General features: G+C 50.9%; 1 protein-coding gene across 2 annotated transcripts; it reads right to left on the bottom strand.

The window, feature by feature from the left end:
• Positions 1-41,931: 41,931 nt before the first annotated feature.
• On the bottom strand, positions 41,932-99,933 carry MGAT5B (alpha-1,6-mannosylglycoprotein 6-beta-N-acetylglucosaminyltransferase B; the record flags this gene model as incomplete). Of its 2 annotated transcripts, none has more annotated exons than XM_080356399.1 (17): positions 41,932-42,130; positions 43,291-43,565; positions 44,085-44,159; positions 49,849-49,965; positions 51,661-51,807; positions 52,490-52,645; positions 54,950-55,080; positions 55,761-55,894; positions 56,800-56,931; positions 66,885-67,054; positions 67,685-67,849; positions 68,694-68,864; positions 70,331-70,404; positions 71,442-71,554; positions 78,796-78,940; positions 93,955-94,067; positions 99,866-99,933. In XM_080356399.1, 17 exons carry the CDS (start codon positions 99,931-99,933, stop codon positions 41,932-41,934), a joined length of 2,385 nt encoding a protein of 794 aa, XP_080212525.1. The 2 variants fall into 2 exon arrangements, with proteins under 2 accessions (XP_080212525.1, XP_080212524.1); XM_080356398.1 differs by having other exon boundaries at positions 54,944-55,080.
• Positions 99,934-117,468: the final 17,535 nt, after the last annotated feature.

Genomic DNA, 117,468 nt, shown 5'->3' on the forward strand with positions numbered 1-117,468 from the left:
CCACGCTCCAGTGCAATAACAGGGGCAGAAAGTTTGATGGGCTGTGTCGGGCTCCGGTTGACACAAAGAAACTAATAATTTATAGCAATCTTGTGTACTACAAGGGCAAAACATGTCCCTCTCGGATGCAGCTCTGAGTGCTGCAGGAATAAATCAGCTCCAGCAGGGAGCAAATATGAGAAAAGCAGAAAAATGACCCCAAACTTTCCACTTGACTTCTCTGGCAGGAGGAGAGGGAAGGGACCCTGTAAATGCAACCCTGGCACAGGCACCTGGGCTGTGCCAGGCTCCAGCCCTGCCCGCAGGCACCACGGCGTGAACCGCTGCTGCCTCCAGCATCTCCTATCGCCTTTTGTCCATGCCAACAGGAGCCCCCATCCTTCTTGAGCCCCCAGGGCTGCAGAAGAACAAGGTTTTGCACCCCAGAGCTGTGCGGGAGGACTACCCGAGATGCTGCTAGCCAGGACTATCACTCAAAGGCAGATGCTTTCCCCCTCTCTAACCACCACTTCAAACCACATAGCCCTCTCCACACTGGAGCAGCGCAAAGCAATGTCCCAGCATCTGACAGAGGTGTTTCACCACACCAGCGACTGGGATGTCACCACACCAGGACCGGAGCTGCTCTTGCCACAATGCTGCGCGATGTTCTGCCACAAGAACCAGAGTCCATGGCCCAGCGATCCTGTGGCATTGGATGGGTTGTGACACCCCATCACCTTATTTTCACTGCACTCACTTGCCGTGGTTCCCCAGGCAGCCACTGGCTGGACTGCTGCTGAATTATAGAATAATTTTGTCTGAAAGAAACCATCAAGATCATTGAGTCCAACCATTTACCGAGGTCTGGCACTGCCCCATGTCCTTGAGAGCCTCATCTCTGTCTGTCCAACCCTCCAGGGACGGTGACTCCAGCACTGCCCTGGGCAGCCTGTTCCAATGCCCCACAGCCCTTTGGGGAAGAAATTGTTCCCAGATCCAACCTCAGCCTCCCCTGGTGCAACTTGAGGCCGTTTCCTCTGGTCCTGATGCTTGTTCCTGGGGAGCAGAGCCCGACCCCCCTGGCTCCAAGCTCCTGTCAGGCAGTTCAGAGATCAGAAGGTCTCCCCTCAGCTCCTGTTCTCCAGCTGAACCCCCCAGGTCCCTCAGCTGCTCCCATCACACTCGTGCTCCAGACTCTTCACCAGCTCCTATTATACAGGTGTCCTTCAATCTCTTAGCTAAATTAAGAGTGTTGTTTGTCTTGGAGTGAACTACATAAAAAGGAGGAAAAAATATCAATAAATTCAGCCTTGAACAAGTCATGCTTTCCCCTCTGTTGTCTTCTCAATGCGAAGAAATTTCCAAGGATAAACCGTTGCAGTATTACTTGTCTTTGTTTTGGGGAAGAAAAGCAAGCTGATTAAAAGCAAACATAAAGCCAGAGTTGTGAGGTCCCAGAGGCTCCTTCACAAGAGTTCAAAGGAAAAAAAAATGAATAAAAATATGGAAGCATTAGATCAAGGCACTTAAGCTTTGAAGATCGTATCAGTTATGGATGAATTAAACCGCACAATAATTAGCACAGAAAGCTACAATACCTGAAGAGATAGGGAAAAATGTTTTCTTCATGCTCATCAAGTCCTTCCAGGGATGCTTGGGCCAGGCTGGTTTTACGTTCCAAGCTGGGATAAGGGTTATCTTTGGGAAACATGCTGCTGTTTGCATTGCTGGGGACCACAGCCTCTCAGGCCCCCTGCCCAGGGCAGGGATGGGGACAACAGTGCCCTGTGCTCCCCCGGGCCCGTGCTAAGCCCCAAGATGATGTGACCTGGAGGTGGAGATAAGGCGGGAGAACAAAACTCCTCCACGAGCGCTGGGAGGCACCTGAAGCTTTATCTACTCTGTGCTGCCAGTTGAAGATTATAGGCTTTTATTTTCTTCTTCCCAGTGGCAAGGAAGGAGAAAAAAAAAAAAGGAGAGAAATCGTTAAAAAAAAAGCATGCAAAACATGAGCCTCAAATAAATACCACGGCTATATTATCCCATTAAAAAATAATTTAGCTTGAAGCTTTGAACACCTTGGGCCTTACGCTGCTGGGCTCTGACTGTGATGAGCAATGGGAATACATTTCTGCCAGCTGCTGTTGGCTCCTACCTCCTTGGCAAAACATCTCAGTAGCCCCATAGATCAGGGGTCATGGAGAACAGGTCTCAGGTCTTCAAGGGTTTCACCTTCCCCCTTGGGGTTGGATCAAGCTCCCCTTGCTCTGCTCCTCCAGCCTTGGAGGTGGGAACAGAGCTTTGGAATTGCTCATTTCTGTCCTTGTTCTGCAAAAAAAGGGGTGACTGGACCATTGTGCTCTAATAGTCCTCCCAGGACAGGGAATTGAGTGAACCTCCAGCAGATGAATGGGAAGGAACCTCTTTCCTTCGTGCACACACACAACCGGGGCAGTGATAAAGGTGTTCACTGGGAAGAAAAAATACAAGCAGATTGCTATCAAATAATGCGTTACTGTATAAGCAATTCTCAGCAAAACCCTGTTAGCACTGCAACAAAGAGAACCATGTTTGGGGTTTGTTGGTGGAGGAGGTAAAATCAGTCCATGCAGCCAGGGTCAGCTCCAAGAGCTGCTTCATCCCTTGGCAATGCTGAGGAATGGTCTGTGCTGGGTGGCTACACCTCCTTGGGTTTTGCAAATTGGATTTGAGCAACCTAGGGTAGGTTAGCATTAGGTTAATGGTTGGACTCAAGCGTCTTTTCCAACAAAAATTATGATTCTCTGAGCATCCATTGTCCGCAGTGGGTGAACAAGACCAGGTGGCATCTCACCTGCCTCCATGGAGGTGGGCACATGCCAGCCCCTCCAGCCTCAACATCCTCCACTCTTCACAGCTGCACATCCTACCGCTGCTTTTTCTTTGTCTTTTTGCCTTTTTACAGCCTTTAGCTCAATTTAAGCAGATCGAGGCTGACCCGGGCTAGCTCCTCCTGCCAAATCTTGTTCATTCCTTTAGATGGGAAAGATATGAGAAGCCCTTATGACTCCTCCAGTAACAAGTTTCAAACCTGTCCTCACTGGGGAGGGCAGCCGTGCTCCAACCGGGTAACCTGCAGCCCACAAAATAAACCCTTTCACCCTGGACCGTATATTTTAAAAGTCTTTTCAGTCTGGGCTATTTAACGACTCCTGCTGCGTGCCTCAGATTAGCAAATGCATTGCTCCTGTTTCCCTGAGCACAAGGGAGGAGGAGGAGGATGTTTCCCCCCAAAGGAAGGACCCAATCCGAGGGACACGGGGATCAAGGCCACGCACCCCCTTCCCCACCTCCATGTCCCCATCTGCAAACCCGAGGTGGTGGCAGGGACACTGTGTGCAAGGTGTGTGCAGGGTCGGGTGACATCCCCCCAAGGATGGGGACCTACAGAAGAGGCTGCACACCACCTTTTTGCCTTCCAGCAGCCACCCCCCTGCCAGCTCTAAGTGTCCCCATCGCCACTAGATGTCAGTGGAGACTGGAGCTGGGGCTTTGCCTGGGAAGGGCTGATCCTGGAACGGTGCTGGGGAGGAAAAGCGGGGTCCTTGGGTATGAGCATCCCACTGTGTCCCTCCCTGCAAGGCTTGGGGACAGCTGGTGTCACCTGCCACCTCTAGGCATAGGTCTGGAGGTTTCCACCACATCTCCCAAGGGGCTAAAGGGCACCTGTTATTGGTGATTAAAACCCAACCACTACCAAATCCAGGGAGGCCGGGAAGGCTGGGGGCTGCCCCGGTGTTAATTGCATACAAGAAAATAGTTCTTGGGATTTCTGAAGAGAATTCAAAGGGAATTAAGTTGCTCACTTCAAATTGGTACAAATAAAACTTCACCTGTTCAATTAGCAATGCCGGAGCAGGAGCCGTGGCTGCTGGAATTGATTTTATTTTTTAAAAAACTCTTGTCATTCAAGGCAGAGTGTCAGACCAGCCTGGATCTTCCCCAGGAAAGCCCTGCCTTTGTGGCTGGGATGCTGTTGCTTTCCTTCATCATACAAATAAAGGAAGAAGCAAAAAACAAACCCAAAGCGAAACTTTAATCCCAATTCACACTGATACCTTTTATCCCCACAGGATTCCAATGCAGACCTCATTTTTCATATAATACTGGACAAAGAAGCATACCTGGTAAATAAAAAGATTTTCTCCCCATCTGTGTGAGGTTTGCTCTGTGGAGTTGAACTCACGCTGCACCCAACAAGAGAGAAGAGCCCAAGCAGAGAATAAATAGCCAAATAACCGCTGCCTGCAAATGGATTTGGAAATAAAGATTGGCTTAATGAACAAATCCTCAGTCAGTAGTACCAAAGCTCGGCCTGAGAGAGAATCAACCCCCAGAGCACCATCACATGCCTGGGGTGGGTTTGTGACCCAAAATTGTTTGCAACCAGCCCAGCCCAACAAACAGGTTATGCAGAGGGAGCAGGCAAGGCTGCCATGAAGGGAATCTGTCCCTTCACTGGGGTGATGGAATACATGTAAGGGACGTTAATTTCTTCACCCAGTGCCTCTAGCGCAAGCCAGCTGGCTTGTGCCTCAGTTTCCCCAACTGCAGAGTTACACTTCTCTTTTCTACAGTGCATGATTCAATATCAACCTGCAAATCTGCCTATTTGTATATATATGCACACACACATTCTATTTGCAGTGGGAGAAAGAAGAATTTCTTACTAAGATGCAGGACATTTCCCCCCACATGCTTAAAGAGGGGGTCACAGCATCACAGCCTACAGCTGCATTTCTCCAAGACCCTCCTGTTCTTCCCTCTGCCCTCCCTCTATGTCTCTCACACTGCCAAGAGCTTCTCATGCCCCAAAAAGTTGGGGCTGTACCAGAGAAAAACTCCTGCAAAAGGTTAATGTGGCAGATAAAACTCTCCAGCACGGTCCTGGCTGCATGCTGGCACTGCCCAAATGCCCCACAGCATCTGGGGGAGCTTTGATGGCTTTCCCAGCTGCAAGGAAACATCAGACAGGGGAAGAGACAAGAACAACACTTAACTGAAGCAGAAAAGGAGGCAGAGGCTGAGCATTGCTCGCCAGAAAGGTCACACACGTGGCATCGTCATGGGCAGATAACGATCCGCACAGGTCAGCGCTCCACACCCCAGCCCCGCGTCCTGATGGCAAATAAAACCGTTTGCGTAATTAGCACCGTGTTACTGAAGCTGAGGGCAAAGCCATCAACCAATTTTCCTCTTACGGAGCCTGGAGATGAAGGGAGCGATGAGTAATTCCAACCCCAGCGCAGGGCAGAGAGGGCTGGCAGGGGGTGGCAGAGCAAAGCACGGAGAAAGGTTCTGCTCGGAGCATTTTTGCTGGCACCAAAAGCGCTGCGGTTGCTGCAGATAACACCCAGGGCAGGGAGCACAGGAACCCGGGGCCGGGATCACCCCGGGGCCGGGCCAGGGGGTTGGTGGCTCCAGCAGGAGCATCATCCCAGGGTGTTCACAGAGGATTCACCTCTTACCAAGCCTTTCCACGTTTCTTATTTTACAAACAGTTGCTTTCTCACATGCAAATGACACTCTCCACCTCCACGCTGTCACCAGAGAGGGTGGACGCATCACGTGCTTGGGGACAAATCCTAAAGCTGCCACCTTCTACAGCACAGGAACGCAGCTGCCCCAGCAGGGCGTGCTTCACCGGGGATAAAACTCTCCCGCACCGAACCCCAAAAATCAGTGGGAACCGACCTGCCAAAATCTGGGTTCAGACAAAAGCAGACGGAAAGGCTTTGCTGCCACCACGATGCCAAGCCCGGGTACCTCTCCTGCTGATGCTATTCAGCCTGACAACGTCTTTTTGATTAAATTCTCCAGCTTTCAGGGTGCTGAGCAGCCTGGCATGAAATACTGACACTGGTAACGGGGTGTTTCATCCCCACCTTCCCCTCCTCTGGGCAATACAAAGGACCCTGTGTGCTCCCTTCCCTCTCGGATCCCCGTGGGCAGGAGATGCTGTTCCTCTCCTCAGCTGCAGGACAGGGGTAGCGGAGCCCTCAAGGAGGTTCAGCTGGATCTTGGGTTTATTTGGGGGTGGCAACAGATCAAAATTGCCCTCTAGGGTGGGTGGTACAGGAACAAAAGGACAAACCAGGACTTGCGGGGCACCCTGCCTGCTCCTGGGGGGTCCAGCCAGCCTGGACAAGTCCCGCACGGGTTTTGTCTTTGCCTTGGCTTTGTGTGCAAAATAAGCAAAGCATGAGCTTGCTTTACCTTCAGACACGTGTTTCCATTGCTGCTAGGGCTGGGCAGAGCATGCAAAGCCTCTGCGCTCCCTGGCACGCACCTCGTCCCTGCAGAGCCCAGCAGCATCCCCAAGGGATGGACCGCATCCCCCTGGCAGGAGAAATGCATGCTCAATCACTGCTCTGAGAGCTCCTGCAGGCTCTGGCTGGGGGGTTTATTTGGGCAAGATGGGCTTCAACACAACAAGACAAAAGGACGGTGGCAGATAGGATGGGGAACATGGCAGGTGGCGTGGGACCAGCTGCGGGAACAGGCAGATCTGGGCCAGGAACATCCCCCACACCCTCCCCAGCAAACGCAGAGGTGGCTGTGGAGCCGCCTGACAAGTGCTGTATTTGGCCCTGGCCTAAAAACGTCAGTTGATGTTCTCCTTCCCCATGACAAACATGCTGGGGTTTGTTGCTGATAAAACTGGGGGCAGGAACTCAACAAAAGCTCTAAATGCAGACACAGCAACTGAACTGTCAAAAAAAAAGTTTAACCCTTGATCACTCTCTGTTTTCATATTTAATTCATATATTTTTTTAAACAGAGAAAATAGAAATTCCTTCATTTTAAGCAGCTGCTATGTGGCCCAGCCCAGTGGTGAGGGCAGACAGAGTTCAGAAGCCCTGGGGAGGGAAGACGCAGCATCCGACCCCTCAGGCAGCACCAACCTGCTGCTCCCAGCCCCAGGAGTCACCGTGGTGACCCTCATCTTGCTAATAAAATAATTGAACACGATCGCCTGCCCCACTCGGATCACGGCCAATATCCATCACATAAACCTCAACTGCCAAGAGGTTTATTTGTTAATGAGGGAGAAGAAAAACAAAAAAAGAAAGGCCGACGCAAGGCTCAGTTCTGCTCCAAGTGATGCTGGGCTGGTGTTGCCAAACACAGCCCTGGAGCTCATGGGGGTTTGCACCAGGTGAACTGGGATCAGAGGGCACCTGGATCGTCCCAGGGGGCAGACGGCTGCCACTCCTCACTGCGCCATCAAGGCTAAAAAAGGAACTGCTCCCATCATTGTTTTTGGGAGATTTAGAAAGATTTGTGTGTTTTCAAGTGGCATCCTCTGGGCTTGGCTCCAGATGCTTTATGTTTTGATATTGTGTATTATTTATTCCTGGATGCTATCAAGTCAACCACTGAGCCAGGAGCTAGAAGCACAATCCCGTATCCCTAGGCTGCAGTGAGAGTAGAAGATTTTGCCCTGCGGGGGGGAAACCCTGTGTTTGTACACAAACGACATGAAAAACACAAGTGTTGTTTATACACGAGGAAAATAATGTGTTTACGTCCCTTGCGGGGTGAGCACAACCTGGAATTTACTGGCGGTGGGGGCCAGTGTCCTGGGGATATCAGTTCTTTGGGTTCCTGGGGAAATTGCTGCCCATGATGGACCATGAACTCCCAGGCAGCAAACCCAACATCCTCAGCTGAGTTTCCTGTGCATTCATCAAGAAATACGGGGTATTTTCATGGAAATCAGTCAGTTTGTGAACAATTTGCAGCAAACTCCTCTCTCCAGCCCTGGTTTTCCCACAGGCCCTTTTCCACATGCACCCTGAGCTTTCCTCCATCTCTTCGTTGCATGGACACAGTCACGTCCCTCCTCCCACCCCAGGATTGTTTAGGCCACAGCAAACTATACACTGAATAGATCTGAAAACGAAAAAAAACCAAAACAGATCCATCTTTTCCTTTCTCAGAGCACAGGCAGCTCGGCAAACACAGACGATGCTGCAGCCGCGGGTCCCCGGCTCCTCGCATCCTCCACCTGGCTGTTGAAGCTCCGACCAAAGACGAAACCTGCCTGAGATCATTTTTCTTATTTTCTGTCTTTCATATTCTTTGCACAGCCCTTCTGTCTGACAATATGCTAAAACTGCCATGAAATTGAAGCTGGAAGATTAGAGCAATCAAATCCATTTCCACAGGATACATTTAACTGGACAGGTTTTGCTTTAAACCTAAGTACTCTACTGGGGATTCATTACCAAAATCCATCCACTTCCCATGTGTTTCTAATGGGAGGGAAGATGAGTTCTGAATAATTAAAAGCCAGCTCCTCTCTGTGTGCTGTGGATGGAGCAGAGGTGGTGCCGCTGCTCTGATGCTCAACCCTGCGCCCAGGTCTGAGCCCAGACTAGAGTAACCCTGCAAAACCCCAAACTGAGTAACCCTACAAAAACCCTAAACTGTCTACTAACTCTGCAAGCCTCTGAATTATCTAGTAATGCTACAACCCCCAAAACTATTTAGGAACAGTAAAAAAAGCCAAACTATTTGTGGAGTCACAGAATAGTTTACATTGGAAGGGACCTTCCCAGCTCCCCCAGTGCCCCCCTGCCATGAGCAGGGACATCTGCACCAGCTCAGGTTGCTCAGAGCCCCGTCCAGCCTGGCCTGGGATGTCTCCAGGGATGATTCATCCACCACCTCTCTGGGCAACCTGGGCCAGGCTCTCACCACCCTCAGGACCAACAATTTCTTCCACATGTCTGGCCTGGATCTCCCCTCCTTTAATTTAAAACCATCACCCCTTGTCCTATGACAACCTGCTAAATAGTCTGTCCCCAGCAGAGTGACCCTACAAAACCCCAGTAGCTCCTGTTTGCAAGACATGCACAAGATCCTGGCTGAGACACGAGCTCCTGAGATGGGTGTTGGGCTTTGCAACATACCAGCTGCAAGTCAAAGCAGGCACCAGGTGAAAATAGTGCTTTAAAACTATCTCTATAAAGAAGGAGCTGGGGAACCAGCTCTGATGCTTTCCAGCTTAAAGCTCTTCCAAGTTCTGGTATGTGGTTGCAGCCTCTCAAAGGGCTGGGCTGCCCAAGCACGCGGATGGCTATCGCTTTCCCTTGCAAGGGCAGTGGGGGAAAGTGATGACAAATTCCTCCAGTTAATTAAAAAGTCCCGCTCCAACAGCGTAGCAGAGCTTTTGAAGTAATTTATGATCATTTATTCATTTTGTCCCAGCACAATCTCTATGGAAATGTAAAATTCAGCTACTGTATGATTTTTCTCTTTGCATTGATTGGAAGGAGAAAGAACGAATAGATTCTGTTAAATTAATTATCGGCATTGATTTCTTGTCTTTTTTATATTTCTATCCTGAGACAGAGCCCTCGGTAACTTTGAAGAATCTCCAGCACTCACGCTTGGAAAATTGATCTAGTGGTTTCTGTGAAGCAGCATTTCCAAGCTCCCCTTCCTCAAAATACACTCTAAATGTTAATTTGCATGCCCGAAAGGAACCGGGTGATTTGTCATTATATTTGCCTCCTCTCCCCTCTCCCAGATGTAGCTACTCGTTTCTTTCTTAATTGATTTTCATATTCAGATTCAGTTCTAGGAAAAGTAATTTGGGGACTGAATCGGTGAGTGAATTAATAGCTGACAACAAATGAGAACTTCGATGGGACTTCATTAGGGTATCCGAGCGCCCAAACCGGTCCTCTCTTCCTCCAGCAGTTTAATTTCCTCGATCTATTATAAATCATTATATTGAAAAACAGCTACTAAATGGAGGCTCCTCACTGCTTTTGCAAAGCAGAGGCAAAAGCTGTCAGATATTCTTTGGAATAAAAGCCCTGAGTGACTCCCGGCTCCATCGGTCGCTGCTGGTGGCAGCTCTGGTGTGTGGGATCCCTGTGTCACCTCAGGCTGGGGACAGACCCAAAGCACAGGGGGAATCTCCTGTTCTGAGGGTACACAGGGAAGCACGGACAAAGAAACCAGCAGGAAAATGTCCCAGGATAATCACACTCCAGGATTTTTGCTGCTGGCACCCACCCTTCACTGGCAGAGGACACATGGCAGTGCTCACATCCCCTTCCTGCTCAGGGACCTGGAAGCACACGAGATGCTCATGATGGCCACATAGCCATGAGATTGGGTTGGAAGAATAGCCTCTATCATCCCAGAGGCCTCGTTAACATTACTTAATTAACAGTCACAAGGACAGCAGACAGTGTAGCAGTGCTGCAGCTGATGGGAATTACCCAACACCAAAGAGTTCCATGGGCTGACCTGCCCAGGGAGCTGCAATTCCACATCAGCTCTGGTTTTACTCATTTCACTTTCACCACCTGAACTTGTTAAAAAAAAAAAATCCCCATCTTTATAGAAGAAATATTTTTCTGCCAGTACATTTCATTTTAGGGCCACTCCAAAGCTGACTGGTGGAGAAAGTAGTTTCCTTCTCTCTCCTACTGTTCTAAACACAGTTAATTCTTTTATAAATTAACTTGCACAATGTCACAGTACATTACCTCAACTTGGAATATTTTTATTCTGAACTTTGCATGGCTGATAAATGGAACAATGCTTGGATTTTCTCTGGGGATGTTTTACCCATAATGTAACCTATTAAAATACAGCTGACTGCAGAAGAAATTGCACTTTTTCAACAGGGTCCAGGTTATCCAGCGAAACACAGATAATGAATAATGGTTTATGGCAAAACTGATAATTCAGCAGCTATTATATAGACTGGCCCTGTGGTTTCCTTTAATCATTGGAAGCTGCTAGGCAAGGTGCCATGGACCACCAGCCAGCTGAGAAGTGGGGGAATGGCACAAGGTCACCTCGAGGGGTGACAACCTGAGTGACACTTGTCAGCCCAGCTGCTGCAGACAGGGAGCTGTACCCACATCTGCAACTGTTGTGGATTATTCCAGCATTTTTTCCCTGGCTGTGAAATGCTGCTTTATTTATAACAGGGGCCATGAAGTATAGCAAGGTGGTTTTATTTCTGTGCGTATTTGCTTGCTGCTGCATCACTTTCTGCTCCACTGGATCTCAGGGTGCACATCCCCCAGGGCACTCCATCCCCTGCCAGCCCAGGGACACGTTCCCAACCCTGCTGGTTGTCCCCAGAGGGTTTACCTCTCCCAAAGCTTCAAGGATGCTGTGCACATTTCTCCAGTTATTGTCCACATTTGCAAAGTCTCCCCCTCCTTTCTCCATCACCTACAGCCAGTTCCAACCTCCTTAAGTGCTGCCATCAGCCAGCAAACCCCTTCTGCCCTTCATGTCCCCCTGCCCATGCCGTGGCAGAGGGGACAAGACTGCTTGTCCCAAGCCATCCCTGCTCCCATACCAGCTCCATTCACAGCCACCAACAGCCTGTCATGGGCCCAGCACACACTAAAGGACAATTTCAGCAGCCGAGAAGCAAGAAGGCGGCTCCCACCGGAGCCAAGAAGCAGAAATAATGCTTAATGCTCCCATCTTCCCACATTACTAGAGACATACACGTGCCACATACCTCAAAGCACCAGGGACTTTGGTGGCTCTGGACTGAAGGCACGGGGGTGCTGCCAGCGGCATCACAGCTCCTTGGATACATGGGGCTGGGGGAGAAGCTGTAGGGCAGGAGGAGAAGAAGTCATAGGACAAGCAGCCATGCTCACCTGAGGCTGCCCTTCACTGCCCATGAGCAGCACCTGCCTTTAGCCTCCTCCCTCCCCAAAACAGAAAGCAGATAGAAACCCTCTTTCTCCCTTCCCTCCCTTTTATGGCACCTGGAGCCAGGGAGGGACCATTAACCCTTCCCTGCGCACAGCCCCTGGGCTGTGATCAGCTGAAGAAGATGGAGTGTGGAGAGATAGTGTTGCTATGCTAGTCCCAACCCATTTCTTCCCTTTCCAGCCCCAAATCACTACCTGGATGTTGCTTGTCTGCTACTGGTGGTGATGAGAAAAAGCAGATGGTAAATGGACTCATTTTCCAAAACAAGGTTAACCTGGAGAATAAGCGGCAGAAGGGCAAATGGAGCGGTTGGGGGGATCCAGGAGCTGGGGGAACGTGATGGGCAGGGAAGGAAGGTGCAATGTGCCCTCAGGTGAAAGAGGAGAGCAGTCTGGGATCACTGCAGCTAGGATACCATCCAACAGGCAAACTGGGGGGCTTGAGCTGTCCCCAGCCTTGGTGACATCCAGGGACACTGCCAGGACTGCTGTGGGCTCTACTGGGTAACGCTAAACGACCACTTAAGTGCTGTGCCTCAGTTTCCCTACTTGTACCCCAAGGCGAACTTCAGTTATCAGCAGTGTCAGTAACGACATGTCACACTTCCAGAGCACAGTGAGAATCTCTGCAGAGAGATGTAAATCCAAGTCAAACACTTCTTCTTCATACCTCTCGGGGAGATCAAACGTTAATGAGCTCTGACAGCAGGACCCCGGCTGGCAGGAGGGCAGGAGCACAGGCTGGCTCTGCACGCTTAGAGCCGGCTCCCCGCTCCTGCCAGAGCATCCTGATTTCACCCACTTTGGGACTTGTAAAATCCAGTGGGTCGCACATGTGGACTCTGCTCCACGTTTAACCGGGTTTAAATTAGCTCCTCTGTATTGCCTGCAGCCCGGTCTAGCTGGGTTGTCCAGGATGGAGGGCAGCGAGCAGGATGGTTGGGGACAACGGGCTGCCAGGAAAGCGCAGCTCCTAGAGGGATTTCATTAAAACCTCCCTTGGTATCAGTCACCCTTGTGCCAGCCCCAGCACAGCCCATGATCTGCAGTGCAAGGCGCTGCAGCCTGCAAGGCTTCGCTTAAACTGCCCCAGACAGCACCAGGACACCACCCTGTTACTGATTAGTGAGCATCTGTGCTTACAGCTCCTTCAGACTCTTCCTCCTGCCTTTTATAAATGCCTCCTCTTCTTCCAGTGGTGGATCAGGAGCCCTCGAGCCCAATGACAGGAGCTGCCAGGGCAGAGAGGTGCCTGGGAAGCTGCTGCTTTCCCAAATCCCTTCTTAATTATACATGATGAACACTTGAAAATCTGACCCGAGGTGGCTGTTGTTGAGTCATCCTCTGTTTAATTGCTTGCAAATATTACACTGTCTCGCAGTGTGGGCTGTAAATTACCAGAAAATAAAGTGTGGAAGCTGCTTTACAGCTAATATATTGCTTCTTGGGAAAGTTTTAGATTAAATGAGTTTTTCTGCTGAGCCAACAGCTCTTTCCCTGGGGATCTGGCTCAGACTGGGGATGCAGAGCAGAGGGCTGGGGTGCTGCCCTCTTGCCCAACCATGCAGGTAGGAAGAGCATTGGGGGTAAAACGGGGACACATCCAGCGCAACTGCTGTGACAACATTTGTGCTACTCACTGAGAGCCTCAGAAGTGCCAAGCACTATTTATCAATATTTCCCAATACCTCCCAAGGTGAGTCTTTCTAAAGATTTCAACATGAGGGTTCATTAAGTGATTTCAAGTGAAAAAAGGAAAAAAAAAAATATGCTATTCAGCAGTACAGATTTCCCTGGAGGTTTCTGTTATTATCATCTTCCCAGTTATGAGTGATTTATCCTGGCTGTTCCTGGCTTGGCATACACTCTGCGAATTATTGCTCCTGTTGTGAAGCCAGCTCATCTCGACGCCTGGGCAGAGGGGACACAGCCACCGTGGGTGACAGCATCCCTCCGTGATCCCTGGCGGTCCTCAGGGGTCTGGGCTGTCTTGCTGTCCCACACAAGGCTGAGGCATCGCCCGCTGCTGATGACTCTTGAGCTCCAGCCGTGGCCAGCGCTAGGTGATTAAAAATTGTTGTGGAAATGTTGAGGCTAGGATGAAACTTGGAGGTCTCTGCTGCAGGTTGATGAAGACTTTGGGGCATTTTGGCTTTGTGGCCACGTTTGGTGGTGACGCAAGTCAGGCAGGACTTCTGCCAGCAGGCAGCCCTGCTAGGAAGGTCTCCAAGAACAAGACTGTTGAAACTACCCCCAGATTTAAACTACTTTATTAATTTCTATTGGTACTTAAAAGGGGCTAGTAAGAAAGATAGGGACAGACTTTTTAGCAAGGCCTGTTGTGAAAGGACAAGGGTTGATGGATTTGAATTAAAGGAGGGGAGATTCAGGCCAGACATGAGGAAGAGATTGTTGGCCCTGGCGGTGGTGAGAACCTGGCCCAGGTTGGCCAGAGAGGTGGTGGATGAACCATCCCTGGAGACATCCCAGGCCAGGCTGGACGGGGCTCTGAGCAACCTGAGCTGGGGAAGATGTCCCTGCTCATGGCAGGGGGGGCACTGGGGGAGCTGGGAAGGTCCCTTCAACCCATACCAGTCTGTGATTCTATGACTCCAAGAATATCTGTCCACCACCAAAATGCATCCCTCCCAAGGGAAGGAGGGGGTGGTTGTTTGGGAAGCTGAGCAAAGGTGATGAAAAGCAGGAAATACCAGCAAAGCTGCTGAGCCACCTCACTGCTGCAGGAGCAGAGCGCCTTCCACAAATGGTGGCCAAACAAAGGAAGAAAGAAGTGTCTCCCCTCCATGACTCGAGCTGTTGCGTTTTTTTCCAGGCACATGATGAGATGAATTAGAGGGTCACAGAGAGGCTATGGGGAAAAGTCCTGCCGGGGATTTGTCCCCAGCACTGGCTGGTGGCAGCTCAGGACTGCGGCAGGATCTCCAGCTACATTAGAATGACAGATTTCCAGCCTGTAGCAAGCACAAAGCGATGACTTGGATGTGGTTTGTCTATGATGAACAGGAAATAAGGTTTCACATAATTTCTAGATCACTTTCATAGTCATGCTGAAAGGAAACAGCACTCTTTGATGTAAAGCATCCTCCCTCCAGAAAAATCAAGGTTATATCAAGGTTTTATGATTTCCTGTTGACCATCAGAAAACAGGAGGTAAAATCAACAGCAGCCTTAGTCATACATATCCCAACCCACTGTGTCTCTCTGATTTCCTAGAAAAGGCAAATTGAGCGTTAAGAAGTGCTACTGCTTTTTACGAATCTTCCTCCGTAACTCCAAGATGAAGGATTATTAGTTGATGAAGTAGCCTCATTCTATGAAGGCACTTACTCTACTTTGCAAAGAAATGCAATCTGTAATTAACAGGTTATTTTCTTTCAGCGTGCACAACCTGCACAAGCTCAGCAATCCTCAGGAGCTGCTGCACTGGGGATGGATCATTTACAGGTGTTGGGCTGGGGTCAGTCCTTCAGGCATTTCAGCAGCAGCTGGTGGCACAAATAGGGATTTTTTGGAATCAGTCAATGAGTTTAGCTACACCCCGACTCAAAGCATCACCCTGAGGCAGGAGGAGATGTGTCCACGGACTGTCAGTCCCGCTGCTCCATCACTGATGGCTTTTAAAAGTCCTGCAGGTTCCTCCTCCTCCTCCCCATCTGCCTCCGACACCTCGCCATGACTCAGGACTGCAGGAGAAAACCACAGTTCCTGTGAAACACGTTGCAAATGAGATCTATATTTCTATTAAAGATGACAGATAGAAAGACCTTGGTCATTTTCTTATTGTGCCCAGCCAGGATGTTCCTTGCCAGCACTGAGCCCAGCATCCCCTGCAGATCAGTCCCATGCCCGGGCACCCAGCTCGCTCTTTATTTGGGAAACACTACCCATCGTTTAAAAAAAGCCTGAGACAGCCAGAAAGCTGTTTCCTCTACCAGAAATACCTGGAAGAGAGCAAAAGAAGCCAGGAGGAAGGAAGCCATAAAACAGAGGAAGCTGTAAGGCGTTCAAAACCTTCGTACGGCAACACTTGGGAGCTGGAAAGGAATAAAAGAGTTATTTGGCCTTTGTTCACTGCTGGAGCCACAGCCCTGGCAAAGATGAGCAAGAACAATAAAACTTCCACCAGTCTTAGGTTTTCCTTGATGAATGTTAAGAGTTTTCTCAACAAGAACTCTGAATAGTGTGAAAATAATAACGGAAAACATTTTTGTTGTCTCCAGGGAGGAAGATGCACATAAAGTGGCTTTTCCTGGCCAGTTCATGCTGGCAGCAGCCCTGGAAGCCATCCTTGGAGCAACACTGGAAGGAAATGTGCCCTTCCCTCCTTCTCTCCTTCTCTCTCTCCTTCAGCTAATTTTGTATTTCTCTTTCTGGCTGTGCTGCAGAGAGTAATGAACGTGGGTGATTTGCCATCAGATAAATGGCATGCCATTAGCTGCCTGTTTAGAGACCGTATTTCCTCTTTGTGATGAGAGCTCAATATCTTTCCTATGAGTTATTACTTGGAGATCTTCTAGACCTGGACTTTAAGTACCAAGCAATTACTACGCTGTAATTCCAGGGCTGCTCCCCTCCCTGCTAGGCACAGTCTCTTAAGCCTTGTCAGGTTGACTGGAGGAAGCTTTTTTATTTTTAAAGGAATGGCTTAATGGCAGCTGGTTCTAGCAGCTCTCTTCTTTTCTCTTCTCTTTTTCCATCCTGCCAGTTCAGACACCTGCTGCAATCTCCTGGCTCTGCCCAGCAGTGCTGGGTGGCAAAGGGGAGGATCGCTGCAGCTCCAGGGTTGCACCTTGCAACAGGACTATATGGGAAATAAAAGTGGCCAAAATCTTGTACCTACACATATATTAAACCACGGCACTGCTGCCTTGTTATTTCCATGATCTCTCAGGGTCTGACAGCCTCATGTCCCAGCCCAGCATCTCCCATGGGTGCAGCTCATTGCTAACCCTGCTCCCACCTCACCTGCTTGGTGCCTCCATCACCACCTGCTCCACTGGCCTCAGGCAAACTCCTTCCTGCTCTAGGGCCATCTTCTCTGTCTGCAAAGCAAGAAGAAAAGTCCTTCCTTCCCTTTGGAAAAAGCCCTTCGCCCTGGGACACAAGCCCAGAGTCACATTTACGTCTTTAATACAAGTGATTTTTGCTCTCCAAGCACCCAGTTGAGGCTGAAGCTCAGTGTGGCAGTGGCAGAAGTTCAAGTGGTGATTTTGACTTTAAGTTTCACTATTGGAGGAGTATTAGCTCATCCTGACTTTTCCTATATCTCAAGAGGGGAGCGGGTGATGTTGGGGACCCCATTTGGAGCTGTTTGAACAAAAGGTTCCCAAGATCTGTCCATTTTCCCTTCTTTAAAGGTGAATTACAAAAGTAATAGGTGGTTATTTAAGCTTTGCACGGAGCTGGAGTCGAGTCCGGCTCTTGTCTGACGTGATCATGGCGTGGGCTGGAGGGAAGTGCTGCAGTTGTGAGAAACAAGTGCTCTAAAACTGAAGGAAAAGCAACAAAATTTTGCAAACAGGCTGAGCCAGCCTTTGCGCTCCCACCAGACCCAAGCACAGGCATTAACTCTTCTTCCACGCAGGAGAGAGGTCGAGGGCAGATGATGTATCTGGAAGCATCATCCCTTTTAGCGAGCACCAGCAGGTCCTCTGCCGGCAAACCTGTGCAATCACGGCCAGAGATTTACCCCTAAAAAGTGCATTTATATTTTGTTAAGGAATACAGCAACAAGCGGAAAACTCAGGGCTAAAGGTGTTAATGCAGAGTTCATGATGCCTGGGGCATCTGCACTTTTAAACCTCTCAACCTGCAGAAGTGGAAAACAAGACAGTGGGTTGCCCCAGGGTTGTTCTGCCGCTCGGGTCCTGCTGTGACACCTCCACGTCCTTCCAATCCCGGGCAACTGGCTCTGTACTGAGTCCCCAGTGGCCTGGGAAGGGGACAGGGATGGGATGCAGAGGTTTGGGATCAGTGAGATGGAATTGGTGGGATGGGATGCAGCAGAATAGGGACAGCAGGATGGGGTGCAGTGAGATGGGACAACATCCAGCACGATGGGATCCAGTGGGATGAGACAAGATCCAGGAGGATGGGATCCAGTGGGATGGAATGAAGCAGGGTTGGATCAGCAGGATGGGACACAGTGCAATGGGATGAGATGCAGTGGGATGGGGTGCAGTGGTGTGGGATACAGCAGGATGAGAACAGTGGGAGATCCAGCAGGCTGGGATGCAGTGGGATGAGATCAGTGAGATGCGATGCAGTGGGATGGGATCAGGGAGATGGGACACAGTAGGATGGGATGCAGTGGGATGAGATCCAGCAGGCTGGAATGCAGGGGGTTGGGATCAGTGAGATGGGATGCAGTGGGATGGGAGCAACGGGATGCGATGCAGTGGGACGCAACACAGCACAACAGGAGGCAGTGGATGGGACACAGGGGACAGGGTGCAGGGGAGAAGCCGAGCACCCGTGGGTACCTCCCCAGCCCTGCTGGGAGCTGCTTCAGGAGCAGGGCCCAGCTCTCACAGCAGCCCCAGCACTAATGCTCAGCAAACAGGTTTATTCACCAGTGACAAACTCCTGTTCATTAAAGAAGAACATTCCTGATGAGTAATTAAACACTTAAGCAAGCCTCAGGTGAATGGGTGGATGGAAGGGTTGTGAGCACCACGAACCCCTGATTTACCAGGGCAAACACTCTCTTACCAGAAAAATGGTAAAATGGAGCTAGCCAGGAAACTTACTTTATTTTTTTTGCTGCTGCTTGGAATTGAAATATCTTCCTATTCTCCCTATTACTTTATTCCCACCATCAGATACAGGACAAACCGGTCGAGGTGTCCCACGCCAGGGTCACATTTGGCTCTCCCTTTCCCTTCACCAGAAAAGAACAGGATTATTCTCTGCAGCACTGTTGGTTTGTGTTTGGTTTTGTGTTTGGTTTTGGTTTTTCTTTCTTTCTGAATGACCAACTAACGGAACAAACCTACAGGAGATATTTCAGCCTCCCAAACTGCTGACGTTGAAGTGTATCCAGGAGACCAGGCTAATACTGGGAGTATTTTAAATAGATCAAATAATGATTGCTTTGCAAAGCCAGATTTTTATGTTTCAGGCCTCGGGCAGGTAGAGTTCAAGTGCGTTTCGATAGTGTATTAATGAAGCTCGCATACGCCGCTTGCGATCTTCAAAGGCACTCTTGTTTTTGAAATGTAATTGTCCACTGAGAAATGACAAAACAAACAGCAATTACACTGGAAAAGGGATTTTTTTTTAAAAATTATGCCAGTGGGACTGGAGCTCATAAAAGAGCGTTAGTGATATATACACATTAAACTGTTGCCAATTGCTGGAGAATTGAAAGCACAGAAGTGCCTTGTTTTCGTGTTTTCTTTCTTTTCCCTTTTTTCATGATTAAATTTGTGCAGTGTGAGCGATGCTGAGGGATGGAGGCAGATGGTGCGTCTGCATCCAGACCCATGAGATGCTCCCAAAACATCCCCAGGTTGAGATGGGGACCAGGGCTGGTCCTCTGGCATCCCTGGGCTCACAGGAGTCGTGGTCCCTGGAAATGCCAAATAATTCCTCTGTTCCCAGGGTGCCCAATAGGGACATGTTGCCAGGAGCATCCTTCCAGCATTGCTGCCCTTTAGAAGTGAAGTCACAGGACATGCCCTGAAAACTGGACCAGCCTCTCCAAAAAGATGAGAGCACACCTCCCCAGAAGACATTTTTATTAGCATGAGGCCAATAATTCGTTATTTTTATTAGGGCAGCACTGTTCCTCTTTATGTGCAAACTACAGGATTCTTTTACACGAGACAATATAACCCACATTGGACCCGGGGTGCAGAAAACTGTTGATAACAACACAGGGCCATTTATTTTGTGTGGTAAAATTGAAGTGGAAACAGCAGCCAGGCAGCAGCGGCCAATTACTGTCAGCTCCTACCTGCAAATAGGGAAAAATTCCTGTTCCTAGGGAGGAGAAAGAGAAGTTATGGACTGGACTTGGTGCTGCAGCAAGGCATAATAACAACAACAATAATAATAATAACAACTTCTGCGTCTGGAAAGATGAGGGGCTGATGTGCTCCCAGCGTGCTCTGCCGTGTTGGCTTTCCACCTTTATTTTTGAAGTGCTTCTAGTTTCAGCCTGCTTTCTCTTTACCTTAAACACACTTCTATATTACAAATAGAGAGGAGTATTGTTGAGACCTAACCTACTGTAATTTAAGTAGCTCGTATAAAAATGTGAAGCAGCACACGGTTGCTGTCAGTTCCATAAAGAAGCTCTAAAACCACTGAAGCATCAGAAGGGCCAGATCCTGCGCCCGCCAGCATCGCTGCCCTCCCAAAGTACAGGCAAAATAAACGCCTCTCTGCATCGACATTTCCCACTAATTTAGTCATTGCACAACCAGGGAACTCGGGATGAGAAAAAATGGAAAGTCTCATTTTCCTTTTCCTGCCTGTGAATAAGGCCTAAGTAATATATTAATTTTAAAACCATAATGAATATGAAAATTGGGAACAAAGCTCTCAGCTCCCTCATTGCAAATAGTACTTACCTTGTTTAGGAAATCGGTTTTAAATGCGTGCTCTGATAAGCTTAATTTTTTGTCTGTAGCTAGCGCATTTAAAATGCTTTCATTTAACTAATAAAAACCATTTTTGATGCTGGTTTTGGGGTGTCTTAAATAGAAAACCAATTTCCATCTGAATAGACCATGGCACACGTTGCAAGTTCAATATTAATAATCATCTCACAAAAAAAAAAAGAGAAATGCATTATTCCCTATATTACAACATAATAAAATGCAAACAGGAAGAATTGCCATAAATATACATTAAGCTACATAATTGCATAAGTAACCTCACATATGTCAAGTGTTTTCTTCTGTTTAGAGAAAAAAGGAGCTGTAAAATAAGCAAACCTGCAGATTAGTGGTTACCAACCAAGAAAAATCAAGTTAAGGAAATAAATAAAACATATAAATGAAGAAAAGAATTAAAGCTGATCATTTAAACCAAACTTTCTGCTTTTGCTAATTTAAATTGTGATTAAAAGGGGTGGCTGAAATCAATTGTCTCCAAAGTCTTCAGCTTCAAAGCTCCTTCCACCCTGGGCAGGGCTGGGGAGGCACAGGGGGAGCACTGGGATATTGGGGGACACTGGGCGACACTGGGGGACAGTGGCTGGGACGTGCAGGGTCTCACTCTCCCCCTGTGGCTGTTAGGCTGGTGCTGAGCTCTCATTAATTAAAAAACCTCCTATATTACAAGTACCAAAAGCTGCCCAGGGTCATTAAATCCGTCCCATGCCGTCTCGGTTCAATGCCATATGCTTAGAAAGAGGCTTGTTCCATGGTTGTTCTGACCATCCAGGTCTGGGAAAGAATATGGGGATCTGGGGAGAGCCAGGGGTGTTGGGAAATCAGTGGTGTGATGGGTGATGCTCTGTTTTGATGTACATCCCATGATGTTAAGGACGCGATCATAGAATCATTTTGGTTGGAAAGGACCCTCAGGATCATCGAGTCCAACCATAACCTAATTCTAGCACTAAACCATGTCCCTAAGAACCTGTTTTGTTTTTTCTTCTGTTTATTTATTTATTTTTAAATATTTTATGATGGGTGACCCAGAGCCAGGGAGCAGGTAGGTGAGGTCCCACCACCCAGCAGCCACTGAATCCATCCCCTCTCGAGTTTTATCTGGGTGGGGTTTGCAGGTTTTATAGAAAAGTGTTATCAAGGACCCTCCGAGGTGGGCATCCCACAATCCAGACAGGGTGAAAAGGGGCAGCAGGTGGGTACCAGCCCCAGTGTCCCATCTGTGCACCCATCCCACCCGGATGGGAGATAGGAACCACCTTTCTGCTGCCAACACTGTGAGGGTGCTGCACAAGGGAGGTGATTTTGGATTTTAGCAAGACCTGGGGCAGCCTGAGGATGTGCGGGGACATGGTGGTGCAGCTTCCCACTGGCAGTGGCAGCATCCTGGGAAGATGCTGTGAAAAAAAACCCCACAATTCCTTCCTGGCATCACTTGCTCTGGCTCGTTTCCAAAGCACACCCCCGCTCCCGAGCTAACCAGACCATCTTTCTTCCATATGAAAGAGAGAGACTCAGCAAGATGTAGCAATAATCTGTCGTTTTCTATTCCACTGCTCGGCGAGGAGCCTCTGGGGATGGCGGGGAAGGAAAGGGACCTCAAAATAGCGACAGAGTTTCTGTGCAGCTGGAGAAGCTTTCTGGAACAAAGGAAAACCTGGAATAGTGCAAACATTCCTCTTCCCCGTTCCTATCCAAGGAAAGGGCTTGGGTGTAAGCAGCATTAAACACCCTGTGTACTTGGTTGGGAATAGCCAGCAGCACCTGCCTGAAAGAGCAGAACAACCAGTTTGAGCCCCTATTTCAAGCCTGTTGCTCACACCGAGCTGTGCCTGGCCTGTCCCCACCATCAGTCCCCTGTCATACCTCTAAAATGAGACCTGAGCACCTGAGCTTCAGAGTCCTCACCAAACACAACAGGCCTTCATCCCCTCTCCACATCATCCTCCTGTCCCCAGAAGAGAGAGGAGATGCCTCAAGTCAGCATGGGGGAAGCTGCTCTTTGCTGGGGATGGGACAACACAAGGACCAGGACACTGTGATCCCTGCTGCTGGAGCACACAGGCAGGGTCTCTGGGAGGGGTGAGAGGCACCTTTGCACCACCCAACCTTGCATCATAGAACTGGTTGAGGGAGACCCTCAAGATCAAGTCCAACCATTAACCCAACCCTGGCACTAACCCATGTCCCTAAGAACACTATCTCCATGTCTTTTAAACCCCTCCAGGGATGGTGAATCCACCAGCCCCGAGAAGGGCTCAGCCCCAGAGGGGTGCAGACCCCACAGCCACTTTCCTGCCCAAGGAGCAGACAGAGGGACTGATCTGCCATGATTTTTGGTGCCCGCCTGACTTGAGCTCTGGTCACATCCCAGCTCAGTAATCTTAAAGTTTCTACCACCACCTTGTTAAATCAAACTAGGCATAAGCTGAAAGCAAACCGTGGCGAGGAAAGTGTTTGCAAAGCACCAGATGTCCCAGGTGAGCCTTGTCTATGCAAAAAGCACCAGCTCGAGGCTTTCTTTGTCTCGCCAAAAAACAAGCGCTAAGGCCTTGTGCTGCCAAGGGGTATAAATTGGCACCTATTAGCCATCCTCAAAATAACTCTAACTTGTTCGACATAATGAGGTGATTAAATCAGCATGAGAAACTCTGCTTCTTGAAGCCAACAGGACACAGTGAGATAAATTGTATTTCAAATCTCAGCACAATTAGGGAAAGGACAGAGCATAGTTTGGAGGGGAAGACATCTGCAGGGGCTTTGTTGAGCTTGTGCCATGCCAGCAGCACCGGGCTGGCACAAACAGGGGTTTGGCATGGACCTGCAGCCCTGCCTCCTCTGTTAGTGCTCTGAGGGCTGGGAAAACACAAAGATTGCTCAACGTGCCCGATTTCCTCCGTTTTTCAGCCCCTCAAACACACTAGGGCACGCAGGACACTGCTGCAATGGGTGCCAGCTCTGGTCTGTGACCTGCCACCATCTCCCACACCTACTGCCCACACCTACTGTGTTTTCTTGCTGTAGAAAGTCAATGCATTAAAGCTGGCATTAACACAGAAGGACTCTCCTGGGATGGTCTCAATTAACAAAGTGTTTCAAAGAGTTTGCTTTTGTTTCACTGGACAGGGAAAACAAGGAGGAAAGACACTGCACAGTGCATAGCTCAGGCAGTAAATGGAGTTGGCCATGGTGGTGAGGAGCACTTTGAGCAGCATTTCAGGTTGGTGTCCTCACCTGCTGGAGCAGGTGAACATCTCCACAACACAATGCAGGAGAGGATCAGCCAAACATGAGCATATGGGTGAAAGCTCCAGAAATGAGCCTTCTGCCAACACCATCCAACCTAAGACCTCCCCAAGATCCCATGGAACCTCTCAGACCCCCCCTGCCCTGTGCTGCTTTGTGAGACCTTCAGGATCTCCACATCAGTAAAGATCTGCAGAGCTTTACCGAGCCATCCACCTCCATCCCCCTGTACAGACGTTTCCAGCAGATTTTCAATGACCTTCAAAGGGTTGGCTCTGCTTGGCCAGCTCTCGTCTCTGGTGATTTGGTGCCTCTCTGGTTCCTGTCATGTAAATGGAAGGATGGTGAATTTTTGGTCAGCAGTAATTCATATCTAGACATCACACAGGCTGAAGATAATGAAGGTTTTTGAAATTCAGTAGTCCCTAAACACTTCCAAGCCCTGCCTCTGCTTTTCTGTCTTCATACTTCAGGGACAAATCATTCCTTTCAATCTGTGTTCCCAGACCCTTCCACCTGAACTCCAGAGAAGGATTTCAGTTAGGTCTAGCACTATGTATGGTCATTTGTCATAAAATTATTTTTGTTCATTTATCTCCATTCTGCCTTTTCAAGTCCCTTTCTTGTGTGTTACTTCGGCCAAATTCCCAATTCCCTGAATTTATTATCACTATAAAATGGTTGCCTGCTCCACAGCATGACCTAGACGCACACCCCACTGCGATGCTTTAGAGGCCTTTGTCTGTTCCTATGGCAACTGGAAAAAGAGGCAAGCGCTGCAGCCAGCGCGGGGACAGATCCAGCACGGATGCTGACACCCCTGCCCGCTGGGAGGCTGCGAGGAGGCCAGAAGAACACAAGGGGGATACACAACTCTGGGATGAACAGGACAGAAACATCTTATAGAATCATAGAATTATTTTCATTGGAAGAGACCCTCAAGATCATAGAGTCCAACCATAACCCACTCCTGGCACTGCCCCATGTCCCTGAGAACCTCATCTCTGTCTGTCCAACCCCTCCAGGGATGGAGACTCCAGCACTGCCCTGGGCAGCCTGTTCCAAAGCCCAACAACCCTTTCTGGGAATAAATTGTTCCCCAGAACCAACCTAAACCTTCCCTGGCACAACTTGAGTCAATTTCCTCTCATCCTGTCACTTGTTACTTGGAAGAAGAGCATTTTCCTGGTGTTTTCCATTCCCTGGTGACCCCATAGCAGCTCTGGGCTGGGTCTGTGTGTGACCAGGAGGACACAGCTCTGCTGAGTTGCTGGATGGTGCTGTGCTTGAAGCTGGGGTGGGATGGAGACAACAGGCACTCAGTGAGACATGGATTTAAGCATAGGGACATGAATGTCATCCCCAGGTCACCTGTGTACCCACAGTGCTGCCCATCCAGCAAAGCTCACTCGCTGATGACGGAACCCTGCACCCCATGGTGACACCCAGCCAGGTGACACAAAGTCCTGGGCCATGCTGTGCTATTTTCTCACTCTATCCTTCCAGTAAAACACCTTGCACAAACCCACTCTCTCCAAACCAGCCACCTTTGCAACAAAAACCTGCTTCTGCAAAACCTGCTGCTTTTAACTTGCTGATGGACATTAACACCTTTACTTTCATTTACTCATGTTATTCTCTTAATTCTTTATTAAGCAACTCCCACATCAGCCACTCCATCAGTTTGCCCAGGATCGAAGTGGAGCTGACAGCCCTGTAATTATTCAGGTCATCTCATTTATCCTTTTTAAACATTGGCAGAGATCTCACCTGGGAAATCAGCAGAGCGGATTCAGCTCTTGCTTTGACACAGACACGATTTTGTTTTTCCTCCTGTGATGGGTCCCTGCCCCAGCACCAGGGATGCTATGGGGTTTGCCTGACCAGCACGTTGTGTACAGCCACGAGCACTATCCTTGTCTCCTATCACATCTCAGCATTCATCAAAAACATGGAAAACAGCCTGAAAAGGCCCCTCATCCCCCCTGCAGAGCAGGAAACTGCTCCTCTGCTGCTTGCAGAGCAGGAGCTGAGCTCCAGGTGTGACAGCTCTCAGACGTCACTACAATATACAGTGTATTTCTAAGCATCCCCAGCTCTGGGTCTATTATTCCCTCCTGCACACAGCAGGATGTTTCTCCACCATTTCCCAGTTTGAAAACAAACATCCAGAAGAACAGCAAATACAACCAGAGAAGCCTCTGGCCTTACCTCAGAGGGGAAAACTAGATTATTTCCTTCTGGAAATAACCCTAGGGGGCTACAGATTCCCCCAGCCTGGGTGCTCATGGTGGTTCCTGACCTCATGTCCCTTGCAGGTCAGGGTGACAGCGCACACGAGCATCCCTGCAGAGCTGGCAATGGGCACAGGGCTCAGCCCTGGTCGGGAATGACCGGTAGAACTTTGGGTGTCTCCCCCACTACCGAGGACAGTGGTGCCAGGGCCAGGAGCTGCCCCCACAGCAACTCACAGCTGCTCTTTGGGGTTGTCATATGCAGGGACAGGAGTGGGACTCAGTGATGCTTGTGGGTCCCTTCTAGCTCAGGACATTCTATGATTCTTTACTCTAGTCTGAGATTTCCCCAGTCAATCAAAATACCCTGAAGCTACAACAGCCTCAGCAAAAAATGAGAAAAAAAGACCATTTGCAGGCAGCAAGCATTCATATTAGGGCTCCTTCAGCAGATAAGTTATAACCACCTATAAAAGCTACACGCAGTGTGACTTCCGAGGCCAGGTTGCTTTTAACACCTATCAAAAGACACCAGGAAAAAAGCAAAGGGAGATAAACAAGAGAAGCAACATTACAGAGATGCACCCTGGCTGCATCGTGGGGGGCACAACACATTTACACACACCTATAGCCTTTGATCCATCACTCGTTTCAGATTTTACACTTGCAAAGGATGCTGCTCATCCAGGCAGTGCCTCGAGCAACTGGCCCAGCCTCGCAGGTCCCCACCACAGACGGTGCAAAGAACTCGAGAGATGGATGGGAAAAAGCTTCTGCAGCCACACGGTCGTGACATGCTGGCAGGAGACATGGGCAGAAAAGCCTTTGCTCAGTGCCATCTGGCAGCCAGAGTCTGGGGAGCTGGGGCTGGAGGTGAAGGAGAAAATAGCTTTGCTGTTTACCCACTTGTAGGAAGGAGGAGGAGGAGGTTAAATTCGGACCAAGAGCTGGTTTGCAAGCCTGGCACATTTGTGATCTCTGCTCACTGCTGCAAGAGCTTCTCCCTGAAGGCAGATGATTGGTTTTCTTTTTGTGCTGGGATGCACTGGGAACCAGAGCAGACATCACCAGGCTTTGTCCAGTGTTGGTCAAAACCCCTTCAGGAAGCAGCTTTATACCAAAGGATTTGTGTGGGATTGCTGTTCAGCAGCAGAAGGCACTGCGGGGAGGATACCAGGGGATGAAAACCGCAGCATTTTAATGCCCAAAGCTGGCTGGGGCTCGGCAGCTTTTCCATGTAGCTGCTGCTTTGTAATCCTGGTTTGTGCTTCCCTGCGAGTCACAAGCTGGGCGCCGAAAGCACAAGGAAAAATGGCAGGACGATGGCAAGGGATGCTCTGCAGGGCTCAGCACTCCCGGGGACCCCTCTGTGCCGCTGCAGGCAGGAGACAGCAGCAAAGCCCACAGCAGCGTTTGCTAGCCCGGAGAGCTTGTAAAAAGGTAATGGGCTCCAAGCAAGTGTTTGGGTGTGAGATACAGAGCAAGCATTGCTTCAAGGCCCTCACAGAGGAAGCTCAGCGCTGCTCCAAAGAGGCTGAATTTTGGGTCAAGGGAAGGATTGAGTTAACTGTCATTCTTCCCTCCATCTGGAGGCACGTTTGCAGGGACCCCGGGAAGGGGACCTTGTTCCAGAGCAGCCTGGGGACATCATGGGGGCTGCTCCCATCCCACACATCACGATGAGCGGACCCATCAGACCACAGTGAGCTGGCAGATGAGTGGCACCCCTCCAGCCCTGTCCAAAACCAATGGCAAAGCAACACTGATGTTTCCCACCAAGGTTTCTGGATGCACATTTCTGCCCATGCCCAGGCTGCTTCATTTTTCATCTTTCCTGGCCGGGAGATGCTCTTGCTCCTTTTCATAGAATCATTTTGGCTGGACGATCATCAAGTCTAACCATTAACCCAGCCCTGGCACTAACTCATGTCCATGAGAATCTCATCTCCGCATCTGTTCAACCCTTCCAGGGATGGTGACACCACCACTGCCCTGGGCAGCCTGTTCCAATGCCTGACCGTGGTCTCATCTTCCTATTTCTGCCTGTCCTACCCTTTCATCACAGAGCTGGGACATGCCTCTTTCTCCAGAAACGCAAGGGGATGGCTGGAGGCAGTATGGACACCAGGATGAAGGACACCCACTGGGTCCCTCTGTCCCCCATGGCCATGGCAGAGCCATCAGCAGGGACAAGGGTGCAGGAGCGTGGGTTGGATGGTCCCAGCTCAGAGCAGCTTTGCTGGTGCCACAAGCCAACCTCACCCAGCAGTCTGGAGAGCCACCACCCACACGGAAAGGATGAACACCAAGCACTTTCAGAGCACAGCAGGCAGCATTTCTACATGTCCTTGTTTCTGGCACAATAAACCCCAGCACATTATAAGGAGAGAGCCCACTGCTATCTGAAAGGCTTTTAAAATGCTTTGTTCGATACACACGTGGTTGTTAAAAAGCCCAGCATCGATTCTCCTTGCACGTTCCCACCAGCGCATCCCTCCCTAACCTCCCAAACCTGCCGCTTCTCCAGCACTGAGATCCCTTTGTACAGCAGCATTTTATATAATGCACTCAATATGATGAAGCTACGCAGCAGGACTCAAATAAATGTCTTTTGAGCACACCTAAAGCTGCTTGTTAACCAGAAGGGAGATATAAAGACTAGGAACTACTTACTGGGATATTATGGCTTGCGTGTGCTGCTTGTGCGCAGGCCCATCGCTACCCGGCAAACTTCTCAGGAATTCAATAGCACCGAGGATTTAATAGCTGCAGGGATGAAGCTGTGAAAAATAAATGGGCTTTGTTTGGTAGCTTCCTGCCACTTGTGGAAAACAAAGTCGTTTCAAACACTGGGACTTTAAAGCTGAGTATTTTTAAAATTTAAAAAAAAAGAAAAAAGAAAAAAAGAAAAATATTTCCAGACAACATCTGAGCGGTGAGATGAACTTGTTTGGGAAGTGTTGGGGAAGGAGCTGGAGGCTTTAGAAATGCTCATCCTTTATTCCTTCCTGTGAAATCATTATGGCAAATGGAAGGAGCCTTCAGCCTCCCGGGGTCTGCCAGGGGGTTTGGGTGGCAAATCATGGCCAGGGGTGTGCGTGCCATGGGGAGAGCATCAGCCCCACGTTGAGGGACGGGGCAGGATGAGGAACCTGCCACCCACAGCACTGGGGCTGCAAAGAGAGAGCTGTTCATCTGTTGAAATACAGACCAGCAGGTGGAGGAAGAATTTCCCTTGTTTAAAGCAGCTTCCCAGGACCCCAGGTCTGAACTGAAAGCATTTGCTCACTTCTCAAGAAGATATTTAGCTCTCTACAGAGAAAAGCACAACATCACCATAAATTTCAGCAACGTCCAGAGGGCAGCAGGATCACGGAAAATGCCCTGACCATGAATCCATCAATCTCTTCAGGAAAGAATCAATTTTTATGTGCTTGTAGCTGTAGGGATTATTGTTGACCTTGTGAAATCATAAATAGAAGGTATTTTTGGCACAGCCCCTGCTTTTGTTTGGCTTATTTTTCTCTTCCTTTCTCCCCCATCTCTCCATTTTTGGAAGGTAACTGCCTACTTTGCAGGCAGCGTGATGCCTACAGCACTACAGCATCCTCCCTCAGAAACATCCATACATCCTTCTGTTTTTTTATTATTTATTGCTAAAGGCAGAAGAGCACAAGCTCTTGATGATCCCAGACTCCGTCTTCTGCCAGTGGGTTGCCAGCCCCTGAGTTAGCATCAGCAGGGCACGGCCAAGGCAGGTGAACACAAAGCAACTCCTTACTGTGATCGTTTAAATTCTTACAGCTCTGCTTTTTCCACCATGCACCCCAGAGCTTCATGTTCCCAGGTCAAGCTGGGCTGTTCAGTTAGAGAGGATTGAGCACAGTGTGGATGTCCATAACAAATGAGCTCAGAGTTTCAGCCATTGCATTCTTAAAGACATCTGCAATATCAAATTTGGCCAAGTGTGCCCTCAGCTCCCTTTCATGCTCTCTCAAAACACCTGCATGCATGGGTGAACTTTTCCAGAAAGAGCACAAACCCCCAAGAAACCATTTAGAAAGAGGGTCAGGGATCTTAAGGCTTTTGCAACAGTCTCCCTGCTGCTGTCCCACCTCCCAAACCTTCCCATATGGAGACCTACAGGTTTCTTCCTCCAGGGGTGCAGGTAGGTGTTATAGCATCTTACACCAAAAGTACCAGAGCAAAACTCCTTGAAGAAAACCTCTCCTCGCCTTTGGTTTTCATGATGCCACCCTAAAGCAGCAGCGTGGGATGTGCTAAGGGCTGGTCCAGCCCTGGATGGGAGCTGGTACCCCCTGGGCTGCATTAGACAGACAGAAAGACACTGAGACTGACCACCTTGTTCTTTGGGTCATTTTCTTTGCCTGGCCAGCTAAGGAAACTGCAGGGTTGCTTTTGTATTTGATAGATTGGAGCTGCTAAGCTTTGAGAAGGCCATGAAGGAAGAACTAATACAAATTGGAAATGTTCTTTTTATTCCCTGTACTTTTGGAGCAGCCCTACCAGCTCTCACTTGGACCAGACCCCTGGTTTTCAGCACCATGACACAGGGAGCAGCCAGGCAGCGGAGGGTCCTTCCCTCCGATGGATGGGCCCATTTTGCCTCATCATTAATCATCTGTCCTAGGAAGCAGGAAATATTTTTTCCACTGAAGCATCATGCAGAAAAGTAACACTATATTTTGAGAGAAGAAGCTGTAACACCTCCAAACCTCCTCTCCCACGGGGACCATGAACATCCCACAAAGAAGATTTAAACCCAGAATTGCCCTTTGCCAGGTGCAAGCCCTGACTGGGCAGGAAAGGCCCCAAGCTCCCCACAGGCACTGGATGGTGCTGATCCAAGAGCTCTCCTCCCCACTCATCTACCCTGGGCATCCAAGTACCACAGTTATCACAATTGCTCTGTAGCTCTCCCCAGCTCCAGCCCCCACAGCTGGACCCCTGGACAACCAACAAGTTTCATTCATGATCATCATTAACTCATGGTTGCTGTCAGAAAATGGGGAGAACCACGGCAAGCTGAGCCACCTGGTGGCACAGATCTGTCGGCTGATGGATGGGAGCACAGCGCCAGCCCTGCTCCTTCTCTGGATGCACAGCCCAAGGTTGCCTTTTCCTCCTTCTCCAGCACCCAACCAATTAACTCAATAAACAAGAAAACGACAATTAACCCAGTGTTGACCTCTCCACCCCCTGCTAGCAATCCTCCCTCCAAGGAAAGCAAACAGATTTCCCCGCCACTCCAGGAAGCTCGAGGACACAAAATCAGCCATAATTTTTCATCCTCTGCCCCTCACCAGCATCCCGTCTGTTCTGCATTCCCAGCCCCCCCAGCCTGCTCTCCTCACCAAACCGCACCCAGTGGGTGCCTTGTAAGTGAAATCAGGCTGGACCCAGCACCTCTCAGCTGCTTGGCCTGGGAAGATTTGCAGATGCAAGTGGCTACGAGTGCATCTCGAGAGCTGCCAAGCGCCTGTGCACAGGTCCCTACCACGGCTCCCATGGCACAGGTGGCACTCTGCACCCCCCAGGTCTGGTAGCTGCTTCCACAAAGCATCATGTCCTTCCAGATCCCAAAGGAACAAGGCAAGGCACAGGTTTTTTAAAACTACTAAGGGGAAAAACACATATTTTTCAGATGCACAGACAGGCAGCTCTTTGAAAGCCAAAATGCCTTGTAAAATCTGGGTCAGTTTTGTGAGATTATTTTGAAGGAGTGGAAAATCATTTTGACAACTTCAAGCTACTTGATTTTGGCTTTTTTTTTTTATTTTTTTCTTCCCTGAATAAAGCACCCTGGAATGACTTTTTGTCTTTATAATCTACTCAAGTTAAATCAAAGTTAAGACCCAAATAAATGCTGTGAATGATTGGTGACAGAGCCCTGAGCTCTCCCTGTGGAGCCGGCAGGATCAGCCAGGTCTCTCACCCCAACCAGCGCTGCCACTGCTGATTAACTGAGTCAGTTAAATCACTCCTTGTCTCACCGACGCTCCTCATTTAAGCCAAATTCCCTTATATTTTCAGTCTGGCAGATGACACCATGAGTGACAGAGACCAGGGAGTTTTGTTTCCATCCAGGAAACACTGATGCTGTGTTTGTGGGATGGAAATAAAATATCCCTGTTACAGAAGAGCATCCCCATCTTATTCCCCATCTTTAATGCAGGAGCTGCTCCATGCCCCATGGGGCAGACTCACTGCCCATCCACAGTTCCCATCAAAGCCCCCACGTTCCCATCACACATGGGTGGACCAAAACTGCTGTCTCACATCTGATGAGACCCATTTGGGGCCACAAATCTGGGTGACAGCAGCATCACAGCACGAGTGACAGGATTCACCTGCTTCTGTGGAAATCTCATCCTGATCAGCATTACCTGCCCTCCCTGCCCACCCTTCCTAGTTCAGGGGTGAACAACCAACATTTATTGCTGTGATCCTTCCTAAATCAACAGCGCATGATGAGGTTTTGATGAGCAGAGAGGTGACGAGGGAGATAACAAGCCCACCCCACAGCAGCAGATCACCCCTAGACCCCTCGGGGGGCTAAAACAGCCCCCCTCCCATTCCAGGGTGCTGGGTGCTCCCAGGGCCAGCACCCTCCCCACACAGTCGCCAGGCTCTGCAGCACCAGGACTGCAGACAGAGCAGGAGATAATTTCATTTCCCTTGCAAATGAGGCCCCGTTACTTCCCCAGCACCTCATCAGCAGAGCCGACATCTCCACCTCGCTCCCCGCAGCGCTCGCCGCCTCCTTCTCCCTCTTCAATTTGCTCACCCAGCCCCAACAAACAGCCCTTTCCATTCCACAAGGATCCCTGGCCATCTCCGTGTTCTCACCGCCTTGTCGCAAACGCTTCATCAGGCATGCTTGCTTATTAATGAAGTTATGACAATTAACTATTAATAACAACAACAAAAACTTGCTTTTCTAGCAAACATGGCTCCCTGAAGCCTTATCTGCTGCTAATTGCTGAGGGCCATTGCCAAATGAATGTGCTGCTTATGGTGAGATGCTGCAATGGGCTGGTGCCCATGTGGGAAAGGGGCTTTGTGAATGCCAAAGAAAGGCTGAGGTCTGAGATGGGGTTGTGATCAGCTGGAGAACCCCAACAAGTTCCATCTCAGTAAGGCTGCCCCCACATCCCTTGTCCTGCAGACCCTCCACTCATCCCTGGCAGGGACAGTTTTATCCCCCTGTTTCCCCATCCCTTGCCCCCCTCCAGCAAGGCTTTCCCAGCCCCACTGCTACCCCACAAGAGGTGGGGGTCCAACCTCAGCCAGCCCAAATTCATGAGCTTTGCCCAAACACCAGCTGCTTTGCTGTGTTTACACAGCCCTGGGAGTGCTCTTAACCTCAACAGACCCATTCTCCAGCAAAGGTGCTTTTGAACCACACTGCACCGTAGCAGAGTAATTAAAAGTGAGCCTGAAATCTTCCCAGGGAGCTCAGAGCACGATTAAGGCTGCAGAAAGCTCCAGAAAATAGACTTGGAGCTCCTGAGTCCCCTCCCAGGCAGAGTTTGGGTGCTGGGTGGGGGGCACAGGAGAGCAACCAAAGGGTGATGCCACCTCTGGTGTGGCACCTGCCTCAGTTTCCCCACTCTGGTTAATGCCCAGTCTCCCACAGTGCTCATTCACATCACAGCGGTCACTGACGTCCCAGAGAGAGCTGCACCCCATGGCCGGGATCCTGCATCATCTCGTCTGGAAGTCCTGGAGGGACCAGAGAAAGAGCCATTTGCTGGCGTCCCACTGGACCCCTGAGCATCTCCTCACCCCAACCCAGCCCAGCACATTGGTGCCCCCCAGCCAGGCTTCCCCACAGCCCCACTCTGGCTGCTAAGGCACCCAGTCGTTCCTGGGGAGACCCAAGGCACTGGGGATGGGCTCATTGCCCCCCTATCCTCCTCCCTGCAAAACAAATCAATTCCAGCCCCTCTAGGAAAAGCCGAGACAGCCAGCAGGATCCAGCCCCACATTCATTAATTTCTCTTGAATAATTAAACCCTGGGAAGTTAATACTTTCTGCTTAAAAACTCAAATTGCAGTGTTTGTAATTACTGTTTTATTGAAGCATTAAAAATTAAAGGGCATCCTGAGGTTGTGGTTAGCACAAGAGCTGCGTTCAGCCCTGCATAAGAGGCAGTCACGCTCTTGGGCAGCAGCCCGTCAGTGGGGGGCACAGCCTCTCCACCCCCCCACAACAAAGGGCAGGTTTTGGGGATCAGCAGTTACAAAAGAAACAAACCCCCCAAACCTGGAGGTCCTCACCACAAGCCCTGCCTAGCTCAGCCTGGCTGCTGGCACTCAGGCTGCCTATCTCAGTATGGGGGTGACCCTGACAGTCCCCAAACCATCATCTATGTCACTGCCAACACCACCCTAATGACTACAGGATGGGGACTCCAATTCACCAAGGCAGCTATGGGGGTCCCAACCATCCTGCAGCCAGGCTCCAAAACCAACACAGAGCTCCCACCCACCTCTAACAGACCTTTATAGGCTGCAGGTGCCCCCCACCCTTCCCACACAGGAGGGTGGGCTCACTGGGGCCAGGCTGCTGGGTCTAGGCCCTCGGGAATGGGCAATGAGGGCAGGAAGGTGCTTTTAGGACCATAGCTGTGAGACATCCTCAACTTCACCCCCAGGTCTGGTGAGCTCCTACCCCTGAAAGGAGGTTGTAGCATGGAGGGGGTTGGTCTCTTCTGCCGATTAACAAGTGATAGGATGAGAAGGAAACAGCCTCAGGTTGTGCCAGAGGAGGTTTAGATTGGATCTTAGGAAAAATTTCTTCCTGTAAAGGGTTGTGAGGCGTTGGAACGGGCTGGCCTCCACAGAATTTCTCCCTCAAGATGTGGCTTGCATCTCATTTCCACCACCAGCCACTTTACTGTTTGTGTTTCTGTGCAATTCGCAGCCCTGACTGTTGGCAGATTGTGTGACCGAGAGCCCAGACATTTCCAACAGCTCTGTCCCCACCAGCCCGCGATACTCCAGTTGGGGTTGCTCAGTTCCCCAGTTTGGGGCTGCGTTGCTCCAGTTTGGCACCCTGGTAACTCGTTTTGGGGGATACAGCAGGGGCTCAGCCCTACTCCGGAGCATCTGACCATGCCAGCCATCCCACACCACATGGACCAGCACCATCCCCATGACCTGGGGACCAATACATGTGGGATGGCCCACAGACTCCCAAACTGGTTTCCATGGCAGCCAATATTCAACTGTCTCATCGGTCTCCATGGCAATAAGATTTCTCCCTCCCCGTCCAGGCTGGTGTTGCGTTGCTCAGGGGTTCCCAGAGCAGCTCCCCCCACCTCAGAGCATCCCCCCAGGTTCCCCAGCATCTCTCCCAGCTCTGCAAGCAAACCAGTGCAACTAGTGCAGCTCACCACGTCTTCACATGCAGCATCTGCCCGGGTACCTGACCAGACGGCTGGGGCACGAGCTTGCAAATTCAGCAAGAGTCAACATCCATTTGCCTTCCTACTGCCCCTCCTCACCCACACCCATGATGGTTTCCCACTGCTGTCTGGGGCTGCCGAACAGGTCCTTGGCATTATCTCAAACCCAAACAAGCAGGTTGTAAACTATCCCTCTGGTAGGAGAAGGAGACAAGCTTTGTAAAAATGACGCATGGCAGATAGAGATTAATTTTATTTTACACTCATGTTGAGCATTTTGAGTTAGTCACCGATACGGGACTAAAAATACCACGGGGGTCCTTGAGTTTTTGTTTTCCCTGTTCAACAACACTTAAAACAAACACACGCAACCAAGATAGCACCTACAAAACTGGACTGAGCCCCTCGCAGGCGATGGCACGAGCAGGAGGTGGAGGGTATGAAGGTACCGGCCGTGTGTGGGGTGGCCAGAGGAGGATGTGAACAGCATTGCCCGTCCCTTGCAGCAAAGCACGATTTCATTGATGATCATTCCCAAGATATGGAAAGGTTCTCTGCGGCTTTGGGTAAAGCTAAATGTGAGCCAGATGTAAGCAGCAACATAAATCCTATGTTTTCTGTGCTGTTAAATAACTGATAGTAATGATTCTGGAGACTGCTGCAGCGCGTTTGTCCTCTCTGGGACATTTAATAGGATTTTGCCCAACTGCTTTGGTGTGTGCTGGACACTGGCACCCAGCATTTCCTTTGGGGACACACTGGGAACTGGCATTGGGGTTTGGGGAGCAGGGGGGCGGAAGCAAGGGGGACTTGGAGCCAGATCTGGGCTCAGTCCTGAGCTGCTGCCAGGACTGCGAGTGATTCAGAGCCCACCGGTACCTGTGGGACAGCAAACACGATCCAGAGCGATGCAGGAGGAAAGGACACTCCATGTTACTTCTGAGATGAACCCGTCACAGGAGGACACTGCTTAATTAATGTGCTCAGACAAAGAAGAACAAGCAGATGTTTTCATTCAGGCTCTTTTTAGCATAAAACAGCAGTGGAGAAGGACGAAATAAAGCCGATGAAATATCCCCGTGATTTAGTCTTCTGGTAGGAAACTGCTGGAACAGGAGCACGAGCAGCCAAATTTGTAGTTTTCAAGTAGTGATGATGCAACCCACTGCATCACACACTGGCAGTCATAGGGGGTCACTGGTCACACAGTGCCACCCCCTCAGCTGTCACCCACCCTGGGGAGCAGCACATGGAGGGGACCAGACCCGGTGCAAACCCTCTGCCCAACATGTGCTGGGCAGCCGTGGTGGCAGCTCTGGTGTCAGGGACACAGAACTCTACATCCTCTGCTTTTATAATAAAATTAAGGCAGATAGTGCAGTTGTTGCTTGGGGGGGAAAGATGATTAACCACTATAATCCCAATTACAGCTTCTAATTGGGATTAATTTGTTGAACTAATTAAGTGTGGAAATCTGTTGCCTCCCAGATTTCTTTTATGGACTTCTTGCTCCCAGGCCCAGTCCCTGCTTTGCCACAGCTGGCCACAGCTGGAGAGGCAGAGGGCTGGTCACAATTGTGTGACAACATAGAGATTGTGACGGCAGTGCCACTGCTGGTGACAGCCAGCAAGGCTCAGCTTTAGCAACCCAGTTGTGGTGTTTAGGCTGGAGAAGAGAAGCTCCAGAGAGACCTTATTGCGGCCTTTCCATGCTTAACAGGGGCTGATAAGAAAGATGGGGAGAGACTTTCAGGCAGGGCCTGTTGCAATAGGACAAGGGGTGATATTCAGGCTGGACATGTGGAAGAAATTGTTGCTCCTGAGGGTGGTGAGAGCCTGGCCCAGGTTGCCCAGAGAGGTGGTGGATGAACCATCCCTGGAGACATCCCAGGCCAGGCTGGACGGGGCTCTGAGCAACCTGAGCTGGTGAAGATGTCCCTGCTCATGGCAGGGGGGGCACTGGGTGAGTTTTGAATGTCCCTTCATCCCCAACTATTCAGTGATTCACAGCACCCCAGTGCTGCTCTGCGGGGTCCCCTCACTCCCCAGAGCCCCGTGTGCAGATCATGTTCCTGCTCCAGCTCAGCAAGACATCTGGCAGAGCTGCTGGCACCTCCTATTATTTTCCTCAACACTCTTCTGAAAATTAATTAATTCAATTAATTGAATAACTACACAATCCTCCATGCTCGATGGCACTGAGCCAGCTGTGCGTTGCACCAAGCTGCAAGAATGTCACCCGTTCCTGGGCTGACTTGCTAAGAAGGAGTTTGGGATCCGGGTCTCAGTCACATGAAATTGGGGTAATTTGGGGAGGAACTGGGGCTGGCAAGTGAGGGGTTGCGAAGCAACATTCAGCAAAAAGTTGCATACGTACCCTTGAAACAGCTGCATTTCCACACAGGTCACAAAGTCTTGCCTTATTTTTCAGAGATGCTGTCAGACACTTTGAATCCTGAGATGAAAGGAACTAAATTAGGGCAGATCATTACTTCCTGTTTTCTGGTTTATATTTATAGGAAAGCTGATACGTCTAGTAGCTCGCTTTAAAACCAAAAGCAATCTCTGTCCTGTTTCCAACTGGTCTTTACTGGCTCGGCTCTGATGCTGCCCAGCCTGGAGAAGATGCATACTCAGCAGTTTTGTTCTTCTCTGTGGTATTGGTATTTTCTCTGCCTGAGGAATAATATTGAATGGGTCCTATCTCCCCTGAGAACATACCCATCCAGGGTTTTAATGGCTTTCCGCTAACGACCCACAATGAGTGTCACTGGGCATCACTGCTGGAGCTGATAAGAAAGGGAACAGTTAGCCCTACAACTTTAAAAAGGAGTTTCAGCCCCTCTCCAAGTATCTTCTACAAGAAAAATAAAAAAGAAAAAAAATATATAAAGAAAGAAAAAAGGCAAAAGGTTTAAAAGGTTTCACTGTTCTTTCTACTCAATAAGTCTGAGGATGGATTTTCAATTTGTTCACTTTCTTTATGGCTCTGGCTTTGTGAAAGGGAGGGAGAGATGAGGGAAGGGGACAGGAGATTAAATGCATTAGTTTATTTTGGGAACTTTTTCTAAAGAGGAAAAATAATAATAGGAAAAAAAAAGAAAAAAAAAAGGAAAAAAAAGCGTGACACCAGGGAGACAGGACTCAATTAAAGCAAGACCTTGAAATACATAAGCCAGTAGTCCCGACCGTGAGGCCATTAGCCGTTCCTGTCAGGCAGCACGCTTTGGTTCCCGGCGGCTGTGTGGCAGGTAGATCCATCACCTGGGGAAATCAGCCTCGGTGCTTACATCTTCAGCAGCTCCTTCATCTAGCGATAAACCCGTTAGGGGAAATAAATGGGTTTCTCTTGCATGGCCTGTCCGCATCGGGGATGCTATTTGCCATTTTACTCGGCTGCTGATAAGCAGGGGATCGGAGGGAAAAAGCCGCTTAACGATTTCCTAATAAAGCCCCAGATAAGAGCAGAGCAGCCCGATTACCTCTCTCCATGTGTGATTTACAGCCCTGATTGCTGCTCCAGGAGCCAACCCCGGCTGAATCTCTGCAGGGGAAGATGCTGGTGCGGGAGAGGTACCCGGGATGCTGTGAGGGGACACGGGCAGGGACCACCTGCTTGCCCCCCAGACCCCCCCACAGCCCCAGCAAGGAAACGGTTTGATACCATCAACATTAAAACTAGAAGAAAAAACTAAACCAAACCAACACACTCCAGAAAGAAAGTTCTGAGTGGAATTACTAAGAAGAGCGAGGCTCAAGAACAAAAATCACCCCTGGCTCCATTTCTAGGCATGGAAAATGGATTTCCAGAACAATATCATTCTTTTGATATGCCTGTCCTGGTTTCACAGCTGCCAGAAGAGGAAAACAGGCTAAAAAAGATTCCAAACAAACCTTGCAGGAGGCTCTGCCTGCCGCAATGCCACTAGAGATGCCATCAGAAGGTGCACGTCCCCCGAGCAGACCCCAGGGGCAGCCCACATATGTGCTCTGGTTGTTAAATAAACTGTCCCATCCAGCAGCATCAGAGGGTGTAGCTGACATCTCCTCGTTTGATTTTTAATTGTTTGATTTTATTTGTAGTTGTGACACTGTTTCCCCCCCTCTCTTCCCCCTCCCAACTGGGGATTTATTCTTTGTAATTAGCTGTGGTAATTAGAATCTCTTTCATATGGCAGTGACTCAGCTTCCCTATAAATCTCTTCCACGCTCCTACTTAATAACATGTGAATTTAATGTCTGTATCATCCTCAGATCTCCCTTCCAGATGGAAACGTGCTGGCTGGGGAGAGTGGGCCAAGTAGTGCTGGGGAAAGGGCTCGGGATGCAGCGCGATGCTCCAGCGATCGCGCGGGTGCAGGCAGGGCCGCAAACAGCTGGAGAAAAAATGCATTTCCAGATGTCAAAGTCCCTTCTCTTTCAAGGCAGCTCCTCCAGGAACTGCTGCTGGCCCGGTGGCTCTGTCTCCTGCTGTCACCTCGGTGTCAAGGTGCAGGAGCTGATACATCCTGAGCCACACACAGCCCTGGCGCACCCATCCCCACATCGCAAACAATTCGGTGCCAATTCTGCACCCAAAGCTGCTGTTAATACCCAGTGCTGGCGACAACAAACCAGCCAAGACCCCAACTTGTCCCTGTGTGGGATTTTACAGACCAAACCATCCCCTGCTCCTCATGAGATGGGGCAGACACACACCAGGTAACACCAGAGCATCGCTCAGTCCCAAAATTTACAGCCTGGCTCAAAATTCAACAACGTTCCAGTCAGATCATTATTTCCCATGGCAGTGGCGAAGGTAAGCCAGACACTTTTTATTTCAGCTTGGAGAAAAATGCTCCTGCCAGGGGCTAATTGGGACTCGCTGAGGCAGGAGGTGGGCGCTGGGTGCTGAAAGATGAAGGTGATTTTAAAAGCAGCTGAGCAGAACAGGTGGAGAAAACTGCCCAGGGAAGCTGATGTGCATCGAGAGGCATCCCAAGCCTCTTGGTGTTTAAAGCTCGCTTAGATTTCCTATAAAACCAGGTTTTATTTGGTCCTTACAACCCTAGGAAGGGAATTGCTAGTGGTTCCTGCTTGCAAAGCCCGTGTCCCTCCCGGGGCTGGCAGCAGCCAGGCAAGCACTGCAAGAGCCTTTGCCAGGCGATGCTTTGAGACCAAGATGAAAGGTGCCATGGCAAGGCCCATGGTATTGCTGTTTGGCTCTGCAAATAGAGGCTTGTGTTGCTTTTATTTATATGCATGCTGGCTGCAAGACACAAAAAATTACTTAATCAATCCTTCTCCTTGCCTGGCGTCACAGGCAGGATGGAGGCTGCCTATGCGATTTTGCACTGAAGATGACAAATTGCTCCAGGATAACGGCAGTGGCTCCAGCTCCTGCCTCACCCAGTGCAGGATGCGGCTGGTCTCACCACAGTGGGCTCAGCCAAAGGGATGCTCAGAGGACACCAATACCAGGTGGTGTCCCCCTTCCCAGGGCTAGAGCAGGTCCCTCAGCCGCTCCCGTCACACTTGCGCTCCAGCCCCTTCACCAGCTCCATTGCCCTTCTCCGAACTCATTCCAGCACCTCAAGGGCTTTCTCATGATAAGGGGCCCAAAATCAACCTCGGGATCTGAGGTTTGGCCTCACCAGTACAGGAGACGGTCACTGCCCTGGGCCTGCTGGCCACATCAGTGCTGGTTCAAGATGGTCTCTTGGAGCTCATCTCTTCCCACGGCTGCAACACCTGAGGCAGGCAGAGACACGACGGAGCCGAGTTGTCCTCTCCTCTCTCCCCTAGCCTAAGTCCGTGCCTGCTGGCAATTCCTTTTGGCTGCTGCAGCACATCCTCCTCCTCATCCAAACCCTGAACAGCACCACTGCCCCCTCTCCTGCCCCCATGGCCACCTCCTGTGCCTCAGTCCCTGCAGGGACTCACTTCGACACCTCTGCCCTGCCAGCAGCACTGCCAAGGGACCGGCATCCTTCCCGGGAGCTCCCCAGCCCCATCCCACCCATCACTTCCCAGGCACAGCCTGTGGAACTGTCCAACCCGTCATCTCTTCCCATGGCCACCATGGGTACAGACCCCGCCGTGTCCATCCAACCCAGCCGCTTTCCTTGGGCTTTGTCCTCCCCCAGATCCACAGCCCAGGCAGGCACCGGCAGCCCCCCGGCACCCCTCAACACAGCTCTGCCCAGTAATTCCCACAGAAGGGCTGGGTGTTGCTTCCCCTTTAATTTACCACTTGTCAGGGGGAAGGGTTAGAAAAAATAAAATAAAATAAATAAATAAACCAACATAGGATGCTTGAAGAGGATGAAAACCCTGAAACTGCAGTCTGCTGGTGGCTTGTCCCCTTGCCAGAGGAGGGGAAGGGTGTTCCCAGCCCCCCTCTCCCCACCACCCTGTCCCAGCGTCACCAGGTCCAGGTGGGTTCAGATGCGGTCGGATGATGCTCCTCGGGAAGAAAATGAAACCAAAGGTGAGGACATGGTCATTCACAGTTGACTGGCGGATGAAACAACCCCCAGAGTCTGACACCCCCGGCTCACCCGCCAGGAGGGACCTGTCCCACCTCCCTTCTATTGCAGAAGCTTTGAGAAAAAGCCACTCGTTGCACGTTGCGTGTCATAAACACAGGAGAGGACACGCCGAGTCACAAGCAGTCCCTGCACAGAGCCACTTGTCCTTTGCGGTAGTCGCGGCAGGGACAGAGCCGCCGGTACTTGGGGTTGTAGCCGGCGCAGCTGAAGAGCAGCGGCTCCTTCTGGAGGTAGCACTCGTGGACGTTCTCGGCCACTGCTGGGTAAAGATGGTTCATCTCGTACTCGGTGCTGTCGCAGGTGATGCTGAGCCTGGGAACAAAGACAAAGGTGGGTCCCTGGCTGCCTGGGGTGTCAGTGAAGGGTTTTTAGTGCTGTTCTGTCCTTCCTGGGGAGGTTCCTTCACTAAGTGTTGGGCAAGATCTTTGCTGGCTGCACCAGGAACCATAAGTGCAATGTTTGGCAGCCCTTGGCTCAACATGAAAGCCCAATGCACCATGCAGGATGGGGTGACCCTTGCAACTCAAACCCAGAGCCCAGAGACCACCCCAACCCTTGCATGGGCCATGGATGGCTCAGGAAATCATGCACCAAAATGCACCCACATATTTTTTATTCTGATCAACAGGTCGGTGCCCTCTCCACGGTCACCCCTCACAGCAGCGAATGGCCACTGAGTCCAATAGATGCCCATGTTAGCTGGGATTAGCCAGGAAAAACAAGGTGACCATCAGCAAATGCCCTGAGGAGCAGAAATGCCCAGTGTGGATCTCAGTGTCCCTCTCCTCCCACCCTCCCCCTGTCTGCGCTGGCATCATCTCCTACCAACCTCCCTCAGCTAGTGGGTCCCTGAGCCAGCTTAGTTTAAGGTCTGGAGGGGAGAGGGTGAAATCCAAGCCCCAGCTCTAGTTTATCATATAAAAATGTCAGGGGGACTCCCAGCGCCTGCCTGACCAGCACGCCAGCCATGGTAACGCTTGCATTTTAATTGCAGCGCGGAGCCCCATGGCAGATTTATACTCTATTAAAACTTCACTGCTGTGTGTTCAAAATGCAGTTTTGTAGAGAAAGACATGAAAAAGGAAAGGGAGAGAGCATGGAAGAGGTGGAGAGGAACGAGGTGGGAGAGAGGCAGAAACATGCCTGGAAAGGCTGTCATTGCCTTCTGAAGTGTGAAGCTGGTCAAGGCCATAGAATCATGATAGAATCATAGAATGTCCTGAGTTTGAAGGGACCCACAAGGATCACTGAGTCCAACTCCTGTCCCTGCCTGGGACAACCCCAAAATTCACACCAACATGTACAAGCAATGGGTTGCACCACAGGCAGCACCCTGCCTGCACCACCTTGGGCACAAAGGCACCTCTGCGGGATTTCAGAAGGGAGGACATGAGGGAAATGGGTGCTGGGGATGGGGGGAGCAAAGGGAACATCGCCTGGCTGATGAGCTCCCTGAGAAGGTCACAACTCACTGGAGAAACACCTCCTTCTTGTTGAGGAACCTGAAGAAGGTGGGCTCGCAGACCAGCCCGTGCTGCTGGCACGTCTCGGTGCAGGAGTGCTGGGGCTCCGACACCCACACCTGCAGCGAGGCCACCGGGGGCCAGGCGTGCAGGTCCCGGCTGGCGCTGGGGGACCACACCAGGTGAGTGGCATTGGGGGACAGGGCCAGTGGACTTGGAGAGCTTTGCATAGCAGGACTCTTGGCCTTGGGAGGCAGAGGAGGAGACGGCGTGGTGCAGAAATCCTAGTGGAAGAGAAGACAACGGGTAAGTGCCTGGAGAGATGGGGTGAGACGTTAGGGATGGGAGGCTGCTGGTGGGACAGGGGGACACTTGGGCTACTGAGTTTGCTCTTTAGGTTGAGGTCACCTGCATGCATGGATGGCATCTCCTGCTGTGGGAGATGAAGGCACCGGCCACTTCTTCTCCCAGTGCTGACTTATTCAGAAATGCCCTGACCCAGCCCCAGCATCCCCAGCCATCCTCCACCAACCCCCCAGCACCTTTTGTTCATGACACACCTCCCCCAGCCACCATCCTCTGGTGCTCTCTGCAATTAGGAGTCCCTCACTGGAGCTCTGCATTGCATCAGTGGTTCCTTGCCCAGAGAAACAGGAACAAACCCAGGGAAGAACAGGGATGGTTCCCCCACGAGAACTGGGATGGTTGGCCATGATAACAAGGATGCTTCCCCAAGGAGAACAGGGATGGTTCCTCAGGGAGGACAGGGATGGTCCCCAAGGAGAACAGGGATGCTCCCCAACCTGGTGTTGAATGTAGGCGTGGATCCGCTCCAGCATCCCCTCGCAGGTGTACTCGTAAGGCAGGTAAGGGTCCACCTGTGAAGGGGTGAGAGCAGAACACAGGCAGCAAGTGGGGACAGCTGTGTCCTCTCCCTGGGCCCAGTGACCCGTGACAGCAGTGCCCTGAGCAATGGCTCTGCCTCCACTTCTGCTCATGCATCTCTGCAGAGAAGGATTATAAGCAAAAACATCCCAAAGGTAATTCATCCAGAAAACACTGTTTCTTCTATTTTCTGAGCTCTACGCCTCCAAAATATCTATTTCCTTTTGAAGTACCTGTCAAACCCAGGCACAAAGGTTCAGTCTGCCGAGAAGATCCCTCTAAGCATCTTCCTGCCATAAATATCCCACCTGAGATCTCGGCAGGGCTGGAAATCACAGCTGCTCCATCTAATTACAGCGGTGCATCCTAATCAGGGCTGACACGATGACAGGCACTGATCCTGCCTCTGAATTGCTGATGGGCACTCAGTTAACCAGGGCAGAGTCCTCTGCAAGCAAAACTGCCCGTCAGAATCACACAAAACCTGTCTGGGACAGACAAACCACCCGTCGCTCAGCATTGCTAACACCCAGTCTCATCTTACCATTGCTCTCATGGCCATGATGCTGGGGGGTTTCCCAGGACCCCAATACAACAGGCATGGTACAGACGTAACTCTGTAAAACAGGCTCTTTCTCCCCAAAACACCGCCGGGGTACCCGGTGGGATGCAGCACAATCCCAGTGGGGTGGAAGCAGAAAATCTCCATGTATGTGCACCCGGAGGTGATGCTCTGGGCACAATCCCACAGGCCCGCAGGCTCCCGGGAGCTCTGTGAGGTTCAAGGGCTTCAGGAGCCCACACAGCCCCTGATCCTCCAGCCGCATCACCTCATGTGTCCCCCTCTCTGCCGGGGGCTCCCCAAAAATCTCTCTCTCCCCTGCTCCCTGCTGCCGGTCTCGTTAGGATTCAGTTCATGCGCTCAGGACTGATAGAAAATGCCAATTTCAGGAAGATAATTGTTTAATTAAAATCTGACGGGCTCGGCCTCCTTTTGACAGGTACACGGCAAATGCCGCTCCCTGTGCCAGGAGCTCAGGATCTCCCTGCACACATGGGAGAGACAGGGGGTCCCAGGTGGGGACCACTGCATCCCACTGCCCAGCGCAGTGACGCACAGGGGGTCAGTGAAGATGGACCTTGCCATCCTTTCCCCCACGCACCGGTGTGGAACTCAGGGCCAGAGCAAAGGCACTGCAAACCGGGATGCGAACACCGCGCCCCAGTGCTCTCCACCAGCCAAACGGGGATTTACTGGTGCCACACAGGGACACTGCCACAAGAGCCCTGGTTTCACAGTTTCCAGCAGGAATCCCAGAGCTGAAGAGAGCAGTAAGTCTCCCCGGCTCAAAATGAAAAAGAAAAAAACCCAACCAAACAAAACGTCATCAGACAAATGAGTAGAAAAATAATGCATTTCTCTGCTGGCACGTAACAGCAGGCTGGGAACGCTTTAACCAGCTATTTTCGCTGTGATGTTTAATACGCCAGTCTTTCAAGCATAGTCTGAAATGTATAATTTTCCATTATATTCCTGTATGTTTGACTTCGATATAATGAAGCCTTCTCCCTTCACTACACCAGAATATTGGGTCCATTAAATTGCTTGTGCGAGGGCTATTTTTTGACAAAAAGCTGAAGGCCAAGAAAATAGTGGTGCCTGAAAACCTCTCTGCTTCTCCTGCCCCTAAGCCCTGACTAACGGCAAAATGCATCCCTGGGACAGCCCTCCCAGCATCACCTTCCCTGAGGGACGCAGTTTGTCCCTTGGCCCTGTGTGACTGTGCGAGGATTTCATCTCTGGGGCAGAGGGATTTGGTGCTTCCACAGTTTCAGTTTTTCCTTATAAACAGGCCAGGGATGCGAGCCATCAGGGAAAGCCCTAAACTGCTCCAAGGGGGGGACGAATGGCAGAGGCAGAGTTTGGCAAAAACCTTTCCCAGCAGCTGCAGGGTGACCTGGAGTGGGTACCACCTCCAAAAGGATGCGAGAGGAGAGCACAAGGGCTTTTCTTGGGGGAAAAAAAAACCCATATTGCAAACCCAAGCCACAATTCAGATTTCTCCTCAGAAGGAAGAAGTTTCTTTCAAGCAAATCTGGGCTGGCGAAGGACTCCGGCTGCATCTCAGCTCCTTTATTTGCACAAACACAGCAGCATCCCGGCCAGCAGACCCACCGGCTCCCAGCACACTGGAGGAAGCTCTGCCAGCCCAGCCGGAGCTGCAAGGACAGCGCATCCATCCTGAGCTGCAGCTCTGGGAATCTATGATGTAAATCAGGATGGTTGTACAGCCACAGCAGCAGCGAGCTGGCCAGAGAGCCAAAGTAACGCTAAAATATTGCTGCAGCATCAGCAAATCCCCCAGAGCCACGATGCTCTGAACCAGGGTGAGCTTGTTGGTCAGCTTGACCACACCAGAATTACTACCAGGTCCATGAAAACAGCTCCCAAACCCTCAAGGGATTCCCAGCACCTCAGTTCCCCATCCCCAGCACCCCAGTTTCCAGCACCCGGCACATTTGCCAGTGGGAAAAGCTGACAGCAAAGGCATCTCACAGCTTCCCATGACATCCCAGCCCAAAAAAACCCGTTTTACTGAGTTTTGCCTGGAAGGTGAAAAAGTAAAGCTATGGGATAAGTCATTTTTCACTTATCAGCAAATATACAACTTATCAACAACAAAAAAATCAAATCAAATTTTCACTTATCAACAAGTTTACAACAACAACAAAGAAAAATAAAATCTGTTTCAGGTCTGTTTTCAATTCCCAGTGTTTCCACCCATCAAGGAGGGGAAAAATGCTGTGTTTCAGATTTGGGTTGGTGAAGCAAAAGCAAATGCATCATTTCAGATATGAGCCTTCCTTTCAATAAACTGGCAGGGTGTTTTCAAACAAAGGCAGGCAGATGGGAAACAAAAGAAAATATTATTTCATAGCAGTAATGTTGAAATGAAATGTTTTGACTGAAAAAAATAAATCGATGGTGGTTATTCTGAAACACAGACAAATTTGTTAGATATTCTGATAACAAAACAGCTCATTTTGCCTTCGAGGAAAAAAGGGAGCCAGTAAAATTGTCTCTCCGAGCTCCATTACCTGTCTGGGAACAGCAACACTAAATTGCCCAGTTACCGGCTTTCTGCAGCTCCTCCTGCTAATGCCCTTGTTTTTAATTCCTGCTGCAACAAACAGTGTTTTAAAGACAAGATACCAAGGGATTCCTGCAGCCAAAGCCCATAATAAGGCTTTTAAACCTGTAAGGTAGGTCAATTTTGAGGCTTAATTGCCTTGACAACATCTCTAATAAAACAGAGTTTTCTATTTGAAAGACAAAAATGAAAAAAAAGGGGGGGAAAAGAAGGGAAGTTGCTGTAAGTTATTCACACTCACTCTCTGCTCTGCTTCAGAAGGATTTATACAATATCTTTAAAAAAACCCAGAGAGGTGATTTGTGGGATTAACCCAGCGTGCTTCTTGGTGAGAAAGAATAATTTCCCTGCAGAGCGACTGAACTTTTCCTGTGCCAGTGGGGTGTCAGCAGCTGGTTTTACACCTTTGAGTAAATTTAGGACTTCAGCCTCCCAGCAGATGAAGGTCATTCCAGTGGTTGGGACGATTAGTGGGAGGGAAGATCAGGGTGGGGGTCCCCCATGGGTGCAGCCAGACCCCTCCACAATAAGGCTCTGAGAGGTGGCTCTAGCTGCCCCATGGTCCTATAGAAGATGCGGTTTATCCAACTATACACAGAATTATTTTGGTTGGAAGAGATCTTCAAGATCATAGTATTCAATCATTAACCCACCCCTGGCACTGCCCCATGTCCCTGAGAACCTCATCTCTGTCTGTCCAACCCCTCCAGGGATGGTGACTCCAGCACTGCCCTGGGCAGCCTGTTCCAATGCCCGACAGACCTTTGGGGAAGAAATTGTTCCCCAGATCCAACCTCAGCCTCCCCTGGGGCAACTTGAGGCTGTTTCCTCTCTTCCTTTCCGGCCTCTGTCAGCTGTTCTGAAACCCAAGAAATGTTAATTAAGGGAGGGAGGAGGGAAGTGTTGTGACTGTACCGCAGCTGCATTTACATGAAGAGTGAGAATGGGCAGAAGAGCAGAGACAGGAGCTCATCTTTAGGCGAAACAGGAAAGGGCAGCACAGTGGGTCCCCACACTGGCTCCTCCTGCTCATCACACCGCCAAATTCTTTCCTAAATCCTTTTTTCTTCTGTTCTTTTCAACCAGGGGTTATCAGCAAGCATCTAAATGACCTGGTGCACATCCAGTCAACGTTGCAGCGCAACACAGCTGCTCAGGAGCCAGCAGAGCCCTTTCCCCCCACTTTAATTCTCCAATCTTTTTAAAAATTATTTTAATAGCACAGCAGCACCAGGCTTCACTATTTTCTTTGCCCTTTCTGGAAATACAGAAGATTTCCTTCTCTTTCCTGAAACAGAGACTAGCAGCTCTCACCACCCACCCGTGGCATCGTCTTCACTTTGGGATCGTCTCTCCAGCCCAGATGGTGGAGGGTCAAATGTTGACAGCTGGCCCGGCAGCACAGCAGCAGGGATGTAATTATTTTTAATTTAATTTTAATGGAGACACCAAAATGAATGTGCAAAACAACAACTGTTTTCCTAAGTCGGGTTTGTTCAGTCTTTGCAAACTCATAGAGAAAAATCAGCCTGAGGTGAAGAGCTGTGGCAACACCCACGATAAGGTGTGAGACCCGGGCAGACGGCATGGCCACATCAGCTGAATAAAGTCCCCAGGCTGTCACAGACACCCGTCTCTGCAGCCTCTAATGCAGGGAAAAGCAAAGATGACACCTCTCCCGCCAGCATCACCCCTGTGCCCCCAAAATCCCAGCCAGTCCTGTGAACCCCGGACCACTGCAGCCTGACACAGAGTCCTGGTTTCACAGTGCATCCCTGTCCTTGTGAGGCAACGGCTCATCCCAAGCGAAGCAAATTGCAAGTAAAACAGAGATCAGCACTTTCTTCCCCTCCGGGAAAATTTACTTTAATAATTTGGACGACTTGAAAGGCTCCTGCCACAGGCAGGAGGTAAATATTAACGTGGGAGCGTTTCCAGGGCAGGAGCAGTGGGAGCGCTGTCTTCCTGGGGGGCCCCCGCATGCCCCTCCTTCATTACAACCTTTCATCCTTAAGCGGGGCAACTCCTGGAGCTATTCCTAGTGATTTGCTCAATCCAGACAATAACGATGAACAATGAAATGGGGGAACAGCAGGCGCAGAGGTCGGTGGCTCTCAGGGTACCTGCAGGGAGATGCTGTCTGGGTTTATCTTTGCTTCATGTCACGTCCCACCACTGCCAAACGTCTCCAGCAACATCAGCCTCCTGCTCCCAAACCTCATCTCCCTTATCTCAGCTTCCCCTCACTCTGGTTCTGCCTGGAGGATTCCCAGGGGGTCCCTCAAAGGCACAGCGCTACCCTGGGCAAACACGATGCTCAGTACCAATGCAAGGTGAGAGCACGAGTCCCCCACAGCTGCAGGACAGGAGGATTCCTGCTCTGCACATGCAAATAATTTCCAAGGGAAAACGAGGAAGAAAAAGCAATTAACACTCAAAAGGTAAAGCCAGGCACCAGAAACACTGCCGATATCTGTCCCTGCAAACCCAGCAGTGGGGACATCACTCTGCCACCTCCACCAAGCCGTACCTGGGTGCTCATGATGGTTTTGATAGCAGCTTCAAACTCCTCGGAGTTATTGTAGTCGACAGTCCACACATGCGGCTTCCCGATGAAGTCTTCGGCATATGGGTGTTGGGAGGACACCTAAAACACAGCGGTATGAGCTGGCTTTTGCAATCCCCGCCAGAACAGCTGCTGCTCACACAGAGGAGCAGCAGGCTCAGACACAAATACACTAGGTTTTAAACCACTGCACATAGAGATGTGCTAGAAAAATGAGGTTTCCTCTGAATCCAGCTGCCCCCTGACCTCAGGCCGATGCTCTAAAATTCCCACTGGGTTGGCAAGCCCCATTCCCATCAACATTGAAATCACCCCTGAAGCCCTGAGTATCCCCATCACGGTAATGTGGGTAAAATCTAAACTTGACCCGAACCATCTGTGGGCCTGGAATGGCAAAAATAGACCAAAACAGCAAATCTCTGGGAAGGCACCCTGTCTTTTGTGTGTGCCAGACACAAAATCCATCACCACCAATGGCCAGGGAAGTGTGGCACTGGGAGACAGCAGTGCTGGAAGCTGCATCACCCCGATGCCACAGGCAGCCCTGTGCACGGGAACCCCGCAGCCACCCACCTTTCAACCAAGTAATTTTTGAGGATCTGCCTTTTTACTTTCAGCCCCACGCTGCTGCAAGGCAGCCAGAGCCCAGATCTCTCAGGGAAGGTAGAGAGAGGATGCTGAGCAGAGGAGGTGTTTCGGAGGCACTGTGAAGTGTTACAGAGAGACCTGAAGACCTGCCAGCTGGAGGAGGAGAGCAGTGCACACTCGCTATTTCATTCTCCAGCTTGCTGTCCTTTCCCATTTTTTGCTGACAGATTGATCACCTCCTTGTCCTCCGGCTATTAAACACTCCAGGCATTTCAGAGCCCTTGCCCCCAGCTGCCCTCCCAGCTTCGAGCTGAAGCACAACCACAGCATCCACCTGGGATGGCTGTTAACATTGGCAGCTAATTAGCTAATTATGGAGTGGCATGGGACAGACATGGGGGTGCAGGACAGCCCTTCTCCCCAAACCCATGACGGGCACCACTGAGCTGGGCTGCAGCAGGGCTGAGCAGGCGCAGCCCCCAGCAAAGCCCTTCTCAGTGAGACCGAGCATTGCACTGCATTATCCACTTTATTAATAATAAAAGAGGCAATTTTCTCAACCCTTTAAGTTTTAAAGAGTTCCTGCTTCACTTAGATTAAACTCCCAGTGGCAGGCAAGCCTAGGGGGGGATTTTGTACCCTTGCAACACCATGGCAGTGCTGGCATCCCTCTGGGGGTGCAAAAGGGGAGCATCACCCTAGTTTGGGAGTACGGTATGGGCTGTGCACAGATCCGTGCTGATGGGGAAGGAGCTGGGGTTTGTGGTTTGAAGAAATCTCCTGCACTACTTTCTTTGTAACCCCAAACCGAAGACAGGGTCCCTTTCATCCAGGTGCTCTGGATGGAGATGATGGGTGGTAAAACACTGGCCCACGCTGCCCAGAGAGGTGGTGGATGAACCATCCCTGGAGACATCCCAGGCCAGGCTGGACGGGGCTCTGAGCAACCTGAGCTGGTGCAGATGTCCCTGCTCATGGCAGGGGGGGCACTGGGGGAGCTGGGAAGGTCCCTTCAACCCAAACCATTCTGTGATTCCATGATGCAAGGATAGGAGAGGGGACCCCATCTGCAGGTATCTGCACTTCAGCATTTGGAGGAAATCTCACCAATAAAAATAATCTCCGTTTCAGCAACTGCTCTTCCCGCGGTTCCACCCAGCCTGTCCCCTCGCCTCCTGCCAGCCTCACCTCTCTTGACGTCGGCTTCCCGCGGAAGAACTCGTGGTTGAGGGAGCTGTGCGGGGGGTTGAAACGCGCCTGCAGGAAAACGCAGCCGTTGGCGATGGCCTCCAGCGGGGCAGGACCCTCGTAGGGGAACCCAAAGCCGATGAAGAGCTGCAAGAGAGAAACCCGTGTGCTGGCGAGCAGCCATTCCCATAGGAAAGTCTCCCAAATAACCCACCAGCATCCCTCTCTGCTGCTCTGGTCCTGCACACCAGGCCTCTAAGGCAGCTCCACGTGGCTCAATGTCCTGTAGCTTCAATGCGCTGAAACCTCCCCTTGCTCCGTGGCTCACAGACCACTCGTGCAAAGCAACAGGGTGTTCAGCAGCTGCAAGTGGCTACAACCATCATATTGGTCCCGTACGCAGAAATACTGTTTTGGCAAAACCATCCAGGAACCAACAGCATTTCCCCCAGACTCCAGCTGAAGGCAGCCAGGATGCACCCGCACCCACACACTCGCTCCCAGAATCCCATTTATTTTTAACGCAGCCATGCGAATGAAAAAAACACCAACACCCCACTTAGCAGCAAATGAATTAATCAGGAAACTTTGTGCTCGGTCTGCGGACAGTCTGAAAGGAGAAACTCATCAGACACATCTTGATTTGAAATGATGTGCTCTGCTCCGCTCCTGGCTAATTAGCCCCGCTGATAGCACCCGCAAGCCTAGGAGGAGCGCAGATAACGGCATCTCCTTTAATTAGGTTTTATTTCTCAAGGCAACTGAGTTCTCGCTGCTGGCTGGTTAAGGGGGGACGGGTCCCACGATGCCCTGGCTGGTTCTTGCCCACCTTCGCCTTCCTCAGCAGCTGCTGGAACTCGTGCTGTGGCAGCAGCCCGTGGTTCTTCACAAACGCCGGGACCTCGGGCGGCCGCTGTGTCTCATAATAAACCGTGCCGTGGATCTCCATGTACTTGTTGAGGATGGCCAAGAACTTCTCCTTGCCCTGGAGAGGAAGGTAGAGGTGTGAACTGCACCAGAAGATGGGGCTGACCCCCCCCCATGCCATGGTTATGGGGGGTGATTTAAGCCTTGAACCAGAGCACCCACAATAGATTCATAGAATCATTTTGGTTGGAAGAGACCCTTAAGATCATCAAGTCAATGCTCGAGCCCAACCTGCAGCAGCACAAAACCCATACGCTCCCCTCCGCACCCCTGGGACACGCGTCCTGGACTAGTCCAGCTCCCTGAACATCAACAACCTCGAGCTCCTGCATCCTGCAACCTCCACTCTGGAGCTGCTGAATTAAAGGTTTCAGAGGGAAGTTTGCAAAGACCACAGCTTGCTAATGGCCTCTGATTCCAAGTAACAAGTCCCCAGGATTTTCTCACTCAGGTTTAACCCTGTTTTACTACCTGGAGAAATCCAGGTGTCACCAGTTTTCTTCTTTCGGAGGCTTTCCTCCTTTTGCTTTCCAGAGCAGCCTTCCATTTTAACCATTTCTCTATTGCAGTTTTGGGGTTTTTTACTTGGAAAAACCACACAGGGACCATCCTTCAGATGCTGCATTTTCAGCTCGTTCCAGTGCTGCAACAGGCTCCGAAAGAGCAGAGACCAGGAGGGAATAAGGCTGTATAAATCAGGAATTTGAGAAAACTCCATATGTTGCCTTAAAGCCTCCCTGAACATCGTATTTCTGTCCTCAGCCACATATCCCTGGCCTTCTCTAATGCTAAAAAAACAAGTGGTTTTGGTGTGATGAGGCTGCAGGGTGAAATCCTGACCACAGCACCACTAACACCCAAATCAGCACCGTTTTGTTATCAGTTTTCTAATGCAAAAGGCTTGGGGTGATGGGAGTGGAACACAGCTTGGAGTCCCTGGGTAACACCTGGCACCACCGACCTCAAAAATCACTCAAATTAAGGAAAAGCTCCTCTTTCTCCTTATTTTCTTACAGGGGACATGGGGATGCAAAGCGATGCCTGGACAACCTGGCCTTGAGGAACAGTCACCAGTAAGAATTAGTCCCCACCTCTTCACTCCATAATTACCCCAAATATGCAGTTTTGGGGAAATATATGCTGTTTGTGAATTCTGGCTAAACGGAGCAAACGTTCACAGCACTAAGGCTGAAGGAAAATGTCTGTTCTGAGGTTTTAACTCTCTTTAGTGCCTTCCCAAATTAACCTAACCAAGCTCAAATGAAACTGCTGGATAAGGAAGGGCAAGGACATGATACAAAAAGATGACTAAATGTTACAGTTCCCCTAAAATGAGATTGAGTGGGTTTCATTGGGGTTTTGGGGAGCCCCTGAGCTACATGGATGGTGGGGAGGTTTGCTCTCAGATGTGGGGGGTGATGGAAAAGCCACAAACACCCATGACTAGGAGGAGATGTTGTGGCATGGCCAGATCCTGCCCTGCAAGAACAAATCCACTACATCAGGAACAGCGGGGACAGGGAGGGGACACTCTGGCTGTATCAACCCGCATTGGTCCTGGCAGCTCGGGAGGACCAAGCCCATGATGAGAAAAAGGCGACTCCGGCAAAATCTTTTCTCTGGTGAGAAGATGCGCAGAGGTAAAGCCCAGCAGCAGCTGGTGCGGTACAGTACCTGCAACTGGAACAGCCCCGGGTGGTGCACAAAGGGAAAAAAAATAGAAATAAATCAAGAGACAGTGAGAATTAGCTCCCTTTTTCTAAGCCCTGGAAGGAAAAGCAGCTGGCTCGCTCTGGATAAGACAGGGAGAAGAACACATGTCCCCTGACTGCTACAGGAGATGTGGAGGGGATGGTCTGGGGGGTTGGGGGTATTGTTGGTCTTTTTGCTCACTGACAGAGCAGTTTGGGGAAGAAAGCAAAGGGTTTAACCCCACATCTGCTGGCCTAGAGGTGGCCTTAGCCAGGAGGCACCAAATGTGGCCAAGTGCAGGGTCCCAGCAAGGACCAGCACCAAGCACCTCCTAGGATGGAGCAAGAGCCCCCATGCCGCTGCCCACCCCCTCCTCTGGGTATTACAGGTGTGAGGGCAGCAAACCCCCTTCCATATCCCCATCATAACCTAGGAAATCATCCAACAGCAATCATTGTAATTAATTAGATAAAAATCACTGATATGAACTCCTCAGTCTCAGCAGCCTCTTGGGAGGAAGAATTACCCAGAGCACAGAGCTGGGGACAGGGTCTCACCAGCTTCTGTTTGCTCAGAGGCTCTGGACATGTCACATTCTACAAACACCCCAAGATCTGCACCTCAAAAGCTCAGGGTAAGAGCCAGAGGCAGTGGCACCCAGGACACCCACCTTCCAGATGCTAGCCTCCTTCCCGTACACCACCGCCATGCTGCTCACTTTGTTGGACTTGATGAATTGCCTCTCCGTCTGGTTGAGCTCCTCTGACACGAAGCCCATGAAGGAGTTGTCAGGGGTGTGAGCTGTGGACACCAAGAGGAGAAAATATGTGGATGGACAAGATGTTTTCTGAGACCTCATCAGGGTTGTGGATGTGGCCCTGTTGCAGCATGGGGACCAAGAGGAGCCCAGTTCCAGAGCCTTGCTGGAGCTTTAAGGAAAAATGGCATGAATTCCAAGCAAGTGTTTCATAAAATACAGGCTTTGGAACTCGCTTGAGCAACTCTTTAAAAAGGCATTTTCAAAGCTGCCAAACGGGCTTTATCCATCCAGGAAAAAGCAACTTTTGAGTCACTCAGTGCCCAAGAGGTCATCAGGCTCCTTTCAAACAAGCACATCTCTTGCCACAGGTAAGTCTGAACCACTGAGCTGCCTCTCACCTTTAGAACCCCAGCTGAAATAAAACCAGGCTTTGCAACCAAAACCACACTACGTTTCCCCTTCCAGGAGCTGGCAGCTCCTGGCTGTGCTGGAGCCAGTGACCTGTTGCAGAGGAAGGAGCTGGGTCTCTCTCCCTGGAACATTTCTACAGCCCAAGAGGTGGCCCAAGCAGATTCAGGAGCTCCTTGCAGGCAGAGGAAGCAGAAGCAGAGCTGGGGAGAATGGCACTGCCCATGCATCACGTCCTAAAGGAGGCGAGACCCGCTCCTGCAGTGCCTGCAAACCTCCCAAGCTGCCCCGTCATGTCCCGTCCCCCACTTACGGAACATGGTCATGAACTGGGTGGGCTGCAGGTTCCAGTAGCCCCAGTTGGTGCGGTAGCCGCGCAGCGTGGCGTACTCCTCGTGGTTGTACGCCGGCTCAGTCCCGAAGGTATCAATGACCCGGACGCGGCACCTGGGAGAGGAGACAGGACCACGGTCACACCTCAAGGACCATTGTTCAAGAAAGTCCCACTGCCAGGAATATCTGGTGTTCCCAGGCAGATCATCCCTTGTCTGCTTCCCAAGTACAGGGTGCGGGAACATCCCCAGCAGCACTTCCCAAACCCATGCTCACTCCCAGAACGAGCAATTTCCCCATGCAGGGCATTCATCTTCCTGATGGTTTTGAGAATGATGTATCTCCTGAAGACTTGTTAATGCTTTTCCCAATATCCCAGGAATGCTGAGGCAGGCATTACCAGCACAAGACCAAGGAGAGAAGGGGAGCATCAAACAAGAGAAGAGCAAAACAAGCTGAATGTGAGCTCAAATGCATTTATAATAAAAGCAATAACACCACTTGTCATTTTTCTCTCTAATAAAATTGTGTAGGATAGTGGAAGAGATGAGAGAAAACATAATAAATAGCAGGACTATCAGCACTAAATTAAATCGCATATTTTCTGAGCTGGTGATGTACCAGGGGATAATGACATTTGTCTTGATGACGAAGGAGCCAGAGATGGGGCTCTGCTTCTTGCAAACAGAAAAGGCTCACATTTCCCTCTGTGCTGTGCCCACCCCAGCTGCACACACGGTACCGGGATCCACACACATACCACAGGTACATGCAATTCAGTCTCTTCTAATGAGGTTTTGTCTTAAATACGTGAGGTTCCGGAGCGAGTGGACCTCCTGGTGCTGCAGCATCAGGGGACACAGCACGGTGGCAACTGCCAGAGCCAGGCAAAAATTAAAGGTGCAATCGAAGGGTCTGACTCCTTGGAGGTGGGGGCTTATTCTTTGAGGTCATTAGTGTTAGTCTTTGCTTACTAATTAATGAAACAGAGAGTAAGAGAAGGGAGTGGCTTTGCTTACCTGTATTTCTTAAAGGATAGCCCCATGTGCTGCTTCATCTGCTGGAGCCCGTGGTAGTCGGTGTAAATCAGGTCGAAAGGCAAAGGATTGGTTAAGGGGCAGTTGCCCCGTCCTGGTGGCACCCCTAAGTGACTGGGGAGAAGCAGGAGAGACTGGTCAGCCCCCCAGCACCACAAAACCCTGAAACACACAGACACTCATTTCCATGCCCAGTCTGTAACAGGGGCCATCAACCAGCTCCCAGCTGACGGAGGGGGAAGAAGATCATTCTCCGCTCCCCAGTATTTATTCCTTGTGCAAAAATATCTGAGGTTTTGGGGAGTCCTGGTCCCTCCCAATCTGTGCACTTGCTCCAGCTGAGTTCCTGCTCATCCCATGTGGATGATGAGGCTTTTGCACAGCATCCCCAGCCAGGGCTCGCCAGCATCTCATCCAACACACATGCTCCCCTGCATCTCTTTTGTTGGAGACACCAGATTTCATTTGCTTTCGATGCAATCACACCAGTGACAGCCACATCTTTCCCTCCTTCCTGCAAGGCTCCCAGTTTAGCCCGAATCCCCCTGTTCCCAGATGTATATGCCCCGCCCCCCCCCCTGCCCCGTACAGACCACACTCCATTTCTCTTACTCCAGTCCTTACAGGTACCCATAACATCCCAGAGCACCCACAGCTTCTCCTTGACTCTGATGGCACCGCCTGTCCTTGGATGTTGTGCATATTTCATTAATATTTCTCACTTTTTGTCCTATTTATGAAATAGTTCAATAAAGCCAGGGCGGCTGAACCCCAGGTCTCGCTCAGTGGGTTTTCAGCCGGTTCCTTACAACAACCATACTCTTTCCTCCTCCAGCGGATAAAATGCATTATGAAAATCCAGATAAACGAGATCGACTGCAATCTCTTTATCAAGACTATCAGTTACCTCGCTGCCAAGGTGATTTGTGATTAATCTGGCATGATACACAGCTGGTAAACCTGCAGCATATCTCCTTCCATTTCCAATTACCTCTGTGAACTGATGAATCCCTCTCTCCAAAGCTGTTTCACTAAGAGTACCACTGATGTCAGCCTGACAGCCCATCTGCTTGTCTGGACCATGTTTCCTCCTTCTCAGAAACCTGTGAGACTTTCCAGCTTCAGCAGGTTTCTCAAAGATTTTGTTACGTGTACTTGTGATTTCTGAGCGCCAGTTTGCTCAGAAATACAAACGATCCACCCCTCAGTTTCAATGTTCTTGTATTTTTTTTGTCCTCTCAAAGACAGTAATTCCTCATCCTCACCCCCACAACCCGACTCTACACACAAAGAGCAACAGCAACATCCTCATGGAGAACCAAAGCATTGAGATGATTCGATCCGCTCAGGTTCTGCCCCACTCCCACCACACAGTCTCCTTGTTTCATTCTCAGTCCTTCTAACAGGTTAAGAATTTATGTTTTATTTTGCAAGTCTGAGCTCAGACAGTGTGAAATCTCACCCTTAGCTCCCGCCTGCCAAGATGTCTGTCTCTGTTTTCTTCTGGGCTCTTCACTTACTCCTGGCACCTGTTTGGAGATGGGAATTTAACTCAGCCATCCCTGTAAGCATTTTCTCTTTCCTTGAGAATAAAAGGTCCAGACAGGTTTTACATCTCCAGGATTTGAAGCCTTCACTCTATGTGACCTCTCTTACTGGTTCTCCTAAGTTCTCCAGATTTCCCCTTCTGAACCTGAGAATTCTCTTTCCAGCCCTACCTGAGTTTTCTCTTTCATAGGGTTGTTGGGCATTGGAACAGGCTGCCCAGGGCAGTGGTGGAGTCACCATCCATGGAAGGGTAGAATAGACATGGAGATGAGGTTCTCAGGGACATGGGGCAGTGCCAGGGGTGGGTTAACAGTTGGACTCGATGATCTCAAGTGTCTCTTCCAACCAAAATGATTCTGTGATTCTACCACAAAGGGCTCTTGATCTGCTCCTGGCCATATCTCTCTCTTCTTCTGATACAGCTTGCAAACCCTCATGCACTGGGCATCAAGATCCTTTTTCCAGCCCCATCCCCACCTGAGACAAAGTGATCCCAGAGAGCAAGTAAACATGGGACCACATCGCTCACCCAAGCCAGGGAAACACAGAATTTCAATTTAAGGCAAAGTGCTGTTTTGTAGCTGCTTCACTGCTCTTGTCACAAGGAATAGAAGTGTCAGCTCAGGGCAGCCGGCCGGGTCAGCCGCAGGGGAAACAGGCGGCGGTTTTATCACTTTTATGCACAATTTTACACGACATGGCTGATTGGGAAGATGGCAGGAACAGAAAGACTCTCACCTCCAACAGCCACCTCAGTACGATAAACAGGGCAACAAGGAGACCAACCCCTCCTGGGGAAGCTGAAGGGGAATTTTTAAAGCAGTAAAGAACTGCAGGATTTTATAGAAATGCAATACTAAACACATTTGCTCACGTACGTGCTGCTTTTTCCTCAGTCATGAGCCAAATAACAGCGCTGATTTACAGCAACCTGGCACTCCAGCGGAACAACTCAGCTGATCCATAAACCTCCTATTTAACTAAAAATCCCCAAACCGTACCGCTTCTCTTGCAGCATACCCTGTCCTCTAGCTGGCACACATAGCCCAAGCCACTGCATTGCAAACTAAGCCATAATTTTAAAAAGCTCTAACCCAAGCCTGACAAAGGGGTGCGGGAGACAGCAATCAGTGCATCTCATACCAAAGCCTCCAAAAAACTTTCCACCCGGCTCCCCCAGCCCCACTTTGTCACCATGATCTGCCACGTGTACCCTTGCCTGGTGTTCAGGACTTTGCCGCATCCATTTATACTCCCAGCGCCAAGGCTGTGAGGCAAGAATAGATCTAAAAGCAGGACTTCTGTTTTTGAACCAGAGCATGTCTCTCATTTACCCCTTTTATCCTTTCTAAACACTTTATAGCCACAGATTTTAATATTCCAATCATGTAATTCCAGGCTGCACCTCTGAGGTGGGAAGGATTTTTTTTTCATTCCTCCTTATTTAAACATTCTTTATTCAAGCTTTCATCATTTGCCAGTTAAGTCAACTAATTTTCCTACTAAACCCAATTTCACTCATGGTTGGAGTGAAATTTCCCTGATTTTTCCTCCTGCCATGTACTATTAATGGCGCTTGAAATTACGCAAATAAAATCAATGAGTGCAAATGCCTCCTTCTCAGCCAGCGCAGCCGAGAGATTTGCTTTTGAAATCCACTTGATCCCAGCTCCTGGAGAAACCTCCTGTCCCAGAGCAGACAAGAAAGGTGACCGGCTCATGCCCAGGCTCAGCACATCCTGGCAGGTGACCTGGTGGCTTGTCCCTTGTCCCATCCCAACATCCGGGATTAGAACATCGGCTCCTTTTTGGAAGGAACGGTTTTGACCCAAGCGGATGCAAGCGCCGAGCTCACATCTCCGCCAGCCGCCTCCACCAGCTGTGCCCACTCCAGAATAAATCTACAGCAGCTCCTTGTCCTGTGATTTTCCCCTTATAGGTACTTTAATCAACCAGGGGACGCGTTCCCTTCCTGAGCATGGTGCGGGCTGTCTGGAATCAGATGACTGTGGGGTTATCTTTACATCCCATTGACCTATTTTCAAGATTAACCCACCGTTTCCTTTCACATTATTGCTCCTGGGGCTGGAAAGTCCATCGTTAAATGGATCTTGTGGGCATCTGCTGGCAGGCTGGGCCAATATCCTATATTATATTTAATTGCATCTTTCCTGCCCGCATCTGCTGCCATCAGCACAGCGACTGCAGCTGGGGAGATGGAGAAGGGCTGCTGTCCTTTTTGCTCCCTCGGCTTCCCCTTGTCCACAGGAGACAGAGCTGTTATTTGAGGGATGGAAGGTGCGAGAGCAGAGCCCGAGCAGCTCCCGGGGGTCTGTGACAAGCCCATCACAAGCAATTTAAAGTGCAAACTGAAGCCCATGAGATGAACGCCCCATTGCCTGGCCTCTGCTCCCAGCTCTTCCTCCTGCTAGAAGGGACACAATGACCTCAAAAGCAAGGTTTTATGATCTCAAAAGCAGGGTTTTCAAGCAATTGCAGTCTGTCTTTTAAGCCACCTGCAGTGGTTTCACCTTTGCAAAGTGCATCTGGACTGTTTCTCTGGCCCATCATCGATCCCGTGTGACACAGCCCTACCCAGCCCAGGGGGCGACGTCCAGAAATCAATTTATTTATTTCCAAGGTTCAAGAAACCCCTGTTTTCCCAGCGTGGCAGGACACAGTACTTGCTGGAAACCTTTGTATTCCATTCTCGGAGACAGCTAACACCGAGCTTTTGCTGTTCGGCTGAGCAGCAGCAGCCCCAGCAAGTCTGGGCAGATTCTGACGGGAGATCCCCTCTGCCGGGACATCCCCTGGAAGGTATTTTTTCTGGGCTGCAAAGATAAGCTATAAGGAATGAAGACTGCTGGATGTTTTGCATCTTATAAGGGGATTGAAAGACTCCAGAAATGAGGATTCAACAGTTCTGCAGGGCTGGAGCCTGAGTTTGATCCAGGGGATCCTGGTTGAACCATCTCCAGGTGTTCAGAAACCTCCATCTTTCCCAACCTCGTCAGCCCAGAGGGGCTCTGGGGTCCCCCATGGATGATCAACCCTATATATATCACCCAGCGATTAATAAGGTTATAGAATCATCGAATCATTTTGGTTGGAAAAACCTTTACATGACAAAGCAGAAGTTTCTGCAACGGCAAAACAGCCAGTGAGCGAGTCGTCATTTGGCTACAAAACGAACACATTTCACGGAGGAGCACAATTTAACAGCTCGGTAATTCCTGCTAATTCATGCACTTTCCTCTCCTACAATATGAAGCCCTCAATGGTGGAAGAAATCCCTCCCCGCCGCTCCTTGCCCAGGCAGGACGGCTCATCCCCGCTCCCCACGTGTGCTGCCAGCAGCTCCGATCCACCTCCTCGGAGGCATCGGGGAGCTGCTGTAATTAAAGGGAGCAGCTTTTTCAGTCTCATTGCGATGTACCCAGCTTTTAATTGCAGAGCTACACAGTGTCAGCTCTGCAAGCAGCTGTGCCTGGCCGGAGGGGAGGAAGAGGAGGGAAGGTGATGGGATCCACTGACCTCCTGGCTGGACAGAGTCAGACCTGGGAGAAGAATAGGAGAGTGCCAGAGCAAACGGCTCTTTCTGGCTGGAAATTCAGTAAATCATGAAGAAATTTCCCAGGAGAAGGAAATAAATACTTGGGGTCCTCCAGGGAGCAGCAGGAGCTGAGCACTCGCATGCTCGTGACACGTGGGCAGACCCTCAGACAGACAGGCTGTCCCCCACTGTCCCAAGCGCTCAAAGTAAAGTGGCAGTTTTAGCCAAATCTTCACGGATATTCACTAGAGCAAAGCTGGTTTCCACCGACTAACACCCCGGACCTCTGCCTAACCCATCACCTATGATATGTCTGCTGGAGACGTGTCCCGATTAAACTATGGGCTGGAGAATCCAATAAAGCTCAAACACAGTTATGTGTCTAGCATAACACCTTGGTTAAGGCTACATCACCTCCACCTTTGCAAGAGTTTGCAGTGGTCGAGTACTCATGATCAGGAGCATCATTTTCAGCTCCCACCAAGACCAGTTGCCAAACATCCAGCCTTTCCCAAGCCCACAGCATCCCACACGTAACTGTGTCCCAGCACAAACATCAAACCTTGGGCAGAAAAAGAACAACCTGGTAACTCCAACAGCTTACAGAAACACTCGGTCTCAAGTAACAGGATCATCTGATGCTGCATTAAAGGTTGAGGTTTCCTCCCCACCAGTGCGGGGCTGATAAATCCCACAGCCACGTCATGTAGCTCCATCCTGACCATACACGACTGACCACTTCTGACCATTTCCAAAAGCAATTCCTGGCTCGCCCTCGCAGTTCAGGACTGTATTTGCCAGCTGGCGAGGGAAGGTGAAGCCTGGAGCCTGGGCATCGCATGGGTTTTCATGTGAACAGATGCAAGACAGAAAGACGGCTTTTATCTGCCAGAAAATAATTAGAAGTGCCTTCATCTGGACATCATGTTTCCATTTGAACGGCCCTTTTTGCAGCCTGAATACACCTCAGTGACTGTGGAAAGCACAGGAAAACAGCAGTTATAATTAAGTATGTGCCAGGCAATGAGAGGAAAGTGGCGCCAGCAGGAGTGGAGCCTCGTCCCACTGTGGTGCTGGCCCCACCACAGCCCATCCACAACATCCCGGCACCCAGAGAGCAGCTCAAACCACACGTCAAGCACCACTACTGCTCAGCAGGGAATGGGCCTGCCAGCACGGGATACAAGGACATGCTTAAAATTAAGTGCCTTGCCAGGACTGGTATTAAGAGTCCAGAACTTGACACCGGAGCAATTAAGCTCCGAGAACACTTTGTAAAGCCCTGACCCCACGAGGCATCAAATCCTGTTTTCTTCGACTTTCTGTCCTGCCTTATGAGCAGTTCATTTCAAGGGGGCCATTGCAAAAAGCACCTCTCAGCGTTGTGGAGATCAATAGCCCCTGTTGCTCCAGCATCACAGACTCATGTCCCTCAGCCCCACAAAAGCAGCTGGAGATGTTGATTGGACCATTCCTGTGACCTAAGGAGAGGGGTAGGAGCTAGGGGTCCCCACAGCCCCTACCCTGTGTCCCTTCTCTTGGGGGGGAAAGGCTGAGCCCAACCCTCCCCACCTGGCCCAGGGTTCTGGAGGAACAGGCTCAGCTTCCTGCAGCTTTTGCACCAGCACAACCATCACTCCAAATATGCTGCTTGTGATTTTCCAACATCTACTTCTCATTTTCTGACATCTGCCTCATTAAAAACCCAGCTCAGGTATTTCAGGCACTCCCCACTCCTCCACTACCAAGCAACACACACATACACACACCAGCCTTGATTCTCACTTCTCTGAAAGCACATTTTGGCTACCAGTGCAGCACAAAGGGTTTGCAGAAAAAAATCACAGAATCACAGAATCATTTTGGTGGGAAGAGACCATCAAGATCATAGAGTCCAACCATTAACCCAACCCTGGCACTACTTCATGTCCCTGAGAACCTCATCTCCACATCTGTTCAACCCCTCCAGGGATGGTGACTCCAGCACTGCTCTGGGCAGCCTGTTCCAATGCCCCACAGCCCTTTGGGGAAGAAATTGTTCCCAATATCTAATCTAAACTTCCCCTGGCATAACCTGAGGCCATTTCTTTTCATCCTATCATGTGTTACTTGGGAGAAGAGACTGACCTCCCCCTCGCTACAACCTTCTACAACCCCGATCCCCAGTATTTCAGACCCAATCGTGACCACCGCCTCCAGGCACTGCTGCATTGCAATCGATACAGATGCTAATAATGAACAGCTCTCAGATAACTACCTAACTACCGGCTGAAGTGTACGCAGGCAAACCTTCCAGTGATCCCTTGCCAATGATCAATACGTGTAGAAAAATCAGCTCAGAAATTTGAAGAGATGGAAAAGAACAAACCAAGAGAGAAATTATTCCATGCTGAATAATTTATGGGCACTGGCCTTTGCTCCGTGAAAGCTGTGTTGGGTGGGAGCAGCTACAGCTCTGAGCTGTGAAAGGAGCAGGGGGTGCCAAAGAAGAATAAACAAGAAGTGGACTCAACTTTTAAAAAAATAGCCTCAAACTCACCCTGATGCTGGTGCCTGCCCTGCTGCAAGCTCACCACAGATATCCAGGACAAATTTATCCCCAGTTCCCAGAGGAGCAAAGCTTTGCTGCTTCAGGAGGTTGCACATGGATAAGAAATCAGAGCATTTGGGCTGAGTCTTCCACAGTGACACAGCTTTAGCTTTGTCCCTTCCTGCAGCCGAGCCCCAGCCCCTCACGCATCCCCCTGCCCTCTGCGTGCCAGCCCCTGCCCACAGCTGCAGCTGCAGGTAAAGTCCCCACTAGAGTTTAATGAAGTACCAGAGATCAACTATAAGCACAACTCAGGATTAATTACACGTGTTCTGCTAAGCCTTCCGCTCGCTCGCGGTCACACAAAGGCTTATCTCAGCTCTCCTCAGAGACACCGCTGATGCTGAACCAGCCCTACACCATTATCGAGAGATGAGAAAGCACGAAGCAGGATCGCTGGCATGGCTGGGTGAATTCTGCTCCCTGACACCTGTGTTAACCCATCTCTGCATTAACCCACCTCTTGCTGGGCTGCAGGAGGGTCCCAGCCAGCACTGGGCTCAGTCTCCAAAGGGACAGGGGGTACCCAGCTACAGCCCCAGGTCCTGCCTCCACTCACCCCAACCCCATCATGGGGGTGGACCCACGACGTAGGTGTCCAGCATTTAAAATGTCACCAAAGCCAGGCATAGAACACACACTCGAGGAGGTGAGGATGGTTTCTATCGCTGGGACAGGGACAAGTGCCAGACATGTGGCCCCAGCCCAGCTCGCCTGCTCCCCATCCCAGCCACAAAGGGGAAGAGATGGAGCTGCCATTCCCAGACTTCCCAGGGGACATGTCCAAATCCACATCCAAGAGGTGGTCTCATCATTGCCAACCGATGTGGAAGCTCCTGCGCTTCTGAGAAAGGCAAATTCCTACAGGCAGGACTCAGAGCTCTCCAGAGCCACTCGCAGAGGGAAATGGATGCTGCAAAACCCCCTGCAAGACTCAGCCAGCTCCTTCCCCTCATTAAACGACCACCGTGAGGCTCTTCATTACAAAGCACAAACAAGAGCCACACAACAACACCACCACAGCCCTCCCAGCCATTAACTTCTTTCATCCTTGAGCACATGGATATTATTCAGCACGTCAGTTTAGCTCAGCGCGCCACGCAGAGATCACCGTGATGCATGCCCGCCTCTTGGAGAAGCCTCTGCCTTTTGCATTAGGACCAGGATTATTTTTTTGAGTTAATTAGTTGGGAGCTAATTCCGTTCATTAATTCTGAATGCCGCAGGGGCTGGGTTGGGGGTTTTTTGTTGTTTTTCTTTTTCTTTTTTTTTCTTCCAGGATTGTTATTTATTTTCACTCCCTTTTCAGCACGGCTCATTATGCAGCCGATGCTGGCTTAGCATCGCCCAAACCCCCCCAGTCCCTGCGGCAGCTTCAGGCTTTTCTTGATTTATAACCCACCCCAATTTGCATTTTCCCTGGCACTTGCCCTCCACTTGAGATGTCTCACAAGAGGTGAGGAAACTTTGCGAGGTTACATGAGGCAGCAGCATCTGCCCGGTGATAAAAGAACTGCATCAACAGAGAGGAGCGCGGCACATGGTTATCTCTTACTTTTTCCATCTAATATCGGTCCCCCTTGGAGACAGGGTGCTGTTTGCACACTTTCACCCTGCATCACCCCATACCCCATGTCAGAAAACACCCATCCCTCTGCGGGAAGAGCCCCAGAGGCAGTAAATTCCCTCGCAGGTCCCCAGGTCCCCACCAGCCCCTTCTGAGGATGGACTCCTTGGTGGCTGCCACCCCCCTGCAAGGGATGCAGGTTATTTTTGGCAGCTGCCCAGCTGAGCAGGAAGGGAAGGAGAGAAGGAAGGAAGGGAGCACAGTCACTGCTCAGATAGCACCAGCAAAGCCACGAGGGCTGAGCACAGCCTAACACAGTGGGAAGAGCCAGCGACCTGCAAGGACATGCATTCTGCAGCCACATGGCCAGCAGCCCTGCAGAGAGCATGCCTGGGGAAAGGAGGGGTAAACCAGAACCTTTCCTGCACCCAGCCCCCGGCAGGCATCAGGGGACATGAGGACACTATGTGCTGACAGTGAGGGACTAAATGCTGCTCAGAGCTGGTACCAGGACCGCAGGGTAGAGTCTTGTCCCTGGCATCTCCACATCAGCCCCATGCAAAGCCTTAGTTTGCACCAGTCCTTCCCACTTCCCCATGATGTGAAAGGGATGGGATCAATCCCAGTCGTGACACTGGTGGTCTGTACCCACCCAACACAGCCTGAGATGCTGGTGGGGGGAAAAGCCACCCCCGAGCCTCTGCAGAACTTGTGCTTTCACACAAAACCGCAATGTAACCCACACATGTGCTGGGGGGCAGATTCTCTTGGGAGGGACTGTGCACCCATAGCACCGCAGCACCCACCTCTGCAGCTCCTTCAGGGAGACAGTGACCCTCAGGCTGTGTCCCAGGAGGAAGAGGGTGGCCAGGATGTCAGCCCACTGCACCATCTCGCCCAGTGGGCCCCCCTTCAGCACCCGCGGGCTGAAAACGTCCCCCGACTCCTCTGTCAGAAAGCCGATGTGGATCAGGATCTGGAGAGACAAGGAGAGGGGTGGTGCTGAGGGAAGGGGACAAGTTGGGTTTTCCAGCCTGAAATGACTTATGGACCCCGATTGCCTCCATCTCCTTTTGCATGCTGGAATTACCCAGGGAAATCAGTCAGGTGTAAAGATAAGTGATCTATGTCCAATCAGCAAAGACCCGATAGTCAGAGTCTAGCAGCTCCCAGCAACTGGTGGTCTATATCCTGGGCCCCGGTTTATGTTTCCAATGTACATCACAGTCCATCCCGTGGACCAGAGCTGCATCTCCCAGGCAGAGCACCACAAAAACACTAACAGGAGGGCCAGCAACCTCAGCACCTCTGCGGAGGGGACGTCCCAAATTCCCTGCCTGCTGCTGATGGCTGTCTACTGGCTGGGCATCATCTCCCACCTACCAGGACCTATCGCCAAAATTCACCCCCATTGTTCAGCATCACCAGCCCTGCAACATCCCAAATGCACAGTTGCACCCATGGACACTGCAGATCCACACACTCCCACAAACTTATTTTCCTCCCAGCTCGCTGACATCCCAGCTGTCTCCTCTCCCCGTGTCCCCACAAGCTCAACTCTTCCATCTCCCCAGTGTGATTCCCACTCCGTGCAATTTACTCATACGTGTTTTTGGTCCCTTTGCCGGCCCTTCAGCTTCTGCTCAAGGCGCCGAGCTGCCCGCAGCCACTGCTGGGCCAAGTGCCGGATCCTCTTCTTCATGAAGCTGAGGGACTCCTTGCCTGTGCCGATGAGCTCCAGGAGGTGAGCCAGGTCATTCCGGAAAGCTGCCTAGGAAAGGAGCAGGCTCTGCAGTTTGAGTGTAGGGAAAAGTAGCTGTGAGAGGAGCCCCTGGGCTGCCACAGGGGCTGGTGGAGGTTTGGCCATTGTGGCTGAGGTGCTGCGGGTCCTTCCTGGATGGATAGTTTCCCCTGATGCCACCAGACCTGACGCTAGAGCTCCTCCACTTAATGTATCAATTCCAAGGGGCTCCGTTGCACCCAGAGCATCTTGTGACATCTTGAATTCCTCAGGAGAGGAAAGACATGGACCTGTTGGAGGAGGTCCAGAGGCCACCAAGATGAGCAGAGGGCTGGAACAGCTCTGCTGGGAGGACAGGCTGAGAGAGCTGGGAGTTCAGCCTGGAGAAGAGAAGCTCCAGGGAGACCTTACTGCAGCCTTTCAGTACTTAAAGGGGGCTCATAAGAAACATGTGGACAGACTTTTCAGGAGGGCCTGTAGCAATAGGACAAGAGGTGATGGTTTTCAACTAAAGCAGGGGAGACTTGGACTAGATATAAGGAAGGTATTTTTTACCTTGTGAGAGCCTGGTGAGAGCCTGGCCCAGGTTGGCCAGAGAGGTGGTGGATGAACCATCCCTGGAGACATCCCAGGTCAGGCTGGACGGGGCTCTGAGCAACCTGAGCTGGTGAAGATGTCCCTGCTCATGGCAGGGGGGGCACTGGATGAGCTTTGAACATCCCTGCCAACCCAAACTATTCTATGATTCTATGAAAACCCACACACAGCATCCTGGCCCTGCTGACACCGCTGGCTCTGGGGACATTTATTTCCAGCAGCCTTGAAGCCACCAAATCCCCCAGACCCCCAAGGACATGGGCTGCCCCCCGCTTACCTGCACCCGCGGCAGTGGTGGGGGGGAAGGCAGAGCCGCCGTCCGGTTTCGCCAGGGCAGGGGAGGGCAGAACCACTCAACTTCGCTGAGGTAGATGAGGAATGAGCACTCAGTGCCATCCACGCCGAAAAATGCATAGCAGGGGTCGGAGGTCCACCTGGCCCTCATCCACTGCAAGGGGGCAAAGAAACATAGGGGGCTGGACAGGACGTGGCAGCCCTGCCAGCTGCTCCTGCAATAGGCAACCTCTGTTCTCCATCAACCTTCTCAAGCTGGGAGCTAGAAATAATGGGCAGGGTAGATAACAGGCTGCAAACCAGGGTGCACCCAGTACCAGAGCTGATGTTTGCCCGCCTGGTGCCTCTGGGGCACACAGGGCAGAGGAAGAGCCAAGAGGGTTTGCTGGTGGCTCTCTGGGTTTCTAGCACTGGTTCCAGCACCAACATGTGCATTCGCTGAGGGCAAAGCCATTAATCCTCAGGAAATGATACACCACAGGGTTTTCTTCTCCTTTGTTTTGCTGGGGAACGAGTGGAGCTGCAGATCCCATTGTCTCTGGCACAGCGGGGCAAAGAGATAGATCCACCAGCAGTCTCCAAGGATGATTTCACATGGAGGAGAATAACCAGCAACTGGAGCAGTGATTTATCATTCCCCACAACAGTTCTCACCAGCCTCCTCCTAACTCAGCTACAAAAACAAATCTACTCGGGAGACAGGTCGCTGCACCCAATATGTAAAACGCAGCTATCGCAGGGACAGGAGATCGAATTACAGCCTTCCACAATTAAATTACATTCCGAATTTGCTTGGATTGTGGAAGGAAAGGATGCCTAGCACCGGGAGAAGAGGAAAATATAGCCTCCCTCAGTATCATTTTAATACACCCTTCAACATCTTCTCAGGGAGTCTCAGCCCTGCAGAAGCCTGAGTTTGAAGCAGGAGGCTGGGAAAGGGGAGGGAAGAGGGAGATGCTTTTAATTAGTTGATGTAAATATGCTCTCTGACAAAGTAATCGTGCTCTGGGCCAAATGCCAGGCTGCGCTCAGGTGTAAGGACAGGCTGGGTCAGGCAGGACATCCGACTGGAGACGGAGGTCCCGGCCACCCTAATGAGATGTTCTTCTGTGCCAACGCTGAGATTATTCCCTAGACACCAGCTAACGTTCCAGATGTTTAAAGAGGATGCAACAGTGATTTCTCCTCACCGCGCTTCTGTCGTTAAACACAGAAACTGCAGGCAGGGAGGGCTGGTCTCACAGAGCTGATTCTGCTGCTGCCTGCACACCTCTGGGTACCACGGCTTCAGGGATTCATACAACTAAAGTTGAAGGTATATGTCTTATTATCAAGGGACAACAGTTGAATTCATATAGCAAAGGCACCCAGAGGAGGTCAGACATCTCCCCTGTGTTTTCTCCTCACAGCACAGCCGTGCTCAGCTTTCCACATCTTTGGCTCTGCTCCTCCTTCTGCAACAGGCTGCACCTTTCCTTTTATGAAGCAGTTTTATTCTGGAAAGCATCCTTCTCCCCACTGCCCTTCCCAGTTTAACCCCCAGGGTCGTTGCTCTGTGTCTTTCCTGGCAGCTTCCAGCCCAGGTCTAGACCCTCTCCCAGGCTGGGAACCCTGACTCACCTCCACTTTGCCAGCGCAGTCAGGGTACTTGGGGTCCCTGGGCACCTCACACTGGTCCCTCCTGCCGTCCACCCCTGCAGAAAGACAATTTGGGCATGGGGAGAGCTGGGATGTGCTGGCAGAGCAGCTAGAAATGCTGGGAGGGGATGGGGATATGGTGGGGATGGGATGGGGTGGAGATGCAATGGGATGGGGTGGAAATGGATGTGATGGGATGAGGCTGCCAGACCTCAAGCACACACATGGACAATGCAGCTGGGCCAGGAGACAGCCCCATCCCACTTGATGGAACAGGGCACCAAGAAATGAAGCATCTTACCCAAGGTCAGGAAGGAAACAGAGGAAACCCTCCAGCCCTACTTCAACACCGAGAGCACGTTCCTCTTAACTAAATCTCAGCAGGTCTTTTTATAGCACCTCCCTGCTGCACTCAGCCTGCTCCAGACCCCAGGCCCCATCCATCCACGCTCCTGTTAATCATCCGTAAACAGGCTGCAGTGTCTAAGGAAGCACTTGACAGCCTTTATGCCATAAACTTGCAATAAAAATTGTCCTGCTGAGCTGTGGAGACTCAGCCTCCAGGGTCAGCCCTGGAATAAGGCACAAAAGTGGCTAAAAAGGTAAAAGCATCTTTTCTTCCTCTGTGGTTGGATTAATAAAAGGCACCATCCCTCCTATAAGCCCTGTTTGCCTATAACCGAAAAAGCATGAGGTGGGAGAGGCAACAGAGGCATTTTCTGCTTGTTGATGCCAGCCTAGATCCCAGAAACCAAGCAGCCATGTGGAGAAACATCTGGAGAGCCCAGCTGCCCCCCAGCACTGCCAGTGGGGTGGGAACATCTCTCCCGGTGCTGGATCCCAGCCCCTGGGCTTCACATCCAAACTGCCACATTTTTCTCTCCAGGTGTTTGTGCTGGTGCTGCTCCTCATCTTTAATCCTGCATTTAATTCTGTGGCATTTATTTCTGACAGGAATTCAGAGTTGTCACCATTTCTCTCCCTGGTAGGCTTGAGTAACCAAATTTTTCATGGTGGGCTTGGCTGGATCTCCCTATTGCAACTGCAAAACACGCAAGAGGTTGGGAGCATGGGAAGCCCTGGGGACACTCACCTTTCCCATTCAGGAGGCTGTTTCGGAGAATCTGATCGACTTTTATTGCAATGTCTGAGACGTTTTGAGCTATAGCTTGGATCCTCTCCATCAACCCAGCTGCTGGCTGGAACCTGGGGAAAAACATACAAAAATAGACCTTGAAAACTTGATGTCTCCCAGAGGTGACACCCAGGGGTGCTCATAGCAAACTTGCTGTCCGTGGAAGCTGCCAGTAGGTTGAATTTAGCTCCAGGATGCAACATGGGAACCCGTGGTCCAGCATTTTCTGGGCAAAGAGGTCACTGCCTTCCAAGAGGTATGATTAAAAATTTATGTAAATCAGTATTCTGCCATTTTTCACAGTGCGCTGATAAACACAGATACACCTGTGCATTCTACACGGGGAAATATTAAATAGGCTGGAAAAAAATTGGTTGTCTTATTTCAGATGTGCTATGTTTGAAAATCCTCTGCTGTGATTATTGGCCTTGTAGTGTATGAAGGGAGCCATGCTGGGAAAAAAGGAGAATAAGAATAAAAATAGAGAGAAAGGAAGGCAAAACCAGAGGAGGGCTGAGGAAGCTTGTGGGCCTGAAGCAGAGTGCAGAAAAATGCAAAACATGCACCAAAGATTGATGCGAGCAGATTTCCAGGTCTCCCAGCGAGGGCTGTGTGGGGATAGAGCGCTGGGGTTGAGGCTTGAGATCAGATGCCAGTGGTGTGAATAGCTGCATATTAATCGAATTAAACCTTGCAATCAATACCATCCTGGGTAAACAGCACCATTAAACTCATCTACATAACACACTGTGCAGACACGAGTGCTGTAAAGATGCTGGATGTCAATTAAAACCTGGTGTAATACATAAAAGGGTGAGAGAACTCAATCCATCAGCAGCGGTGCCCTCCACCTCCAGCACCTCGCCTGCCATTCCCGCTGCCAACAACAACTACGTCTCGACAAGCATGGTTATTGCTGTAAATAATTTCCCTTTCTGCAGCATCTGGGTCATAAGTTTTTCCCCCTGCTGCTGCCGAGATCATTATAATACAAGGAAATGTCATAAGCAGTGAGTAAAAGCAAAAGGGGCTACCTTGAATATTCTTGGCACAAAAAATATGTGCTGATGTCAGGTCCTTCTGGGTGAAGTTTTATGCTTGTTCTCCAGCAGATCAGTGAACACGAAGGCTGGGATTTAAAGTACCTCTGTCCTCAAGGCTAAAAAAATCCTGGTTTTATGAACCGATAGTGCTTCGGTTGTTGATTTAAAGTCCATTCGCTAGCAGTGAGCAGCCCACATTTTTCCTTCTGGTGTGGTTTATGACCATCCATACGCAACCCGCATACCTCCACAGGGAGCCACATAGCTGCGGCTCTTAAGAAATAATAATTAAACGCAGAGGACACCATTGCCCCCAAGTAACTTTCAACCTTTTGCAGAGAATAAACCCCAGGTCTCCTGCCAGCTTCTGTCACCGCTGCAGCAGGGAGGCTGCTCAGGAGATCTGGTAAAATATGGGCACAAAAATAACCTGTGATGAGCAATGCTTGTGAGCACGGCTCTGAGAAGACAGCATGCTCCTTTTCTGAGGGCTGTACAGCTCAGTCAGCCCTTAAAACCCTCAAACCTCCCCATTTCTGCAACCCCTTTTCCACCGGTGATCAGCTGTCAGACCATGTAGGTGATGCACATGTGCTCAGTAAACAGGGAAAAGCTGGGATGGGCAGCTTAGGAGTAAAATATCCCAAGATGCCATGAATTTAGAGCCAGAGAGCCCAGGTTCCTGCTCCAACAACAGGAGAGGGATTTGAGGTTGGTGGAGATGCTCCTCAGGTTTCTCCACCACTCATGGAAAGGAGGAAGGATGAGCAGAGCGGTGGCAGCCCTGCTCCCATGCTTCAGAGCACCAAATCAGCCCACAACTCAACTCCTGCCTCCTCTCAGAAGCTACTCCAGCTCTCACTCGGGTCAGAACCAGCTCCCAAAACACCCAAGGAATTATATGAAACCCAAAAGTCAACAGCAACCTTGGTCCCCATCTCCTATCTGATGCCCTCCAGAACTCAGCTCACCCAGGGCTGAGCACCCACAAACAAATTTAAACAAAGATCAGCATAATTATCCTAAATAAACAGCTTTCTTCTCCTTCCAGGCTCAGTCTCACAGCCAGGCTGAGTTGTGCCAGAGCTCCAGCCTCAGTTTCCACTGGGTGATGGGTCTGGTGCCTATGCCAGCTTGCCCAGCTCTTGGAAGCTACAGCTGCACCCCGAACACAAAGATTTCAGCTCAGAGCCCTTTGATGCAATCAAATGTTTGATCACCGCACTCAGGCAGCACTTCCAGTTCTCGCAAACAAGACAGCCACATCACACGGGCTCCATGGGACTTTCCCCAAAACACAGAAAGTTACTGAGAAGTGACACAAAAAATGTCCATGGTGGTTCTTGGTATATATTACCATGACGGAAAAATGGTAGAAAATGTCCTTCCAAAAAAAGCAACCCAGCTTAAAACTCCCATCACCTGGATGCTCATCACCCTTATTTGTCAAACTAGTTTGCTCCAAATCCTCATGACTTCGAGGAAGGGATTTCATGTTCGGGCCGGAGAGAGAGAACTGATGGGCTTTGGTGTTGGCACTAACGTGAGCAGCACCGAGTCACCTGCCTCGGTGTTTTTATCTGCTGGACAGCAAGGCTATCACTTGAGCAGCAAATTTCGTTCAACGTATTAAAGAGAGGGCAAGAAGCTTAGGCATAAGTTACACCACCTATCATTACAGTGATTTGTCACCTGGGCAGGGGACAAGAAAATAAGACATTTAAAGCAAAACCTGAAATGCAAAAAGGTTTCCTGTAGCTCGTCAGAATTTGATGCTTTATTCTTAGCAACTGGAGACAGTGGGTAGGACAAGGTAAGCGGTCTTTTCTGCTCGGTGACAGCGAAGCAGAAGGGGAATGTCCCACCATGTGTCCCCATCCAGTCGGGATACCAGGACAGTCTCTGCTAGCCCAGTGGGACGATGAATTTGCTTCCAGTGCTGCACAGGGAGCAGCAACGGGCTTTTTTTCCCCTTGTTGGTTTTTAAATTTTTCTATAGTGACAATATAAATGCCACCAAAATGCGCTGGGGCCGTGCCAGCTATTGAAACTATAGTAAATTACTATGGGTTTTCTAGAACAAATTTTTCCCTGGGACCTTAAAACCGTTTACTACAGCAAATACAGTACTTTTACTTCTAACCATCAATATTGATTTCATCTTTATTATTTTCAGATTTATGTTTCCCCGTGTTGATTAAGATTCAGATCACAATGTGCCTTATAATGCACTGTATACAGTGTTCATCTACTTTCAAAAACTGCTATTAAGATGTATCTTTCCCCACTGGCAGATCAGTTGCCATACAATATAGCCAAAGGTTGAGTTTTCCTTTACTTTTTCATGCATTAATTTGGTTCCTTTCACTCTGCCTCTCGTCCCCAACCCTGCAGCAGCAGCTCCAATTCACCCTGTTTATCCCTTTACAAGGCAGTGTATTTTTATTGCCTTTTATAGAAGTGGCATTATGAAAAGATGAATCTCTTTCTATTTGTGTGTTGTCTTCATAATACAAGCCTTAAACATATTTGCTTGTTCATCCGATATTTCTTCCTATTAACTGGTGAAAACAGTGACTTTGGGAAGACCAATACAGAGAAAAGTAGATGTTTTGAAGATAACACATCAACAAATGCAACATTTGCACGGAGCAGTTTACCACAGGATTCCAACTTGCTCATTACAACATCTGCACTCTTGTTCGCCTCTTTAAGGGTCTTTTTTTTTGGCCCAAAGACCCAAGATAGAGCAGAGAGGAGCTGGGAAGGGTGTCTAGGAGCTGGGGCTCTGGGGACATAAATCACCCCCCAACTTCCAGCCCCAGAACAGCCTCACTCTCCAGGACAGGGAACCGAAATCCCAGAGGATAATCCTTCCTGGCAATGGGAAAAGGGCCTTTCCCATCCTCCTGGCTGCTGCTGCAGCTTCTGATGTGCTGCCCATTAAAATAGCTGGGGTATCTCCTGCAGAAACGAACTGGGGGACATCTCCAGCGGGTCACCCCATGGGCTCAGGCTCCTCTCACCAGCCACCCACCCTGGCGGGACAAGCTTGGAGTCACACAACAGCCAGTGGGGAACAAGCCAAGGAAAGCCAAGGATAACTAAAAAAGGGTGAATTAAATCTCTGAAAAGATGGAACAATTAAGAACTTTGCTCCTCTGGTGTAAAAGAATCTGGGTAAACTACATTGAAGCCGGAGGCATCTCCTCCCCTGGCCCTGATGGGGACTCCAGAAGTGAAGGGTCCTCAGCAACCCCCTGTGCTGTGCCCATCCCCTATAAACTAATGCCAAAAGCACCCAGGACCAGGCTGGAGACATCCTCAGCAGCTGGCAAGAAACAAGTTGCTGCCTCTGCCAGGATGAAACAGGTTGTGGAGCCGGTGAGAAAGGAGACGAAGGCTCCTGCCAGCTGCATCCCTGATGCTGCCCCCCGGGCCAAGCTCTACTTGGCTAAACAACCACCCAGCAAAGTACACAGTGGCTTCACATGCCAGGGCTGGATCACAGGATGGGTCTTACCTTCCCCGCGGGCTGCTTCAGTGCTATGCCCACCCTAGACGGCTTTCACAGCACGTAGCACCAGCCTCACCTCGCAGACGCCCCCGTGAGCCCCGCAGCACACCAAGGAGATGGGGAGAAGACACACGGAGGGGTCCGAGACCACTAAGGGGACCGTGGCATCTGGCAGCGATTTCACTAAAGGCAGCTTATCAGCGGCGACAATTCAGGAATTAATAGAGCCAGGCTGGCAGGATGCAGGAACATCACCCATTTAGTGTCATATTGTGAGACTTTTAATTACCAGGGGAATATGGAGTCATGTAATGATTACAAGAACAAATACTTAAAGTGTGTGGAAATTAACTGAGTCTTGGCAGTAATTAAGCTTGAAGATTAATCAGTCGTTAGCAAGTAACACCCTTTGCAGGCTCACCACTGTGTGGGGAAGTGGGACGACTGGGGGTGCCAGCACTGTAGACCCCAGTTGTCCCCATTGTCACCTCCCTGCAGGCACGGGGCACATTGGGGACAGCTCTGTCCCTGGAGAAGGGCTTCTCTGAGCCCCAGCACTGTTGGGTTATGGTTCTGGTTTGGCTCAGCCACTCCAGTCCCCCTCGCTCCCTCCCAAGCGCTTTCCAGCCAGGGACCAACACTTCCACTGCAAACTAATATTTCCCTTGCCCAGTAAATAGCTCTCCAGGAAGCCTCCATAAGTACTTCTAATTTCCTTCCCCTCTGATGATTTATGAGGGTTGCATTCAATTAACAGCGGTATTGATTTCTCTGCAGCTGACTGGCAGGCTGCTCGACTTCACCTCTTCATTTGGGCTCTGCAAACCCAAGCCCTCCTGATTTCGTCGGAGATCCAGTGTTAAGCAGCAAAGCACTTTGTAAAAACAAGAATTAATCCACTTTTGCGCAGGTGGAATTGTAAAACCCACGCTTGCGGCTTTGCTGAGTGGGGAAAGAGACGAAGGCGGCCGCTGTGCTAACCAGAGACGCTTTAAATAATAAAATCCCTTTGAAATTAGCATCCTTTAATTGTATTATCTCTCGCTGACAGCTTCAAGTCAGTCACTGGTGATCAAAGAGACAGAGAAAGGGAGGGAAAGTGGAAACAAGTTCTTGGTGGAGTCCCAGAATCCTAATAACGAACAAGAGCAGGGTGTCCCCATGGCCATGGGTTCAGGAGCCACTGCTTGGTCCCACCGTTCTTGATGGTGCCAGTTCTGCATTGGCACAGGGAGTCTGCAGGCCGTTACCCCCCAGAGGGACAGGGACCTCAGCACACCTGTCCCCAGCTCCGTGGGGTCTCAGCCCAGGTTTTGCACCAGCCACTATTCTATTGGGGCAACGGGGATGGTGAAGGGGCTGGAGCACAAGTGTAATGGGGAGTGGCTGAGGGAACTGGGGGCGTCAGCCTGGAGTTTTTCTCTTGGCCACCAGTGAACAGAAATTACCATCACCTGAAATTACTGGTTGTTTTAATACAAGATTGGCCAAGAAAAATCATCAAATGTGAGCCATCACCTTCCAGTTGCTGGCGCAATAGTCCTGTCCATTCCTCCCTGGGATAACTGGTGTTCTCCTGTTGTGCCTGGGTACCAGCCAGCCTCATAACAACAAAATCCCCAGCACCTGCCATTATGAAGGTAAATTATATTTTTCAGTGGTTGAAATTATGTTACTTAAAAGGCAAGAGCATGTACTCCAAGGCTGCCTGTGCAGCTTTAATTCATGTGCGCAGGCAGTATGGCACAGCACAGCCTTTAATTACAGGCTCACTTACTCCGTTTTTCATTATAGGCGCAAAAGAGACTCGTAAGGGAAACGAAGGAGAGAAATGGAAATGATGATGGAAACAGGGCGGCACAAGAACCATCACCGGCCATTGAGCACGGCCAGGGGAGCTGCCGAGATGCACCAGCCCCCGCGACATGGCACAGGGCAGAGCAGCCCCGTGCATGTCACATCCCTGTCACCTCTTGCATGTCACCTGCGATTCCATCTGAGCAAAACCTGCATTTGCACCTTATGCACATTGCAAAGTTTGTCCCAAGTGCTGCCCCTCCACATTCAACTCACTTCAGTTACCACTTTTTCAGACCTTGGCCTGACAGCCAAATTAGTATTAATAAATGTTTAAAGGCTCTCAAAGCAAAGGGAAATGTCTCTTTAGCAAAGCAGCATGTCATGATGGGAAGGTCTGACAGCATCTGTCAAGGTGCTGGCTGGGATGGATCTGGTGTGTGCTGGGACCTCAGCTTCCTCCTCTTTCATTTTAAGTTTTGCTCACTCCAAAGTTGAACACATCAGCGCCAGATTTCAAACAACAATCACTTCCACAGCTACCTGAGGAATACAGGCACAAAGAAACCGACAAGAACTTTCTCTGGGATTTAACGGCAGCAGGAGCACAGCCCATGCACCAGGTACTGCTCCAGCCATCGGTGAGTCCCACCACAGCAGGGCGGTGAAGGGGCACCCTCCCACTCTGTAACACTAGCAGCTGGGACAGGTGCTACACATAACTCCAAAAATCACAGTAATTTCAGAAAGCCCAGAAGAAAAGGGTTCTAGAAATGGCGAACAACAAGACTGCAAAAGATCTGTCCAAGCCCCCTGCCCTGGTGGGCTGCAACATCCCCACGCAGCAGCTCAGCCCAACATCACAGGGCACACATGGGTGTTTTGCTCCTGCAAAACCCCCAAGCCTGGTGCTGCTCCCCAGGTTCTGCATGGGGCATCAGCGCGGCCAACTGACCTGTCCAGAGGGAATCGTGCTTCATCCCCTTTGTGGAAGTCAGTGCTGTTCTCTAGCCTGGCCAGGATGTCCATCCTCTTCATCAGCATCTCCAGCATGTCACTCATCCGCCGCAGCACCCCTCGGGACTCCAGCGCACCCATCACTGCAGGCACACAAAGAGCAAGGGAGACACGATGATGGGATACGAAATCCTTCTCCCCCTGGCTCCAGCCCCAAAGCTGCCCCCAGTTCTGCACTTCCCAACCCCATCAATGGACTTGGAGGCATATGGACCATCTTGGTGCCTCGCTGGCCCCAGATATCCCCTCCCTGGTTTGCCAACAGACCCACAGCCCCAGACACACCGTCCTGCCTAAGCATGAACTAAATCCTCAGTATATGGGCCCCTCGTGACAAGAAAGCCCTTGAGGTGCTGGAGCAAATTGAGAGAAGGGAACAGAGCTGGTGAGGGGCTGGAGCACAAGTGTGATGGGAGCGGCTGAGGGACCTGGGGGGTTCAGCTGGAGAACAGGAGCTGAGGGGAGACCTTCTGATCTCTGAACTGCCTGAAAGGAGCTTGGAGCCAGGGGGGTCGGGCTCTGCTCCCCAGGAACAAGCGCCAGGAGCAGAGGAAACGGCCTCAAGTTGTGCCAGGGGAGGTTTAGATCGGTTATTGGGAAGAATTTCTTCCCCAAAGGGCTGTGGGGCATTGGAACAGGCTGCCCAGGGCAGTGCTGGAGTCACCATCCCTGGAGGGGTTGAACAGACAGACATGAGGTTCTCAGGGACATGGGGCAGTGCCAGGGGTGGGTTAACAGTTGGACTCGATGGTCTTGAGGGTCTCTTTCAGACAAAATGATTCTGTGATTCTAATCCCTGCCTGTGCCCAAACCCAGTTGTGCTGCTGCAGCTCCCGATAACCAGCAGTGACACCAGCCGTGGATCCAGCCTCCTGACCCGCATTAACTCCTCTCCAGGCATTAACTCCTGACTTGTTCACTTGACCCAGCCTGTCCCGAGTGCTTACAGGAAACCAACTCCATTCTCAAACACAAACCAAGCAGCTTTTCAGTTTGCACTTCTATTTTTCACTCTCCAAGACCCACCTAGCCCAGCATCCTGCCTTTGACTGCAGCCTACAGGGGATTCTTAAGGAAAAGAACGGGAAACAGAGCAAATAGGTGGTCCTCCCCCAAAATACCCTCCTAGCAGCACTGGATTTTCCTGTTGCAGAGAAGAATTTCTTCTCTATTCAAATGTGCTACAGGGTGGGTGCCCGAGCACTGGAAATAGCTCTGTCTCAAGTGCTGCATCTCAGCAACACCCCCCAGCAGGGAAGACCCCAATTCCCAGCCCCATTTATCGCTGTGTTTCCTATGTGCTTGCACAGCACCGATCCACCACTGGGATGAAATCGCTGGGGGAAACATGAGCTCCTGGTTCCCAGTTTGATCGGCTGTCTAGTGACAGGCAGCCCTGAGCCCGAAGCCAAGGAACAGAAAATAAAGCTCCTGTTTCATCTCAGCACAGCTCATTTCATGTTAGTAATAACTTAATCAGTGCATAATCCCCTGAACTTCTCCCGTTTAGCTTATCTCCGCCGTTCCACTCATACATACTTTTTCGAGAAGCAGCACATATTTCATTTATGGAGCAGCAGGAGCCGGGTGCAGGGAAGGCGAGGAGCTGCCAGACTCCAGGTGGCTACCGGGACACACAGACATCTCCTGCATCTCCAAACAGATGCAAAACTGGGTCTTGCAAAACCAGAGGGAGCCTGTGCTGGTGCATTCCCTGGGTCCCCCAACCCAGCGGTGGGATGCAGTGGGGCATCCCAACAGCATCACATGCTGTCAGACACACGGCATGGGAACACACGTTTACAAGCCAACCCTTAACCTCCGGAGAATCTGACACCGGGCCAGCCAGACCTTCCACCCTTGGCTTAGATTATCAGCAACACATTATTTTTCCTGACACTATCTAAGAAAACAGAGGAAAAATGGAGAGCAAAAGCCATTCCTCAAGAAAAAAAAAAAATTAAAATCTCATTCATAGGGATTGAAACCAAATGCTCCCTGTACTCCCATGGCAAAAACTCGGTGGTTTCTGATCAAATCAGTGGGTGACCAAGGTCCTGTGCAGCCCCAGACCCCCATGGATGGGTCTGGGATCGCTGGAGACACCTTTGCCCATCCCACCAGGAAGGTCTCCCAGTCCCCTGGGGGATACGTGAGCCACAGCCTGTCCCATTAAAGGGCAGAAGTGCTAACAAACTTGCAATGAAAAGATGCTATGGGGGAAAAAAGTGGAAACCTGGACCCTGGTGCTCAGTTTGTACAGGAGCTTCCCCAAACACAGCTCAACAAACTGGGCAAAGACATGGCCAAGGAAAACAGAAAAGGTCTGAGATAGGCTTCAGTCAGAAAACCCACATTAGTTATTTCCCCAGGGGCTTTCCGTCCCAGGACTGAGCCTGCCCCGGTGATGCCCCCGCCACGCTGGGCTGTGTTCAGGGCTCACAGCCCCCAAGACCCTCTACTCATCTGCCCTGCGCAGTTTCCAGGACCAACCACTCCCCAGATGGGGACTTCTGCTCAGGATTTGCTCCTGCTCCAACATCCCAGCACTGCCAGTGGGTCAGAGCTTAGACCCTGAACTCAGTTTTTGAGCCAGATGGAGACCACGCATCCTTGTGTGCTCCTGTGCCAGCGATGGAGGCTGGAGGACAAGAGAAGGACCCAGTTCAACGCCTACAGCTGCTTAAACCACAACTACCACATTTCCATGGATGGAGTGGTATCCCTGGCCAAAGGATTTGTGACCCAGCTCATTTTAGGGGGGTCAGGTCATGCTGGTTCACTGGGAAGATGCAGGGATTGCATCTGGGAATGCAACTGAGATTATTTGAGAGCCGCTGCTGCCTTTGCCACTCGGGGCTGGGCTGTCACCCCAATTTGTAGCCAGGCTGCCTTCAGTTAATTACGAAGGCCTGTTTAGTGGTGTAGCTCACTTGAGATTTAAATGGCTGCTCGCAAAGCCCAGGCAGAGAAACAGCTCTGGCCCCTGATTAAAACCCAGATGCTTGTCCTGCAGAAAAGACACGAGAAAAGCTCTTTCCCTCAGCTCAGGATGGGTCCATGAGCCTCTCCAGCCCTGCTAAGGGGGATGAGGGAAACTGAGGCACGGAGCTACACAGGGCTCACATTTTCAACAGGCAGCAGCAAGACGATGTCCCTGCCAGGCACCCATGGGTGCCCAGTGCTGGATCCCAGGGACCACCCCATGCTTGAGATGGAGATTTCCTCCTGCTCAGGCTGCATCCACAGCACTGCAATCCAGCTGAGGATACTGCTCTGAGCCCACACCCACATCCCAGCCCTGTCCCAAATCGCTAGGGAGGCACGAGGATATTCCCACTGAGGAATCATCCCATTTCCCCCCGGATCCCAGAGGAGGCAGCACGGGCAGAGCCGTGACCCCCAGCCCCGCAGCCGAGCCCCCAGCACCAGCCCGGATTTCCCCTCGTCTCGCTGCCACCAGCCAATTCCCCAGCTGGTTTCGAGCAATTCCAAGATGCTTTTCAAGAGTAAAGCTCTGAGCTTTGCTGTCAACAGTGAGCGGAGATACTCCTTCTCCAATAAAGAAATAAAAAAACATCCCAAATCCTAAGTAAAAATAGTAATAAAAAATAAAATCTCAGCTTTCTCTGGGTTATCTTTTCAGGCACCCTGCCAGAAAGCAGAGCTGTCACAGCCAACATCTCCCTCCTGCCTTCCCCTGTCTCTTTGAGATGAAGTCGAAGCCCTTCCTCATCAACACCTCTCTTTTTCTGTTCTTGGTCTTTTTGTTGTTGTTGTTCCAGAAGCCTAAGCAGGATAACAAGAACAATTTGACATTTTTTGGCAATGATTATTACATCTCTTGGAAAGCGTGCCTCATTAAAACCAAAAGAAAAGGAGGAAAAGTGCTGAGGCGACTCTTTTAAAAAATGCAAGAGCCGGGATTAATTCGTTAACGTGAAGCGGAGCCCCAGACACCCGCCGAACGGCTGCTGGGCTGCCTGGAGCCTGTGCCAGCCATGGGGGGTCTGGGTACCCCCAGCTTTTCCCCTTAGCCCAGCAATGAGGATCCTCAAGAGACTTGCAACAGCACTGCAGGCAGACGGGATAAACCCAAACCCAAACCCAACTTTATCGCTTGGAAACCCAGCAAAATAGTCCTGCAAGACGGCTTTGCTTTAAAAGCAAGCAAGCTGCTAATTACAAAAGAGAAATATTCTAATTACCCTTGATAATCAGCAATGATGGGAGAGAAAACACAAGTAAAACTGCTCAACAGATTAATTGGAGTTTGCTAAAGGATGACAGGTTTTTGACAGTTTTCCTGAGTGGCAGCCACTCTTTAAAGGCAATCACTGAACCTGACAGGGGTTTTCATAGCAGCACTAGGAAATAATGATTGCAATCAATCATATCTTACTGGATTTCATGAGACATGCTGGTAAACACAGCAGAGGGAGGAGAATTATTTATGGTGCTTCAGAAGAGCATACAGCTAAGTAATTGGATGAAATCAGGGAAAAAAAAAGCAAGCATCCCCTAAGGGTGATGTCTAGTGGAAGAAGAAATAGTTTATCTGCAAAACCAGTGGAACAGTCAACAGCCAATATGGTCAAATTTGGATGAGTCGAAAGCCCAGGGAATTCACTGACAATACACTTATCTTTAAAACATGTTATTGGAGTGAACACATCCCTGGGCAGATGTCCCACCCCATGCCACCCCCTGCCATCGACACCTCTGGGAACAGAAGCCAGGACAGGCGCAGGGCTGAGTTCTGCACATGCAGAGCTGGAACAAGGGTGAAGGTCAATGCCAGATGCCTTGTGGTGACCATAAAGGAGCGGAGAGCAGCTGAGAAAACAGCATTTCATGGAGCATCTCCAGCATGACCGCGGCGTGGGGGACTCCTTGACAGGCACCCCAGTGCGGGACTGGGACCAGTGCAGATGATGTGAAGTGGTGCTGGCAAAGCCCAGGTTGTGCCACGGGGAAAGGAGCAGATGGGAAGAAGTTTCCATGCTCACACATTGTGTTTTGGGATGCTGAGCATCCTCCCCACGCCGCCCCAACATTGCTCATGCTGGGAGCCATCTCCACCCAGCACTTCACACAGATGGAACGTGCAGGATGTCGCCCTGTCACACAGGTTTATGTGGGGCTCTTGAATGCCTGGGCTGAGGTTTTCGAAAGGAGATAAAACCCATCAAGAGAAAAAAAAAATAGCGTTTTGGTGGCATGTTCCCTCCAGGCATTTGGAGTGATTCAAACCTCCTACTCTGCGTAGGCGCTGGACCCCAATGGCAGCTCCCTGTCCCTGTCACTTGGTCCCATCTGGCTCAGGGGGGGTCTCATGCTGCCCAGCATCAGTTTCATGCCGAGAAGACAGAGAAACATGTAGGGAAGATGGTGTTTGAGCTGCACGCTGCTGCCCCCTTCAAAGCATCCCTTGTGTTTTCCTCCAAATGGGTGCGGGACCCTGGTGCTGACTCACGGGTGCAGAGGTGCCACCCCCACCTCCATAGTGAGCTTTTCCACCCAAAAACCAGCCCAGTTTCAAGGGCAGCAAAAGCCTCCCCTACCCAGCAGTGACACAAGCCCATCGCTGACCATACTGGGGGGAGACAAAGGCACAACCTCGACCCATAGACCAGCGTGAACAGTGACGAAACATCCCCCCGACATTTAAAATGCAATTCCATAATATATTGCCGCTGTTCATAACATGGCTGATTTGTTGTTGATTTTTTCCCCTCCTTTTCTCAGACATAAGTCATATCCCTGCCTGGCTGTCTTGCAACAGCTGAACGCTCCAGTACAAGAAGGGAATTTGCTCAGAGATGGTGAGATATTACTTACACCCATTGAAAATACCAGCTGAATTAATTTCAATCTAAAGCATCATTTGCTTTGCTTTGTTTTTCCCCTTTAAAGGACAAGTCCAGGCTACTTAAACCCCTCAAAAGGACAATGCATTCTTAAAGGATTTCTTGGAGAAGAAACCAGAGGATCCCCAAAGTGGTGGGTGCACCAAGTCTGTTGTTGCCTCCAACAAACCCACCCACCTTTGCTAGTAAATTACTATGGATTTATTATTTTGAGTTACACAGAGAAAATATGGACCTACAACTGCCCCAATGCAAAAAGCATGAGGAGGCACACGGGGAGCTGTCACACCAGCAGTAATTTGGACCTGGAGATGCGTACAAAGGAGTGTGGGGGCTGCCAGGGAGACAGATGCTTCTGTATGGCCCCAGCTGCACCATCGATCTGCTGCTGAGCCGCTAGAAACGGCCGGCAATGAAGTGGTTCCCTGGTAATCAGCCAAATTAAGCAGCCTTAAGTCACCGGTTGGTAAAGTAGATTACGTCCTGCTATCATCTACCCCGTGGATTTATCCATCCCCTCGTCCACTGCTGTGCAATCAGCAGTAAATGTGCAGCCTCGGGGATGTTTTCACTCCCTCTCACGGCATCCCTGAGCAGGCAGAGCCCATCAGGCTCCGCTGTTCCCCGCACAGTCAGCTCCGGCACCGCGGGGCTGGCAGCCCTGTGCCACCACCCAGCCAGGCAGGAGTCACCCCGGGGCTCTGCTAATGCAGCCGTGTGATAGCAGCAATCACAACCCTGCCACAGGCTTGAGAGACCCCCTGGCTTTCCTACAGCCCCCCGCATGCCCGTGGTGCCTGGGGTGAGCTAACACTGCAGGGAGACCAATGTGCTGCAGAAGTTGCCCAGCTGAAAGCAAGAACTGGCTGTGCCATGTGCATGTTGCCCGAAACAGTGCTAGCAGATGGGAAGCAACCCCATTCAAGCCTACAAATCGCTCCCACAAGCACCTACGGCCCCTACGGCCAGGCACCGCTCTGCCTACCCCACTCCTGGACAGCCACGGCAAAGCCACAATCCTTGGGCTCTGCTCTCCTGCGCTGCCAACAGCTCCTGAGCAATGGGGCTGCACCTCTGCTCTCCTGCATGCTGGAGGTCCTTCCCCAGGAGAGTGATGCCCCACAGGCAGGTGATGCTACCTGAGAGGTGATACCCCACGGGCAGGTGATGCTCCCAGAAGGGTGATGCTGCACCAGGTTTCATGGAGGAGGATGGCTAGAGAGAAGCCACAGCAAGGTCCTGAGCAAACCTCAGCCTCCACCCAAGGTCCCACCAGTCCTCCTCCAGCCTGATGCTGCACGGAGTGCGGGCAGAGGGACCAGCCCGGTGTCCCCGTACCAATCCCACTGTGTCAGGGGTCTTGCTCCCAACCTGAGCCTACAGAAGGGCTCCTGCCACTTTCTCCACCCCACCCAGCTCCCCCTGGCTCCCCACCCAGAAGGAAATGCCTGACGGAGCAGACTGCAGCTCTCCACCTCCACCCCAACACATGTTCATCCCTATTTCCATATAAATAAGAAAAGGCAGGGAGCTGAGCAATACAAATAGACACATTCACAGATGGGAACGTTTCATTACCACAAGATAGAGCAGGGCTGTTCCCCCCAACTTTTATTACTCCTTGCCCCCCCAAAACACACACCAGAGACTTGATGTTCCTCGTGTGACATGGGGACAGTCCCACAAGTCCCACCACAAGCCACCACTTTCCAGACAAATTGAGCTCAGTCGGGGGAGACGGGCTGGGGAAAGGCAGGTAGCTGGGGAAGAGGGACTAAGATGCTCAACCCCAGCACAAGCTGCACTTCAGCTTTTATTTATTTTATTTTATTTTTTTAACCCCATCTTTTTCCCCCTTCCACTTTTTTCTTTTTTTTAAAGTACCAGCAGGGTATTTATAGTTGCTCCTCTCTTGCCAGCCAGCACTATTTTAAATTGCATTTTAAGCTGTTCTGCAGTGCTCCAAACACCTCACAATGCAGGCAAGGCTTTCAAACTACAAGATTAACATCGATCTCAAATTGCTTCCTAAAACACCAGGGCTCCAGCGCAGGGCTCGCTCAAGGGCAGTTGCCGGTAGCAAAGCCCAGAGGACAGCGGGGTTCCTAGGGCATGGCTGGACCCGACGCCGGGCTGGATGCTCTGGGGCAAAGCTGGACCCTGCTTTTGCAACCAGGACCCCCAGCACACACCGGCCCCACGGCACAGGGGCAGCCCCAGGGGAGCCCCACAGAGCCCTCAACCAGGGATCCCCCATCACCAACCCACCTCCCGGTTCTTGGTCTTTACAAGACAGCATATCTCTAAGGGCATCAGCATTTAACTCAACTAGTTCTCCTAACAGTCCTCATTGCTGACACGGGGAAAATTGTATTATCAAGAGCCGATAGCCCCAGGCTTGCAAGAAATCAGCCCAAACCCCTTGGGCAGAGGAAGGATCCGACCCGGCATTTGCTCGCCCGGAGATCAGCCAGGGACAGGTTCGGGTGGCTCATCACCAGCATCGCTGCTCTGGCTCCACATGCCCAGCGCTCGAGCCCACAGCCTTATTTACAGCTGCCCCAAAACATTGTTTCAGAAACAGCAGAACTCACTAATTTAACATTTCTAAAATTATTACCATTTTTTCCTTCAGCCAAAAATACTGCCCAAAGAGCACTGGGCATCCTGCCACTCGGTTTCCAGGGGTGAATAAATCATCCCCTTCCTGCAAATCCATCAGCTGCAGCCAAAACGAGCAGCCAGACCCTTCCAGCAGCAGCAGAGCAGGGCAGCAGCCCAAAGCGGAGCTCACGGGAGCCGGGGGCATTGGCAGAGCCACGGGACGAGCCTCAGCTAATCTCCGCCTGAGCTGAACCGAGCCCTGGTCTCTTGTTTAGGGCAGAGCAACAAATAAATCAGTGGGAAAAAACAGCTTTTACAGAGGCGCTATGGTTCCCACTGTGCTAGTTTTATTTTCTGAAGTACCTGCTGCCTCCCGGGCTCAGGATGAATTTTGATTTAGGAGTGAAACGAGGTAATAAAAGCATAAAGAGCCATTAACATCCCTCCTGGCCGTGGCGGGGTGTTTGCTCATCACACGTTGATGGAAACGCCGTTTGACTTCCTTATGAGCTATAGAAAATCAATTAATTGATTTAATCATTCCCTGGGAGTCGCTGCTGATGGAGATAACGGCGCTGGGGCCAGCGCACATCCCTGCACACAGACCTCCACCTCTGCCCCGCCAGCTCCAGACTCACCACTTCACATCTCCATCTTCCAATAAGTTGGGTGGCATTCATTTCTTTAATTTTTAAGCCTGCAGGCATTCAATTCTGAGCAGCAATTGTATCAAATGGCCACTTCCTCAGTAACAGACGCGCTCCCAGGGTGGATTAAGCCTGAACCACTACTTCAGCAGTCCTTGTGCTGCTTCTTACCCCTTTGTGCCCTGCAAAGCACCAATGGGCATTTTATTCTTCCAGTGCCTCCCCGCAGAAGTGGGCAGTAACCCCTGGTACCATGCGGAATCCCCACAGATGCTTTTAATTTCTTTATTTTCACAGCACTCCTTTCCCTGTCTGCAACCACAATTGGATAAGAGCACTAAAGTTCTACAGTTCCAATTTAAGCTCCCTTTCCAAGCCCGGGTTGGAGACAGGAGCACAGGGCAAGTTCACAACCCAACAGGGGATGCAGCACCCCAGGACCAAAACATGGTGGCCCACAGGGACACCAGGAGAAGGCGGTGCAGGAGAGGACATGTGCTTTTTATCAACCCCACGTTCTCCTCCCCAGGCAAAGCAATGATCTGCTCCAAAAAACCACAGATTAAGGCCAGCCCTGTGTTGCCTGTGGGGGTGCAAACTCAGCACCAGCCTGTCACATCCCGGGGTGCTGAACGGGGTGCTGGGGGACAGCTGGCACCCACAGTCACTGCCAGCAGCACCCATCATCACCACCAACAGCCATTCCTCAACACAGAGCACCACTTCAACCCATAAGCAGAAAAGCCTCCCTATGTTCAACAAGAAGAGCAGAATAAGTCATTATCCATTTCAAAGAACCAGCTCCACCGCTCCAGCCTTTTTTCTGGGTGAGGAAAACACCAAAGTCCATCTCCCCCAGCACAACTCCTCACCACAGATGTGCGCTCAGAACCGACCAGCTCTGTTTGGCACAAACCAGGGAACTTCTGGCAGGATCAGCTCTGGCCCCTGAGGCTGCTTGGGGTGGGACAGACACAGCGAGGCTGGAAATGAGCCCCGGGCAGGGAGGAGCAGCACAGCACACTGCTCCCCATGGCTCTCACCTGGATTACATTGGATATGAGGAAAAAAATTTCACTGAAAAGGTTGTTGGGCATTGGAACAGGCTGCCCAGGGCAGTGCTGGAGTCACCATCCCTGGAGGGGTTGAACAGACATGGAGATGAGGTTCTCAGGTATATGGGGCAGTGCCAGGGGTGGAGGAATGGTTGGACCCAATGATCTTGATGGTCTCTTCCAGCCAAAATGATTCTGATTGACCATGGGCTCCAGGAGACTCAAACACATGTCTGGATGCAGCAGCAGGAAAATTAAGCATTGGGGACATGCAGGATCTGTGTGTCCCAGCTGTGCCAGGGAGGTGACACGCACCCGCTTACCCACAGTCTCTCCATGAGGACCTGGGGAGATGCTCCAGCCAACGGCCCCACAGGCACTGCAGGAAGAGGGGTTCCAGAGAGGGGAACCCCCTGCTGCCTTTCCAGAGGGTTTTGCAGAAGCAAATTCTGGATTTGGATTGTGAGCACAGCCTCATCCCTCCATCCACCCGTACGAGCATCCCAGCTGGTGAGACACGCTCCAGCAGTGCATCCTGACAAGCTGCTTACAAACTGCTGCAGACAGTTATCCAGAGCTGCTCAACATCAAAACATAAACACAAGCAGCCTGGGAGAGGATTATAAGTCACTGGGGAAGAAACTGCAAATAATTAGTGCTGAGTTAGCACAGAAGAGTCTGCCCGGCTCCCTCCCTCCCTCTGCCTGTGTCACCCCCCGTCACCGTCACTTGGTTACACAAAACTTCGCAACTGGTTTTCCTGTCGCCTTCACTGTGCATTAAAGGCAGTAAGATAAATTTATAACTTAACTTGCATGACTTTTTGAAAGCAAAGGGAACATGAGCATCTCTGGCACGGCACATCTGTGCATGACATCTCACAGAGGTGGCAGCACCAGCTCTCACTCCCGGGTGCTCTCTCCAGTGAGGTCAGGTAAGACAAAGGGCTGTCCAAGCCACAAAGCAACTTTTGGGTATTTTGCCCAACTCAAGCTCATGTCTCTGCCCAGAAGAAATAACTGAGGAGCAGACTGGGATCTGTCACAAGTGGCAGGGACTCAAGTTTGCAAATGAGTCCAGAAATCACCTTTCTCAAGGGAGATGGGGATGTGAGGATGGACACATCTGTGTTTTGCTTAAAGCTCCTTGGGGCTGAGCAGCATCTTGCAGCAGCCAGGACATCGCATGCAGGGCTGAACTGAGCTGTCCCCTCCTCTGCTGTCCTCCCTTGCCATCAGTCCCACGCAGAGGGTGCACAGTGGGTCAGGATCATGCACATCCTCCTCCTCCTCTTCCAGCACGGCTGACTGTGAGGATGGATGACAGTTATTCAAACCCACTGTGATCGTTAGCAAATCAGAGCTTGACCTTTCTGCATCTTCCATGAGAACAAATTGATGGTACCTGGCCATGCTAACCCAGCTGGGACACTGCTGGAGCAGAATGAAAACCAGCAGAGAGAGGAGCAGGAGCAAAGAACCCCCCCGAGGAGATCATGTACATTCTCATGTTTCTATTTGGCCTCTTTGCTCCGCTCCTCAGGGAGCCATTCAAGGGACTGAACTTACATGAGATCTCATCACTTCAGTGTTATGACTCTGGAACGGTGAAGATGCCCTACAAAATCCTGAGCAACCTTCAACATTATCTTTTGCAGCACAGTTCCCTCTCCTCTGCCCCCTCCACCAACACCCCTCCTCTGGAGAGAAGCAGAAGCCACAAAGACCAAAGTATTCAGCTGTGCTGCACAGCTCAAAACAACCTCCCTCTTCTTCCTCTTCTATGTTCAGTGATGGAAGAAATTGCTTTAAGCAGATGAGACTCCAGGAACTGGAGCAAGCAACAGCCGTGGGAGAGGCAGAGCGCTCCAGCAGCTGGAACACAGGAGGGCTGGGTTTGGGTGATGTTAAACACCGTTTCCACTGCAACATGCCCTGGTTGTTGTCTGCTGGACCTCTCCTGAGAATCCTGTATCCCAACACAACAAGCCAGAGCCATTCTGATGCCTCAAGAAAGCAGCTTCACCCACAGCCTGCACACAGGACAAGATCATAGAATAGTTTGGGTTGAAGGGATGTTCCCAGCTTCCCCAGTGCCACCCCTGCCATGAGCAGGGACATCTGCACCAGCTCAGGTTGCTCAGAGTCCCGTCCAGCCTGGCCTGGGATGTCTCCAGGGATGGTTCATCCACCACCTCTCTGGGCAACCTGAGCCAGTGTTTCACAGACTCCAAAACACATCTCAGTACCCCAGGGCAAGGTGCAACAGCCTTGCAGAGATGTGCTTCACCACTGCTAACTTGTTTTTTCCTTTTTGTGTTGTAAAATCAGCTCTCACCTAATCCTTGTCCTTTCTTTGTCACCTGTCCCCACGGGGGTTGAGGAAATACCACGCAACACCCGTTTGTGGTCACCAACAGGAAACCAGCTTGAGATGCTGCTGGGAGCTCATTTCAGGGTGGAAAAAGGCAGGTGTCGAGCTCTCAAGCAAAGCACCAACCCAGGCAGGAAACACTTGAAAACGAGTTGAAAAAGACAGTTACAGGAAGAGTAAACACACAACTCCAGGGCTCAGCCAACCACCACTTCCCTAAGGCACCAAGATTCAAGGACCTCAGCAGGGGAACCACTGTTGCAGCACACAGACCCCAAGCACTGAGTTATCCCGATGAACAGCTCAAAGCACTTGTATCGAAGTGCCACCAAGGTCAGGTGAAATTAAATCAGAGCTCTCTTGCAGGAATCAGCAGCCCACAGCGAGGGCAGAGCTCAGCTCCAGCCACATCAGGACACCAGGACCCATCCTGCACGTCCCCTGGGGCTGCAGCAAATCCCTCCAGCACCTCACCCTCCCATACAGGAACCAACAGCAGGAGAAATCAGAAGCCTTTCCATTTCTTAAACCAGCTACAGCAATTGCAGGCAACATTCCAGCTACATCTAATCACGTTTTAACACTTAATAACCTATTTTCCTCCGCTAATCCTCTGCAGCAGCAAGCTCCACCAGCGGGATGTGCATCAGCGCCGATATCAGAGCGGGCACAGGGCGCTGGAGAACCTGCCCGGCCGCACTGAGAGCACAATTAGAGATTTGGGTGCTTTTTTGGGATCAGCCCCCTGCCCCAAGACAGCTTCACTCCAGCAGTAAAACAAAACTGAAAGATGGGGGAAGGGGAGGATAGAAAATAAATTTAAAAATAAATTTAAAAATAAATTTAAAAATAAATTTAAAAATAAATTTAAAAATAAATTTAAAAATTAAAAAAAAAAAACAAAATACATATTTTAAATTCTAAAAAGGAGAAGAGGGCACAGAAACCTCAAATCTCTTGAGTCTAGAGCCCTTCCCAAAGCATCTCCCACATTCAAAATTTATAGACTTGTCTGTTCTCTTTTCTTCTCTAGCTTTGTTTGTAGAACAAATTCTCTCCATAGCCATTTCAAAACAAAGGAAACTTCGTCTGTGTTTACTTGACAGCAGCGGATTAGTATAAAATAACTTGCATTTCAGAAGGTTTTTTATTTATTGTTAAGACGCAAAGCCTGTGCTGCATCGAATCACCGAGCAGAGAATCCACCAGAGGAATGATTTCTGGCACATACTGAGAAACTTGGCTTTTGGAGAGAGCCTTCAAGAAAGGGATTCTCATATAAAAGTAAAATTAAAAATGGGATTAACTTTTGGACTGTGACATTATCCATTTCTCCTTTTCATGCTCCCGCCTTACGTCTATCTTCATTTTGGTTTCGATTGGCTGCTCACACAGTTCAGAAGCCAAGAAAGCTCTGGGCAAGTCTGGGGATGGTTTCATAAGCTTCCCCTTGGACTGGAATATTTGAGGTTCAGTGCTGAGCTGCTCAGGATACCCAGAGAGAAAAAAGAACAGCCCCAGCGTATCCTAGTGAAGCTGGTGGTCCAGGGGTTTCTGCCCACCCGCCTCGTGTGTCACTTCGCATACCAAGAGGGAAAAAAATCCCCTATAATCAGCCCTCCTGGGAGCTGATCTTGGCATGGGGACAGGGACATTAACACAGCACCCATCCTCCTTGCAGGGGCAGGTACCCTGACCATGGTAAAACATGCAGAAAATACCGAAAGGCACCAATCCTGCAACCTGCTCTGCCTGAGGTCAGCCAGGCAAAGCCCAGTTCCTTGGAGAGGGGGCTTAATGGAGTTGGTGATGGGAACAATTAGGGGAGCATGGGGGCAGAAATGACAGGTGACATGTGCTCCATCCACAGGGGAGACAGCAAAGCCAGCTGCCGCGGGCTGCACATTCATCTCCCCAAAAGTCAACTAAGCAGTTTATGAGCACCATCTGACTTCTGGAAACCAGCACTTTAGTCTTCTCCTTCTGGAGGAAAGTAACTTTCTTTTACAGCCCTCCAGGGATGGTGACTCCAGCACTGCCCTGGGCAGCCTGTTCCAATGCCCCACAGCCCTTTGGGGAAGAAATTGTTCCCCAAATCCAACCTCAACCTCCCCTGGTGCAACTTGAGGTCGTTTCCTCTGCTCCTGGCGCTTGTTCCTGGGGAGCAGAGCCCGACCCCCCCTGGCTCCAAGCTCCTTTCAGGCAGTTCAGAGATCAGAAGGTCTCCCCTCAGCTCCTGTTCTCCAGCTGAACCCCCCAGGTCCCTCAGCCGCTCCCATCACACTTGTGCTCCAGACCCTCACCAGCTCTGTTCCCTTCTCTCAACTCGCTCCAGCACCTCAAGGGCTTTCTTCTAGAAGACAAGAATGGCCAACAGGACCCTGAGCCACCCTGACATCCCTGAGAAGAGTCAGGATGGAGCCTTGGGGATGGAGGCATCTGAGCACCATCCTCCCTGCATCCCTGGTGCTTGTCAGCTCAGCTGGACCACATGCACAGGTGTCATCAAGCATCACATGGGGCAGGATGGGCACAGTGCCGCTCTTACCTTCAGTGCGGATGGTGAAGGGTGAATCCCCCAGGCGCTTGGCTGAGAACTGCCCTCCCAGCGACGTCATCAGGAAGCACAGGGTGAAAAATCCAATGCCCAGCACAAATATCCTGGAGGAGGGAAAGCAAAGCTGCAGCAACGTGTGACGAGAAACCAGCTCCCTCCTCGGACAACCCCACCACCCTTTGTCCCCCAGGTGACCCCTCTGCACAGCGGCATGAGCCACATTTTTGGGGGTGTCTGGAAGAGGCAGCTGGGACAATCCCCGTCTCCATCCCAGTGGCTTTCCCACCCAGTCCCAGCAAGGTGCACCCCTGTGGCCCCAGCCCCACCAGAGCACACAAGGATCTCACCCCTACCACGGCCAGACACATGCACACTTCATGAAAAGCCCTGAGATGCTTCTGCCCAAACCCTGGCACCGAGCAGGTGGGTTTTGCCAGAGAACACCCTCCAAAATCCCTGCAGCCTGCTCCAATGGCCAGGCCTGGAGAGGGAGTGGAAGACTCAGATCTCAGCGGGGAAAGCTGAACCGGACCTCAGCTGCCCTCGATGCTCCGTGAGATCCAGCCCAAGAGCCAACAGCCCCAGCACACCGCAGAAACCACAACAATGAATAATTCCCATATTCCTCCTGGGAGAGTCCAGAGAAAAGAAAGACCTTGTAACTTCCCCTTCACTCAAAGGATCTAAAAAAATAAAACCTTTTCTTTTTTTTTTTTCTTCACTCAAAAAAAGCTCTTTTGTTCCCCTGTAACTAGGCCACCGGTATTTACCATGGTGTCTGGCATCGCCTGCACGGGCAGCCCTGTGCTCATCAGGATGAGGAGGGACCAGCGCTGGTGGCACACGCGGTGACCTGGATCTGTCCCATCACTGCTTTGTTCATCCAGAGCGCAGACCGGGACGGCAAGAAAGTGTGTCCCACAGGGACGTGCCACGCAGGACACCGATCCACATGTCACTCCCGGCCAAGCTCGTGGTCACCTCCAGCTGCCAGACAGGCAGGAGCTCTCAGCCCTGCCCCTATTCATACCAAATCCAGGCCGGTAACTTTTTGAGTGTGAAAAGGCTGGAGGAGGAGCTCTGTGCAAGCATGAGGGTTGTGCACCAAGGAGCACAATGACCTGGCCACTTCACATTCTCAGGGATGCTGCCACTGCGTCCAGGTCCTCATGGAGCTGGAGCATCCTCCAGCAGACACACAGACAGAGCTGCTGCTAGGCACCGCGTATGACAGCTCCCAGTGCCACAGACGTACCCAAGATCTCAGCTAGCCAAACCCAAGGAAAATTTCAAGGAGCAAAAGGAGAAAAGACAACTCACAGCCAGCCTTGGGAAACAATGGGTTTGTCTTCAAATAGATAGATCCTATGTGGGACAGGGAGCTGAGCAAGCCCTCAGGGGTGCCCGCTGGCATTTCTGCCTCTCAGCACCCCTGAGCAGAAGGGAAGCAGGAACGGGTGACTCAACTTTGCAAGTTCACAACATTATCACAGAAGCTGCTCACAGAAACACAGCGCAGCCACCCAACACGGAAACCAGGCTTTTGCAGAGAAAGGCTTGCAAAGGAATGGGAATGCCACAGCCTCCCTCTAATCGTTATCATGTCACTAAAAAGCAGAGAATTAGGAGCCAGTCATTAGGTCTGGGCTACAACACGCCAGCATTGCAATTATCTATTGCTGGAAAGGGCTGGCAAGTAAAGTAACTTGCTTCAAAGCACTCGTTAGCTACAGGAGATGTTGTGGAGAGCTGAAGTACAGCGTCGAGCAAAGACTGGGCTTCCCCGGAGAGATCTGCTGAAGGAGCTTCTCCTGCCTGCAGATGCTCCTGGGCAAGACACAGAGTCTTCTCAGGACCCCACGGGCTCCCACCTCCGTCTCACCAGCTCCGATGCCGCTCTCGCCCAGCCAAGCCACACGGTGCCCAGATCCAGGGCAGCCTTGCTCTCGGCATCAGGCAGCTCAAGAGCAAACGAGGATCAGCCCTGCCCACCCCAGATGGGCATCTCACCCCTGTCTGTCTGTTCATCCATCCATCTGTCCCCAGCCGGGTCCCAGCAGACCAAGGTCACCTGGCCACGGGCTCTGGACAAGCAGTACCCTGCAGCTCCCAATGCCCTTCTCACCTCCCACCTAATCAAGAGAAAAAGCAACACCTTGGGCTCGTTAGCATTAACGAGCTCTGCAAGCAGCATGCTCAGCCCCACACAAATGCTCCCTGACCCCCAGCCAGGCACAGCTCAGTAAAACTGCCCAACATCCCTCTGCAGGGGCAAAGCAGCTCAAGTTGCTTTTATTTCTGAAAGAGCCTGCCCTGGGGGTTGGAAAGCAGTTTAAACAAGCTATAGAAAGTCTCTCCCTGGTAGGAAAGGCCACTAGCAGAGTGGAGAAGGCACAAGCTGGAGGAGGAAGAAGAGGTCAAAGCCAAGCCCACAACCGAGGGTTCTCCCTGGGAGCACATCATGGTACAAAACCCACCCAAAGGTCCCATCCTGCTGCCAGCTGCCCCCTTCCCCAAGGGGCATTTTAATAAAGCATCACCTGATTAAATAACCAGAGCTGATCCTGCTCTTCATTCTCACCCCTCCTGTTGACAATATCTTCATCATCTTGCAAGACCTTTATGCATTTTAATGTTCATAATTATAATCTGGCAATGAGTGAAACACCAAGAAGAAAGAAAGAAAAGGAGGGAGGAAAGAAAAAGATTCAAAGGCGATCTGTGCTCTAGCATCTCATAAGAAGACAAAATCTTTTGATTTTGACTGTATTACAGAGAGAGTGGAGGACATGCAGGATGCTTCCCTCCCCTCCCCCTCCAAAAAATAGATAGAGCCTAACCAGGATGAACATGCTTAGGAGAGAAGCGGATCCAGCCCAGCAGCCGTGCTCCAGGGAGCAGGGGGGCTGCAGGGATGGATGCTCAGCCTGAGGACCCCATCTCCTACTTCGTGCCCATCTTCTCCAGCTGAACAAAAACGCTCAGCCCAGCCTTAACTGAGCTGAAACTCCTTATGCAGAAAATACCATGAAGTAGGTAAAATGTATCTATCAAGGCCCAGATCTTCCAAACTGCCCACCAAATGCACTGGTACACCTGGCCCCAAAATCAAGTCTTGCTCACTGAAGATCACAGAGCTCCAACAATCAAGTAATATCTCCTGTGGACACTGGCTTTGTCTGTCATCACACGTCACGTTTAATTCATTGCCCAGGCATGGTTCTGGTGCCAAGTCCCTCTCCACATCCTCCCCAAACTGAAATGTTCACAATTCTGCATCCTGGCTCAGTGCCCAAAAGAGAAGGAAGCCAAATTCTCCAAGTCTTTAGTGAAAATTGGAAGTGATGCCCCAGTCATTTCAGATTTTGGCTCATGGAACTGAAAGCTGGATGCGGGCAGGAGGGTCTGAGCAATGAGCTGGGAGGTGATGTGGGGAGGAAAAGCAACAGCACCCAGCGGGATGGGGCTGTGACACTGGGACTGTCTGCCCACGGTGCTGCATCACCCAGCTGGGACCTACAGGGAGAATATTATGCAGGTGCACAGGGAACCCAAGAGATACAGAGAAAGGTAATATCTTTTATTGGACAACTTTTCAACACCCAAGTCTCTTGAGCCTAAAAGCTGAACCACAATTTCAAACAGCAGCAGCCAGGCTAATAAAAAATGCTCCCTCTCCCGCAAACCTTGTTTTGCTCAGAGCCCGACACTGTCACGGCGCTGTTGAAATGATGCTCAGCCACAAGAATCTTCCTCCACGAAGCGGACTACGGTTAATTCTCTTACCAGCCCATGTTACAGACACATAGAAAGCCTGGCTTTCGTTTCCAGCTGGCAAAATTGCCTAAACTCCCAATGCTCGGCAAAACCAAGAGCTGGGTGAGTTGGACCAGGGCTCTACAGTGAATTCTTGCCCAAAACTGGCACTGTCACAAATGAAACACCCTTGGCTGCTGAGATCAAATCAGAGCCATCCTTGGGCATTTCTACAAACTGTTCCTACACTGATTTGCTCTCTCTCCCTTTCCTATTTGCTGCAGGCACTTTCACAGCTCAGGGCTTTGCTAAGCATGTCTGGAGGGTGATTAATGAAATGTTTTGGTGCAAAGGGCCAGCTTTCCTCCTCACTGTTTGCTGATGGCACCGCTGCCAGGAGTCTACACCAGGCAGCAGGTTGCACCGTGGGCTTCCATAGAGAAGCAAGGCTCTGCCCTGCCAGCAACAAGCAGCCGATTGTAAATCCTGGACCCATCCTGACTGCCACTATCTTCTGCTCCCGCAGATAGTCCTTGATTTACATCAGCTGAGAAGATGGGGTGCTGATTTTAGGGGAGCGGTGCTGATTTGCACTGGGTTATGGCTGGAGTGGGGCAGTGCCAACGCTTGCCCATGCTGGGCTGGGAGCAAAGTGACACAAGATCGTGATGTGGAAGGGTCAGGTTCAGCATGACACCGATGTAGAGGAGATGAAGAGCTGGACAGCACAGTGCAGCTAGGAGAGGGTGTTGGAATAGAATTCTCCTCTTACACAAGGAAAGCCTGACTGGTTAACAATAGGGTAACCCTACTGGTTCCAGGGGCGCTCTTACTGGTCTGCACTGGTTTGAGAGCAGATGCCAGCCCAGGGCACACAGACAGGGCTGTGCAGGGGCTCTGCTCCAGACACCAGGGACCCTCCAGCCTGGGGCTCTCCTACCATTACAAACCCCTCGTGCACACAGACCCCCATCTCTAAAGGGACATTGTGACCACCCTGCAGCTCACTGCCTGTGCTCCCCCAGGTCACCACAGAAGATGGGCTCCCCACGCCCCAGGAGTGATGCCCAGGGACAGCCATGCTCAAGACAGTCACTTCTTCGCTATGGACTTCAAACCTACTTAAGAAAGCAAACAGCCAGGCAAAGAGCATACCCCTGAGGTGTGTAGCTCCTTCCCACCTCTCTCACAGTCATTCCCCGCCCCACACTAGGCACAAGCCTGAATCGTGGGGACCTTTCATGTCCCTGCTCCGCCAGTGCTTCCCAACATCACTCTGGTCCTGTCCCCCAGCCCCAGGGCACTGCCGCGGGATCCAGCAGCAGGAATCGCAGAAACAGGCAACTCCAGGGGAGAGCCAGACAACATCTCCAAACCTGAGCACGAGCAAGCAGTGCAGGCACAGCCCCCTCCTCCAGGGCTAAGCCAAAAGGCAGCAAGTAGATCCCTTCAGTGATCCCAAGTGACCCCCAGCCCCCAAATACAGCAGAGAACACTGGGAACCACTGGGTTTGGCTCATCCCACCCTGTGCTTCATCCACCTGCCTTTTCCCTTTCTGAATGTTTCTGGTCCCTTTTCCCATATTAAAACCAAGGAATTACTGGTATCTCCCATATGTCTGAAGCCTGAAAGCAACCAAAGCGCATCTCTGTTGAAATAAGGAAACTGGAGAGCAAGGACTGGAGGGGAAAAGCAAACGCATGGAGGCAAAAATGGGGTTACACCAAGGGGAAGAAAGCCAGAGGTGGGCACAGGTATGCAGGAGCCGGAGGATTTCAGGCTTGGATATCAACCCCAGCCCTGCTGCCGGTTCAGAGTGGGTTTCAAAATCCCCATCAGTATGAGCAGATTTAAACCAGAGGAACCAATACCCACGTTTCTGAGAAACGTATTAAAAAAGACAAACAGCCCTATAATTAACCCCCAAAAGATACCGGCATGACGAGAGAACTGGGAGCCACCAGCCAGCGAGTGCTGCAGGAACCTACGGGCGAACTCACCTGGATCCCTGACATCCTAAAACGGGCTCAATCCGCCCCCGCACAGCGATCCACAGCCCAGCCCACCCCACCCCGCAAAACGTGCTCCGAGAACCGCGGGGGCCGAGCAAGGCGGGGGGAGCCCGGACAAGGAAAACAACTTTACCTAAAGGGTCTCAAGGTGACGAGGCATCTTCTGACCATTATCTTCCCATCTGCGTTGACTGTGATCATCGTTCAAAGTTGAGCGGGGGGGAGGAGGCGTCCCCCGCACCCCCCACCCACCCACCGAGGCAGCGAGCGGGGCTCAGCGGGCGGAGCGCGGGGCTCCGCGGGGGCGCATGGCGGGGCGGGGCGGGGCGCGGAGCGGGCGCGGAGCAGCCTCCTCCCCGCCCGCCCTCAGCCCTACCCGCTGCCGGCCGAGCCCATCGCCGGGGCCGCTCCGCTCCGCGCAGCCCGTGCGGGCGCAGCGCCCTCCCTGCCCCGCTCCGCGCAGCCCCGCGCAGGAAACTCCGCCCCGCGCAGGCTGCGCCGGGCACTGCGCGCCATCTAGCGGCATTGGGAGGCGCCCGGGGGTTATTCCCGGGGGCGGGAGGTGCTGTGCTTCCTTCGGGATGGGGGGGAAGAGATATTATTGGGGGGAGAATGGCCGTTTCGTGGCCGCATCCATCCACCGTGGTGACTTTGGGAGCCGGGGGTGGCCCTTGTGAAAATTGGGGGGATTAAACGAGAATCGCCACTGTGCAGCCCCCGCTGGGGGCTGTTTGCTTTGGGGGCCTGCAAGAAGCAAGGTGAGCCCCACTTCTGGGGAACAGCAGAGGTCTGGAGTCAGGCTCTGGCAGCACCAGCCTGAGGCTTTGCTTCCCCATCACGCTGTTTTATTTCTGGGGGATCACAGTCACAGCCCACAATGTGGCTTCCAGTGTCCCCAGGCACCCCCGGTGCTGCCAAAAGGACCAGGGTGGTATGGGGGTAGGGGGGGTGGGATGGGGCAGGGAGGCGTCCTTGGGAAGACAAAGAAGTGGCCATGAGAGCTGAGGCAGGAGAAGCAGCTGCTGAGCTCAGCAGAGGTGTTCTCAGCTCACACGTGAAAGGTGACAGGCACAAAAGGCCTCCCAGAGCTTTGGACTTCAAGGAACTGGATGTGCACAGAGCCCAGGGACACCCCATTTCCATCCCCTGTCTCCAGGGTGCCCAGCTGCCACACCAGCCGTGAGGGAGGGGACACATCGTCTTGCATGGTGAGCACTAAACCAATAAGAGCTGGAAGGAGAGCGTTGTCCTTGGTGTGCACGTATGGCCAGGCCCCAGGACAGGACCAGGCTGCTGCCCATGGCGGTTGTGGTGCAAATGGGGCCCCCTCATGTCATGCTGTCCCCATGGCTAGCCGTCCCTCTCTGCACTTCATACCGCCATGGGCACCATAAAGCAGAAGGTGACACTGAGGGAAAGCTGCCCCTTTGCCTTTCCCATGGTGGGACACTCTTCTCTTGCTTCCCTGGGTGAGAAACATCCCTTCGACCCCAACAACCTGATGTGGCTCAACTGTCTACTGCCAGCATCTACCTCCCAGCACCACACAGCCAACCACCCCCTTTTACAAACCAGTTTTGGGGTCCTTCGCTTGTGCAGAATCCTGATGTTTTCCCATTAGGGTGAAGAAGAAGAAGAGATGCCGTACTAGGACTGTTGTGATACCATAACTTTGATTTCCATAGGGATCCCAGGCACTCACTCTGCTCCCTTCTCCCTGGTGTAACCCAGGAGTGGCTGCAGTCAGCAGAGCTCCAGGTAGCATATGCTACAACAGCATCCGCCACAGGCGAACTCAGAGATGAAAGACAGCTGGAAATTTTCCACAAACAGCACTTTCTCCCCATGAAACAGCACTTTTTTGCCAAGGAGAAGCGAGAAGAAAAACCACATCCTTTTGAGTGTCATAAATACAACAGGATTTTTGTGTATATCCACAGTTTTCATGGGCAGGGGACAGGGAAAGAGTCATTGTCACACCAGGTCTGAGCAGGATAACACAGGGCTGAGGCAGATGGACACACAGACATGCTGAGGGTTTGCAGAAAGGATGGCCCTGAAGCAGCAGTCAGCGCTGTCAAACCAAATTCAAACCCTTTGCTCCCTTTACTCTTCCATACAAGCAGCCCAACATCTCAGCAAAGACATCCCACCCCAAAGCCCATCCCTTGGGGACCTTATGGGCATGGCCATGCAGACTCCCGGGGCTGGACAGACCCCCAATGCCAGGGTGCCTCAGTCCCTGTCATTCTGGCGCCAGCCAGCAAAAAATAAAATAAAATTATAAAATAAAGCAGAATTCTGCTCTTGGCAATCCCCATTCAACAAGCTTTTATTTTGGCTCCAGCCAGCACATTAGTCGGCAACTGTCCATTAGCCTGCACAGCAGCACACAGGCATTAGTGAAGTTGTAACAGCCCCATTAGCAATGTGCAAAACCTCATAAACATGATTACCGTGGGAACCCCGATGTGCAGGGATGGGATGGAGCCACCAGGGCTGGCTGCTCCCCTTGCTGCAGGTCTCCTGCCTCTCCCTGCAGAACATCCAGCCTTGTCCCAAGTCCACGTGGGAGAGTGATTGTCCAGAGATGGGGACACCTCTGCTGCTCCCAACTCCTGCCAGCACCATCCCATGCAGCATCCATCACCCCATGGATGAAAATGTGACATTCACTGGTCCCACGGGGCCCTTGTCCCCAAGGAGAAGCTCTGCAGCAGAAGGCTCCTTCCTTGTGCTGCTGCTTGAAACAAAAAACTTAATTAACTGCCAGCTCACTGTCTGTTTAGAGGGGTAAATCTAAAATCCAAGGATGGTAACAAAGTGGTGAATTATCTTCTTCAGCAGCTTAGAAGCAATGGCCCCAAAAATCATGTGCTGAAGTGACACATACACACACATATACAGGCAGCAGCAGAGAATGGAAAGAACCTGTTCAGCAGACAGCTGGTACAAAAGAAACCAGTTTTCCACCAGTTAGAGTCCCTGCCCAGCCAGAGATAGACATGGAGCATCTCCAGATGCCACCTCCACCGTCCTACCCGTGACCCGGCGCAGAGCTGTGGTCCCAGTTCCAACACCAGAGCATCCTCCAGCAGCCAGGACTCGCCCTGCGCTGCTGGGCTGGCAACAGACCTCAGGAGTTTTCAGCTGAGCTTAAGTAACCATATTAGCACAAGTCCCAGAGCTTCCTAACCCAGCAACTGCCTTTGGTGAGCAATGCCTGAGTGCTGCCAGGGCTCCAAAGGCACCCCAGGACCCTCCACAGAGTCCCTGCTCCAGCCCAGGACCTTTCTTCAAATCTTTGCAGAACCTGGGGCTCAGACTCTGCCCATGTTTCTTCTTGGAGCTTCTTCTCGAGCCTCAAGCTACTGGGTCTTCATGGAAAAATAATGATCACAGAGGAGTAGAATCACAGCAAACCACTGAGCTGTAATGTGCTACGACAAGCTACTTTCTCAAGCTCTCCCCGTGCACAATTTCGCCCTTGAGAGAAGAAATATAATTCGATTGCAGGAGCTGCAATGCCCAAATGCTTTGGGCATAAGCTCACTTAGTCACAGTAACTTCTCCATCCCCCTCAAGCAACATTGCTGGGTACAAGGCACTCTTTATTGATATAAAACAACTTAGCTCCATCACTGGCTCAGCCTCAATTACTCCATTCACGCCTCTGTCCATCTCTGTAGCAACAAGGCGGAAAGGCTCCGAGCCTGGTACCAATCTCTGGTGCCGGCGAGCATCACCAGCCACCCCGCTGGCATGGAGCTGCCTGCCAAAGGGCTGCTGTGCCCCTACAGACAGCCCTGCTCCACCCCTGCAACACATCCAGCCTTCCTGCCCATTCTCTAGGGCAGCAAAACCAGCCCTAAATTTGCTCACACGTTGGTGTTTGGAGAGGGCAACAGGAAAGGAGCAGGGAGGGGGCGGCAGTGTCCTAAAGCCACCTTTGCATCCCATCCCACGGGGAGCCCAGGAGCCACATGGGTCCCCAAGACTGCTGAAGGGGATGAAGAGAAACTGGGATGGACCGCAGCTGGTGGGATATCTCCAGCAGTGAGCAGCATAGATGCCCCTGCTGCTGCCAGAGTGCTGAAGCCACGGGCGTTGAAGACTCATCCACTGGCTTGATTGCTATTTCCCTTCCAAGTTTGAGAACCTCAAGCACTGCTCAACTAAAATGCAGCTGCGAGAGGGCACCTGACACTACCTGTGGGGTGTTATATCCACTACGTGGGTCCCTGCAGCCCTCTGGATGACTGAGGTCTCAGTGGGCGCAACATAACCCCAGGCAGACACTGTTCTCTGCTCCCTCCTTCCCCAGGACAGGAGCTGGGAGCCCAGCAGTGATGCACAGCACTTCTGCACAGCTTAAAGGCTAGACATGAGGAAGAAATTTTTTACAATGAGGGTAGTTAAATACTGACCCAGGTTGTCCAGAGAGGTGGTGGATGCCCCGTCCCTGGAGACATCCCAGGCCAGGCTGGACAGGGCTCTGAGCAACCTGAGCTGGTGAAGATGTCCCTGCTCATGGCAGGGGGGGAACTGGGGGAGCTGGGAAGGTCCCTTCAACCCAAACTATTATGTGATTCTATTAAAGGTTAGAGGCAGCAGCATCCCCAGGCAGAGATTGGTCATGTTTAGAGGCTGGTTGCAGCCCTCAGCAGTCAGGTTGAGCTTTCCCAGCTCACCAGATCACTCCGTGGTGCTTGGAGAGCAGGAGGAACATCGCGACCCTCGCTGGGCTGCAGCTGCAATCACCACAGGGTGCTGCAGCCCACGATGCTGCATGGGATACACAGCTCTGGTGCTTGTGCTGGAGGTGCACAGCCAGGGCAGGCATAAGACAATCATAGATCAAGTCCAACCATTACCCCAAACCTGTCACTACTCCATGTCCCTGAGAACCTCATCTATGCATCTGTTCAACCCCTCCAGGGATGGTGACTCCACCACTGCCCCCGGCAGCCTGTTCCAGTGCCCGACAGCCCTTTCTGTGAATAAATTTTTCCCTATATACAATCTGAACCTACCCTAGTGCAACTTGAAGCCATTTCCTCTCATCCTATCACTTGTTACTTAGGAGAAGAGACTGACCACACAGGGCAGCGTCAGCACAGCCTCACCTGGGGACTTTGGGAAGCTCCTGCCATTGCAAGGCTGTTAGCACAGGGAATCCTTCACTTCCATTAACTGCTAATTCATTTCAAGTAGAAGAAATAACAGAGGTAAGGATCACTCTTCAGCTCCCAATAGGATTATGTGTTTTGAGAGCAGAAGGGAATCTGAATTTCCCTTTCTCGGAGAGAGAAATGAGTGCACTTTTCTTACTGTGTTGATTAAACCCAGCAATGACCTTGGCTTCACCAAGAAGAAAATGCAAAAGGTAAAAGGAAAGCCTGAACCAGCTTTATGGGTCAGAAAGCTTCCCTGACTGCCCTGCTGCAAGGGGAGATGCTCAGAGGAAACAAGAGCAGCAATTAAAAATTAAAGAGAGAGAGAGAGTGCGCTGTAGAGCAGAGTACCGGGATGTATCTGTATTGCTGCAGTGCGTTAACAGGGCTGCAGTTCCCCTGGCGGGGACTCCTGTCACCCTTGGGGACAGAGCTGCCGGCAGCTCTGCCCAGCTCAAAGCGATTTCTCTGGGTGCCCCCCAGCCCTGGTTATGCTGAAGGCTGCTATGTTGGGAGGCAGAAGATGGGAGAAATCTCATTTTGCTGCCAAAAGACTTCAAAAATCACCTAGGAAATCATATATTGTTTTGACTTATTCAAATCCATAAAGCAACCATTGGAAAGCCCTCAGCTATGAGCTGAGATCATGCAATTAGACCATTAAAAAATACACCTCTGAAACCTTCAGACATTTAAACCTGATAGGCCATATGAAGAAAAATGTTCACTTTTCATATGCCATCAGTGAAAATAATTTCAGATTTTTATTATTATTATTACTTTAGAAGGGAAATAAGCATATTTCAATCCAGTCAAGAGTGAAATTGAGTTTAACAACAAAGCAATTTCTATTAGTGGAGATCCAGGGGAAAAAAAACACCACAAAACAGGGATGAATAGAAAACTCACAGAGAAATATGTCAGACAATGGTGGAATTAAGAATTAAAAGTAACTTTGCTTTACTGCTGATAATACAAGCCCATAATGATCTACCTCATCACTAATGTGCTCCCTTCCCACATAAACACCATAAAATCACAGCAGCAGCAAAGATGGGGATGTAATCCTGCTCCACTCCCAGCGGGGAAGGGAAAGAGGTGCTGGGCTTTGCCAACCCCCGTTGGGGCTGGAGAGCACCCAGAGCAAGATCCAGGCCTTGGCATCCACAACAAGAACATGTCTGCCTTTGTTGGGGCTTAAAACAGGGTGATTTCACCCCTGCTAAGCATCTGGGGCTGCCAAAAAACACCCTCATGAACTCAAACGCCAGGACAAACCCTGTCCTACCATGCAGGTTGTGCATTTTCCTTCACTGTCCATATGTTCTTTCCCATCCTAGTCATCTTCATCTTCTACTCAGGGCTTACATGGTCAGGGACAGGCAGGATGCAGCTGTCATGTGTCCCTTCACGTGTCCCCTGCCACCACCACGCCGTGAGCGATCCCAAGGGTCCACATCATCACCGCAGGTTCTCTCCAGGACACCAAGGTGTCATTGCTCTTCATCTTGAATCACCTCCATTGCCAAGGGTTTAAGTTGTTGGGTTAAAAATTGAAAGTTTGAATAGCCTGAAGTATCAAATCTTAAAGCAATTACACTGTCCTAAATCTTTATTGTCTTTAAAGATTAACTTCTCATCTCCAACAAGGCAGCTCTACTTGTTCCTCCTCAGCCAGATTCACAATTTGAATACAGAGACAAAGGAACATTGATCACATAGTATGGTACCATATGGAATTTTTTTCGCTATTTTCTTTTATCTGCCATTCTTTCTTTCGTTCTTCTCCCGCAGATGAACAGTGAAGGTGAGCTGGGGTCACCAGGTGCTCTGTCACGGAGGCGGAGGGGAATGTAAAACTCAATTTCAAGCAAGTCCTGGTTCCCTCTGAAGTCAATTAGGTGGCTCCTGAGGACCATGGTTGAAAGGAGGCAGACAAAGGCAACCGAGGTGAGGAATGGTCAAGTAAAAAAGCAGTAGAAGCACAGAGCAATTCCCTAAAACTCTGCTTCAGGCTCAGGATCCCCCGGCACAATGTGCGTCCAGAAAGGGACACCATGAGGAACACGTGGTGTCATTTGAGTGACCCAGAGGGGCCCTGGCAGGGCTGGAAAACCAACAAAACCAGGCAACTCCTCAGGGTGTGATGCTGGGGTTGTGAGTTTTCCCTGGGATTTACTCCCCCGCGAGGGCACAGCGTGCTGCCGGCAGAGCGTGTGCTCGCACGTTTACCCACATCAAAGCTGTCTCAAACCCATCTCTTCTGAATTTACAAAACCAAGAGGAGAAAATCAGAATCAGCAAATTGAGGAGCAATTGAAGCCGTGCTTGGCGTTCTTGAGGACTGATAAATCTGCTCCAACACCAGTAAATAACCAGACTCCTTGCTCGGAGGAGGGAGCATCCCCCCTCCAAACACCTGCAATAAGACACTTGCAATTACTGCTTTGTCTCCTGGAAACTAGTAAATAATTCAAACAAAGCCTTTTTTCTTTTTTTCCTTTTTTTTTTTTTTAACTTTTGTTTTTCATTTTAACTAATCCACACAGAATTTTGTCCTTCAAACACAATCACAGCAGCACAGGAACGGCAGGTAGAGAATCTCATTACCCAGCTCACCCACCAGATCCTAGAGCCATTATTAATAGAGACTTCAGCGCCTGAGGAATTAATAAAACCTGACAGCAAGGGGGAAGGAAAACGCTGCTTCTGGAGTCCATCACCCTCTCCACCTTGTCCCCAGGATCAGTCACAGGTGCTGGGGGGTGGCCGTGCTTTAGGGACAGCCATCATCCCTCCTCCTGCAGCACCCAGTTGCTTGGCCCTGTGGCCGAATGTCACCTTCTCCTGTCGCTGGACGTGGTCCAGGAGAAGATGCTGGGTTCAAAGCAAGGAGAGGAGGTCAGGAATGCTGCCTCAGTGCACACAGCTCATTACACAGACTTCTGCCCAGCTGCTGGCAAGAGGCAGAGACCAAATGCACATTCTCATGATGCTGCATTTAATCCTCCCTTTCTCCCTCACTACACCAGTTACACCAGTACCGGCCGCATCCTCAAAGCGCGGCCTTAGCACTGGTTAATTGCTCTCATCTGGAGGTGGCATTACACAGGTGCAAACACCCAGAAAATCTCAGGTACCTGTGTTGGGAGGAAAGAGCAGGAATGTGTCCCCCCAGCATCACAAGTGTGGGGGGAGACCCCTCTGCCCAGCTGCTTTTGAGGGTTTGGATCCTGACCACATGCTCATACCCGCAGGGCCCTGTGCTCCTGGCTCTCCTGCAGTGAACACCCATCCATCTGTCCACCACCCACCCACCCATCCACCACCCATCCATCCATCCACCACCCATCCATCCATCACCCACCCATCACCCACCCACCCATCCATTCACCACCCACCCACTCCTCTATCCACCACCCACCCACCCCTCCATCCACCACCCACCCACCCCTCCATCCACCACCCACCCACCCCTCCATCCACCACCCACCCACCCCTCCATCCACCACCCACCCCTCGGTGCTGGGGCTGCTTTCTGGGTGCTCAGCTCCGCGGTGACTCCACAGGAGGGTGTTTCTGTAACTGCCAGGAAGAAAACATCTCCTCCCCAAGCCCCCACCATGAGTTTTTTTCTGACACCCCATCAGGGCTGCGCTTTTCACATGCACGCACACCAGGGACATCTCTCCCGCAGGACACTGCGTGCACAGCACCTCGTGTAACAGCTGCCAGCGAGGAAAATGCCGGCATAACCTGGAGTCACACAGGGACAAGGTGTGGCTGGCAGCACACGCTGCTTCTGCCTTTTCCTTACTCTCTGGCTCCTTCTCTCAGTGTTTCCCCAGCCCTGAAGCACCGTGCTGGGAGCGCAGGCTGCTGCAAGGCAGGGAGCTGCGATTCGCATTCAGCCTCAGTGGCTTCTCTGCCTTGATCAGCTGCACTTAGATAAACAGCAATACATCAATAAGCAGCTCTAATTAGAGATGTTAATAGCACAGGGAGCTGGGGGAAAGCACATGGAGACAGGGGAGAGAGGAGTTTGCAGTGTAAGGAGTGACAGGAGGAGCTGCAAGACCTGGGATGCCCAGGACCTTCCCTGGCTGCTACATGCCCAGCAGGTGGGACCATCAAGCTCCAGGAGCCCAAGTGAAATTGCCAGAGAAATATCTCCCATGCCGATTACCTTGAATAATTTATTGTCACCACGTATTCATATTTTATGGAAGCCTTGCAAAGCCATGACCATGGTTATTCTCAAGCGTTTGCTCTACTTTTCTCTCAGTGGCGGGTATGGGGATGAAGCCGGTGCACAGGTGACACCTTAGGGACCTTGGCTTCCCTTGACATGGTACAGAGCAGTATCAGGGTAGCCCTGTCCCACAGAGAATTAAAAATTAGAGGGAGTTGTTAAGGTTGTAAAAGGCACAGGGAGCACAGCAGACATGGCTCAGAGGGGACAGAAAGGACCAGCACATGTCCCCAGCCAGCCCCATTGCCACCCATGTCACTCAGCCCCAGGAGGTGCCACCAGCACTGCCTCCCACCAACCACGCTCTGGTTTCTGCTGTTATTTCTTTCCCTTGATAGAATCACAAAATAGTTTGGATTGAAGGGACCTTGAAAGGTGGCAGGGGGAGCACATCTCAGCTCTGAACCTACAAATGAGCCTTTTCAAAACTCTTTTTTAGGGAAACAGCTTCTCCAGTTTCCCTCTAGAGCAGCCAATCAAACCCAGAGAGCTGCATCTGACTATGAGGGAAAAAAATGCATACCCAGGTCTATTAAAAAAAGATGAAAGACACCTTGACAGTGTCCTTTTAATATAATTAAAAACTCATTTATAGGCATGCCAAGTGTTTACTAATTAAACGAGTGCTTCATTATGTAGCCATAATGAGAAAAGTAATTGTGATACTTTTAGCAAATCCCAGGTTTTTAAAGAAATAATTACTTTATAGAAAATTAGTTACTAAATTAAACCATTCTTTACCTGCTGTTGGTTTTGTTCTTTTGCTCGTTTTGTGCAGCAAGTTGAGTCCTGAGAGAGGTGGTGGAGTCTTCGTCCTCACAGATGAACTGGACAGAGTGTGTCTGCTGCGGGTGACATCCAGACCTCCCTTCCAACTTCAGCCGGTCTGTGATCATCAGCCTGAGGAGCAGGCGGCATGAGAGATGGTTTGGTAGAAAAGGCAACACTGCCCACCCCAGCCCTGCCTGCACGTCTCAGCTCTGTGCTCAAGTGCCATCGAAAAGTCAGGTGGCATCTTTGTGCCCTACCTGCAAAACAGGGTCCTCAGCTTCGACCACTAGTTTTGGCTGGGATAGAGTTAATTTTCTTCATAGTAGCTGGTATGGGGCAAGGTTTGGGATTTGTGCTGGAAACAGTGTTGACAGCACAGGGATGTTCTTGTTACTGCCGAGCAGGGCTTACACAGCAACAAGGTCTTTTCTGCTCCTCACCCCAGCAGCGATGGGGTTGGGGGTGCACAAGAGCTGGGACGGGAAATGGCTGGGACAGGTGACCCCAACTGACCAAAGGAATGTCCCACACCATAGGACATAATGCTCAGTATGTATTTTGGGGGAAGAAGAAAGAAGCAGGGGGGACATTTGGAGTGATGGCATTTGTCTTCCCAAGTCATCATTACCAGTGATGGAGCCCTGCTGTCCTGGGATGGCTGAACACCCACCTGCCCATGGAAAAGAAGGAATTAATCTCTTGGTTTGCTTTACTTGTTAAACTGTCTTTATCTCAACTCACAAGTTTTCCTCACTTTTCCTATTCTCTCCTTCATCCCAATGCGGGGGAGTGGTGAGCGAGTGGCTGCGTGGTGCTTAGTTGCCAGCTGGGGCTAAACCACAACCACCATAGATCTATCTGAGGCAGGACTGTCCCCTCACTGAACATCTACAGAGGTGTGACGTGCTGCAGCCACAGACCCCAGGACTGCCCCTGCTCCCCTCCATAGGGGTCTGAGCTCAGATATGGAGGGAGGGGGAAAGGAAAGCAGGCACTCCCAGCCATGTCATTCATAAATACCTATCATAAGAGTTCCTCTACACCTCCTCCTTCCGCAGACACTCTCAAAAGCAATCCAGGCCAAGAGAGGGCTCTTTTTTCTTTACCAGACCACACAGCACTAAATTGAACACGGCTCTATACACCACTCAGCGCTTGTTTTTCAGCCAAGGTGCATGCGCTTGTTCAGCACATCAGCACTACCTGGCACTTCCCAAGAGGAGCCACAGGCTTTGAGCACAAACCCACTAATCGGAGATGACACCAGGCTGGATTCAAGAGGGAGGCAGCGACGGTGCGGTGGTGACCGAGCATCTGTGCGGGCAGGCGGCGGATGCTGGCTCTCCATTGTTGGGTTGCAGGGGCCTTTGATAGCAGATGGAGAGTCTGATTTCATTTGCTGATAACGGATTAGGAGGCTTATCTTTGATCTCGACTTTCTCCCGGCTAGCCGATTTCTTGAGGGGCTCTGCGGGGAGGTGTTACAAGAGATTTATTAACAAGATGAAGTGCGATGCCAAGAAAAGCTACTTCTACAAAATGCGCTTTTCCCTCCCACACATGCACAGGCGTAAACCCACCCTGTTTGAACACACTCAGCGTCCTTCTTCCTCAGGGACTCCAGCAGATCCGCTCCTTCCCTCACAGTGCGCTGGCAGAGTTTCATCAATGCAAGGAAAGCTGCTGTGGTCCTTGCCCTGTCATCCAATGGTCTCCAAAACATCCTTAATTGCCAACAACTGCAAACGTAAGCACCTTAAAAGGTGTCACCTGAGAGGAGGGCTTCACAGTTCACCCCAATGGCAGGAGAGAGCATTCCTATGAAAAGGATGTGATAAGTGACCACAGGGATACAGGAACAGGAATCTTCCTTAAACAGTAGGCAGCCCGCTGCATGTTTGATCTTATGGTTCCCTACAAGGTAAATAAAGAGGCTTTTCTCTGAAATGATGGCCATGGTGCACACTTGCTGTGCCTGGGAGGCTGACAGCATCTCAAACCCAACATCCAGGGGGAGCTGTTGGGATTAACCAAACCTCAAGTTAGATCAGTTGTGCTGCATTTAGTAACCCTCTTGCTCTCTGAGAATTAACCCCTTATCTCCCCAGGGAGAGGTGTTGGACTGTCTGGTCCCCAAATGCCATTGCAAAATCCAAGCACAAGTAACCCCCAGGGACAGACCAACAAGCCTTGGTCTGATCTCTGTGAGCACACGGGACACTGGCAGCAAATGAGGCCGTGGGCAGAGGAGGGCTGTGGTGAGTCCGCAGCTCAGACGGCACAGGAGCTGTTCCCATGTCTGCCTTCAGACCCGAGGATGAAAAATGAATTCAGCAGCCAAGCCACAATTCATCTTGGCTGGCTGAGGTCTGCCTTCACAGCCAGGCTCCAAGCACAGACACCACTTAGCCCAGCCAATTTCCTGTGCTGGTGCTTCACTCGAGACCCTGACAGGAGAGAATCATTAATTACAGAGACTGGAATTGTCTCTCTGCAAGATAAGGGGGAAGCCAAATGCAGGTCAGCAGCTGTATGTGCCCAACAGAGCAAGAAACTCTGCCAGCAAGTGCTGCTACAAACAGCCTTGGCATGGGACGACACAAGTGTGGTGTGCTTAGCTCAGCTAAACCCAGCCTGCCCAAGCCCTGGTCCAGGTGGTGGGTGGGATAACGATGCCATGGGGAGGAGAGATGCTGCCAGGATCAGGACTTTATCACCAGCTGTAAGAGCTTCCTCCACTCCCCAGGGCTCTGCACCTGCCTATTCCCACCTGCTCGTCTGCAGGGACTTTGGGAAGGAGGTCAGGAGCTCTGCAGAGGCATTGAGCACGGGACCAGCTGGCACCACGGGAACAGGAGTGACTCCAGCTGTGACACATGCCCAAAGCAGGGCAGGTCAGTGGGACCTCATGTCCTGTACCCCGGGACCAGCACGGACTGTGCAGCTCCAGTACACCCAGCTTGGCCACCTGTGTGGTCACAGTGGGAGGGTGAAGGTGCTACCGAGGTCATGCATTAACCCCCTGCCCCAGCCTGGCTTCCGATCAATCGCATTAAATACAAAAATACCACAAAGTGCCTCCCATCCCACACAATATCCTCGGAGGACAATACTCAAAGGCTCCTAATCACCTTCCTGAACCCATAGGATGAAGGTGCCCACCCCACAAAGAGCAGGAGAAGCTTTCATGATCAGCCTCATCCTCTAATGCACATCCAGACCAGCATCCCGTGCACCAGACTCCCACCAGCTGGCCATGAACTTCCAATTGGCATCACAACATCTCCCTGTCCCTTCCTGTGTCTCTCCTGCCTCTCCAAACCTCTCTCATCCACAGCCAGGAGGATTTGCTTCAAAACCCAGTCCTTCCCAGTAGACAGCAGGCCAGCCCCACTCCTCTCCCAGTTCCTCCTTGGGTCTCCCACCTGAGCTGACCCTAAACCCAGAACACGCAGCCTCCACAGCCATTCAAGCAGCAACAGCAGCTCCTGCTGACTTTTGGCTGGAACAAGGAGTTGCCTTTACACTTGTGTGTTGATGCAGCTAAAATTCCCAGTTTGCTCATCCCAGGGGGCCAAGCTCTTCTCTCACCCCATCAGCGATTCCTGGTTTACACTCTGTGTCAGCAGAACGGGGCTGCTCATGTTTGAAGCCTCAAAAGAAACATCACTTCATTCCTTTCCTTTGGCGCTGCAAAATATGCTACAGAGGTTCCAATTATAGATTTAAAACCGCATTTTCCATCTGTGCTGTACAACACTGAGCACCTTCTTATTAATGGAGAACAATTATAATTATTGACAGAGAGGTGAATGTAGAAGCCATCAGAAGAGCTTATATTTGTAAGTACTTGTATCTCCCATCCTGAAACACAAAGCATCACATTCCAGCTGCTTCTGGAGGATGTAAACAACTCTTTCCAAACACAAGGGACAACGTGCCCTCACTCAAACCTCTTAGTAGTTTATAGTACTTAGAAATTGGCTTAAATCCCCCAGCACAAGGTCTAAGAGCCCTTCTGCTATTTCTGCAGTGATTAATTATGACAATGGGGTCTATCAGGGTTTTACATGCTGGTGGTGCTGCAGGTATAAGAGCTAATTATCATTATGCACACCCTATCACCTCTTGGTGCCCACAGCCTCCCATCCCAGCCATGGGTCTGCAGGAAAAGTTGCTACAGAGAAAGATGGGGGAGAAAGAAAAAAAAAAGAAATAAAATGATCTTGGCTCCCAGCCCAAGCCTTTCTCTTAAGATGCATTTCAAGACTCTGCTGGCTGGTAACCTCCTGGAGTTACAAGGGAGGCTGCTTGTCGAGAGCTGACCTGAGCTGGATTTAATTGGAAGTCGCTTGCTGGCAGTGGGAGTGAGATTGGAAAAGGCATCTTGGGGCTGCCCCGCACTGCAGTGAGGAGGGCAGGAGCAGCCGCTGCCGCTACCCCAGGAGAGACAGACCCTGGGTTTAGAGACTCTGGGCTGGGGAACCCTGCGCTGCTGCCCTCGGCTCCTGCCCATTCAATCAGACCCTGCCTGGCTGCTTTGCTCTCAGCGGACACCGAGGAGACATCAGAGGCAACACATACGGACCTGACACCGAGGGCAGCAAGCCCCAAAGGTCTTGCAGCACCTGGATGCAGGAGCCCGTTTCCAGGTGTTTCTCCACAGAGGTTTTCTCACTGCACTGCCAAACATAGAGGAGATACAGCACATTTCTCTCTGCTCCCCCAAAAGTGCAGTTTTCCTCCACTCAGGCTGAATTTCCACTCTTCTCACCAGCAAAACTCGGATGGAAACCCATCAGGGCTGAGCCGGTGTCTGCCTCAGGCTCTGCTGCTGCAGCACCTCAAACTGCTTCACAGGCTCCTCGAGCACCCACAACCCACCTTGTTTGTCGTCCCATAAAGGTGCAACACTTCCACCTCAGGCAGAAAGGCCTCTGTGAAGGTTCTGGAAAGTATTTTGCCTCCTGTAGAGCTGTTTGCAGGTACATGCAGCTCACAGGACAGCAGTGCTGCCTGGGGATTAGCAAATGGGATTAGCTGGGAGCAACAAACTGCTAATCCCAGCTCCAGCACTGAGGATGCCCACTGCCTTAGGCGCACCACTTTCTATTTCCAAATTCTCTTGTTTTGCAATATTTATGTCCTGCATGAAAGTGTTTTGGGTTTTTTTTTTGGTGGGAGGAATTTATTAGCAGAGGAAAAACAAATCAAGTATCCCACAGCAGTACTTTAAGGCAGAAAATATCGAGTAGTCCCAGCATCTACATATTATCAATACCCTAAGCCTTTAATTCTGTCAGATACAAAACAAGTTCATTTGAGAGTTTCGGTCAGTGACCCAGGAACATTATCATTCTTGCTAAATACAGCCTCTGATTAAAACATTGACCATCAAACCGCACTTTCAGCTGCTTAGAATTTACCACAGTATGCCCACTCCTTTTCTCTGCAGCCTAAGGCCTCACCACCTTAAGACTTCATCTCCAGCTGAAAAGAAGTTTAATTTTTAATGGTGCAACATGATCCTTCACATTCCTCTTAAAATGAAGAGACACATGTGCACACATACAGAAAAATTAAACCACATGATGCTGTGCATTGAAAAACCAGGGACGACACACACAGAGAGCCCATTTTGGGCTCTGCACAAGCCTGGCTCACAGGTTCATCTTCATGGATAATCAAAACCTGAGCTTTGCTGATCCCTCGTTATCACCATTTATCCAAACATCATCATTTCATAACTCCCAGTTGCCTGAATATGATAAATAATCACCTCGTTTTCCTTCTCCATATTAAAGCGCTCACCTCTGCATCTCACCTGGCTTGTTACCGACCCCCTCTGGTCACAGGTAGCTGCAGCCCTTGGATCCCTCGCAGACTGAAATCTTTAGATTTGACCTTGCAAGTGAATCCAGACCCACAGTGGGGTGAGCTGGTGTTGGAAAGCAGAATAAGACTCATATATATATATATGGTTTTTTTTTTCCCCCAGAGTCTGGACTGAGGTGTGTAAATCTGCCCAAGCAGACCCAGCTTATGCCTTGGGAACCTTTTTCCCAGCCCAGTCATGAATACCAAGGAAACAGGGGGAAAAAAATGCTCACAGTTGATAAAAACCAAGGTCTGATTGTCCACAGCCTTGTGACAGCCCCGGGAATGCATCTATCAGCCCAGAGCTCCATCTGTAACAGACCCACAGGGCTCCCCAAGGACCAAGGAGCAGCAGAAGTGACAGCTTGGCAAGGGAGTGCTGTCACCAGCAAGGACACAGGCCCATGGCACCTGAACAAGGTCCAGAGGTGGCAGCCAGGGTTGGCGAGCACTGGAGAAGGCAGGTGCAAGGCCAGGTGAGCAAGTCACATCAAGACATAGGGCAGATCACAGAATCATTTTGGTTGGAAGAGACTCTCAAGGTCAACGAGTCCAACCATTAACCCACCCCTGGCACTGCCCCATGTCCCTGAGAACCTCATCTCTGCATCTGTTCAACCCCCTCAGGGATGGTAACTCCAGCACTGCCCTGGGCAGCCTGTTCCAATGCCCAACAGCCCTTTCCGTGAATAAATTTTTCCCAAAATCCAACTAAACCTCCCCTGGCACAACCTGAGGCCGTTGCCTCTCATCCTGTCACTTGGTACTTGAGAGAAGAGCCCCCCTGGCTCCAACCTCCTTTCAGGTAGTTGTAGGTCAGGATCAACACAGTAAAAGGCCATACATGGACACACAACTGCTTTGTAGCTCGACCAAGGTCAAGGACCTGAGCTCCAACCCAGCTCTAGAGGACAGCAGGGGGTCAGAGCAGGGTGGGCAACAGGCTGTGAAATTGGGGAAATGGCCACATGCCATTGTGCTGGTAGCCAGCCTGTAGCAGGGAAGGTCCCCGTGAACATCTCAGGGCTGCCTGCAGTCACTGGCCCTTCTCCATGGGCAGCCGATGGCATATTCCTTTACTAAGAGCATCACAGGACATGCCCAGATCCCCCTCAGCTCAGAGGTGTTTACCCGGGAAGCACAGCTTGAACACAAAGCTTCCAGTGCTGCAGCATTTCAAGTCGTTCTCCTTTCCCAATCCCTGTGACTGGTCGTTTATTTGTTTGCTGCAGAACATAAATATTGTTACTGGCTAGGAAACTTTTAAATCCGATTGCTTTCTGCATGAAATGAAACCCAGTGTGCATAATGCCCTTGCCTTCCCCTACAGTCATTTTTTATGTGTATCAAATTGCAGCAGCATGAAAGCACCAAGCGTAGGCAGGCGCCGTTCCACACTGATCCCAACACACATCCGCAGGGACACCGAGCACCGTCCTCTGCCACCGACTGCAAAAGGGCAATGCTTCGTGCCTTACCCACACGTCTGAGAATTCAGAGAATTAAGCTCTCACGATGTATAATGATTATAATTACTCATAAATGTCATTGAGATCTGTGATTGCTACTCTATTTCACTCTGCACCGAGGTAAGGATGGCATGTGAATGTGAACGCTGGAACACTCAGTTTTCAGACTGGCTCACTTATGCGATATTTTCTC

The sequence above is a fragment of the Nesoenas mayeri genome (genome assembly GCF_963082525.1).
Source record: "Nesoenas mayeri genome assembly, chromosome: 19".
NCBI lineage: Eukaryota > Metazoa > Chordata > Aves > Columbiformes > Columbidae > Nesoenas > Nesoenas mayeri.